General features: G+C 31.8%; 13 protein-coding genes and 1 long non-coding RNA gene across 16 annotated transcripts; 7 read left to right on the forward strand and 7 right to left on the reverse strand.

Moving 5' to 3' along the window:
* Nucleotides 1-10,503: 10,503 nt before the first annotated feature.
* Nucleotides 10,504-11,911, forward strand: LOC132721608 (uncharacterized). The gene is made up of 3 exons (XR_009624487.1): nt 10,504-10,690; nt 11,535-11,646; nt 11,846-11,911. It is a non-coding gene; the product is annotated as an uncharacterized LOC132721608 (long non-coding RNA).
* Nucleotides 11,912-20,139: 8,228 nt separating this feature from the next.
* LOC132721703 (uncharacterized) lies at nt 20,140-24,101 on the forward strand. 2 transcript variants are annotated; one of them, XM_060706076.1, is made up of 3 exons: nt 20,140-20,297; nt 21,782-21,942; nt 22,393-24,101. In XM_060706076.1, exons 1-3 carry the CDS (start codon nt 20,294-20,296, stop codon nt 22,555-22,557), a joined length of 330 nt encoding a protein of 109 aa, XP_060562059.1. In that variant the 5' UTR covers nt 20,140-20,293; the 3' UTR covers nt 22,558-24,101. The 2 variants fall into 2 exon arrangements, with proteins under 2 accessions (XP_060562059.1, XP_060562048.1); XM_060706065.1 differs by lacking the exon at nt 20,140-20,297 and adding an exon at nt 20,797-20,956.
* A 1,725-nt stretch (nt 24,102-25,826) lies between these two features.
* On the reverse strand, nt 25,827-35,276 carry LOC132721712 (HUWE1-associated protein modifying stress responses-like). Its single transcript, XM_060706087.1, has 4 exons — nt 34,931-35,276; nt 31,094-31,165; nt 29,829-30,128; nt 25,827-28,892 (listed from the first exon to the last, which is right to left on the reverse strand). Exons 1-4 carry the CDS (start codon nt 35,127-35,129, stop codon nt 28,678-28,680), a joined length of 786 nt encoding a protein of 261 aa, XP_060562070.1. The 5' UTR covers nt 35,130-35,276; the 3' UTR covers nt 25,827-28,677.
* A 4,536-nt stretch (nt 35,277-39,812) lies between these two features.
* On the reverse strand, nt 39,813-42,114 carry LOC132721615 (uncharacterized). Its single transcript, XM_060705939.1, has 5 exons — nt 42,024-42,114; nt 41,510-41,651; nt 40,932-41,099; nt 40,450-40,597; nt 39,813-40,156 (listed from the first exon to the last, which is right to left on the reverse strand). Exons 2-5 carry the CDS (start codon nt 41,643-41,645, stop codon nt 39,877-39,879), a joined length of 732 nt encoding a protein of 243 aa, XP_060561922.1. The 5' UTR covers nt 41,646-41,651; nt 42,024-42,114; the 3' UTR covers nt 39,813-39,876.
* Nucleotides 42,115-45,495: 3,381 nt separating this feature from the next.
* On the reverse strand, nt 45,496-47,887 carry LOC132721626 (uncharacterized). The gene has a single exon (XM_060705949.1). It carries the CDS (start codon nt 47,276-47,278, stop codon nt 46,091-46,093), a length of 1,188 nt encoding a protein of 395 aa, XP_060561932.1. The 5' UTR covers nt 47,279-47,887; the 3' UTR covers nt 45,496-46,090.
* A 2,171-nt stretch (nt 47,888-50,058) lies between these two features.
* On the reverse strand, nt 50,059-52,354 carry LOC132721729 (uncharacterized). Its single transcript, XM_060706101.1, has 2 exons — nt 51,583-52,354; nt 50,059-51,235 (listed from the first exon to the last, which is right to left on the reverse strand). The coding sequence occupies exon 2, from the start codon at nt 51,212-51,214 to the stop codon at nt 50,342-50,344; it is 873 nt and encodes a 290-aa protein (XP_060562084.1). The 5' UTR covers nt 51,215-51,235; nt 51,583-52,354; the 3' UTR covers nt 50,059-50,341.
* Nucleotides 52,355-55,529: 3,175 nt separating this feature from the next.
* On the forward strand, nt 55,530-58,927 carry LOC132721740 (uncharacterized). Of its 2 annotated transcripts, none has more exons than XM_060706117.1 (4): nt 55,530-55,636; nt 57,217-57,402; nt 57,570-57,620; nt 58,121-58,927. In XM_060706117.1, exons 2-4 carry the CDS (start codon nt 57,259-57,261, stop codon nt 58,280-58,282), a joined length of 357 nt encoding a protein of 118 aa, XP_060562100.1. In that variant the 5' UTR covers nt 55,530-55,636; nt 57,217-57,258; the 3' UTR covers nt 58,283-58,927. The 2 variants fall into 2 exon arrangements, with proteins under 2 accessions (XP_060562100.1, XP_060562093.1); XM_060706110.1 differs by lacking the exon at nt 55,530-55,636 and adding an exon at nt 56,636-56,906.
* A 120-nt stretch (nt 58,928-59,047) lies between these two features.
* LOC132721723 (uncharacterized) lies at nt 59,048-63,669 on the reverse strand. Its single transcript, XM_060706095.1, has 3 exons — nt 63,554-63,669; nt 60,572-60,657; nt 59,048-60,223 (listed from the first exon to the last, which is right to left on the reverse strand). Exons 1-3 carry the CDS (start codon nt 63,636-63,638, stop codon nt 59,081-59,083), a joined length of 1,314 nt encoding a protein of 437 aa, XP_060562078.1. The 5' UTR covers nt 63,639-63,669; the 3' UTR covers nt 59,048-59,080.
* Nucleotides 63,670-83,855: 20,186 nt separating this feature from the next.
* LOC132721632 (uncharacterized) lies at nt 83,856-87,548 on the reverse strand. Its single transcript, XM_060705962.1, has 4 exons — nt 87,199-87,548; nt 86,087-86,187; nt 85,234-85,426; nt 83,856-84,433 (listed from the first exon to the last, which is right to left on the reverse strand). The coding sequence occupies exons 1-4, from the start codon at nt 87,481-87,483 to the stop codon at nt 84,293-84,295; spliced, it is 720 nt and encodes a 239-aa protein (XP_060561945.1). The 5' UTR covers nt 87,484-87,548; the 3' UTR covers nt 83,856-84,292.
* A 1,139-nt stretch (nt 87,549-88,687) lies between these two features.
* LOC132721757 (uncharacterized) lies at nt 88,688-102,559 on the forward strand. The gene is made up of 6 exons (XM_060706128.1): nt 88,688-88,709; nt 96,715-96,980; nt 98,540-98,678; nt 99,172-99,345; nt 100,536-100,709; nt 102,192-102,559. The coding sequence occupies exons 2-6, from the start codon at nt 96,717-96,719 to the stop codon at nt 102,293-102,295; spliced, it is 855 nt and encodes a 284-aa protein (XP_060562111.1). The 5' UTR covers nt 88,688-88,709; nt 96,715-96,716; the 3' UTR covers nt 102,296-102,559.
* A 2,548-nt stretch (nt 102,560-105,107) lies between these two features.
* On the forward strand, nt 105,108-110,241 carry LOC132721639 (histamine H1 receptor-like). Its single transcript, XM_060705973.1, has 4 exons — nt 105,108-105,515; nt 106,239-106,339; nt 107,204-107,396; nt 108,055-110,241. Exon 4 carries the CDS (start codon nt 109,306-109,308, stop codon nt 110,239-110,241), a length of 936 nt encoding a protein of 311 aa, XP_060561956.1. The 5' UTR covers nt 105,108-105,515; nt 106,239-106,339; nt 107,204-107,396; nt 108,055-109,305.
* A 421-nt stretch (nt 110,242-110,662) lies between these two features.
* Nucleotides 110,663-113,815, forward strand: LOC132721763 (uncharacterized). The gene is made up of 3 exons (XM_060706142.1): nt 110,663-110,913; nt 111,666-112,150; nt 112,616-113,815. Exons 1-3 carry the CDS (start codon nt 110,813-110,815, stop codon nt 113,296-113,298), a joined length of 1,269 nt encoding a protein of 422 aa, XP_060562125.1. The 5' UTR covers nt 110,663-110,812; the 3' UTR covers nt 113,299-113,815.
* Nucleotides 113,816-117,194: 3,379 nt separating this feature from the next.
* On the forward strand, nt 117,195-125,902 carry LOC132721772 (solute carrier family 22 member 4-like). Its single transcript, XM_060706152.1, has 8 exons — nt 117,195-117,788; nt 121,240-121,661; nt 122,699-122,932; nt 123,271-123,405; nt 124,183-124,265; nt 124,787-124,904; nt 125,294-125,366; nt 125,705-125,902. The coding sequence occupies exons 1-8, from the start codon at nt 117,495-117,497 to the stop codon at nt 125,891-125,893; spliced, it is 1,548 nt and encodes a 515-aa protein (XP_060562135.1). The 5' UTR covers nt 117,195-117,494; the 3' UTR covers nt 125,894-125,902.
* Nucleotides 125,903-125,951: 49 nt separating this feature from the next.
* LOC132721782 (solute carrier family 22 member 21-like) lies at nt 125,952-130,253 on the reverse strand. Its single transcript, XM_060706162.1, has 6 exons — nt 129,983-130,253; nt 129,468-129,602; nt 129,066-129,148; nt 128,491-128,608; nt 128,269-128,341; nt 125,952-127,743 (listed from the first exon to the last, which is right to left on the reverse strand). The coding sequence occupies exons 1-6, from the start codon at nt 130,243-130,245 to the stop codon at nt 127,552-127,554; spliced, it is 864 nt and encodes a 287-aa protein (XP_060562145.1). The 5' UTR covers nt 130,246-130,253; the 3' UTR covers nt 125,952-127,551.
* Nucleotides 130,254-140,258: the final 10,005 nt, after the last annotated feature.

Consider the following 140,258-nt stretch of genomic DNA (forward strand, 5'->3'; position numbering starts at 1 on the left):
TTTTTCACGTCAATTACTCTATAGAATATGACGATTTAATTGTTAGAAATAGTTGTGAACAATATTCAACACTGATTTCACTGTCTAACGAGAAGAGATAGTACTCATTTCAACTTACAAACGATTGCATTTTAATCGAAAGAAATTAAGACCAATGCATTCATCATGTACTCGATGATCTCAATATTAAGTTCAATATCAAGAACAGAATTTTGCCTTCATACTTGTTATCAGAACAAATAGCTGCATGTTTCACTACATATCGAAAAAAAATGTCTAGCTAGAAGGATTTGAGAAATATATGTTCTTATCTATCTAAGTATATGCACTAACAATTCGGATTTCATCTTTCTAGCCAAAAAGATTTTAGAAAATGAACATATTCACAAAATCTGATCATATCCCGAAAGCTAAAAAGGAAAGTCAAAGATATTACTCACAATCTCATTGCAGCGATGTTACCTCTTCAGCGGCTAGAAGTAAAATGACGCAATTTTCTTTTTTCTTACAATGATTGTGTTATTCTAGTGTTGTGTTACCGCTTCAGTAATCTAGACAAATTTTATCTAATTTACAAAAAAACCTCGGTACTAGGTCCCCCAATAGCTCAAAACAGCTATTGTACTATCTGCTCAAAGGCAGGGGTATCACAAGGCACCACCTTGCTCAATGTAGCCTAGTTTAGGATTTCAATTAACTCATTCACTCCGAGAGAATTTTTGCCCCGACTTTCACATAAGCAAAATTCGAGGCAAAATTTCTTGCTCGAAACAGGCTGAGTCAAGCCTTAAATGTCATTCACAGTTTGTTTGCTTGGCATCAACGTGGGTGTTGGGAATTGAAAATCAAATTAATGATAATTATGATGATACCAGATTTGATTCTAGTCAAATGAATACAAGACAAGATAATGAATAACATCAAAATCAGAGTCTGATTTCAGGTGTTGCTCTGCTTTTGTACCGACTTGCAACGGTTAACCAACTCAAATTTTGAATAACTCATTCACTCCGAGAGAATTTTTGCCCCGACTTTCGCATATGTAAAATTCGAGGCAAAACTTCTTACTCGATGCAGGTCGAGTCAAACCTATAATGTCATTTATATTTTTATGATGAAAATGGAAAAATGTTCAAATACTTTAGCATAATATTTCTCGCACCATTCACGTCTCGATGTGTTTCATTTCATACTTTTTAGAACCAAACGAAACATTTGACCCATACAAGCTACATTCCATTCCTAAAAAAATTAAAAGCGTTCAAGCACTTTAGAAAAATGTTTCTTGCATTATTGACATCTTCATGCTTTTCATTATTGCAATTGCTTAGTACCTTTATGAATCTAAGTAGCTTATTTGATTGCATTCTACTTGCCAAAAAAAAATACGTAAATAGAAAAATATCTTGCAAAGAAACATGAACCTTTCGATGCTTTTCATTTCTGAATCTGATCAACTTTCTACTAGCAAAAGAAAATCTCGTTAATAGAAAAAATATCTTGCAAGCAAACATGAAAAAAATCAAATTTACTATCATGATAAGAATGAAAAAGCAAATTCAACCATTGAAATTACAGTGACAAAATGATTAGTATATGATATTCATTTTGAAAATAAAAAAAAAAACATTTTGTGCATTGACTTTTCATGGTGTTTCTTTCTTCTTTATCTCAAAATTTTACGTTAATACAAAAAAATTCACAAACTTGACAAGCAATGTTTATTTTCTTCTTACAGCACACAAACAATTTTACATTTTGTTCCGACGCTCTGATTTTACACGGACTTGCGACCGTTAGCAAACATTTAACAATTTATCTTTCAAACAAGCATTGAAGAAAAATTGAAAAAATGTTTGCTAGTATCATTCCCGGACCAAAACGTTTTTTTATATGTCACTGAATGAACATTTTGATAAGACCACTGTAAATGATTTCGCCTCATCAAACTAAAAGAGTCAAACTTTTTTTCTGCCTGAATGGAAATGTGTTCATGACCAAAATCAAGTAACATTATGTAGCGTGTATAACCAACTCGACTCAACCCACCCTTCAATCTCTCGTCTATCCTTCGAGAGACCAATCTGGACTGATATCGCACGCCATACAGCGATGGGAATAGAGCGCTGATCACAGACGGAGCATTGGTTGTTCGAGCTGTTTATACACGTATTATAGCTGTAACAAGCAGACTAATTGCACTATATTCGCCAAACAGCCAGCGAGTAATAGTGGCGGGTCAGAGACCACATTGACACTCTGCTTGCGCTAATGTTACATTAAACACCATTCAGGCAAAATGCACAGAATTTTTTCTACTAACTTTGCCTTGTTAGCAGAAAAGTGATTTCACCTCATCACTTCAGAGACACAATTTTAACGTCTTGACTCAACGGAGTCAAAATGCATACTGAACCAAATTTATAGTTTATAGTCATTTCGGACTGAATAATTTTGATTTGATATGAAAGTTACCGAAAGAGAAAATATTTATACTTTCATATCATGTACTAACTTTGCCTTGTTAGCAGTATAGTGATTTCACCTCATCACTCCAGAGACACAATTTTAACGTCTTGACTCAACGAAGTCAAAATGCATACTGAACCAAATTTATAGTTTATAGTCATTTCGGACTGAATAATTTTGATTTGATATGAAAGTTGTCGAAAGAGAAAAATTTATCCTTTCATATCATGTACTAACATCTACTTTGCCTTGTTAGCAGTATAGTGATTTCACCTCATCACTTCAGAGACACAATTTTAACGTCTTGACTCAACGAAGTCAAAATGCATACTGAACCAAATTTATAGTTTATAGTCATTTCGGACTGAATAATTTTGATTTGATATGAAGTTACCGAAAGAGAAAATATTTATACATTCATATCATGTACTAACTTTGCCTTGTTAGCAGTATAGTGATTTCACCTCATCACTTCAGAGACACAATTTTAACGTCTTGACTCAACGAAGTCAAAATGCATACTGAACCAAATTTATAGTTTATAGTCATTTCGGACTGAATAATTTTGATTTGATATGAAAGTTGTCGAAAGAGAAAATATTTATACTTTCATATCATGTACTAACTTTGCCTTGTTAGCAGTATAGTGATTTCACCTCATCACATAAGAGACAAAATTTTAACGTCTTGACTCAACCAAGTCAAAATGCATACTGAACCAAATTTATAGTTTATAGTCATTTCGGACTGAATAATTTTGATTTGATATGAAAGTTGTCGAAAGAGAAAATATTTAATCTTTCATATCATGTATTAGCTTTAACATTTTTTTTATCTGCCTGAATGATCAAAACCAAGTAACATTATGTAGCGTGTATAACCAACTCGACTCAACCCACCCTTCAATCTCTCGTCTATCCTTCGAGAGACCAATCTGGACTGATATCGCACGCCATACAGCGATGGGAATAGAGCGCTGATCACAGACGGAGCATTGGTTGTTCGAGCTGTTTATACACGTATTATAGCTGTAACAAGCAGACTAATTGCACTATATTCGCCAAACAGCCAGCGAGTAATAGTGGCGGGTCAGAGACCACATTGACACTCTGCTTGCGCTAATGTTACAGTAAACACCACCATTCAGGCAAAATGTTCAGACTTTTATCTACTAACTTTGCCTTGTTAGCAGAAAAGTGATTTCACCTCATCACTCAAGAGACAAAATTTTCATGTCTTGACTCAACGGAGTCAAAATGCATACTGAACCAAATTTATAGTTTATAGTCATTTCGGACTGAATAATTTTGATTTGATATGAAAGTTACCGAAAGAGAAAATATTTATACTTTCATATCATGTACTAACTTTGCCTTGTTAGCAGTATAGTGATTTCACCTCATCACTCCAGAGACACAATTTTAACGTCTTGACTCAACGAAGTCAAAATGCATACTGAACCAAATTTATAGTTTATAGTCATTTCGGACTGAATAATTTTGATTTGATATGAAAGTTGTCGAAAGAGAAAATATTTAATCTTTCATATCATGTATTAGCTTTAACATTTTTTTTATCTGCCTGAATGATCAAAACCAAGTAACATTATGTAGCGTGTATAACCAACTCGACTCAACCCACCCTTCAATCTCTCGTCTATCCTTCGAGAGACCAATCTGGACTGATATCGCACGCCATACAGCGATGGGAATAGAGCGCTGATCACAGACGGAGCATTGGTTGTTCGAGCTGTTTATACACGTATTATAGCTGTAACAAGCAGACTAATTGCACTATATTCGCCAAACAGCCAGCGAGTAATAGTGGCGGGTCAGAGACCACATTGACACTCTGCTTGCGCTAATGTTACATTAAACACCACCATTCAGGCAAAATGTACAGACATTTATCTACTAACTTTGCCTTGTTAGCAGAAAAGTGATTTCACCTCATCACTTCAGAGACAAAATTTTAACGTCTTGACTCAACGAAGTCAAAATGCATACTGAACCAAATTTATAGTTTATAGTCATTTCGGACTGAATAATTTTGATTTGATATGAAAGTTGTCGAAAGAGAAAATATTTATACTTTCATTCATATCATGTACTAACTTTGCCTTGTTAGCAGTATAGTGATTTCACCTCATCACTTCAGAGACAAAATTTTCATGTCTTGACTCAACCAAGTCAAAATGCATACTGAACCAAATTTATAGTTTATAGTCATTTCGGACTGAATAATTTTGATTTGATATGAAAGTTGTCGAAAGAGAAAATATTTAATCTTTCATATCATGTATTAGCTTTAACATTTTTTTATCTGCCTGAATGATCAAAACCAAGTAACATTATGTAGCGTGTATAACCAACTCGACTCAACCCACCCTTCAATCTCTCGTCTATCCTTCGAGAGACCAATCTGGACTGATATCGCACGCCATACAGCGATGGGAATAGAGCGCTGATCACAGACGGAGCATTGGTTGTTCGAGCTGTTTATACACGTATTATAGCTGTAACAAGCAGACTAATTGCACTATATTCGCCAAACAGCCAGCGAGTAATAGTGGCGGGTCAGAGACCACATTGACACTCTGCTTGCGCTAATGTTACATTAAACACCACCATTCAGGCAAAATGTACAGACATTTATCTACTAACGTTGCCTTGTTAGCAGAAAAGTGATTTCACCTCATCACATAAGAGACAAAATTTTCATGTCTTGACTCAACGAAGTCAAAATGCATACTGAACCAGATTTATAGTTTATAGTCATTTCGGACTGAAAATTTTGATTTGATATGAAAGTTACCGAAAGAGAAAATATTTATACTTTCATATCATGTACTAACTTTGCCTTGTTAGCAGTATAGTGATTTCACCTCATCACATAAGAGACAAAATTTTAACGTCTTGACTCAACCAAGTCAAAATGCATACTGAACCAAATTTATAGTTTATAGTCATTTCGGACTGAATAATTTTGATTTGATATGAAAGTTGTCGAAAGAGAAAATATTTAATCTTTCATATCATGTATTAGCTTTAACATTTTTTTATCTGCCTGAATGATCAAAACCAAGTAACATTATGTAGCGTGTATAACCAACTCGACTCAACCCACCCTTCAATCTCTCGTCTATCCTTCGAGAGACCAATCTGGACTGATATCGCACGCCATACAGCGATGGGAATAGAGCGCTGATCACAGACGGAGCATTGGTTGTTCGAGCTGTTTATACACGTATTATAGCTGTAACAAGCAGACTAATTGCACTATATTCGCCAAACAGCCAGCGAGTAATAGTGGCGGGTCAGAGACCACATTGACACTCTGCTTGCGCTAATGTTACAATAAACACCATTCAGGCAAAATGTTCAGACTTTTATCTACTAACTTTGCCTTGTTAGCAGAAAAGTGATTTCACCTCATCACATAAGAGACAAAATTTTTGAGATAGTTGAGTCTACAGCGACGATGTTAACACATCGAATGCTAAACGTAGACTGAACTGAAATCTAAACGTCTGAGGTTATATAACAACAAAAATAATGAAATTTTTCAGAAATTAGTTTTTCTGCTTGTGGTCTCACATACCAATTTTTTATGTGTTCCAATCATATATTTGTTGATATATCATATTCAACATTCTTTTTTTCAATGAAAAACGAACATTCTTATTCACGATTTGTGAATTCGAACGAATATAAAGTAAATTGAAAATGTTTACTTTTTCTGTTTTGTATTCAGTCATTACTGCAAGAGAGAAACAGCATTAACACAAATTGATTAATATATAAAATTTTTACAGTAATACAAATTGATAGAAAGTATGATAACATGTTTCTCGGGTTTGAAATAGCGGATTCAATCAATTCAAAGTTAAAATGATAAGAAGATATTTTTGTCAAGAAGCTGCTTGGAATTAAAATATCATGATTGCAGATGAACATTGAACAATTTCAGAAATGAAACCAATAATAAACTAGAAACACATATTCGCATTTATACATCAGTGCAGTAAGAAAATCATAGACCGTGATTGAATTTCATTTTTGTTAACACTAGAAGATTAACGTTGAACAGATGTCAAAAAGTTAAGTCAATTACAGTAATCGACATAAAAAATGCAAGAAATGACCTTCTTGATCAACAAGTTGAAAAAAAGAAAATCTTTATTCTTTTTGTCCATTTATTTTCTAATCATACTATCATCAAAACAATAATGTCAAGAAATGTCTTTTTGGTTAAGTCGTAGAAGAACTCGACGTTCCAAACCCGCAAAGTGTTGACTTACTAGTTGAGGTAAAACCAAAACCACCGAATCCAGCAGTTTGGATTGGTTTCTGATGAGGAATACCGACTATTTTGATAACTCATTCACTCCGAGAGAATTTTTGCCCCGACTTTCGCATATGTAAAATTCGAGGCAAAACTTCTTACTCGAGGCAGGTCGAGTCAAACCTATAATGTCATTTATATTTTTATGATGAAAATGGAAAAATGTTCAAATACTTTAGCATAATATTTCTCGCACCATTCACGTCTCGATGTGTTTCATATTTGCACTTGTCGCAATAAAATGTTTCATTTCCACCCAATTGTTTGTTCTTTACTCCACAATTCCCACATGTCATTGATGTGTAACTTTCATCTTGAACGATTACTTCGCAATTTGTATCTCGAGCTCTATGCAGCAATCTCTCTCTGAATTTGTAGTGTTGCCAGCATAACAGGTCTCTGTTGCTTCTCTTTGATAAATGTTTCGGTCTGTCTTTTCTAACAATTGAAGAGACTGATATTTTACCAAGAACTGTGAGCTTGTAATGTTTCACAAGATAAGAACATAGTTTCAGATGTATGTCATTCACGTAAGTTTTCAATTTGAGATGTAGTTTCTTTAACTGACCGATTCGGTCATTCTTTGCTTGTGTTTGATTTCTCTGTATAGCGAGTGACAATTGTTCATGCACTCTATCAATTTTGTCATGAAGTCTGTAAATTATTCTCTCCTTATCTTCTTTGCGTCCGACTTGAAAGCATTTCAAATTACTTGGGTCGTAACATGTTGCGAATGTTCTACCACCAGGATCAATTGAGCATATTGAGTCTGATGAGTTAACATGTATTTGTCTAGTACATATGGGATCACATGGAATATGCAAAACAAATTTGCCATTTGCTCGTTTGCTAATCTTCATATCACGACTAAGTGGTGGCAATTTTGATACATCTTTTGAAATTTTGAGATACCTTTCTTTATAGTTCTTGCTTGAGTGTGAAAAGCTAGCTGGCATCAGAGCTATTCTCGATTTTCGAAAAAAGTCATCGGCATTGTCTTTTGTTGTCAACAACCGTACAAACTGTTGTTGAACTTCGAATGATCCTTCTCGTAAAAAAGTAGTATCCTTATTGTTTAAAACAACTTTAGATTTCTTTTGGTTAGACTGTGCTGATTTGTACATAGCACAAAATGTTTTGCAAGCAGTCCCCTTGATACATGTCATCTTATTGTCGAAAAACCATTCATCTTGGGGACGTCTGTATTCTGTTGGTATGTCACTTGCATTCGTTTTACTTACAACCTTTTGCAAGTCGAAATGCTTCGGTTTGAAATTTTTCTCTTTCACTAAGTAATTGCACCAATTGTAAGCATAATTACTTACTTTGAGCATTTGATTCAACGTTCGTTTTTGTTTCGGTGTTGGTCTAATACCAACAGAAAAAGTACACATTACCTTATCTTTTGATTTTAAAAACTTCGATTTAGCTTCCAAGTCTGAGTAATGCGTTTTGCTTGTTTGTGAGCTATCGCCTTTAATTTCAAACATTTTTACTTTATCAATCCAATTTTTTAATGTTCCGGAACCTTTGACAAAAGCAGCGTTCCACAATATCAATGATTCGTGTTTTCGCTTCATGTTGTAATGCGGATTATACTGACAGCTAACTATATATACTTTTTTTTCTAATACTTTTTTCCAATTATATTTCACTTATGCTTGTTCCAACAAATTCGAGAAAAGGGGTCGCTCGGAGCGAAAGAGTTAAATAAAAAATCAACAACGATTGTTAACTGTATAAAACATTTACTGTCAAAATCAACATGAGTAACAAATATGATCGAAATTGAAAAAAAAATGTTTACCTTTTGTTTCATAAATATTCATCAGTGATCACTGTCAACAGTTGAATTGCTGAAATACACAACGCAAATTCATAGTCTAAATATCAAGTAATGATCGATCAAGATACATATTTTTTTGCAGTAACAAATGTTATAGGTTTAGTAAAGAATTTAAGTACGCTAACATTTTTGCCGAGATTAAATAAAAATAGATTGAATCTTTCTATTTACAATAGACTACATATTTCTTGCATTTTACACGATATGATATCTACAGTACCACATTATCACCATTGATTAAATATTGAAGAGAAAATATATAGAAAAAATATTGTAGATCCTTTTCACTGTCAAGTTAATTTGCAATAAGAATAAGCGGTTTTATTCAAGCAAAAATATTTTCAAAAAGCCTAGGTCAAAATAAAGATTTACATTAAAAAATAAAACACCAACACTTTATCAGCAAACAAATTTTTGACAAAAAAAATCGTAGAACAATGTTGATCTACTAAATCTATTCAGTGATAAATTTACCACTTTATTTCAATTTAAATTCATTTGTCAAAATAAAGTTTTTATATGTGATTTATATTTTCATCAAATGTAAAATGAAATCGGGTTCGCAGACAAATAAACACGAAGAAAAAAATACCATCATTCTCGATACACAAAAGCGAACAGATTTTTTTTTCCTCTTGAAAACATGAAATATTTGCACCAAGTAGCATTTCAAAACATGATCCGCTGTTTTACACTAAGTTTTCGAGCGTAGAAAATGTCAACAATTGATATTTTCCTACTGTGTAGATATCGTTTGGAGAAATAAACCATGAAAGCTTTTTTCAATATTTTTTCAAACATGTCCAATAAAAAATTGATCTAAATCCATTTTTCCCAGGCAAAATATTAACATCATACTGAATGTAAATTTTACAAAACATAAATCTAGATCTAACAAAACATTTCGCTAAAATATTTTAAATCGCTATTCAACTGACTTTCTGTACTCCGTAAATTTGACAAATAATTGTGTCTATCTACTAAAATATTCACACCATATTAAGTCTGCATTTTACAAAAAAATAAATCAAACAAAACATTTCGCTAAAATATTTTAAATCGCTATTCAACTGTACTCCGTAAACTTGAAAAATAAACTTGTCTATCGGGCCTATCCTGCCTATCAACAAGAAAATATTCAACTTGTTTACATGTTTTATCAACCCAACATTACATCGTCAAAAGATTCAATTTGAAATTCGACATAAGACTCATGATGATAGATCTACGAAAATAAAATCAAAATTCAACAACATCAATCTCTCGAAGTAGAGTCTAATCTAAACCTCACTCTCTCGAAGAAAATAGCATTTTCAGACTGAAAATACATTGATATTCTTTTAAAAAATTCGCCAGAGTGAAAAGTATAAACAAATGTCACATACCTCATAAAAATTAAGTAAATATCCAGTAATTATCCACCTTAAATTAAATTTTTTAACACAGCAATTTCCAACACGGCCGAACATTTTAAAAGCGAGACTTGTTATGACCCGTTTGAACGTTTTCCTATTCGAAGCTATATTGATGACGTAGTATTGATGACGTCACATTATAATTATTTTCTTAGAACTATCAAAGGCGAGCTAATTAGCGCCATATTAGTCGATAGAAATATATTGTGTATCATTGAAAACGAAATGACTTTGACAGACAAAAAAAAAGAGTAAATCAAATAAAAAAGAGGAGAAATATACCGACTGTGCCGTATTACTGTAGTACAGTAATTATAACCTGCAGTAAATACTGCAGAAAATCTGAATAAATACAATAAATATACATTTTTAAACGTTTACGAAGTGTTTATTCATTTTCTGAATATTACCTATCACATATTGTCCAACATTGTACTGTCATTCCATGTGAAAGCAAAATTATTGTAAATAAACTTATTCAGTACGGGTTTTGATAGCATCGGATTGTATCCCCTTGATTATCAAGCGTCGTTTGTTTGACTTTGTTATTGTGAGAAATGCAGGAATGGAAACGTTTATTTTCAACGGATTTTTGGGGCGTTTCAAGAAAATAAAGGTAAGCAAGTGTGTTAGATCGGGTTAGATCATTAACTATTAAAACGATAAACAACTTCATATGAAATATCTAGCTTGTTTTATTGATTTCATGCACTGTGTCAACAAAAAATGTAAACAACAGCTTTTGATCATGCATGCTGAATGATACAACAGTTTGACATTTTCACTTTGACATTTGAAATATTACATCAATATTAGTCAGATACAATGAAAATTGTTTCTGCAAAGTTGCCAGGGTGCTTGAAAGACTATTTCAATTTGATCAGAAATGAATTTGTCTGTAGAAAAAATATAGCAGAATCTATAGATAAATTTAATACTGACTTTACTCATTGAGTGTTCTTACTGCTCTTAAAACAGTACTGTAGAGTAGTTTAGGAAGACAAACTGAACATATCTCTGATCATGTGTGTAACAATTGAAATTGAGTAAAACACTGAATTATCAGAAATACAGACCTGTCATGAATGAAAATATATGTATATTTATTTCATACAGAAATTTGCAAGCATTCAAAGCAAAACACACCCTGTAACTAGCATACTGACTTGAAGAACAGGACAGATTAATCTTTTTTGGATCACAGTATCAAGTAGCTCTTCTATTTATTTTCATTTGCATGCTTTTTCATGAAACACACAGCAAATTTCAATACTAGTTTGAATAATTAATACAGTTACATGTCCAAAAATGTCTCACAAATTGTGTTTTTGATGCCATATGGCATTTGTTTTTGATGTAATTGTTTCTTTTTATACCCCATGTCAATGTATATGCATTTTGTCTCCTTTATTTCTTACATCATGACTGAATTAACATCAAATTTCTGAAACTATTTTCAGAAACATGGTCAAAATGTGGGTTGTTACTAAGATGAACAATTGAAAAACATCAGTAGCTGGAAAAAAATCAAGTCATGTGCAGTGAAAAGAATAAATACAACACAGTAATCAGGTAAAATACTTTTTTTCAAATAAATTGTTAAGTATTTTGGTCATTTATTTGCTAAACTTGACATATTCACTCTGGAAAATGAAATTTTGTATGTGTTTGAACATGCTAAGATAAGATTGTAGGTGATTTTCAAAATTATAAGACAAAGTACAAAGTCTAAGACACACTTAACATTTAATGTCAATATTTTCTTTTTCAGATTGGAATCTTCTGTAGTATTGAGAGTGGATTTTTTTACAATGGACCAGAACTCATGATTAATGTAACAGTTGCTCCATTGATGTGCATAGCTTATTGTCACATATCAGTTATGGTAAGTTGTTTTCAGTTAATATGAGAATTTAACATCATTTACATCATGTTTATATCTCAACCTTTTTGTTTTCCCTTGGTGGTAAGTTGTATACTTTATATTTCACTATTTTATCATCAATATGATGTTTACAAATCAATTAATTTGAACTACAGATATATTTCATATGTTTTATTTGTTTGAAGTGCTTATTTGATTATGTGCATTTTATTGATATACTTGTTATACTTTGACTCAATGTCAGTCCATTTTACATTCTGTAATCTTATTCATTTTGTGAAAAGCATATAAAATACTGGATTTATTTCATCACAGATAAATAGCTAAATTGTTAAATGATTTACATATATTTTTTTCATTTTATATTTTCAATGATTTCTATTTTGTTTTCAGACTGAAAAGGACAGTTAGCATTGTGGACTATGTATTGGTGATAGAGAAATAAAAATTCACACGCAAAAAATATCCAGATATTGTCAGAAAGCATAAGATGTTGGGATGAAGTGTACATTTAAGACAATGAAATAAAATTCATGTCTTCAATTTTGCATTTTTTATTGTTTATTTCAAACATGTATGTATGCACAAAAAAGGATTTATATCCTAAAACACCCCGGCCCAAACAAGGCGGGGGGTCTAAAAAAGAGGTGCCCCCCCTAAATATTATCATCAGATTTTTTTACATATCAATTATATACCATACACCAGTACTGGAAAAATATTGAACTTGAAAAAAATGCGTTTACGTGATGTTGAATAGTAAGACTATTGTCCGGCTTTCTTCTTTCTGCAAAATGTACTGAAGAACCATCTGCTATTTAAAATTGTCATTCATTTTTTTTTTAAATATGTAATAATGTTCTGAGTGGCTTTCTTGAACGGTCTTTTCTTATAACATCTTAATTGTATCTATCAAAAATAGTGATCTCTATATACATGCGTATTGCGTTGATTCTCACTATTTGGCCAATAAAATATCCATGCATAACAAGGTGAAAGAGAGAAACAAATGTGTAAAACCAAAAGCACATTAAATTTTCTTCATACATTATTACTTAACATACAGTATGCTTAAACTTGTTCAAAAAGAATGTTTTAACATAAGCCAGAAAATATTTTTTGTCAAACGACGTTTGCTGATATGATACTGGTTCGTTCCAGGAAGCAAATTCGAGAGTTGCACAAATACGCTCTCAAAGCTGTCATCAAATTCAAGCTGAAATAAATATGTTAATCTAACATGTGTGAATGTATTCCTCTGTGATTCTTCTGTTATTGTGTAATAAAGAGTCTGAAACATTGATATTGTTTGAGTAGAAAACAAATATTTACCAGCACTGGAGACACAGAAGTAATTACCCTTTAATGTCCCTCTATTAATATAAACACTGCTATAACAACGATTGTATAAGTGTTAAGTAGTGAAGTGTAGTTCTTTGTTGTTTAAGAGTTGTTTGGGCATATGGTTACTTTTTCATATTTTAGATGTGCTTTACCAGAAATTAAAGAGTTGTTTTGTTTTTCTTCTTTCAGTTTTATTAAAAACCCCAATATTTGTCAGTAATGCTTTTATTTTTATTTCACGAAAGTCTTTACTTTTAATGTCCTGTTAAAGTTTCCAGAAAGTTACTCGTTGGTAAATTACCTGATCAATTTTTTTTGAAAATAAAATAGTACGATTATAGTGATTGGAAGTCAAAATACTACTTTGTTCACATTTTGTTACTTTTATGAAGGATAATTTTACATCATTTAGCGTGATAAGCATTTAACACGCTCTAAAACAAGTTTTAAAATGTTATAAAACTCATGTTTGCCCTTTCTAAAGAATGAAAATAATATTCGTTTCTGAGGTATAATGTGCTACATAATTATGCTACACAAAAAGTTTTAATTCCATTTGTCGTTTCTCAGCGATGAGATCTTTCTCTAATAAACCTAGTTGTAATAGTTGTAATCTTTTTTAATATCAGATGGTTTAGTATGTGATAGCTTGTTTATATGTGTATTTTTGCGTATTGTTTAAAGAATTGTTTTCTTATTTCTTTGTTTTCTTTTTGTCGTTTTTTGTTTGTCTGTTTGTTTCGTAAAATTGTCAAATCTTACTTCGTCGGTTTAACATTGTATTCATCATCATTTCAGTGGTACATTTGGACACTTAGTACGCTAAATATACCAAATTAACTTGTTCGTCTTTCAATCTGAAAAGAAAACCATTTAACATTTGAAGGAAAATTTTCCAAATATGTAGTGCCTCAATAGCGAGCAGTACAGGTCATGATCAGACCACACTGCGTCTAATCTGGGACTGAACTGATATATGGGTCAAAACATGTTGCCGTTAGCAAGCTATAAGTTCATCCAGACAATATTAAATTGTATACTCTCATGATACCTTCCAGATTAACTAAAGTGATTTTATTTACCGTATCATTTTATGACATATAAATTGTTTCCTTCATATATAAGATTGTTATATTTTAAAAAACAGGAAATAAACTGAAGGATGTTCCATAATTATGTAACATACTTTATGTCTATTACAAAAATGTATTTCATTACATAAAAGGACGCCAGCAAAAATGTATTTTGACATTGACAACCAAAGTATCGCACCATGCAGCGTTAAGCTGTACCATTATTTCTGGCGTTTTTAATTAGTAATTGTCATAGAGCAATTCTAATTTTTAAGCAATTTAAGAGTTTGTTACATACAGTTTAATGTACCTTTTACAGTACATGCACATTTTTTGGTTGTTAATACTATTTGATGAACACACGTTATTTTCTAAATTAGAATTTAAAAACAAAACAAACAACAAACAAAAAACAACAACAAAAAACAACAACAACGCTATATGTGTTAATCTATTAAGTAATGTTCACCAGGGAATAACAACATTTCTCAATTCTCCACTTACTATTGACTGACGGGTGTAATACTATAAGTAATTAAGTGTTAACACCTGACAAGTTATTAATCATTTCCCTGTCTGCAAACAATCATAGCTTTGTATAACAACAGAAGTGATTTCACGTGTTACCTCATTAATTACTGTAATTTGAATACTGGCGAAACAATTCAAAACAGTATATTGCTTCTGAAAACATTGAATTAACAAAATGAGGAGAGAAGTCACCCATTGTTTAAGATGTTGTCTGCCACTAATCGCAAGGATCCTGGGATTGCGTCTAAATGAGGGCACGACAAAGTTTCCAGACAAAATGCTCATACTGTTTGTTCAAGCTTAATGGACACGGGAATATGGTTTTAATAAGCTTCAAGTTTATTATCATCAAAATCAGTCTATTTAAACAAATTAACCATTTCTTTTTTCTAATATTTCATGAAACGTTACCAGTAGAGATAATATGCTACAAATGAGGGGGTGCAAGGATACGAAATAAATCTAAAATGTCGAAAGGGAAAACATAGTTTATGATAAACGTTTGATCTATCACATGTACTGTTTTAGTTGTTTAAAAATCTGGATAAAGTGATCCCTCGGAAGCATTAATGCTTTCTGGGGATCACACTTTATCCAGATTTCATAACAAAATTAATAGAAAAATGCAGGCTAAGTTTGATTGAGTCTGTACATGAGGGATAATGATAAAGTGCAACATCCCTTTCGCCCCCTAGCACCGGCTTGATCGGTACTTAAAGTGTTGGAATCAATATTCCGAAGGACCAGAAAAATATACCACTGAAGTGAAATACGGGGCAACATTCTACAGCTGCCACACAGAACTTAACACCTGTGTGCTGTTGTGAAGTATAAAAATCTGGATAAAGTGTGATCCCTCGGATCGAAGCATCAGTCACACCAAAATTGCATGAAATTTGTAGACTCGGTTTGAATGAGTCTTTAAATTCTTCATGAGAAAAATGAACGTATGAACATGGCAACAGATATAAAACGATGAATTATTATAGTTTCTATATTATTTAAGATATTAAAATGATAATACATTACAAATGTAGCATACTGTTCCATAAAATCTCATTGTATTTGAAAACATCCTCTAGAAAAAATGTTTGGGCATATGCTCACTTATCATGAGTTTTGTATGTAACAGACAGGCAGCTGGTGCCTTTATGATGGGCCTATTGTCTTAGTTTACAAGTGTGAAGGTGTGATGTCTCATAACATCAAAAGTTTTATTTGAAAAATATTCCTTTTTTAAAGGAGACCAATTCAGGACGAGGTTTCTACCCATTCTATTCAGTAGTTTTGGAGATGCCAACGTGCACTCAAAAACTTAGCCAAAGTGTGACACCAAAGACGATGCAGACGCCGACGCTGGGGTAAGTACAATAGCTCTCCCTATTATTCAAATAGTCCAGATAAAAATCGAGTTTTCAATTTAATTTAAAGACTTTATTTTTGTATCAGAATCTATATTTTAAATATTATTTTTTTACCATTTTAAGTGAACCGCTTGATCTATGTAAGAAAATCAAATGTATAGTTTTATGTCTGTCGTCAAATGATCAGGTTTTTTTCAACGCAGGTTATAGATTTAAATCTCTTGACTACTTTGACTTTTTTAAATTGAAATACGAAAACTGATATTCTACGCTTTTAGAATGTATGTTAAAAAAACAGAATGGCAACTCAGTTTTGTTTCGTTTCAAACTCTATTATACTCAAGATAAACAAATAAGCAACTGGGATTTAACTTCCATCACGCAAATATTCAAGAATTATAGAAATTTATTTCGAATACGCCTTTGCATTTCATCTTATTCGTAGCGTAGTAAAATAATAATTTCTTAAGGATATGATTCATTTAAATTACTGAGCATTATTCCGGAATAAATTGGAGAGATATTTCAATAATGAAAGGTTTTGTAAGTTGAACATTTCACATTTGCACTTCGAAAGAGATTTTGTAGACCAAGTACAGATATTTAAAAACGTTTGAAAAATGTTTAAGCCTCCATGTGAAAAAAATAGCGTTCATGTTTAAATGTTTACAAGACACATTGGTCGCGTGGGTTCAAACCCCGTCAGGGGCAAGCCGTTGTTTCCGTGAACAAGAAACTTTACACTTAATATTTAGTACTGGTTTATTCCACGAACGGATTCAAGAGTGTTTCAATAAGCTTATCTTATTATAAGTACTTTAAACACGGATCGCAGTTGTCATGTTCGAAATTGTAACTATGAGTTTAAGGAAACAGCGTGCTTTGAGGCATAATTTAATATTTTTAACGCTTACAGCTCCTCTTTGTTGCTATTAGAGTTATTTAATGAATGTATCTATGTTTATACTAATTCATTTTAGTTCGATTTTGTCGATACATCAACGTCATTTCTTCATATTGTTTGTGCTGGTGCGAGGCGCCGTTATATGTCGTTCTTGTCGCTAAATGTCGCAATTGCCGCTAAATGTCACAAAATGGTCGCTAAATGTCGCAACCGACCTATAACTTTTCCCCTCGACTTTTTGTAGAATTTCTAAAACACTAACAAAAAATGTCGCGGATTTCTTTCTGTTCCACGACATTTTATAGAAAAATGAGGGATAAAATCTAAAGTATGGACACTAGCGGCCACTGGAGTCAAAATGATCCTTGCTGTTTTCAACAACTGTTATGAAAGGTTTATACGTTGTCCGCGATATTTTGTACGATTTTCCCGACATTTAATGATAAAAACGATAAAATTTCTCGCGGGTTTGATTAAGTAACAAACCATGAAAGAATTATATTATGTGGATGCTGATAATAAAATGTAACGAAACTGTAATTTACATGTATACTATAAATTAGATTTTTTTAAAGAAGAATCTACGTATAATGTAAGTGACGTTGCAACTCCAACAAAAAAGGTAATTTGGTTTATAATTTAATCTATATTAATTTTTATTTATGATGTGTAAGTGAGTTGTGCATGAGAAAAAAAAAACTCTACAGAAGATATTGAAGCTTCTATTTCTCATAATTACCACGATGTAGATTATTTTTGACGGTATAGAATGCTGTACATTTAAGAATATATAAAGATCTCAGCGGTAGTCTTGCTTTTCATTTTCGTACGTCAAAATATCGAAATTACATAATTATTTCTCTCTGAGATACACTTTGGCAAAAGATAAACCTCTGTTGTCTCAGAAATAACATGCATTATCAACTTATTAATATATGGAAAATACCATAACACGTAAATATAACAAGCTAATGAGATGGACATTGAGTTTATAGTGAAGATGAAAAAGTAAGATGTAAATAAAAAAAAAATTTAGCTCTCGTCGCAGCTGCATTTCTGGAAATTATAGACAGGACAAGAAAAAGTAAAATAACAGAAATAAATTCATGTTTTACGCGCTTGAAAGCCATGCCTTTGCAATAAAAATGAAACTTTTTTGACAATTCGTTAACTTAAAAAATATTTTCTCATTACTTATATCAACTGTAACGAAAGGCTTAAACGCCCTTCATCTGACAAACTGATTCTAATTTTCTCATTGTTGTAATATAAACATGAACTTTGTTTTTATTTTTTTTTTAACAAGAATATATGCTGGAAATTTTTCCTGAAAGAAATGTGACTTATACAAGGGAAATAACTGCAATGTTATATAATTTACAGAAAATAAGATTTGCGTTCCTTTATGTATCGAATGGTACCCATTTTCATGAAACGAACGGTAACTTGCTCAAAAGCTGATCTCTCCGACATCAGACAACATCAACAAAAATAGCCGGTGTCAACAGAAAACTAAAGAAACTTTGAAATACTGTAACATAACAAAAAGACCCGTTTTTAGCGCAAACATATAGCTTTGATAATCATTACTGAGTATTCTATTTTAAATTTTCAAGCTACACTGCGGCTTGTATGAATTCATATCGATTCTGTAATTCTAAACGTTCAGTTAGACGATGTGATTCACATGAAAATAGAGTAGGCCTTTTCAAATATGTATAGATTTCTGCAAACACAAAACGTCCGGCAAAATTTTAAATATACAAGAGAAAGCAAAACTTTCGGATCTCAGTAAACTGTCCCCATATACATTTTAGCATTATAATAAGAAATACAAAAAGGAAAGTAAACATGAAATCGGTATCACTTTAAATGGTTTTAAATAATATAGCAAAATATTTTGACCCACCTATTAGTGAGGATCATATTATTGAATTTCATTACATTATTGATTATTTTAGGGGTCTCCTCACGTAATTACGGAAGGTGGCTGCCTGGCTGGTGTTTACTACGTCACCTTCCTACGCAATCTCCACGCAGTGACCTCCACTAAATTCTTCGGCGTTAGTGTATTTATAAAGGGAAGTAACCGCTGCGAGGAGTTTGCCTACGCATTCTCTTACGCAATCTCCTACGCAGTGATCTCCCCTTACAGGATTAGATGGTTACTGGCCATAGCGTAACCGGCCTCGGATTTTTTTATTTTTTTTTGCACAGAAATCGGAACATCCTCGGCTATTATTAACAGAAAGGGTCGAAAAGTTACAATTGATTGCGCGGCAAACTCGCAGTATTTTTACTTACAGGGGAAAGTTTATTCATAACATAAATGTTTTCCATATTTAAGTACGTAGAGTCTACTAAAGATTTATGATCGTTTTAAAGAAAGTCATTTTGCATTATATCAATATAATGAAACGTTATAGGTTCTCTCTAACATTCATTGAATTAATTTACAAATGAGAAAAAAAAAAATGTTAAAGATCCGGTAATCATTTTTTTTATGATTTTATATCATAAATATAATGCTCAAATGAAGATTTATCAATATTGTAAGTTCCAAAAGATATTACCGAATTTACATTTTATGTTAGTAAAGGGAGGTAATTAGAAATTTATTTTCTATAAAGGCTAAGTCAATTTTTACAATAGGAAATGAATGCATATATTTTAATGGTATTACATATAATGTGGACAAATATTTGCAGTAGATATCTTACAAATTCTTCGACGTTTGAAAATTGTTTTAGAAGCATAATTATTCACTTAAGTGTGGTAACAACCTTTATTACAACATACATGATCTTTATATGATATGTCAATATTTTCTCAAACACGTCTTTGGTCCATCATTCTGCAGTCACATGATATTATTCAACAAAAAAACATTGAAAATTAATTTCCGAAACTAAATCTAAACTATAACCGTTAAAAGTTTCAGTTAATTAAATTTTATTGTTCCTGTATGTAAATGGGTGAAGTTTCGTTGAAATCTGATATCATAAATACATCGGCTATTTATACAACGATCGATATACAAAGAAACTTTGTTTCAATGTAAATAAACACATTGTATTTGGATGTAAGAACTTAAAGTTTTGATTGTGTACATTATAAAATGGGTGAGTAAAGATTATCTTTACTTATTCATGTTTTTGTTTTTACTTTCGTAACACTTTGAAGGGAAATCTACTTTTGAAATGTTTAGGTAATTGTTACGTGTGATTAAAAAAAATTAAAAAGAGTAAATAACCATTGAAGTTATGGTGTGTTGTCAGTTTTCTATTTTATTGCTTTCAACTATTTTAGTGAATGTGCATGGGTCTTTTAATCGCACTGGTTTGCTGGCTGTTTCAAGTGCAAATATTATTTGACAAAATCAAACAAGTTTCATTTACCCAAATGAGGAAATCCAAATACATACATGTATTCAATTGAGAAGATTACTAGTTTCTTCCGTGTGCTCAACCAATAGCGCTTATCTAGATTATTTAAAAACAGAATACTAATTGTTATAAATTAATTAAATTATAATATGTAAATCATAATCATGATCTAAAAGGCTTTCGAAATATCATTCACGTTATATTGAACGGCTGTTATAGAATATTGCAGTGCGCATGATTATGGTGATGTGCCAACAATACCGAATCAATAACTAGGACATTTTATGGCCGATCTATAAATAAATACAGTTCACAGTTTCGAAATATCAGTGATAAAATCAGTTGAAGTAATCATTTTATTTGGATGTTTGTTAAATATAATTAGCCGTAAATGGGTAAGTTTGAAAAAGTTTACTATTTAACTTAAGATAATTACCCTAAGTTTCCTGTATGTGTAAATATTTAATGAAGGGGTATCTTTTGTTTTAAACAAGTTATCAGCAAATTGACTCTCAAAACTGCTTAAGTTTGTAAACATAGATTTTTTTATCATTTATTTTGTTTGTATTGATACTAAGGGGTATAGATAAACACATTGGGCTAGCTCATGATCTTTGTCTTTCATTACACATGTGTGTTGTGCGTGTTTAAAACGGCAACTTACTAGCCATTATAATGGCTGTATTTTATTTCATTTTATAAATTAAACACTTGTCTTGGGCTACGTATAAAATGAGCACTATTTAGCTTAAAGATATATTATGCTCAAATTTGATATTTGAAAAAAACTGATAATAACTATACAGTCTCTTAAACATTTTTTTTAATACATACGGAGAAAATATGTTACATTTTAGCAGGTAATCACAGTATAATATTATATAGTGTCATTAAAAAAACTGACAGTTTAATAGACCAAATTAACTTGACAAGTAATAGGGAATGCAGCTTCCCAAACATAGCTTATAGTTTACATTCACTTATTCAAATTTACTAGATTTCAATAAATTTCTGCAATAAAAGTATTTTTTCAAAAGATGAGCAAAGTCGATCTATATCTTTAAGGTGTCGGATCTCAATTGTATTGATTTAAGTCAGAAATAAAACAGTATATCTAACTACATCGTCGGATTAACATGTAACATAAAATGTTAATGGTTCGGCCGTGGGTATCCGACGATGCAGTAAATATTATGTAACGAATTGTAATATGTTTCTAGATGAACGCTGGGCAATCAGAAGCCCTCCACCCAGTTATGACGAAACCAGTGACGTCGAGATGGTAAAGGACACTGACAAACGAACAATCTACGTTGGTCAACCACAGAACATGTTCTACAATGGTGCTCGATTTGATGGTGTATCCAGAATGAAAATACATGTACGTCTCGTTTTCCCATATATTTTAATATTTTATATTATACTTCGTCGATGACATATCGGAAAATGTTCAAAATTTAACATCAGAGCCAAATATGTAAAAGTAACACATACATGACGTTCGGTGTTTAAAATTTTTAGACATTTTAAAGTGTATTTATTTACAAGTACATTTATTCATGTATAAAGAAATGAAGTCAGCCATGTAAGTCCTTAAATTAAGTCATTAAAAATCATAATCCTTGTAAACGCATATGAACAAAAAATATTGAATTGCATTGATTTCGGTAAAGCTTTAAATATTTTTTTTATTATCCTTATATTGATTTATCCATACCATTCACACGATTTTCTGTTTGTATACCAATCAAAAGTATATTTTGAACTCACATGAATGAAATCATTGTACTTAATTTTAGTTCATTATACAAGTATATTCTTTTTTTCTCAGCCCCCTCCACCGGGATGTGAACCGAATGAATACCAATCAATGTTGATGAAAAAAGATGGGGAAATATGGTTTAAGCCAGCACCGCAGCGACAGAATGGAACCAGCAAATCTAAAAATAAAGTTACTCCTAATTCAACTGTTGTGGCAAATATTGACATGGCGTAAGACTAACATTGTCAAATTGCGCGTATCCAACCAAAGAAAACTTGAAATTACATGTATTTTATCAGTACTGTGAAACAGTATTGTACGCGTTTGTCTAAACGACAGATTGTGTGTATTCGAATCAATATTTAACATAAGTCATCAAATGAATGTGTCTGTCCTAAAATGTGCATCTGTCCTAAACATTGTGACAAATTGTGCATACGTCCTAAACGTTGCGACAAATTGTGCGTATCCGTCCTAAACATTGTGACAAATTGTGTGTATCTGTCCTAAACATTGTGACAAATTGTGTGTATCCGTCCTAAACATTGTGACAAATTGTGTATCCGTCCTAAACATTGTGACAAATTGTATGTATCCGTCCTAAGCATTCAATAAAGTGTGTGTATCCGTCCTAACCTTTGTGACAAATTGCATGTATCAATCCGAAGCATTGACAAATTGTGTATCCGTCTAATGTATTGTGACAAATTGCATGTATCCATCCTAAAGATTGTGACAAATTGTGCATACGTCTTAAGCATTGTGGCAAATTGTGTATACATCCTAAGCATTGTGACAAATTGCATAATTCCGTCCAAAACAGTGTGACATCCGTCCTAAGTATGGTTGCAAGTTGTATATTCGTCCAAAGCGGTGAAATCTTGTGTATCAAAAATAAGAATAGTGACAAATAGTGTCATTATCTTAAATATAGTGATAAATTGTGCATCATTAACATGATCATAAATTTTCATGTGGTCTTCATAAGCACGTGACAAATTGTCTATTTGTCCTTAGCTAAGTGGCAAAGCATGTGTCCTTGCAGAGCAGGTGTCCATCATAAACAGAACAGAAAAATTGTGGCAAATTATGTGTAGTCAAACCAACTACATTTTTTTTGTATTGTATTATCAAATTGCTTGTATTCGCATTGTCATTCAAAATATGAAAAAATAACATACATTTTTTTAAATAATATTTTATTGTCATAAACGATGTTCATAAACAATTGTATTTAGAAATAGCAAAGCACATATTAATTCCATGTATGGAACCATATCTTAAAATCAATTGAAAATAAATGTTGTTAACAAGTGATAATATCTGTACACATTACATAAAATGATTTGTTGACCACACATACATTGTCATTCCACCCACATACATTGTCATTCCATCCACACATTATGTACAAAAAACATTATCTTGTTTAATTTTATATATAACTACTGGTGCAATTTATCAGTGTTTTATCACATGTACTCGTCTATTTATCTTTTATTCCATTTCACTATAACATAATTACTATGCTAGGTATTGCTATCTACATGGAATAAGGATGGAATTATTACCATCCCTAATTTGTAAAACGTTTATAAATTTTCTCAGATATAATAAGATTAAATGTAAATCTGGTTTAAATGGTAGTCAAGATTTCACTGAGAATAGTTATTCTAAATACAGTCACTTTAACACAACCTGAAAGACTATTTACATGTAAAATTACTTGAAATTTTGATGTTAATGAACAACAATGTTGTCGTTTGCTTTTTTGGCCTAAAGGATTCATTTACCAAATTTTAAAACTAAATCATTGTCAAAGTTTTTTTGTGAATCACCTATTATTTCACATATTTCTATAACAAAATAAGTGCACCATTCAATTATAAACTGACCAGGTCTTATTGAATAAATCCAATTTAAAATCTATTTTTCTATTATACAGGTTTTCACTACCTTAATGTCTACCTTTGAGTATATGAAATTTCTGTGAACAAAAATATAAAGAGAGTTTTAGAAGAAAAAATAATTTTGCACCAGCAATATCCAGCAGCCTGGATCTTTCCGAAGTTATTTCAAATCATGCTGTTCCTATTCAGGTTTTAAATTTTTTATAAGGTTTTGGTAATTCCGCGAAACACATGGAAAACCTGATTCAACTGCCGCAAAATGGGACAGGCTTTTTCTGGAAATTTTCCATTGCTTCGCAACCTCTATTTTTTGTTGTATTGTCGGTGAAACCGGTCAAAAATCCTCTTATACTTACAAAACATGGAAACAGTGTAAAACTCAAAAAGAATCTATTTGAAATCTCAGTTTTTAGCACTTTTCATATTATCAAATATTATGACTTATAATAACATTATAATTATTATAATCATTATTAATCATTTCTCTCCAAATTCTTCCTATTTGATAACAAAAATCTTGAATAAAATCTAGTCGGGATATTGCATGTTTTACTTGTATATTTTCTATGATTTTTTCCCTGTAAAACTGTTGTACATTTTATATTTTCTTTCCCACCTAATAATATCAATATTCAGTAGTAATAAATGATTATAAAAGTATCTTTGTTTTCACTACAGTCAAATACATAATGTTCAAACAATATTTATCAGTAGCACTTATTAAGTAAAAAAATGCCAATTAATAATCCTCAGTACTGTTACAAATAACATTCTTAATTATAATATACCTAAGTTCATAAAAATCTCCAACACCAAAATAAAACCATTTCAGTATTATAATATTACATGTTTTATTTTAACAGTCTGATTATCAGACAATTATTTACAATTCTTATGTCTGTTTAATTTTTGATTCAGACAGAAATAAACTGCATCCCTTTAAAGAACTTGAACTCATAAAGCTATAGGAAATGTAAACCTATTTATGGTTGGTACTAGTATTACATCATCCAATCAATATTCAAAGTAATCCTTGACAAGAATCTGGATTATTATAACTGAATGAATGAAGTGGGAATCCTAGTGGTAAAGGTGTCATTTCTTCATATGACACCAGTAGGCAGTACTGGTTGGTTCCAGGAAGTGGACATGAAAGTGATTAACATAAATTGCAAGAACTTGTTATGCAATCGCGTTGAAATAAATATTTTTTAACCAATTTGCATGGAAGATTTGTATTACTATACATATACAATGACTAATTATTCTTTTATCGGTCAACAAATAATAAAATCATTAGCATGACTATCTATAAGATATGTATGTTACATAATTTTCTTTTTGAACTGGAAATGATTACAAATGTAGGAAATCAAAATATGACTTACTAAAAAAAATTTAACATAATTAACCATTACAATGTTGAAACTGAACTTTTTTATTTCAATATTTTTATCAGTATATAGAATGGCTGGGCTACATCATATATTCATACAGTCCAACCAGCATGTATACCGTTAGCTGATTAACTACATTGTATTATATTTCATAACGATAGCCCTAACACTAACTACAATGTATAATGTTAAAAAATTTTTATAACGATAGACCCAACATGGCCTAATCGCGTTTCAAAATGGAAAGTGAATACTGTACATTTAGGTAATTTAGCATGTTGATTTTAAGTCAGATAATAAAATGATGATAAAACAAAGGTTACCTTATGCTATTTACAAAATACATTTGAGATAAACATTATTATCAGACAAATTAGATTTTACTTTACTCTAGGCCCTAATTTATAACAAATGCACAAATCTGTTCTTAAATCTGCAATATCGTTACACCTACAACAAATAATATCATTTTTCCAATTGGTTTCATCAGAGATTATCTTGTCAATGTATAAAACAAATCTATTTTCATCGAACATACTGTCACATATCCATGTACACATAACTTCTATTTATATCTATGATGCAATCAACAAAATAAAAACTCATATCCGTATATCAGTGTAATCAGATTTATCTAGTTAAGTGTTTACATCAACTTAATATGTTCAACATACAATTTCCTACAATAATGCCCTTTACATACACAGATCACTTTTGTAACCAAAGGGAGGTAACCAAAGTATCAGTGTGAAATAAAATTACACATAATACATTTAAACATTACATTAGTATATTTGTTCATTTATACCAACACACACATACATACTTAAACATCTCTGTTATAAAACAGTCAGTGTCAGTGTAACCAGTCTTCAAATATTGAACTCAAATCTATATATATAATGGTAAGTAAAGGCATTTAGTTACAAAATTAATAAATAAATCAATTTTTGAAGACCGTATTTCGTCTAACATTGTCAGTTTAAAACAAAGAAAGTAAACATCTTTATAAGGTTCAATACTGAACTTTTTAGTTTCTGCTTGGACAAAAAAAAATAAGTAAAAAAATTGTGTTCTCCACATGTTAGAATTGAAGACAAAAATACCTCTATATCAGAAGTGGATTTTATTTAGATTTGAGGTCCGAGTCTGTCACGAGGCAGTTACTGAGGCAACGTTTACTGCTGTAATGACACACTGTTTCTGCATTACAAAAGAAATTGTTTTATCACTTTCAATGACATAATGTGTACAAAATACTACAATAAATCTATAATTTCAATTTCTGTAACTAGAAAGATCATCCAATTATTATTTACATTCTCCCAACATTTTATATTGATTGAATCAATATAAACATGGCATTGGTGTTAAATATAGATATTTATATTACAAACATGTTAATTATGTTACACACATTTATGACTAATAATACCCTTTAACTTGGGACAAATTCTTCTAAAAACAATATTCATTTACAGAAAGTAAGGATAACAAATTTTCATACCAATTCAATTCTTAATTTCTTTTTTTTCCTTATTAACTAAATTAAAATATTTGTCTAAATATTACACTAAAATTAATGTTTTTCAATTGTATCATTATCATTAACCTACTGAAATGGAAATTGATAAAGCCTTTGCCACCAGAATAGAACCAGGCCAGCCTGCATATCTGTGTAATTTAACCAGGCCTTTTACTGTTGGTTAAGTATACAGCTGGCTGTCTAACTTTAAATTTTTCACATTGATAACCATAAAATTGATAATAAATATTTCCAAACAAGTCCTAATAAGAAATTCAGCAGGTGTAGTGTTATCCTTGACCCTTTTACCATCTAGTGATGAGTAAATAAATTAAAACAAAAATCTAACTTACATTTTAATGTAATGTAAACAGTATTAAGAGTTATTATATGTTATGTATAATTACTTGCAATCTATGCAGTACTCTGCATGTTTTATGTACAAATAGTATATAAATGTATTTCCATTGATCACCATTTTATCTACCCTGTTTTCTGAGTAACTGCTCTTTACATACTTTAGTAGGTATGTAATTAATACCTTTTGGGAAGTTTTGGCGTCTTAGGCTGTTTAATCACTGATTCACGAGAAAACTTTTCACTATAAAATAACATAAATCTGGAGGCATGCTCTTTAAACAAAGCTTTTTTGAGATTTCTATTTAAAAGTTCATTAACTTTCAAAATATACTGTACATCTAAGACTTATCACATACATGTAAAAAATAAGACCAGTAATATTATGGTTAAACCAGAAAAAAATTGCCGTGTGTAACTTACTATGAAAATGTTGAACATACAATAGGCTTTCCTTGAAAACAATAATTTAAGATATTTTAAAATGGTTTACAGAATACACATCCATAAACAAAATCGGATTGTCTTATTACATTAAACCATTGTTTCTCAAGTTTTAATCCAATAGGTAACAACCTTTACGTTTTTATTTCAAACTAAAAAATAATACAACATTTATTAACATTAATATAATGTATTCTTTTATCAATTTCCTTTTATCTTCTTACTCTAATTTCTATTAATCTGTAAGCATGAACACAATGTTGATAAACTCATTTTATTTATATGAGGTCATTAAGTGTTTAAGTTTGACTATTTTCATACCACTTTAAAGGCCTTAAATTAATTATAAAATATGGTTTGCTTCTCGCTTCGAACCATGCTTTTCATACAACCAGATCTTTACAATAGCACAAATTTTCTAAAATTGGATGAGGTATAACTGACTTTTGTGTAATCTACTTTTAACTAATTTTCTCAAATTAAATGGATTTTATAATTTATCTATTAGTTAAAAAACTTAAGTAACTATAATAATTACTAAATAATATATTTTTCTGTAGTATCACACTCAATGCTGGATTTAATTCTTTTCTTTTTACATTACTAAAAATGATTAAGCTCCATCACAAAATATAATGTACTCATGTTTGGTTACATACAAAGTTGAAAAATTAACTAAGAATTTCAAATACAAAGCAGCTGAATTAGATGATAGGTTAGTCTATAACAATCTATTCTTCTTTCTAGTAGGAGAGTCCATATTAACATCGGGAGTCGCCGCTCTTTTTCTAGAATCACAGTTTCGTGAAAATTCATCTAAAATGAAAGAGTTCAGTTCCTCAACGTTGGTTTTTGGCAGGCCAGACAAACTATTAGAATTTGAATTGTTGTGTGGCCTGAATCCCACACTAATATTTGACATAGCTCCATCTAAACCTGAAAAATAGAACAATATAAAACTGTTAAACAGTATTTGTCATGGACTAAAAACTATCAATTCGCACCAATTTTATCTTCTGAATCCATGGAACTATTATCTTATAAAATAATATTACTATTTACTAACACTATTCTTAGCTCACTCAGACATCAATTCCTGCTCCACTGAGAATAAATATGCATGTGTCTCAATAAACCTTAGGTCCATTCATGTCATGTAAAGTTTGGTAAAAAACTTTCCAGTTATTTGGGCAACTTTTGGAGAGTCATTACCTACTACAGATATCAGTGAACTGAATGATTTAAGCTAACCTTGGAGCATTTAGGTGTTCACAGGAGCTAAAAATATCTTCTAAAATGAAATTTATGATAAGCCTGTGGTTAAATTGACTAAAATAAACATCTAAAATTCTTAGGCCAATACAGTTTGGTACCTTTATGGTAAAAACTTCAGTCTTGGTGAAGGACCTTAACAAATATAACCCCCGAAGACATGCATGTAGTTAATACAAGTAAATTATTACTAAATACTGTACTTGTTGTGAGGAAATAAGAACTTGCAAATAAGCTTATTTGCAGTAATAAACTTTCTAAACAAAAGAGAACTCATACTATGGTTAACACCCTTGTTGGTGACCAGTAATACTACAAACCCAATACATACATGTATATAGGATACAGAATATAAATTCAACAGGTAATGAGAAAGGAAGTGATTTGTGAAAGTTGAATTAAATGTTAGTTGTTACACCGCCATTGATGCCATGGCAAAATGAAAAGCTTCATTATTCTTGAGCTAAAAACATGTCAAATTGATCAATGACATATTATGGCAAAATACAGTTAAAAACATCATTTCTTATTTCTTCCTATATAATAAATAACTCACAACACACACACTATTTACTGATCATATCTAAAAATATTACACACCTTGCAAGGCAATTGCCTCTCGGAAGCATTGCAAATCCGCCTCCGTACTCCTAGGTAAACTATCCCCTGAAGGGAACCTTGGAAATGAACGATCCATTCTTGCTGATGCACTATGACGCACAACACTACCAGACATTTTAGTTCTTTGTGGTGGATTTTTACCACTAAGGAAAGCTAACAAATCTTCACGTCTAATATGTCTTCTTCGTTTTTTCACCCAGGACACAATGTCTTTCAGTTGTCTTTGCCGACCTCTTTGAACACCAGATTCCATGCAATGTTTGGCTGTATCAACACTATCTGTTAAACAAAACTTTAAGCATTACAACAAGCTTGATCTAATCAATTATAAATATCTACCTTTTAAGTTTGGCTTTAAATTCACAAAGAACAAACAGTCACATTTTGCAACTTAAATAAGTTAAAAGGGTTAATGCTCCAGTGGAGACATACAGTAAGTAACTTTGGGTACCCCCTGTGCATAATATCAAGCATTGAAACTTCAAGTTTAAGCTAAATTATAGTGAACGACAACATTCTCAGTCATACATATACAAAGACAAATATGTATAAATAATTCGGGAATATACTAGTCATGCTATGTGTTAACAAATCTATAAAACCAGAATCTGACAAGAACATGACTAACACTGGCCATGTCAAAGTTATATATATTTTTTTTTATCAAGAACTGGCATTTATTTTTGGGAAAAAAATATCTGAATGTTTTATTGTTTACACAAATACATTAAACTATAATTTATCTTTTTTATATTTAACCTTAAAATCTAATGCATACAAGATTTTTATGGCAAGTTTCCAAAGACATGTAAAGTACTTTTTTAAAATGGTTTGCAATATTATATCAATAAAAATATTCAAACATGGTAACAATGTTTTGTCTTAATTTGTTTAAATAAATTATCATAAATTATCATAAAAGCACTTTTGGACTTTTAATATCTTCTACTCCACTAACCTTCAAAAGGCTGAATAACTAGACACTGCATATATGTTGATTAATCATACAATTAATAAAGTTAATTCATATAGCTTTAGAACTAAAGCACCAACTCATTTCATCTGAGTCGAACCACCAACCGTTCTGACATGAAAAACCTCAAATGTCTGATCAATGTGTTTTAAACCTACAGCAGACTGCAGACAGTGAGTGGCAAGAAATTCAAAGTCAACCACCTTTACCACTATGTCACAGTAGTCTTGTCATTTTAAATTTGAGATTTAAATATTTTATACTTGCTTACCTTTATATAGAGTTGTAACTGAAGACGCAGCATTTTGGAATGGAATCCATAATGAAAGCCCATTGGTACGATCTATCAAAATCAAATGAAAATAAATAAAGTGTACATAATATCATTATTCAGGGTTCGAATTTAAGCTGGCATACTGGCAAAATGCAAGTTAAAATCTAATAATGCCAGTAAAAATTACTCTAGCTGGCATTTATTTGCAAGTGACTGTTCATTTTGGATGTTTACATAATTGTTATCTTCTGAGCTGATGATGATGATTGGCAACTGCCTGCTGCAGTAACTGATGATGTTTACCTTAAAAACTTAAAAATAAATTTTAAGTTGCTCTACCGGTATTTATTTTTTCTGTAACGATATTTTGATGGATTATTTATAATAGCGAAACACTATTAGTTACAACATCCAAGATGTTTTATCAGGGTCCAAAATATCATATGTAAGATGGTATAAATCATATGTAAGATGGTCTGACTTATGGTAGGTTTAAATGGAAAAGAGTCAACTCGGCCCTATACCAACTCGGCACGGTCAACTCGGCCCACTTTAAAAAAATATATTTAACGTAGTAATATTAAAAAAAATATCAAACAAAAACATGTTTACTTAATATCATAATTAAGCTTCTAATTAATTGCAGGTGGTCACTAATCAAGTTTAAATGAATGCGTCAATCATAATTATCACCTAATTAATCGGTATCCTTACGAACACACTGATTGATAATAATAGCCTGTGACAATAAGAGTCCCTTTAATGTCTTTAACCAATTTCATTTAATTTGTTTGTAATTGTCAAAAGCTGAAAATTAAGTCCGTGTATTATACATAATTACAAATATTACAAAAAATAGTGATTACACAAACCTAAATATAAATAATTGAAAAGTGGGCCGAGTTGACCCGTGCCGAGTTGGTATAGGGCCGAGCTGACTCGGGGGCCGAGTACGTTTTAGGGCCGAGCTGACCCGGAATCGTTTAAATTTAAATACCTTAAATGTCAAACAATGTGTTGAAATATATTTTGAGATGAAACTAAGATCACAAGCCTTTTCATGTTTTAGCATAACACATTGATTTTACTAGATTGTAATGGAAACAGCCATATTTTTTCACTCGCTATACCTCGCTTATTTATGTAGTTCATATAGAAAGTGTTGAGGTGTTTTTCGTTTGTCTAATTAATAAATTAATGTTCTTCAGATTACCTTCGAGCTAAACATCACTACATGACTTGCATACAACTATATACAGTCTATGCGAAAGTCAATTTTTTTTTCAGGCCACAAGGACCGAGACCCTTAGGTTTATTTCCGGCCCGGATGATAGTTTTCCGGCCCAGACATTTCAAGCATTATTTTATAATAACTCGGTTGAATGTAAAAATGATTGTCTTTCTTTAAATTAGTGAGACTATCAATATAGAAACATAAGAAGATGCTGACCAATTGAAATAACTTAAGCAGGATTCTCACTAGGTTTTTAAAAAGAGGAGTCCTTGGACTCCCAAGCACAGAAAAAGCTTTTTATTCAGGAAAATGGTAGTATGTCCCAAATGGAATACATTGAACCATAAAAGTGATTGAAAAGATTTGAAATATAATTTCAAAAACCCTACATCATCAGACCATTATGCTGTTTTCTTCCAGATTCACTCCACACACCCCCCTCCCATCAGAAAATATTCATTGTATGTGACAAACACATATACTGGTAAATACCTCCATCTCAACTAATGTGAACAATATATTTAGTAATTTTAATTCTTAAACTACATTTAAGTGTTATTACACACAATTTTAACAAAACAAAGTTTCCTTTTAGTTACGATTTTTTAATGATAAAAAGCGGCATCGCGAAAATATGTGACAATTGAAAATTTGTCTGTTTCCTGCAGAAACATTCACAATTCTACTTGTTGTTGATTTTGATTATATAAGATTAAATATTTTTTGATTATTTTAAGATTGTTACTCATCGGCTATTTCAATTGGCATCATAAAACAAAATTTTCAAATCTGTAATTTACGGCAAAATTTACCGTTGTTGATGAAACTTTTTGACGACAGAGCTGACTGGTATTTATTTGACAGGTACAAAATAGATCTAAGGTTGGTCAATATCTTCTTTAATAAATTCTTTGCATCACCGGGTACTTTTTATCAATCATGTCATTGATATTTTTGAATTTTTAAAAATTTTATTCGGACATGAGGACTGACGGAAAGGAATTTTTCTCGGACCGCATGATTTTTATTCAGCCAGGACCGAGGACCGACGGACTTTCGCACAGACTGCTATATATAATTTTAATGTCCTCATGGCCTTTATTAGGTACTTTGGCTAGTCAATTTAGTCAATGACACTTCTAAATTTATAAAAATTATTAAATATATATGGATAATTTGATAATTACTGTAAATAATTAATATGTTGCATCAAACAAGTCTATACTGGTTGGAGACCACCAAAACCGGACAACCATCAAACCCGGACGGCCCAGAAAATGCTTAATTTAGTATTTTCTTTGTTCAGTGGATGTCAGTCACTTTTTTACCAACAATAAATGCATGTTTCTTCTATAATTAAGTAAATAAATTTATTCAACCTCCGTAACTGGTAATATTTTAATGTCTATTTCAAGAATGTTGACGTTGAAATTTGGGGGCCAGGAAAGCAATGCCTGACCTCATATACCAGCTATAATCATTTGCAGAGTAAACAATAGAATATCCAAAACTTCAGCATTTGTTGCTGACATATTGTATATCATGTTAAAAATCAAAAATCAAAACACCCAAGCTTTTATCTGAATTAAATCACGTCATGTACATATCTGTCCGGACACATGGTACTGTAGTGTAGACAATTTAGGTATTTTTGATACCCTCCTTGTCGGGCCTCAGATATAAGTGTCAATACATTCAGAAATAAACAAACTAGTTTGTAAGTTAGGGGAAGAACCTAGCTGAACTGTGTCAAATTTTTAGGTCTCTATGTTAAAAATTATGAAATCTTAGTCCTATAAATATGACGTCGCTTTGAGATATTTTTGCTTCTGGGCAAAGCAACGTCATATCGAAATTGCTCAAAAACCCATAGCATGTTCCGCCAGAAAATCGGGTGGAACGAAAAACAATGAAGACAGCGTGTATTTACATAATTTTTGACCTATTTATGAACAAAACTAAAAAATAAATACCTTTTGTCAAAATAATTAAACTGTCACATCCGAAAAATCATGATTAATTCCTCTCATGTATTTTAATTCCTTTTACAGCCGATAAACAAATGGCGGCCGTAAAAAGCGCCAAATCTGATTGGCTTATTCAAATGCAAGCGTTTAACTGAGTCAGAACAATCTAACGGAATATTGTTTTAACAAAATAATTGCCCATGCACCGCCAGTGTGTTCGAATATATTTTTCCGTTCAAAAAATTTGGAATCAATCTGTAAAGCACCTTGCTTAACCAGTATGGCTGATAGACAAAAATAGATTGATGTTTATATTTTATTTTAAATTGATAAGTACATCGTTTGAAAGTTTTTGTGTATGATTGAGCATGAAATTGAAAGAAAATATGATAAGCTTTTGAATAAAGCTTGAAAGGCAAGACAATAGACATTTTTTGATTTTTTTATGATGCTATGCGTTTTTGAGCAATAACTATTAGACGTCAGGCTTGACCGACAAAAACTATAACAAGCCTGTAACGTCTAATATATTGGACTAATGAAATCTGTACGGAAAAATGTTCAAAAAGTGTCCGGTTGATGGTTCCCGACCAGTACCCTTCTCTTTAAGAAATGATCCATTTCAAACATTACCTTTATATAATTGAGCAATTGCTGTTGCAGAATTTTGAAACTGTAGAAATAATTTCTGCATTGCAAAGTCTGTATCTCTCTGAACGTTGTCCTCCATATTTGTTTCCGAACTTTCCAAATCCTCTAAACATTCTTCTTCAAAAGCACTCAACCAACCGTCGGCCATATGGTCATTTTGCTGGCCCTCTTGGTGGGCCATGATTTAAGTTTGACTTTTCCAGAAACTATTTTTGAGAATAACCTTAATTTATCAGTATTTACGTCTTTTTACAAAGGATGTGAAAAATTATTTTTCTTTTTCTCGTCTCAACGGAAATTATATTTGCGCATGCGCAATTGAGCAATCGGACATCCGAGATAGTAATAAGTTATGAAAACCACTAACTTAGGGTTGGTAACTACTAGTTTTGGTTTTCAACCGCTAAATTTATACCAGATATTTTATTACCATAAACCAGTTATTGAAAAAGTCAAGGCCCATAAGAGAGTCTGACAAATAACACATATTCACAAATTTGCATGACATAAAAATGTAAGAATTTTGAATTGCAACGGAACTTAAAAGTTATTTGAAACATGTATTTTTTTATCTTACTATTCAGAAGATTGCCAAATTCAATGAATTTATACACGTACTATTTTGCATGTCACTATTTATAAGTATAGAATATTTAATAGCATGAGGATTTTGAAAACATAACAAGTTTTATGTATAATTGTTATATTATGTTATCTTCCCTTGTCTAAATGCATGGTATGATTCATACACATGAATTCATATGAAAATCAGTTTGAAATATTTCTTAAAAAGATTTTTGTACAATTATTATTGACAAAGTTATGCCCTTTTGAACAACGTCATTAATATATTATATGACAGAATACAATTTAGAGAACTCTGTTTCAAATTTAAGATATATTTAAGATTCTGTTTCAAATTTAAGATATATTTAAGATTTTCAGTTGAAAAGAATATGTTGGAATATAATGAGAATCGGCACATTTTTTTACTATAAGTAAATTTTATAAAGCACAATACTTAGGCAGATTCCAGTCATGCTTGAATCTAGTCCTTTGTCAACAGTGCATACTCTGCATTTTCAATTCACCAAACTTCCGTAACCTGGGCAACTATAAATGTTATCGTTTTACTCTTTGACCTGGAATTCTAGTTCCCCTTTTTACATAAAAACTGTGGCCCATTGAACGAAATTGTGAAGCTGTCAGTGTATACTTTATTTTTTAAAAAGTAACTGTGCACCATAATCACATCCGGCGGCATTGTTTATTGGTATTTGTTCGCGATATAACATCATTTCTTTTATCAGGATCATTTAGTCTTCCAGATTCCCCCCCCCCGTTAAATGGAAATAAGCTTGATATCTTGGTAATGTACAAACATGAATAGTGTTATTAATTAAAAAATAAGAAAGTAAACAAAACCTATGGAACGGGGAAAATGTTCTTACATCTAGAACTAGAAAGAAAGTTATATATAATATTTTATGACTTTCTGTCTGAGATTTTAAAGATAGTAGCGCACATGCAGCAAATAAATTACACTGAACAATTCTTTGATGGTGATACATATATTTTAAATTGTTCTTTTTGAAATACAGTAGGAATTCTGAGTCGAACTTCGATTAGTCGATTTTCTCGATGTGTCGAAGTAAAATGAATGGCCCAATTTTCTATATATTCCATATAAAAGTCTATAAAAATTATATGAGTCGAAATTTTATGTGTCGAAGTTTTTTCGATGTGTCGAAGTTTTTTCGTGGTCCGTATAGAATAAATCGAGTACAATTCACCACAAATAAGTCGAAGTCCTTGTATGCCCTTTAGGACACGCATGCACATGTAGTCTATAGCCGTGTAAGTCAAAGCCCTGGCACGTTTTGCAGGAAAGGTTATTGATTTCCCCGTATTTTCAACGGCTATTAATAATTGTCGATAATTGTGCTGCATAAACTCTCACGAGTTATTTACAATCTCCGTCATGTCATGTAGCCCTACAAATGTTGCATCTGTGCAGAAAGTCTGTATAGAAATTTAAGAATAATCAAGACTTGATGAAATTCTAATGATAAAAATGAATGTATGGAAATAGATACATTTATATTGTCTTAATAGTTTTTTTAGGTACATTTGTATATCATTTATGATTGTTGGAGATCTTAGTCAGTGTCGATAGTAAGGGTAGGAAGAAAGGGATACCAGCTCCAATTATTAGTGAATTGAATTATAAATAAGCCGTTTATTTCAATCAAAATGTGCGATCAGTGAAGAAAATCAAAAATTTCTGTAGAGAAAGAAAAATTGTTTTTTAAAAGGAGAATAAACAGCTCACTGATTAAACAACAAAATGCTTTACAAAGTTATGTACAATGTAATGTTTTGAATTATAATTCTAGGTTATTTAAAATAGTGAGTTTTTCCCCCACAATTTGATCTGCTGAATTCTATTTTTCTATATTACACAATAGTTGCAAGAAACCTTATTGGTGTCTTTTTTGTCAGCTTCAAACAGACTTATATTCATTTTCTTGTTCTCTTCCGCACTTCGTATATCTTGCAGAAAATGAAATTTCTACGAAGCAGCTTATATTTGAGTGTTTAGAAATATTTTAAAAAAAAAATTGTTACTTCTCTTTGCATATCATTAACTTTGGCCTTCAGCTTTTATTTTTTGTTGTTTCAAATTAAGTATTTCAGTAGTTTTATCTTGGAAAAGTGCATCATGTCCTTGTTAGGCTATCTTCAAAACGATTTCCTGAGAGCTATTTATAACGCATCGGTGACATTTGTTTCTAAAAATAGAAGATAGTCACTTTACTAATTTACATATAAGAGACCGTACCTGTAGATTAGAGATATCGAGGTGTTTCCTTATTGTTTATATATTTTATCGGTGGCAAATTTCAATTTCCTACTTAATTCCTTGATTTGACAATTATATGAAACGATTTATCTTTAAAAAAAACATATTTTAACTTTTAGAAAAGCTAAATATTTCTCTTTAATGGCATTAATGTCCTGTATTTATTTTACATTTCTATCATGCTCAACTTTTTTAGTGCTCCATTGACAAACATTTGCCACATGAACAGTCTCTGTATCATGTCTATAGAAATTCAAAACATTGCTTTAAATTTATATTCTTCTATATTTTTATATTCTTCTTTGTTTTATGAACAAATTCACATTTTTTCTGCAAAGTTTTATAAACAAATTCTTTTATTTCTGCAAAGAATACAACCTACTACATACATTTCTTATTCCAGATATTTGATTTTAATAAAGATCTTGTGTACGGTGGCATTTAACTTGGCTTTAATGACCTTTGGTCTTATAAATAATCTGTTGGTTGTTTTTTTTTTTGCCATATCTTTCATAAGTTATTAGCATAATTATCTATTTACTTGTGTTTTTAGAACACGCTCATGTGAATCTTTATATAATTATTAAGTTCAACATTGCTGCAACTTGATAATGTAAATGTGCAATTTGCCTGAAGAAAAAGATGCATATCTTTCACTTTTTCAGTATTTTTAAAACTTTATGCAAACTTGTGTTTCAAGCGTTGTTCATTTTTCAAGCTTATTCTATTGTTTGAGCTCATAGATTTGGGTTCACAGTAAAGATCACTTTCAACACATAGTTCAAGCTTATTAATAGTTCATACTCAGTTGACAGTTCAAACTCATAAATTTCATAGTTAAAGCTCATTACAAAATTCAAGGTCATTACATATATAGTTCAAAGTCATTACATATCTCAGATTCATTTTCTTATTTAAGCTCATAGTTCGGTTCATATCTTAATACAAGCTCTTTTTTTAGTCCAGACCCTATAGTTCAGGCTCTCACAGCTAAAGCTCATAACATGATACAGTCTCATCTTTATAGTTTAGACTCATATGTCATGCTCATTACATATTTAAAGCTCACTTTTTAGGTCAGATCAAACATATTTCACAACTCAAGCTCATTTTATAGTTCCAACTTGATTCATAGCTCATTTCATTATAAGTCAAACTCACTTCATTGATCAATTTATTTCACAATTCAGGCTCATTTCATATTTAGTTCTTATCAGGCAGTTGATGCATTTCGTAAATCAAGCTCATTACATATTACAAGCACATTTCTAAGTTCACTAAGTTCAATGGTTCTAGCTCATTGCACTTTTCAATAAAATCATAGCATGATTGAATCTCATTTCATAGTTTTGAATCATTGCGCAATATCATTACACATGCAGTTACTGAAGTTCAAGGGTTTAAGTTCAAGGTCATTTTATAGTGAAAAACCATGCTTGTTTTCTATTGTTTTGTGAACAGTGAATCATGATGTATTTATACTGTGTCTATTTTGTAGTAATGTCAGATTGAAAATAAACAGAGGTAATTATATGTGTCAAGTTCATTTTTTTATAATCCACCAATTTCTGGCATTTTGTTATGCAGAAATATTCAATGGACTTGTTTATTATTTAAAGTCCGTCTAGCTTATGTCAGAATGGGCTTTAATACAGCAGGAACTTGTATGCTAACCTTTTTTCTTATTCAGAAACAAGAGAGATATGACGGCCCTACATTACTCATCTGAGACACATTGCCAGAAAAGGACACCATGTTCCAATATATAAATAAATCATTTGGTCACATTTAGGGGCATTGCCATTTTACCTAAGAGAGATGTTTTATGTAATTTAGAAGAGAATTTGCCTGTAATATTAACATATTTCAATGAATGCGTTACTGTTTGGACATTTGGTATTTTATATACCGGTAAAATACATATTCTTCATATAAATAAAACCCAAAAGAAAACAAAAACCACATTTGTAAAACGATTAACTTTATATTTAACAAAAATAAAATAAATCATATACTTATCACACAAAATAGATTTACTTCTTTAACATTTTCCGAATGGATCATTTCATTTTCTGTCATTTTTAAATCCAAAACAAGCAAGAATAGAGCGAAATGCGCTGGTGAAAAATCCTTTCTTTGATTTCTTCTTGTCTGCCAACTCATTTCTTAAAGCATCTTGTGGTAACTTGTCATTGATTTGCCGACTGCTAGTAGCTTGTGACTTTGGGCAGATATCTGTAATGCCCATGTCTAGGTTACCATGTTTGGTAGATTTCACAGTTTGGTCATCTGACGTCTGCTGCTTTGCGGATTGGCACTGGATGTCGTCTGCTTCTCGATTGTTCCTGTTTAAAATCCAAAAATATTTAATGACATTTATAAATATGTAATATAAGTGTTTAGAAAATTTGCATCATAAATTATGAGATGCTAAATATTTAAGAATTAAAGAACAACATTGGTTAAATATTTTTCTTAAACAGAAAAGTGTTCATTTCAAAATTGGTTAATCATTTTTCTTAATCTTAAACAGAAAAGTCCTCATTTCAAATATACTCATGAAAAAAACAATGATGGTCAATATTTGACACTATGAGCTAGACAAAGAAAAATGTATATCTTTGCAAGAATTCGATACCTTTTTAACTTGGGTTGGCAGTTTAATAAAACATCTTCTGACACCTTTGTATCATTCCATTGAGAAGCGGGTACTTTGGAAGTTTTTCTGTCATTTCTGTTTGTATGTTGACTGTAGTCATAATTATCGTCAAGATACATCTTCAACTCTGAAAAAAAAGAGACGATTTAAAGCATAATGCAACGTTAGATTTAAAATTTACTCCGCACTTGATTATACTAAATGTGAAAATGCATTGGTCGCAAAGAAGTACCAGTTGCACAAATAACATATAAATCTATCTTGGAACATTTTCATTTTGTACAAGCTTTGAAATCAGGTTCGATAATAAAATATCATTACAATGCCATACTTGCAAAACACTTTTACAAGTTTGATATTAGTCACTACTAATCTTTTCAAACTAGCAGTTGTGAGAAGTTGTCTTAAGTGTCTAAATATTTTTGTAACTTCCCGAAAACCTGTACGTTTAATTAATTTACCATATGCAGACTGGTTTCTTATATCAGCTCTAGAGCTATTATGTCCGGTTGCGCGTCTTTTTCGCTGTCCAACTTGACCATGTTTTTGTGGCATCGGCCTCCTCTGACCTTGCGGTGGTAAAGCGCTCTTACTTCGCCTTTTCTTCTGTGTTGTCTTATCATTAGCTACTAAAATAAGGAAAAGGAAGAGTGTAAATATCCATTGACAAACTTTATGATGGAATAATGTTCCATTTGGAGTACCTCTTTGATGGGTGGGAACCGAAAAGTTGCTTTACAATTATTAAATAACCTTGTAATAGAAATTATTGCTGTAATGTTATCAAGTTTATAACATCAGCTGAAGTCTCCTTTTCTAACGTACAGTCATGTTCTCTTAATTAAGTATTCGATACGCAATCTAGACAGAGCCCCAACCTTATGTCAAAGGGTGACTTGACATTGTAGATGGGCCAAGTGATAGTCAAACATAAAATGTTATTTTCTGAGTTGCAAATAATACTTTCACTGATTCATGCATAATTCAAATAAACAATATTTAACAATTTAAAAAATATAAGAAATATTTCAAAACTTACCTTTTCTGCGATTTGCCGGTTTTCTTTGGGAATAGTGTCCTCTATATGTGCCAACTAAAGACTTTGCCCTTTTTGATGAACACATTTTGTCCATTCTTGAGTGAGCTTTGTAGTCGTTTCTTGTTAATCTGTTCATAATTCACTGTAACATGATTTTCATATTAAATAATTAAGTGTGCTCAAAACAAATCAGTTTTTTCCAGCATTTTCGATTATTTGAATTATCATGGTTGTTTAAATGAGAACGGAAATCATATCAATTTTCTTATATTGAGAATGGTTACGGCGTCTTTTTATAATGTGTGTCCAAGTCATACTGGGGTCATAACAATTTTTTGAGAGTGGATCGAATTAGCTGTGTTGAAGTTTTTATCACAAAAGAGCTAAATAAATCTTACAATTGAAACTCATTTAAGTTTTGTAACATTTTGAATCTCTTTACTGACCATAACATATCCGGTAAAACGTATTTATAAAGAAATTATAAATGATAATAAAAAACGTATGCACATACCGTTACGTGTTGATATCTTATGTTGCGGAACGTCGTTTCTATGACACGTTACGTCAGGAAATTTAATTATGATTACGTCAGTACAACGTTATTGACGTGATGAAAATATAATAGAATGCGTCTTACATGTATCTTTTTTTCCTAATTGCTGGACAATTTTCTCAATTTCACTTAACATTAGAACATATTATGCAGACGTTACCAATAAACATGGCGAAATATGAATCTAGAGTCTTAATCATATCAATTTCCTTACATTACTTCATAGAAATCTGTATGAAAATAATGTTGTAAAAATATTATTTTTAAAGTTTATCTAGCAAGATTTGATAAGAATGCACAATACGGTTTTTTTTCAATACAAGTAAAATACACTATTATTTTAACGCTTCTAGGTAAACGGAAAATTAAGATTCGCAATAGCACTGAGTGGAAAATCTTAACTCATTAACCTGCTGGAAACGAGAGTAGTTAGCCTTTGCCACCAGTAGAGAACCAGGTCAGTCTGCGCTTCCATAGAATACTGACTCCTGAAGAATCAAAGTACTGAAGTACAGTTGGGCTGGCTATTTGTCACCACGTTTTACACATGTCAATACAAAAAGTTAAAATGTCTTCACTAAACAATTGGTATATACAGTCGACATTGTATTAAGAGACCACTCAAGGGACTGCCAAAAAGTGGTCTCTTAATAAAGTGGTCTCTCAATAGAATTCTGGAAAATTCGAGACTTTATTATATTACAAGTCATAGATATAATAACATCTTTTTATAAAAACAAAAACTGTACAATATTATATAATCATTATGTATTACAGATTCATAATTACATTTATGCCTTTTGTTTAAAAAAGTCACAAGATGTGTTTGTTTTTTTTTAGTAGAAATATTATTAATATGGTCATACACATCTATACACATCTCCTGCTGAACATACTTTCAAATCATCAGCCAGACCTCTAGATAATTTTTCATGCAATGAGTTTTAAAGTTCTTGATTTTTTTCAGCAATTAGTTTTCACACTACCCCGATTTCAAAACATTAAAGTTTGAGAGATCTTAGATTATCATTATATATTTTTTTATTTTATTTATTTTTTTTGTCGAAGGGTCATATTTAATGGGGTACTACATGTATTTTATAAAGCATCAGATGAGCACCTAGATCTACACCGTCAGCAATGAAAGGCTGTAATGTTTATTTCACTACGTTTCACGATTTTATTTTTACTACAAACGATGGCATTTGCTATTTACTCAGACTCAATTCCATGCACGATTTCCTCATTCATTTTTTCCGGTATTATTATTTGTCTGTCATTTTTTCGCTCGTTCCGACGTCATTTTCAATGATTTTCTGGAAGGGAGGTCACTCTGAGCACATGACAAAACTGTGCCAATGCGGTGTTGTGATACGTTATTGCTCTGACAAAATATGTCACAATAAATATTACTATCGGAAAACTGTTTCTTTCTTTCCGATTTTGAAACGATTGCAATTGTTATTAATTTCGTTTTTAAACGACAATTATTTGTGACGGTCTAATTGACGACCGTTTAATAGATACTTTAAGACCAATGACCATGAAAAATATTTGTTTGTTCAAACCTACTCGCTAATTACACAGGTGAGAATGTCCGTAGGGACGATTGTTTGTCACGGCCGTTTAATAGATACTTTAACACTGAATTTTGTACATTTGGGCGGACATTTAGTGGCCGCTGGCCGCGATATAAAATCGTCGTTTAATGGAATTAACTTATATAGTAAAAATCATCGGGAGGGATTTTATGCGGCCGCTTAATAAAAAAGTCGCTCAATAAAGGTGGACGCAAGTACGATGCCGACTGTACATGTAAAACAGACAGCACAGAATGTGAAGTTAGCAACATTACGGTATTTTAAATGACTGATGTCGTAACTTCTTGATAATTTGTCAGTTTACACTGTGCATTCGTTGTATTTTCTGATCCCAGATCAGGAAATACAATGCTGACATTCAATCTCTGACACAGCGCTATACGACAAACCTAACAACAAGTAGTTCTCAAAACAGCTTAAAACTAGCGATATGAAAGAAAGAAATATTTTTATTTTGTTACAAGTATCCAACAAATTACAACGCATTCAAAGTTTAAAAGTAGCGTTGGCTTATAGAATTGTCAATAAATGCACAATCACAAATTACGCGGATGAATATCATTTTAATCAATGAAAATCGCTCGGCTATTTCCGTAAAGCTTCGGATTATTGTGATTTTAACTAAATAAACATTTGGTATTTAGACTTTCTGAAAAATAAAGTAAGGATGTTATGTTGACTCTAGGACAGGGACGAATTTAGGGCATTCGACGATCGATAATCAATTTCTACACCCGAATATTTAATCCACGTAAACAAAATGCTATTTTAGCGATGTCGATACCGAATACTTCAGAGCGTGTCACACAAATAAATCTGAATGTCGAGTATACATGTCGGGCTGTTTTGGCGAGAAGATTTTCGCTAAATTATGTCCATCAGTGTTAAGCAACATGTTTATCGTGAACAAATACCTCGAAATTAATAAGGATTACCAACCCTAAATGGGAATTGTAAATTTAGAATTATTTAATTTTATTCAGGCTTGCTTCGTATAACTTCCCCGTAGTGCAGGGGTAAGGCGCTCGTTTAGGGTGTGAGAGGTCTGGGTTCAACTTTTGTCAGTTGTCAAACTTTATCCAATATTTGAACATTATTAAAATAAATGTTTGATATTTCAAAAGAACTAAACAAATGTGGATTTAAGAAGTATAATGTGCAATTAAAAGATGGGTGAAATTCTATATGGTATGAAACTATAACGCATATTTTGAACTAGAAAACCAATAAATAGGTTATCTAAAACGGAAAATTTTCGGAAATACATATCAACAAGAAACCACATTTTTATAGTGTGCAATTTAATTCCTAATGGTACATACAAGTTGTAATAAAATACTTATTAAATTCCAATAACAATGTTGTTAAACACAATGTTAATAAAAATGTTTGTCTATGTAATTAAATTAATACATGTACATTTCATCATGGAAATGATAATTTGTTACATCTATAAATGATCGTTTACTTAAATTCTTAAAGATCCTGTAACACAATTTTCATGGTTTTAAATCATAAATATGATGCTCAAATTAAGATTTATCAATATTGTAGGTTCCAAAAAACATCATTTATAAATATATTACCGAATTTAACATTTCATGTAAATAAAGGGAGGTAACAAAAAATTATTGTCTATAAAGTTTAAGTCAAATTTTACAATAAGAAATGAATGCATATATCTTAATGTCATTCTGGAAACATTCAAATAATAATTATCAACACCTCCAACGTTTCGAGGGGATAAACACCTCCTTTTCAAGGAGTTAACAGGAACTTCTTGATAAAGAGGGGTTTATCCCCTCGAAACGCTGGAGGTTTAAACTTTGTGAATTTGATAATTATATTTTAATGATTACATATAATGTACACAAATATTTGCAGTAGAAATTTTAAATATTCTTCGATGTTTGAAAATTGTTTTATTTGCATAATTATGTATACATATATATAATTTCACTTAGTGTGGTTTACCACTTTGATCACAACATACAGGATCTTAATGAATAAATAAACCGGTAAACATGTTTGTTTTTGGGTTTTTCGTCGCACCAACACAGTATAGATCATATGGCGACTTTCCGGTTTTAATGATTGAGGAAGGCATCAGGTGCCCTTCCAAACATTCTTTCAGGAACGAACGGGTACCTGAACAGAACCATGAACGTTCCATAAGCTAACTGGATGGTTTTTACTGTTGTGTATTTACAAGCCTATCGACTACGAGAAATATTCATTGGAAATTGTTACTGTTTTGGTCACATTTATTTCCAGTTTACACAAATAAAGATATCTCACGAAAGCGCAAAAAGACGAAAATTAGAGACTCGGATTCGATTGAGTCTGTTTATAATAGGCGACGTGACTCTACCGCCTTTATAAACCCAAAACACCAGTAGTATTCATAGTTCAGTAATTGACGTATTACTTGAACTCATTTTCTAAAAGGAAAGCTATGAACTTTGCGTGCATTTGTTTTGCATGGACTGCATTGTCAGTTTTTGAAGCTTTCCGTAATACTTCATTGTTTTCTATGATTTCTCTTACACCAATCTGTGGCATCTTCATATCGTCCACCTTCATTAAAGTGTTTGTCAGAGCAACATATCTAGGATCGTTAATTGAAGTATCAAATTTTTCCCCAAACTTTCCAAAGAATCTTGGAGACTCAACCCATTTAGGAGTCACTGAATCGGTATTTGCTGAGGATTTTATAGGCCCAGATGGAAGAGACGCATAACGTACGGATTTCGTTGGACTAGATGACCTTGACTTTTCTGGTGATGCTGACTTACTATTGGAGCCGTTCACCGAGGGAAATCTGAATTCAGTCTTTATGTCGTCTACATCATACTTGTGAACTGTTGAACTGCTTGTATTCACATAAACACCACGATTTGGTAGTTTTGTTTTGTCAGACGGAATGTTAGCACACTTTGTCCTCCCGTTACTATTTTCGCCCCTTTTAACAGCACTTTTAATGGTACCTTTATAGTTTGTAGAGCTTTTCTGACTTGTAGCTTTATTTGATTGCCTCGTAGCATACTTATTAAGATTTAGAACTGTACTTTGTCTCGAAGTCCTCGAAGTTCTTGAATCTGAACGTCCAGCGTCATCACTGGAAACCTTTTTCTTATCTACTTTTGAACTTAATCTACTAGCCCGTGACCCTGGTCTAGAAATAGGATCCTCACCAACTGGACTTTCACAAGAACTTATTTCATCCATTTGTGGTACTCGAATTGTCAGCACCTTTTTCGGCCTTTCAGCATGCGTCTTCTCAATAACTTTTCTAGCGGATGCCATGAACTGTTTCATCATCTTATCTTTATTATTTTGCCTCTCTACAAATTTTTGTTTTTCATATTCATGGTTGGTAAGAAATTTGTACCTTTCTCTTCCAAGTTCCAGCTGCCTCGAGTACAACATTCTTTCCTCCGTTACATTTTCAGTCAGATTATTAACACCGCGAGCAGATTTACGAGGTAAGTTATCACTTTCCCCTTTATTAATCCAACTATTTATTTCTTTGATAGTTGTAGATTTATCCTTTTTCACAGAATTACGACGTCCAATGGACGGGGCGCTCTTAGATAAAGTTTTCCTCTCCATTCCTTTCTACTTCATATTTTAGTTGAATTCTAATTTCAATAAGTGATATTATATATGTTTTAGAATCAATTCACATTTGTCATTTTATAAAGGATATCAAAAATATATCACAACAAATAGAAGAATATCACCGTTGCTTTTTAAATTTTAAAACAATATCTACTCTTGTTATTTAATATTCACTCTATGAATTCATCATGAAATCTTTTTAAAAAAATGGATTAAATTTAATCTATGCTTAAGTTAGAAAATAAGAACAATAATTCATGAACCTGGCGGATTATAATAATCTACTTTGACTGACGGACACAACAAAGCTGTCCTTAGATTAACCATGTCAAGCAAAGCTTTCACACGTTTATTACCATTGGTAAAAAGCCTCTCGATCACTGGTTATGCAGGTAGTTTATATGATCGGCTACATCCGATTAACATCGGAGAAGCATATAAGAAACATAATATAAATTTTAAATAGTAAGCTGTCTACAAATAGCATTCAGTTTTCATCTTTGTTATATAAAAAGAAAAAAAATCAATCATTATTTTTGACATAAGGACTCGTACAATCTTGGCATATCTTTTTTAAGTTGACAGTCGAGCAGTTTGAAGCTGGCACCCTTACATCTAGCAGCTTAATGTTAGTGACATACACGGCCAAAAATGTATTATAATCACTTCCTGGGGATATTGGAGGCAAATTTGCTATGAAAATAACTTCTAGGGCGCGGACTATATATAAGCTTTGTAACAGTCTAGCAACATGACGTTGGTAGCCTAGCAGCTTGTGTTAGAGGCATATACTAGACACATGGAAACTGCCGAAAAGGCATTGTAATCACTTTCTAAGGACACAAGAAGCAATATATTGATATAAAACAATAAATCTCTATAAGGCGTGGAAAATATATAAGATTCGTGGCAGCCTAGCAGCTTGAAGTTTACAGCCTAGCAGCCTACAGTTAGTGACATGTACTAGACTTACAGAAACGCCCGAAAATGCATTACTATCACTTTCTAAGGATATTTGAAGCCTTGTTGATAGGAAAAATATACAGACTACACATACATTTTTTCAATGTTTTAGTCAGTTTGTTTACAAACAGATTTGTTGTTTTATATAGACATAAATGGGGCAGTTTTGAATTTATTAATTTTAATTTAATTATTAACTTTAGGCTTTTTGTTTGTGAATTATACTAGATCTGTCTGTCCAGTTAATGATAAACATAATGGTTATTAGAGACCACATCCGGAAATAAAGCTCAGAAATAACCAAAACAAATGATCATTCTGTAAGCGAAATGTATAAGTTGATAACAGTTCGATTGAAACACAAAACTATAAAAGCTTGCTATAATTGATCTAATTTTTAAATGACTCAAAACATGTTGCGCAACAATTTGAATATGATTTATTGATACCATATCTCATTTGAGAGTGAACGGCATATGATCAAAACGAAAAAGAAAAAACAAAAAAAAAAATATTCATAATAGCAGAATATGACAATGCCGGCGCTTTATTGTTACGTGCACGACTGGATGTCATGCAACCATAAATATTACATAAGCGAGGGGGCAGCGGGTTTCAGTAAGACAATTAAACAAACACCCTGTGGTAGTATTTCATTTCCATTCTTGGTATATCACAATTGTGTAAACTTTACATGATATATTGCACAATCATCCTTCTATCAATACACCGGATTTTATTGTCACCATGAATTGTTATGTTATATATGACCATATTGTATACACAGCAGAATCATACAACGAGTATTGTAGTGCCTGTTGTGTCATGACTGCAACAGTATAAACTTGGTGAGTAAGAAGTTATGTGAGCATCGTGTAATAATAATTTTAAGAAATTATTTTTGTTTAATTACTTAAAAGGAAACTTAAAAGGAAGCCCCGGCCGGGCTTTCATATAGTAATGATAGCTAAACAAACACATTATCCTTATATGAAGATGAATATTCTGAAAGACATTTTCTAAAGCGACCATTTGACTAGTGAGCCATTGAATATGCTGTGATATTCAATGGCTCACTAGTCAGTAATTGTTTTATTATATGAATGGTCGCGTTAGAAAATGTCTTTCAGTATATTATTATATTAATACTGTTTGGACCAATGGGATTGCAGCTAAATTTAGATTATATAATAATATCTATTATTAATAAGATTATCTTCACCAGAATTGGTGTAACCGCTCTGCACATGATGTGTGATTCCAACTTCCTGCACTAAGAAAGTGCTGTGAGAAAAAATATACACATCAGGTATACCATTTGTAATTAGACATGTGTATTAACGAATTTGTTTAAATTCTGGTAATGAACTTAACTTAAAAAAAGTATTATTTCAGATGTAGAATAATTCATTCTTCATTTTAGATTTAAAATGCTGAACTCATTTCGATTTAAATGATATATAATAATTTATGTGGGATGAATGATACATGAGCACGTGCAAGCGAACTGTATAACCGGGGACACTTCCGGATCTGAATAGGAATGGATGAAAATTCCACGAAGGTTTGTGTGTTATTATGTAATGTCTATGAGGCAAAGATGTTTAAATATAAATTAATGTCCTAAATAATTAAAAACTTTAGTATCTTTCAGTGTATTCTACATATATACATTACTATATCATTTCATTATAGTCTATAGATACATCCGGTTCAGCTTAAAAGAAATATTTACGTTGATATATCTAAATAAAGATAACAGTAATTCGCGAGTATAAATAAAGGGATTTACCTTATATAAAACTGAAAACCTGTAACTCTTTATTAATAATATGCGAAATTACAAATAATTATTCATAAAATTCCCGTTAGTCAAATGACAAATAAGCTATATAACTTTAAGTAGCCGACTTTAAACAATACAAGAACTTGAAAGCTCCTTGGCTAAATGCACCTCTTTTATTAACAGCAGCATCAACGGTATGTTTTAAGCAGTTCATAACATGGCAAAGGATATACGTGTATAGTGTATTTAATAAAAAAAGATGTTACCATATGTATTTATTTTCCCAATACTGATTCAACATTGATTTAAAACACTATATTGTTTTCTTCCATAAAAATTTTCACTTTTAGTTCTAATTCCTTCCGTGCCTCTTTTCCTCCAATCTTAATTGGTTTTCGTAAAGCTTCTATATTCCTTATAATCGTTTGTACATCCGTTTTGCAGTCCGTTTTATAATTTTTTGACAGTGAATTTTCAAGTGCAAAAAACCTTGGTTCTTTGGATATACTCATTTCATTTGTCTTTTGATTTCTAGCAGAAATAAAAGATGGGAAGCTATGAGAAGAAACAGAACGAATGACTTTTTCATTCCCTGCAGTTGATGGCCGTGACCAGTCAGTAGTCATGGCTAAGGGGGTCCAGTCTTCTACTTGTACCTCGCCAGTTTGGTTGAGTAACTTTGTTTGAGCGGGAACTGTACGAGGACGGTTGTTTACATTCCCTGTTGCAAAGTTTTCTCTACGTGGGGAACCAGCCTCAAATTGAACAGTTTTTGGTCGAATCATTGGTGCTATGAACATAAGAGATGAGGCTGAATGTGTGTCACTTTTTGGTCCATCCGCCATGAGTCTCCTTTCAGCAGCGGCTGGAAATGATGCACTTTGTGGTCTATTAAATTTTATCCTAAAACCTTTGCGTTTTTGTTTATCTTTAAATGTCTGTATTTCATGATCGTATTTTGATAATATTTTGAACCGTTCTTTCCCTAATTCCATCATTCTTGCTCGAAGAAGTCTTTCCTCTGTGATATTTTCTGCAAGTTGTCCAGAGTGAATGCGAGATGTTTCGGGCTCATGCTCTTTACCACTTAAAACCCATTCCTCAATGTCATGTAAAACTGATGTTTTCTTTGACTTCAATCGTCCTGCTGGTGCACTTTTTATTCTTGGAGGGTGCATTGTAATAATGTGCCTGTTTTACTGAAAAATACACAAATGTTACATTTAATTTTCAGTAAAAATACTTGTTCTCGGATGGAAAAATGAATGATAAGATATTCACATATAGTGATATCCTTCTGTTATTTAACAAGAAAATAATTTAACATTTTTAAATTCTTAAACTGTTACAGATATTAGTATTTTTGTTCATAGAAACTTATATTTAAATAACTTATGGCGATAAAACTAAATAATATATTTCAAACTATAGAAATTCCTTTTGCATGAAATGATGTTTAAATGTACCACAATTAAAAAAGTTATTTGAATTTTACTGTTCTGTTAAACGTAAATAATAACTTAAAACAAAATATAGACATACATACCTCAACGTTTCTGACTAAAATAATCCTCTATTTTATGAATTTGATTGTGGAAATCCTGAGTAAGAAACCATTGTAATTCTATTGACATTGTATCAATTAATGCCAAATGCTGTTATTTTGCTGAATAGTTAAAGGGCGCATGTTTTAGATATCTAATTATCTGAACAATCATCCCACGGGTTTCCGTTCAAAATCTTCATACTGTGTCAAATTCATGCGTGCCCATTCCATTGTCTGTAAACTTTATATTTTGTAACAAATGATGTCCTGTGAACAAATACTATTCATAAAGTTATTGATAGCTTAATGCTATGTTATGATCCGTTCTGGCCTATCAAATCTGAGACAAAGGTGTACAAATATAGATCACGATACAGTCTTTGCTAAATCATTGAAAATTCAACGTTTCAAATTACATATACTAAACACAGTCTGTCAGCGTTAAGTGGTCCAAGTATCCGCTATATTCATGCTATAATCCTCATCTCCCATTACTATATCGGTTACACTGTTTCCTGGTGCTGATTCAAATGATTAAATTGATCTTTTAAAAAAATGTTATAAATTATTTACTTTGTGCATTTTATGAATTGTTTACCTTTGCCTCCTGCATCTCATTAATGTTTAACAAATTTACCAATTAGATTATTATCTTATCAGAATAATTTATTATAAAAAGATCTCCGTTTAAGCACTCACTTAAACAGAATCATAACAAATTTAGCATAATAAAAATTGGTTTAGTATAATTTAGTTTAAGAAAATTTCGCCCTTGCTCAGTAACGTTTAATAGATATTATACATTTACATATTAAGTAGTCTCAATAAATTTTCGAGCAAACAAAACGATTTCGAATTGTTTACTTAATCGAATCATCTTACGGACAACTTAAATCTTGTTGATTTATTTGAAGACTTGACAAGTAAGTTGTATTTACAGATGTAACGGAAATTATAACAACCAAACTGTCCCTTAGATATGCGTTTAATAATTCAATTTGAAAATGAAAGGTACTGGAATTTATATAAACGAATTTGTTTAAACTTTCGATAAACAAGTTTTATCCATTTAAAGCAAATTCATCGATTTATATAACAATTCAAATGGACTGCCTTTATAATAACATTATGACAATTTTAAAATGAATAACATTGGTTTTCTCTGTACTCGGATTGATTACTATTACAAACTCCAATAGTTACTTGCAAAAATATCTGATCTATGTCCGATATCGACTGATGTTAAAAGTAAAATAATATTTCGTTACCATGTTTGAAATAGATGAGGTTAAAGCATTACACATAAATATGTATTCATCATGATGACTTTGCACAACGCATTAAATAAAATTACAAGTCTGATAACTTTATCTTCAAAATACGCGTGGTTAATTAATCTGTTCTATAATTCATGGCTCTTTTAGGTTTTTTTTTTTTGTTTATTATACAACTTCATCAAAATATCTAAACTGAATCAGGACTTAGTCTTTCTGATCCAAATTTAAGTGTTAATATTTATCAAAAGTTTGAATATTTAGACAAGGAAGGAAGGTTTAATTTAAGTTGGTGAATATGTTAAAGTCTGTATTTTAATGGATAAAATATGCTGATTTGCTGATTTCGGGCTGAGGTACACGCTTAGTTTTCAAGTTACATAGATCAGGTTTTTTTGAAACTGTTTTATTTCTGTTAATATGCCGTCAGGCGTGTTTGAAAATTACCGATGTTCACGTTTTCATATCTTTGTATATAGAGCAAATAATACTATTTGTTCGGTAAAAAAGGGCAAATCATCGTCATTGTTAAGTACAACGCATCCTGACAGGAAAATAAAAATCAAGTTAATTATTCTACTTTGCTGGAAGTATATTGATACAGCTTCAAATATTGACCTGTTTATGGTTTTGAACGATAAAAGTGCGCGGCGCTCTGAATAAAGTTTTGAATGACTAGTACGTTAACTTTGTTCTCGACCTTGTAAATCCATGTTTTATTAATGACCAATTATGGTTTAACAAAGCAGTAATTATTTTGTCGATATACAATACAAACCTTCTTTTATGAATATTTACACAGTAGATATTATTTTCTTTAATTAGTATTATGTGTTTAAATTAGCTTTCGTAGAGTTAAACGTATAAAATAATCTATAATCTATTGTAATTGTTTAAAGAACGTTTATAATTGCTTATCGGGAAGATAATGGCAAATGAAATTTCATCAAAGAATATTTCATTTGTTTTCTGCCTACTATCAAACATTATCGTATTTCTTAAACAAGTGGCAACAAAATCTTAAAAGATACACAGCCGTAGTGCTCGTAGCGAAAATAGAACACAAACCGTCCCTGTTTTGATATTTACTGTGCATATTACGGAGACCGTGATGATAATGGAGATGAACGTTATGAATATATAAATCTGAACACAATGTGCATGACGAGGATTTCTAATTTGATAATTTTGACACTAAATTCAAAACAATACAATAACTTTCACAATATTCAAAAGAACTGTTACGTTATGCTACTTTTTGCACATCATTTTCATAGAACTACTTATCCGTGACGGACGATAAGTTTCACATGCGAAATATGCCTGCACGATAAATCTTTTGTTTTTAATAATACATGTAATTTCATCCTTTAATTAAACTTTACATATACATACATATAAAACATAAATATAAAGACAATGAAAAATGAAAATCCATACGTAAAATATTATAAGAGACTCTTTTTTATGTTAATAGGAAAGAAAATCCTTAGCACATCTTACCATAGTGTTACTGTATATACACTGCAGATATATCATACGAGCATGCATCAGACAGGCCATTTTAAATTAACTTCAAAAAAATAAAGTTTTAGTAAATTTAATTAAAAAATATTACACACAAATAATGAACTGTTATATTCACTTAAAATGTAAGATTTTTGTTAAAAATCGTACACTTCTTTTTAAACGTACATGTTTAAGTATAAGTGACCTGCTTTCATTTCAAATAATATCAGTGGATATGTTACATTGGTCCGTGCTCAAGGGTTGGGACATTTATAACAAGGGAAACTACCGTAAACGAATAAGGTTCTGATACAGGAATGGGCGATCATTTTAAAACGATATTTACGTACCTTTGTTGTGTCAATAAGACAGAGGTGTATATTAAGGATATATATTTCTTGCATATCAGACTGGCGTTTCCGTTAGTTTTACCCATGCCGGAAATTTCATCTGGCATGGGGGGTTCCAGATGAGTCGCGTGCTGTACAATGGCACGATAAAGATGACGTCATTTTACCTTTATGAATGATTTTGTAATTCATACGCTGTTATATGAAAGTAGTAACGGTTGTAATGATATAAATTTTCATTGAAAATAAAGATAAAGAATTTAAAATATAATGGAATATGGTAGAATATGCAAGAAAAAATATCTGACATATGTTTGCGGTTCGGATCGGAATATCCGTCCCTCGGTCACCCGCCCATGGGCGGTAACTCGGCAAGCCTCGTTACCGCCCAATGGGCGGGTCACCTCGGGACGGATATTCCGATCCGAACCGCAAAATATGACAGATATTATTAATATCTCTTCTTTTGAGTCATTATTCGGCTATTATTGCTTTGATGCCGTTGATATCTATTGTTACGATTCTTGCGATTCATTCTTTTATTCATTTTTTATTTATCGTCTACTTTGTGCAATTTATGAATCATTTACCATTGCCACCTGCATATCATTAATGTTTTACAAATTTACCGATTAGATTATTAACTTATCAAAATGATTTATTACAGAAAGATCATTTGCAGGCAGTTTATGGTGGCTGATTAACGCCATGTCATGTTTTCGCTTTTTTCGCCACGAAAATGCGAAAACAAGAACATATGACAAATTCAACTGTGTCGTATCTATTGTGTTTCTCATTCCAGCATTTTCGTGGTCGTCAACTTTGCCATATCTTCGTGTTTTTATCAGTAGACGAAAAACCGAAAAGACAACATGGAGTAAATCAGCTATCATAGGCAACGCGTAAGGCAACGCGTATGAGGTATGTTGTAAATTTCAATGATATCGATTCCGATATAACTCGAACATATAAATAGGTGCTACGTTAGAAGTGCTTTTCTTTGCTTTTATTGTTATTTTCTTAAATTTATTCTAAGTATCCTTATATATCATTATAGAAATAATAATTAAGCGTGTTTGATTTAACCGCCGGTACTGACAGAATTACTTACCACAACATTAAACCGAGCCTGCAACATTGTCAATGTTGCCGTTTTGAGCGTTATTTATAGGTTCCGTTTTTTTTTTCAATGTAATTTCATTTAGTATGTCATTTGTGTTGTATACGCCACGTTACAACATATAGACTCATGCTAGATGAGTGAAACCTTTTAGCTTTCATATAAGCATATAAATTCATATTTAAAAATATCATGTTTGTCTATCGCATGTATCAGTTATATTTCACTATATCATCAGTTCAATAATAACAAACATTTGTATGAATGTAAAAACATTTGCAATGTATGAATGCAATAGTTTTGTACATTCTATTACTTTGTCATCTTTTTGAAAGCATATTATTATAGTATGTGTTTTATCATATCAAGTTTTATTTATTATTTCTTTTTGTATATTTCACAACGATCACAATTCTTTAACAGAAATATCATGATTTTAAGAGTTCCTTCTTTCTTTTGCTAAGGGCTCGTTTTAAATGACAAGGTCTCGGTTGTTTTTTAATCCACAGTACTGACGACCAAACTGTTATTAAGGACGTATTGTTATTCGCACATATTGATAATCAAAAAATAGTTTGACAAGTAGAAACGCAAAGTCGGTCAAATATTGAGATATAACATGTATGTTAACACATTCAAATCATTGCTTTAAACGCGTCTTTTATGTATATAAAAAGCATTTACTTTGCCTTTGAACCATTTAAAAAACAAATTACTGCACTGAAATCAATAAGGGGTATTTGTTTATTTGCACATATATATCGATATACGCGTTGATAATTAATACTCGTATATGATAACATTAAACAACCCATACAGAGGTATTATGATATACGACAAGTATAAAGATTAATCCCGGTGGTTGTTAGGCTTATTGAGCATGTAACAGAAGATTTTCTGCCCCATTGATCATTAATTTAAACCACTGACGGATTTATAGCATTGGATTTCGACTTTCTGTGTATCAAAGAATTGAAAATACATGAATACCGATTTAAAAAGCCATTTGTCATGTTAAGCGTTTAGTTTTAAAAGAGTGATACATGATTCTATAGACGACCAAACAAATATGTAAGTGCTCAGTTTTATGCTATTTTAACTAACAATGTTTTAAATTTTTTAGCTTATATATCTATTGTCAAATGTTTGTTCTATTCTTATTTATTATACTTATTTAACGATATTTTTTCATTTTAAATAATGTTTGATTTTTTAATGATTAAAAAACGAAATCGGTAGTTAGATTATTTCACGGATTAAAATCTATTTAGCAATTAAGGGTATATATAATAAACAATGTATAAAGGAAAAGCAAACAAGTTATCTATGTACATTTAATTTATTATGTCTTTGAATAAAATTAATACTTAAATTGTTTTAGACAACTACATACATTTGAAACTATTCTACAAAACAAGAAGAGATGGCGAATCGTGTTTCATCACCAGACTCTGCTTCGAGTTCAGCAGATTTACCAAACGTACACGGACTCAGTAAGGCGCATGCACATCCTGAGGAATGGACTCTACCACACGAGTGGAATATTGAAAAGCGAGAAATGTTTGATGTAAGTGTTACAGCATAAAATATTATGATGAAATCTTAAATAATATTGTTACCATAAGCTTTTTTTATCTGTCTTTGTCTTAATAAGGACTCTCGTATTATAAACAGCGTGTTATTAGAATTATACCCTACATGTTGTTATCAGTTTGTTTTTATGAATATTTGCAGAATTGGAAAATGGACGTGCAGAATCAAATCTCGAACATTGCAGGGCAACTGGTACGATTTGTTTTATAATCTTTTAAAACACCGTTCAGGGATATATTTTTATCCACTTTTTTACATATATTTATAAATGTTTACAAGCACCACTCAAGGGATTTTCTATTGCGTAATTAATCATATATGTATATTAACATCATTTTGAAATTTAAAAGTTTTGTTTTGAATCTATGACTGTTAGTTTAAACGTTTAGTCATAATTATTCTTTCGGATCGTTTGTCGAACTTTTGACAGCAACTGTATGACGCTAAAGTAAAGACGAAATGTAAGTTTAAACTAACCTGTTAAACTTACAGTTTGTCTTTAAAAGCCAAAGCATTTGTTTATTTATGAGCATATAATGACTTTATGAAAGAAAACAACAACAACATCAGCAGCATTTCAATTTAGATGAAAATCATTCAGTAACTTCAGTGTCATTGTATTACCTTCCAATTGATTGCAATAGCATAATAACAAATTTTATATCGAACAATTTATCTATATTTTCGTGCAGACTCATTCCCTGGAAAAACATCCTAGAAGTGACATTGTAAAGTTAGACTACAGCGATGCAATTGAAGACAACGAGTTACATAAAGCTGTTATACAAAAAGAAAGACAAGCAGGAAATACCTTAAACTACGGACTAGCAAGAGTTCCTGTTCCTAACAGATAATAAAATACTTTTGTTTTATCTAGGGAAACATAAGAACTCCGAGCAGCTTTCAATTTGTTTGCAAATAGCTTTGCTTGAATCTTTGTGTTAAGGTAGTGGAACATACATTCCCTAAACTTATTTATATATGAACATCTGCCATACAGTCAGTATTGAGATATATTGTTTCTTGTTCTTGTTATAGTCTAATAAACTTACTTTTCTTCTTACATATATAATTAGACATTTGATATTCTTAATCAGTCTTTAAACCTACAAAATATCACATTGAAAATATGCAGCTGTGTGTTTTTCTGTTTTCGTCATGGTTTACGAGTACATTATGTTTCTTCTTCTATTCGCAAATAACATCATCTTTCAATCAATGGTGTGGAATGGGTGTAACTATTACAAATCAATCTAACATTCATATGAAAATGGTAATATTTATTTTTCTATTCATCTATTATGCATAATCCAATACATGTTTTCATATTAAAGCCTTTTATAGATATGCATTGTAAATATATAATTGATTGTGGTTTGATGAGTTTACACATAGTAATAACTATTTTGGCTCATGGTCATTATATAAATTTGCCATGCGTGTTTTGTGCAATTCGGGTGCTGTTGAAATTATAAAACATTAAAAATATGATAAATTGTTCCGTGTGTGTTTTTTTTCTTTTATACTATTAAGTGATAAGTCTTAAACCAGTTTAGACTGACTTAAATGCAGGACTGCTTGCAGTTGTTTTATATGTGACGTAAATGATGTCAAATATAATTAACCAGTATGTTAAGCAAAGACAATACGGTTTAATGGTATTTCAAAGATTTATTATGCCTTGCATAATCATCATTTGACTTTCTCAAGTCCCCAAAGAGAATGCTAGGGTGATCATCGTACTCAAAAATACGAAAGTCGGATTCATAAATTTTACTTATCATTTCTAAATCATTTATAGGTACCTTTGAGTACATTTGTAAGAAATGTTCTTTCTGCAGTTGTTTTCTTTCATCTGACGTAGAAGAAAAACGTGCAGCTTTTGCTAGTTCAATAAATGCTTGTTCTGATATATTATTTATATGCAACTCATCCAACGGAAAATCTTGTCTTCCAATTAAGCCTCGTATTTGCATTTTCTTCCATGATCTTTGTAAAGCTTGTTTAAAGCTGATGCAATGAGCGTACTGTTTCTGGAAATATTCATCAAAAGGTTGATGTGCTGTATCTTCAATGGCATCAAGCCATGAAAATCGATTTTTCTTGTCTTTGATTATATCCATTGTTTTACGAGGGAGTTTTAGGTGTCTACCTAGCTCTACCACATCTTCAGTAAAACTTTCCATCTTACCGACAAAATCGTAATGTGCCGTACAAGGCTTACACAAAGAGGTCATTCTATCAAAATGCCCATCAGGTTTTGCACTCCTTTGCTTAGGATTAAGAGCTTTTATTACGTATTTGACGTACTCATGGAATTGAAGGTCATGACCACATTTAAGACTCGTAACATTTGGATGTTTCCTTGTTTTTCGTATTGCGGGAATACCTATTATTTTCCAATACACAGGGTTTGGGGCTAACAGTTTGTCTACATATCCTGACGTTAATCGATAAAACGGATTTCGAACAAACATAAATCTGCTTGTAACACTGTCTTGTGACATTGACGCAGTTGGAAGAAAACGCTTATCAAAACGAATGCTGTATGGATTAATAACATTTTTAAAAGCGGGTATCTTTTTCATCATATAAAGTCTTTTAATAAAAGTAGTCCCTATTTTCCAAATAACACAGGTTTCTGTAGAACCCCATTTATAGACACCAAACACTTTAGTTCGCCTCTTAGAAGACTTTGTTCTTCGGCATGCAGCGTTTATTCTTTTTGCAAGGTTATAACCATCTGAAACCTTAGCCTCTGTAAGACTGCCAAAGCTCGTTGAATTCACACATCGCTAGATAAAGAGAGAGAGCCATTCATATTTATTTTTCCACATTAAGAAGAGCAAAATATCTTATAAACAAGCTAGAGTTTTGTAACATTAGTGCTCCCTGGTACCGCTCTGACACGGATGTAGTATATTCATTGGCAGGTAATTAAAGAAAGTAAAAATAAAAAAAAATGCCAGATACCTACCTAAAAGTGATATCGGTCAGCTAATCGTATGAATGAAAGTACTATGAGAAACGGTAAAGCTGTCAATAAACAAGAGAAAAGTTACGAAAATAAAAACTACAAACCAGCAACCACATGAAATCATTACAAAATAGTGTACTTGTTAATTTCACAATATATTTCTTACCGTTGTATTCTGAATATGTTTGTGAGAACGAAGTCTACGAGTTTTCCCATGCACAAACCTTGAAATATCTTTGGCGATCCTTTCACCTGAAGTAAACATTTTCTTCTACAATTTCATTTACATGCAAAGTGTATATGCATGTAAGCTTTTTTTCTTGCCAAGGAATCTAACGGGCTCCATCGGAAAGCAAGTATGTGGACTTTGTAACGTGTTAAAAAAGTTTGCCATTGATAATATATTTTTAAGGGAATAAGCTCTGGCATGAGTTAAATTTTTTTAAAGCAATCACAACTACAACAATTTGATCGGCTTTTATCTGTTTGCCAACACATCGATGGGAAAAGAACGTCATCTGCATGCCAGTCCTGTGCTTTTCTAATTAAATACCAATTAAATATGTATACCTTCTGAACGATAAATGTAATTTACAAGCATCTAAAACATTGCAGAAAGGCTAAGTTTTTTATGCACTGTTATTTAAGATCAACATAAGTAACCATGATAACACAAAAACATACATTTGGATAATAGGGAGAATATAGTCAAAATAAGATATAAATAACAAAAACAAGTAATGGAAAAACTATAATGAAATATTTGCTAATATTTATAGATTCTCCAAAAGATGACTCATGTTCAAATAATACACTAAGAGTTGCATACGGATTCTCTTACATCGTTTTACAAATGACAGCATTGATAAATCCCTACTCTGACCTTTTATTTGAATAACAATATATTTAACAAGAAAAGCATTGATGCAAAGCATCAAAGGGCGTCCAAGCAAGAAATGCAGAAAGTGAAGATGAACTAGTAGACATATGATGACAAGATATTCTTATAAACTTTTCAATGGTTAATTAGTTTTTACCAGAATGAACGGACGAAAGACATTGTTCATTATGAACTTTGATTGGCATGCTAGAGATTAGAATATAACTTGTTATTTCTTTATGATCGTGATTATTAATAGCAACGGATATACATGTATACCGGTACCATCATTTATAATCCATATGTGTAACGCATGATCAACACCACACTTGTGGAATTGTCTCTTATTATGTTATCGCTATTAGCGAAGACCCCCTCTTAAGGTATCTGTTCACACTTAGTAAAAATATGACACTCATGGTTATATTACCATGTTGATCATGTTGAGCATAATTGTTTATCATACAATAATTGTAATATCTATTTTAATATGAAAAATACAGATTTTATGAATATTGTTTTCCTCTCTTTTTTGTGTTTTATGTGCTATTTTAATACTGAGTTTTTACGTTTACTACTCTTTTTTTATCAAATTGTAAAATATTTTAAGAATTCAATTGTCATATTGACCGATGATTTTAAGTCAAAACTTAACTGGAAAAAGTCAGTAAATTATGCTTAATCTTTCAATATATAATATTGTTTATTCTTAAACAATGTACATGTACATTTGTATTTTATTTTATCATTTTTTAAATTATCAATCAATTGAATAATTCATAAAATCTAATTTGTAACTTTGAATTATTCCTCGGCATCTTTACTAAACACGAATAACAAATTAAAAAAATATTTCAAAGTTGATAGTGTCATATTAATACCATAAAATGTACCCTTTTCTCAATTATTGCACATATTTATTGTTTTTATCTCATATAGATAAAATGAAACATGCTAGTCTTGTTGTTGTTGGTTTTTTTTCCGAATTGTATGTTTATGTATAATAATAATCAATAAATTTGAGAGTTGATCTGTATTTATTAATTATTGTAACCAAACTAAGTGACAAACATTCATTTTGGAAAAAAAGCTTATTTATCTGTAAAATATTTGTTCTGTTCTGTAAGTACTAACGATATCAAACATCTACTCTAAAACCGGGAGAGACCGGACAATAAACGTGTGATACTATTCGCCGGTCACTAGTAAATCCCTGTCAAAATAGACAGTACATCCCTCTATAAATAGATTTTCGGAATGTTTAGGTCGTCATTTCATGCATTGCGAAATTCTCCAGTTCGCTATTCATTGTACATATCGAGACATTTTTTTTAATCAAGCACCCTCATACCGATCGGAATGATCGGCTTTTATTATGACCGACTAAAAGGCTCGAGAAGTTGCTGTCGCCCATTCACAAAATCTGATTTCATTCCATAAGGGCGCCGCGCTCCGGCGCGGCCGCCAATCACAAACATTGCCATGCGCTCTTTTGTTGACAAATATGTTGTATTGTATTCACTAATCTGATAAGGTCATAAAAAATAAAGAAAACAAATCAATTGATTGATATTCTCTAAATTAGGGAACACATTTTTTTGTTTATTTTCCTTATACGCTAATTACTTTTTACATGGACACAGCTAAGTCCGGTACAGCTTTATTCTTAAAAATCAAGCACTTAACGGAGATGGTTAAACCCACCAATATATTTTTGTTAAAAATGTAAGTAGCGTAAGATGATTTTAAACACCCCAAATTGTATGTGCTTCATATAATAAAAACTGAAGAATGTATTATTATATGTGCAAGATAAATTCATACAGGTTCACATACTTCTCCAAATGCCCCACCCGGCGAGGCGTGCACATCGCGGAGAAGGGGCACGACAGGTCAAGGTCAAGTCATTCTACGCATGAGGGATAAGTGGTTGAATATCTGAGGGTTTGTGTAAAACACAAGTGTCTTTAATCAATTTTAAAAAAAGAGGAATGAAGTGTCGGGGTGGTGAAGTGTTTGTAAATCAAGATAATATATCCGTATATAAGGTGCCCGATGTGTTGTTAACAGGATACAAAAAGGTAAGTTATCTGTGACATCAAAACATTTTCTTGGATTTGCTCATTTACATTATTATGAACAGATTGACAAATTTTATGAATATTCCCGAAGCACTTAAAATTGAAACGCAGCGAAAATAAAAAAGGCGAACGTATCATTTAAAAATAAATTGAAAATAAAAAACATATATAAAAATACAAAAAATACCTGTAAATGGCAAGTTGTTTGATATAAAAAGCATTGATGCAGCCAGTATCGTCAATTTTATAGCATTTCTCTTGCCGCACTTCATTTTAATCACTTTATAAGCCAAGGCACAGTTTACCAAGCATATATCTGAAATTAATAGTATAAATATGTTAATTATGAGTGTGCAAATAGTTTATTAAAAAGTTTATATACCGACAAGTAACATGAGTACCTTAATTAAGGCAAGATTCATTAGAGCGACAAGGAATCTTATTTATTTTATTATCAAACAACTTATACTAATAATTATTGGTTACATGTAACATAATTAAACTTAATTAACTTAAAGATTTTATTAAAATATGAAAAGACGTCTTTTGTTTATTGAATTAAATTTGAAAGTTAGAAAAAAAGGTGATCGTGTTACGAAACAACTTCGTCCAGTTTTTCAATAGGATGATGTTCCAAAACTAAGATAATTAAAGTTACAGTATTACCGCACGATGGTTAATTAGGTCGAATATGATTCACCAATAACTAAATGGTAACTAGCAACACTGTTGATGTAGGAATGTTACCAAATCATTCTCAAACGACGAACAGGCCGCTCTCATTTAAATGATGATGATGATGCTGATGATGATAGATGTTGGTGGTAAATGTCAGTTTTACTAGTATGCTAAATGATAAGTGTTCATAATTGTTGTAAAAATACATTAATCGGGCAATAGAGTTTGTTAATAGAAATATACTTATTACAATGTACACATACATTGACTTACAAACTTAGAAATTGTCTATTTTACTGACATAAAGTAGTCGTTTTACTTTAGATATGATGATGTTCATGTGCAGCGATTTTAGACATTAAACACAATATAGATCCCATGGTTTGTAATTTATCAGTACATATATACATCTGAACGAGATAAAGAAAAAAGTACGAATGGATTTATGGAGTTAAAACAATTAATTATGTTTTTCACTTAAAGGGGTGTGTAAAAACGACAGCTGGTGTGTGTACTTTAAATTCTGTATATTTGCATTAGCTATAATTGTTTTAGCTATATATTGTTAGCACCAACTTTATTCACGTCACATTATTTGCCCGATCAAAGCATTGTTGACCACACCAATTTTTTTTGCACTACCAATATATTGTATTCAAATTAAACGGTTAGTAATTATAATTACCATCATACAACTATATGTAAATACTTAGAAGTATTTGGTAATAAGGTTTGTAAAATAATCGGGCCTTTCTTTAAACAAACAATCATAAACTGTTTTACGTCATTTTGTTTGAAAGCGATCAATTCGTACTTTATATCTGCCCAATAACAGCGGTAGGCGCGCAAAATGTACACTTTCATTTAGAAAGGTTTAGCTTGGTTTTATTAAGTTGTAATGAGATTTCTGCAAAACCATAATGACAACTTCTATACAATATCATTTTCTTTTGGTTTTAGTTGTCTAACTTTCTGTCCTCTGTTATAACATTTGCTACAATTCTTGTTTATATGAATTTGTATTTGAAGTTCTTGCTTAATCATTTGTTTGTATCATAATTTATTCTTAGATAATAAATACGTACGGCTCTGCCAGACATTATCTTTGTATTACCTCAACTGATTACGACACAAATAAAAAAGGAGGAACATATACCATGGTAATAGTAAAGCATAAAAATAAAATTATTACTAGCAGAAGCATTACTCAGAAGAACGTTTTAAGCAAAACAATATTCAAGAGAAAAGAAACAACACTTTAAGCGTCTTACCAATACAACTGGTCTTGTCAAATAACAGAGACGAGGATTTCAAATCTCTTCATGATTTTAAGACTAGAACACGTATTTCTGTTAAAAGAGACTATTGTGAAGTGTTTAAGTAAATTGATAATGATTGTGATAATGATCTTTGATACATAAAAACATTCGTTGTTCGTGAAAGATTTTGACAACAAATACGTAAAAAATCAGCGAAATTTCTCACCTTGCTTATCACTAAATGTCCAGTGTCGCTAAAATAAAAAATTCCAGATAAATACCAGGTTCTATAACAATAAAGGTTACACACTCTTTCATTTACAAAGCCCGATTATGAAACATAGTAAACATTTACAGGTGAACAACAAGGTTGGTCAGTTTAATGAAAATCGTTAAAACGTTAAAGCACAGGTCATTTATAAATAAAACGTCCAATATTTGCGTCCACTAGAAAACATATTTGTCCAGGAAATTGAATTATATCTTATCTGTAATTTTTTTGATAGAAATCACAATTCTAGGTTGGTACATTTGTTGACAAGGCATTACATTACATCATGATTAATTTATTTGACTCATCCATATAGTAAAGTAATTCCAAACTATTCAATTGCCATATCAAAAGAGATTTTAGCGATTTTATAGCTGGATTTTAATTGAAAAGGCTTGAAAAGAACCGTATCATTATTCACCAAAAAGCTGAAAATGTGTACGTCAATTTTAAAACAACACGTACCAGTCAGAAATCAATATTGTCAAAATTATCGAGGATTTCACGAAAACAGTTAAATATATGAAAGTAAATTAATAACATGTATCTTAAAACGGCAGATTATGCCTTAGTTCTTTAGACCTTGCATAAAAATAATCAGTATAAGTTAATGTTTACATGATCTCCATACTAAATAAATATACTTATTGGTCTTTGAACATGTCTGTCAGTCTATGTGCAAATTATTCATTTAATACGTGGTTCGTGCAAACTATAAAATTGTTCTTGTAAAACTTATCTCATTTTAAAGAACTCAAAATAGCAATAATTATGGTAAATAACTTTCTTTCATTGACTCATTTCTATTTCATTGTTGTATTTTTCAATAATCGTTGTAAAATCTCTGATTTTGAAAGCAATTTTTTTCATATTTTACGAAAAAAAAATTTCATGACTAAATTAATGTTAAGAGATGGCCTATCCACGCTTCCGTCACTACTACAATGAGACAAATACATTGGTTGTAGATGTAAATGTTATCAAAATGACTTTATCGGTCTTTGTTTATTCAAACTGTGTAAAACGCAGATTGTTTCTTAACGTTTTAAGTTTTAACATTTCTATATTAAGAATTAAAAAAAACCTATGTAAAAAAATTTCGGTTAATCAATTTCAGAAAATAGAGTATAAAATGATAAGCCTATATTTAGAAGTTTGCAGGAGTTAAAATCGTAATACAAATGTCATACAGGCATGATCGAATGATTAAATTCTTAAATGAAAATATACAACAATTCATTTGTTTAACTAATATTGCATTCCCATACAAAAAATAATATGACAATACTTAATCTTGCATTCAAATATATAACAGATTAAAAGGTTGAAAGAAATTAAATTATACTTATATAAAACATTTCTACATTATGATACTGAACGTTTGTAACTTCGTCTTTCATGGTAAAATCATGACGTTTATATAATCTATATACACGATTTATAAAGCAATCTCAATTTTTCTTTCTTAATAAAGGAAGTTTGCATGATTTTAAATTCGTTTAAATGATTATTGACAGGTTATATGACCATGTATAAACGGTAATGTGCTATATAATTGTTTATATAGGGCAATAATTACAACATGACAAAAATCTATATAACGAATAATATGTAGGTTGTCAAATGGGTTAACATGTAAGTTTTGATTAGTGCACTGTAAACCTTCTTTAGGCATGAATACTCTGTAGACATCTGTTGTAAATTGGAAGAAAAATTAACCCAAATGAAAAAAATAGGATGGGAAAAATAAAAATTAAAACTAAAACCCGATGAAATGTTTTAAACCATAATTGTATTTCAGATTTCGTTAGAGGGGGCAGAGACAAAACCATTTGTTACACAATGTATTTGTGGGTCTGGGAAAAGCTTTGTGATCGATAATTCCTGATGTTATGCACGGGGAGTCATCTGAAATGTAAAATGATGCTGTGCTTTACCCCCTTCTCTCAATTTCTGCAAAGTTTGGCTATTATTATTTTTTGATTCTTGGGAATATACATGTATGTATTTTATATTATGTGTACGCCGCTTCGTTGTATATAGTAGCAATATCTTATGAAAAATGAAACAAAATCATGGTTATCTGATCGATATATATGCTTTCATGGATTAATGTTTTAAAATACAAGTATATATATTTCAATGATGGGATGAAACACGCAAATGATTCTAAATAATTTCTTATTCAAGATTGAACATACATGTATATAAACAATACGAGTTGAAATACGCTGGAACTGTAAATAGGTTTTCTACACTCAGTGAATGTTGATCGTGCAAAACCTGGTCGATATTGAATTTAAGCTGGAAAATAATACATAATTAAAAGTAACATTCAAAAGACGCATCCATGTTTGCAAATAATATAAGCATACAAATTACAATTAGATGCATAAAAAATGTGAACAAACGATCTGATTACTCAAGAAATATCGAGATAATTTTTCAAAACATCTTACATGATTTATCGTAACTTGATACATTCCGAATAAAATATCGCGTTTAACATGTTCAAAACGATTAGCGTGTATCTGAAATTGATCATAAATGGCAAGATGAATGTTCCAGGTTTTTACTAGCACTGCTATTATGATATAAATACCATATTCGATATAAATATAATTTGAAAGAAGCCAGCAGTAACAGAAACATCATTTACTTCCTAAAACCCTTTATAAACACCATGGGGATACCGGAACGCGACCGCAGAACGTTTTTATATGAACTCTATTAAAGTTTCTTTTGTTTCTAAATGTTTCAAATGTTGGCTCTATGTTTAAATTAGCAGATCATTTTAAATTGAAATCATATTTTTAAGAAACCAGCCACTCAGAGCATATAAGAAGTTTGGACAAACAAACATTCCCGAGACAGTTAAGTGAATGTAGTCTTTTTAATAATTAGAGATTATCAGATAATTTAATTACTATCATAAAGTTTCATATTTGCATCTCACTTAAGTTCAGATCTTCTTAAGTTTACATTTTAAACAAAGGAAGATCTGGGTTTTAGTCAAATTTGTTCGCGTGAACTTCATTTTTAAAAAATGTAAAGAAACACGCATTAGTTATTTATTATGTATATTTATTAACATGCTATCTTGAGTAACAGTTAAAAATAACAACACAGGTAATAATAACAACAGGATTTCCCACCTATGCTGGTTTTACCCATTGTTTTTCTGTGATTATATATATATATATATATATATATATATATATATATATATATATATATATATATATATATATATATATATATATATATATATATATATATATATATATATATATATATATATATATATATATATATATACTAGTATATATATTTGTGGCAATGTTTTTTTAAAAAAATATAATCAATTACCTATAAAGGAAACATACGATTACAGTTTTCGGAAAACCAGCGACATGAATAAAAATATTGATTAAGTATCTTGTAACATTCAGACATAATTAATGTGCATGGAACGTTGTAGGATATTAAAATGGATATAAAACCATCTGAAATATACTATTCACAAGACAGTATCAACAAATATTTTGATAGGAGGTCATCCCACAGGACACAGACAATAGGTCAAACACTAGATCAAGTTATAACTGGTAACTGTTCGATAACTAGCATACCTAGAATATCTATTTTGAAACTACCAGGAAAGCACAAGTGGTTTTCTGTTGACAATCGGCGTCTTTGGGTATTTAAACAACTTGAACGGTTGGGTTATTTAGATGCTATTAAAGTTGACTGCACCGAATTCAACTATTATCGGCATGGAAGAAAAATCACAACAAACAATGGAGGTGTTTCAATTCGAATCCGAGGTGACGGTCAGCCCGGTGGAGCCGCACACACATTGCCAGACAATTGTTACGATCAAATAAAAAGAAAGATTGGAAAATCACGGACAGAAAATGACGATCAACAGAAAAAGATATCGAGTAAAAGAGAAGTGCACCAACGACCTTCACCATATAGTACTGGCCAACCAACGGTGAGATCATCGTGCGAAGATAGAGAACCGTTCAAATCTTCAGCACCACAAGAAAAACAATCGGAATATCTATCGAATGCTAGAAAACATTATACATTACAAAGGAATTTGTCACTCTCACAAAACTACAAGTATACTACAAATCCTTCATATTCTTTGTCATCTTATGCTGACAGAAAGGCAGAAACTTCTAATGACAAGAGTCTTAGTGAAAGTGACGGAGAAAGTGCAGGGTTTTCAGACAGGTTTAGGAAAATGCATGTTTCACACCCTGCAAAAGCATCGAGTAATCGTTCAGATTCATTAAACAATGTTGACCCTGGTTCAAATGTTGTCACTCGAAGTAATCGGTACCCTTTTAATTTCAAACACGAAAATGATGCCGGTACTGAATACGGAGCAGCAGCATATAAAGGGTCATACAAAGCCGGAGTTGGTCTGCTGAGCAAAGCTGATACTATTTGTGAATCCAAGCCAACGACAAGACAATTAGAACCATCAAAACACCAACACCATGAAATACTTAAACCTGAACGACCCAATCCTTCTTCTTCATATCAGAAAACATTTTCGAACGGAGTGCAAACTGTTCCGTCAAAAACAGTTAGACACATTGCCTCCCACAATACTGCTTCTTGTAAGGTGAAATCAATAGAAGAAGCACAACCTCCTCGAGTCCAACCTTCAGTTGCTGTAACTAAGAGTGCCGATGCAGTTAAGGATGCACACAGTGTGCCTATAAAAGGTATCTTCACATCAGCGTATGGTTCCAACAACTCCAGATCTGTCCCTATAGAAATAAGTCATAGAACAAAGAGTCGCCAGTCGTACATCACGGAAGAACAAGTAGAACGAAACATGACACTATTGTTATATCGCCAATGGTACAGGGAGTTACTATCAGACACTTGGAGTACATATTCTTGCAAATCAAGTGACAAGTAAAATGGTTTCCTGCGGGGAACATTTTTAATGATACAAAGATATTTCATTGAATTATTTTCAACATTGTTAGTGTGTGTGTGGGGGGGGGGGGTAAATAAACGTTTTTATCAAGAATATAGTTGACAATAATCGATCAATATAGAAGACTGGTGACCGTTGAAGACCGGAGAGACGAACATAAAACAATTATTTCTTTTTAGAAAATGATTAAATAGGCCTACCATTTTAAGAATAATTCCGAGCAAACAAAGAATAAAGTAATCACCAAAGTTTACGCAGAAAATATCTCTATTAATTATGGCAGATGCCACTACGAATATTTTAATTTTGTAAATTTTCAGTATAAACAATTTATTGTTTGTAAAATTCGAGAAACATTGATAATTTTCAAAGACATCATTCAAGTTTTTCCACCTTAAACGGTAAAATAATTATAGAAAATTAGAAATATCACGAAATAGTTTTTTGTTCTTAATTAGGTGTAATTCGGACTAAATCTCTAGAAATTCTAACTTTAGAATCGTTTAGATAAAGATCAATTGTTTTGCCCTAATAAAAGGGAGAAGGTCTAGATCTGACGTCGATTAAGCTCTTGTAATCATGATTTTATATAACCATTTATCTTTTTTTTATCTGATATAGATTAACAGTAAATAAAATTAATATATTTATAAAGGTAATATTAAATGTGTGCAGATTTTTGTGTGGTACATACACACATAAAATGTTCATGCAGATACATGTATAATGAAAATGTTTATCAAAATAATGAAAAATTTCAACAAAGGTCGTATACATTTTTAGGCTTCAAGATAGCCGGGTTGAAATTTGAAAAAATGGCCCATGGAGTCAATTTTCCAAGGTGTCAAATTTAATGTTACACTGGCAGTCAGTTTTATTAAACAAAATACAATGTATGTTTGTTTAAAAGTTGACAAAATTGAGAGAGAAAAACTTTATTATGCACTATAATGTATGTGTTTAATTTCTATCAATATGTAAAACCAGAATACTAGTTAACATAAAGTTTTGAATCAATAATTGGTTATGTACAAGGTTTTATTTTGGTTCCATCGTGTACAATTATCAAGCATTGAAAAAAATGTGATATTTGCTATCTTCCTGCAAACAAATTCGATGATTTATATCAATGTATAAAAGATAAATCAACATATTGAATAGACCACAGACTTATTTACCTTTAGATAATACTTTAAAACTTCTTCAACTATGTCTTAGTTTGAAAAAAGTGGTAGTTACAACTCTAAAAAAAAGTACAAAAAAGCTTCTTAAGCGTTTTATTTTTTAAGAAACCACTACAATTTTCAGTCTATGAAGTCTAGCTTCCACTGCTAAGAGTGGAGCTAATGAGAATCCTGTGTGCATCCTCTGGTGAGAAGGGATTGTCTGGATGATTGTAGTTCACAATCAGATTATCGTTACATCTGTAGATGATTAGAAATAAACTAAATAATTTGTAAAAGCTATGTAAGCGATATCATTTAGATGTATAAAGATTATGTTTTGTAATATATGTATAAATTTCTACAGGCTTTTTTATCATTGTATATGCATATAGGCATTAATTGTTATTAAAATTCAATTGTAAAAGTAATTTAGTAAATTACTATTGTCATACTAATATAACATATAATACATATTCATGCCAGTCTTCAGAAGTGTTCCTTGAAAATTTAGTACAAGTATTGTCCGATATAGTCTGGCGTGTGTACTTTAAATCCTGTATATTTGCATAAGCTATAATTGTTGTAGCTATACATTGTTAGCACCAACTTTATTCACGTCACATTATTTGCCCGATCAAAGCATTGTTGGCCACACCAATTTTTTTTGCACTACCAATATATTGTATTCAAATTAAACGGTTAGTAATTATAATTACCATTATAGAAGAAGAAGAAGAATTTTTATTTCAAAATCCACATGTAAACAACAACAGTATGGTTTACAGCTTTACTGGTGGAGGAAGACCTCAGGTGCCCTTCCGTGCATTATTTCAGGCACGAACGGGCACCTGAGTAGAACCACCGACGTTCCGTAAGCTAGCTGGATAGTTCAATACTAGTAATCATTGTAAAATCTCTGATTTTGAAAGCAAATATTTTCATATTTTTATGAAGGCTTTTTTCATGACTAAATATTGTTATGAGATGGCCTATCCACGCTTCCGTAACTACTACAATCAGAGACACATACATTGGTGTACGATTTCCCACTGTAGATATAAATGAAATCAAAATGACTTTATCGGTCTTTGTTTATACAAAAAACTGTTGTGTAAAACGCAGTTTTAACATTTCTATATTAAGAATTCACAAAAAAAACCTATGTAAAAACATTTCGGTTTATCAATTTCAAATTTAGAAGTTGGCAGAAGTTAACATCGTAATACAAATGTCATGTAGGCATGATAATGATTAAATTTGGAAATAAAGATATACCGCAATTTATTTGCTTAACTAATATTTCAGTCCCATACAAAACAATTAATGTGACAATAATTTAAATACTTAATCTTGCAACAGCATAATAGATTTCAAATTGATATAACAGGTTGAAGGACGCTAATTACACTTATATAATACATTATGATACTGTACATTTGTAACTGTATATTCATGACGTTTGTATCATCTAAATATAAATTCGTTATAAAGATTCTTGACAGGTTATATGGTCGCATATAAACGGTAATTTGTTATATGATTGTCTATATAGGGCCATATAACATGACAAAAGTATGTAATATTAATAATATATAGGTTGTCAAATGGGTTAACATGTGAATTTTTATTAGTGCACTGTAAACATTCTTTAGGCATGCTATATTTTTTCAATGAATGTAGACATATGTTTTAAATTTAAAACGCAATTAAGCCAAAGATAAATGTAAAAGATGATACTTTAACACAAGGGAATGTTAATTTTTAATTGTATTTCAGATTTCGTTAGAGGGGGCGGAGACAAAAACATTTGTAAAACATTGTACTTCTGGGTCTGGGCAAAGCTTTGCGGCCGAAAGATTAAAGTCTTCGACAAATTTGATGTACCACTTTTTGTATAGGAGCTATCCGGCTAACATAAGGGGTAGTTACGAGCCCAGTTATTCCCGAGCTTATGCACAGAGAGTCATCTGAAGTCATCTTTCACTAGTAAAACTGGATAGTTGTCAAATGATGGTGTGCTTTACCCACTTCTCTCAATTTCTGCTCAGTTTGGCTATTTTCTTTATTCTTGGAATGTAAGAATATAGATTATACATGTACGAAATTTATAATTATAATGTGCGCCACTTCATTGTAGTAGCAATTGTAGTACAAAATCATCGTTATCTGATTGATATAAATGTGTATGTTTTTAAATAAGATTTTAATGAATAAATGTTTTATAATTCAATTATGTAGATTTTAGTGATGGGATGAGAAACGCAAAGATTCAAAACCATTTCTTTTCACGATTGAACATATATAAACAATTCTAGTTGAAAAAACAATTAAGTATTCTACACTCAGTGAATGTTGATCGTGCAAAACCTGGTCGATATTGAATTAAGCTGGAAAATAATACATAATCAAAAGCAACGTGAACAGGCGCACCCTTGCTTGCAAATTATACATGCATACAAATCACAATTAAATGCATAAAAATCTGAACAAACGATCTGATTACTCAAGAAATATCAAGATTACAAAGTGTTTTCAAGTTATCGCAACTTGATGCATTCCTGATAAAATATCGCTATTATCATGTTCAAAAGGATTAACGTGTATCTGAAATTAAGATGTACTCGTATGTTATTGTTTTTTATAAACACTACTATGGTGATAACTAGCTATAAATACGCGTTTCATTTTTTCCGAATCTATATGGACTATAATTATAAAAATCTCTTTTGTTTCTCAATGTTTCAAATTTTGTCGCTATTTAAATAAAGTTTCCCTTTCAAAGGAAAGGCTTGCTCAGTTGTGCCATCATCCCTTCCCTTTAAAATTGTTTTTTTTTATGTTTCAATTTATTATCACATTTTTTTTTGAATTACGGTATTTGTATATCATAAAGGGTTTATTTAGCTGTTTGTTTTTTTTTCTCGCAAAAAAAAGTTTAACTTTTAAAGGGATAGGTAGGGTAAGCCCAAGACTGAACGAGCACCTGTGCCTATTTGTTTGAGCACCAGTGTTATGCGTGCAAATTTGGACCAAATAGGGACCAGAAGTCCACTGATTATAACTGAACGGAATCATGCTGACGATAACAGTAGCAACTTTTTTTTGTAAAAACGAATATTATTTGTCAAAAACGATTCGAAATCTATACCCTATTGTATAAAACTAATAGAGAAAATAATCAATCGTAAAAATATTAACATTGGCTCTCACGTGGAGATCTATCTATCACACTGAAGGGAAACAAGTGTGCACATTTCATTTCCACTTTTTTCGCAGAGAGATCATTCGTTTTGGCAGTTGCTAATTTCAATTATATAGCAGCTTTAGAGACAAGTAAATGCACTAAAAGACTTCGTTACGTGGTACCAATTAATAAGCATGTATCAACTATGTTACACCTAAAATATCTATGATCACAGATATCCCGACAACACAGGAGATCAGCACGTGGTAAGGTTAAATGATATGCATGTGCTATTTTTAGATTACCTCACCAAGACGTTTAAATAAACTCTGTCAGTAACTTGATCATGCACTAATATTCTGCGCGATTCGGTCACGATCTTTTGGTAAGCAGGACCGCCCTTTGGAGCTACGGTAACCATTCTCTATTGTATAAAACTAATAAAGACAAAAACCAATTATAAAAGAAACTAACTTTTGCATCTTGAAAAAGAATTGAAACGGAATCAAGTAAAAATAGAAATCCTATTTATATAAACAAACTGGGATTACCGAAGTAACTAAAATAGCTTAGATTTCCGTAATATTACTTCGTCTGATTCCGCAGTATGACGAATCGCCCGAATTGTCACGATTGCAATCGGAACTAGGTCGGCTATTATCATTTATCCGAAGAGTGACGGAAAGGGTCGAAAAGTTGCGATTGGCACGATTGCAGCTGGTTTCCCGTTCAATCATGCACTAACAAATGTAAGCAGAAAACCACCTAACCGGAACAACTTTTCCAAAAAAAATCAGATCATATCGAGATTATATTTCTAAAAGAACACTCACTAAAGTCATATGAAAAGGTCTGACAATCAATATGTCAACCTGATACAGTTCATAAACATCTCAAATCAACAAGTGAGTGTAGTTCTTTTAATAATTAGAAATTTGCGCTCTCAATCATTCAGTGTATCAGATAATTAATTATCATTAATTTTCAAAACATCTTTGCCTGAACTTTATTTTTGAAAAATGTAAAGATACGCTTTAGACATTTTTTCTGATGTAAATTTAGAAACAAAAGTTAAAAATAACAAAAGGATTTTCCACTTTATTAGGTTTATGTGTTTTATCAGATGTTATCTACATCTCTGGTTTTATATAATTGTGACACATGTTTTTGAAAAAAAATACAAGTCCACTATAAAGGAAACATACGTAACAGTTTTCGGAAAAACCAGGGGAATGAATAAAGGCATCGATTAAGTATTTTGTAACATTCAGACATAATTTATGTACATGGAACGTTGTAGGATATTAAAATGGATTTAAAACCATCTGAAATATACTATTCACAAGACAGTATAAGCAAATGTTTTCGTAGGAAGTCATCCCACGGGACACAAACAATAGGTCAAACACTAGATCAAGTTATTGCTGGTGACTGTTCGATAACTGACATACCTAAAATATCTATTTTGAAACTACCAGGGAACCACAATAAGTGGTTTTCTGATGACAATCGACGACTTTGGGTATTTAAACAACTTGAACGGTTGGGTAATATAGATACTGTAAGAGTTAAATGCACTGTCTATAACTATAATCGACATAGTAAAAAAATAACAACAAAGAATGGAGGTGTTTCAATTAAAATCCGAGGTGACGGTCAGCCCGGGGGAGCCGCGCACACATTGCCAGACAATTGTTACGATAAAAAAAAGGGAAACCTTGGAAAAGTAAAAAAAGAAAATGACGATCAACAGAAAATGATATCGGGCAACAGAGAAGTGCAGCAAGGATCATTTCCATCCTATATAAATAGTACTAGCCAACCAACCGTGGGGTCATCGTGCGAAGACAAAGAACCATTGAAATCATCTGCACACCAAGAAAGTGCAGGTTTTTCAGAAAGTTTAAAAAAAATGCACGTTTCAGACGGGGGAAAAGTATCATGTAAAAGCTCAGGCTCATCAAACAAGGATGACGTTGGTACAAATGTTGTCACTCTAAGTAATCGGTACCCTTTTAATACAAAATATGAAAATGATGCCGATACTGGATACGCAGTAACAGGAGAATATAAAGGGCCATACAAAGCCAGAGTTGGTCTGCTGACCAAAGTTGATACTATTTGTGAATCCAAGCCAACGACAAGACAATTAGAACCATCAAAATGCCAACACCATGAAAAACTTCGAGCTGAACGTCCCAATCCTACTTCTTCTTATCAGAAAACATTTGCGAACGAAGTGCAAACTGTTCCGTCGAAAACAGTTAAACACATCGCCTCCCACTATACTGCTTCTACTAAAGTGAAAACAATAGAAGCACAACCACCTCGAATTCAACATACAGTTGCTGTATCTAAGAGTGCCGATGCAGTAAAGGATGAACGCAGTTTGTCCATAAAAGACATCTGTACTTCAGCGTTTGGTTCCAACAACTCCAGATCTATCCCAGTGGAAATAAGTCATAGAAAAAAGAGTCGTCAGTCGTACATCACGGAAGAACAAGTAGAACGAAACATGAAACTATTGTTATTTCGCCAACGGTACAAGGAGTTACTACCAGAAACTTGGACTACATATTCTTGCAAAGCAAGTGATTAAACTTGCCATATTTTAAGAAAATTATATTTATTCATTTTAGTAAAGAGTATAAAACATTTGAATGGTGTGTAATTTTTATTATTTATTGAATCAAAGATGCTTCTTATCAGTTGAGATGTCATGGATTTTCAAAGATTTACTACAGGACATATACATATGCTAGATTGCTTCAATGCCATCATTGTCATTGTGATATTTTTACTTAATTCTCATTTGTTTATATAAAGTTAGTCATAAGTACTAAAATAAAGTGATCTTAAACAATAAAATCGTTCATTGTTGAACATAGAAATGCAAACATAACTTAATATATGGGACTGGAAAATGTAATGATACATTTTGAGAAACCTTGCATAAAAATTGTGCAGCTGGAATGTACATTTTTGCGTTTTCTTTTTCAAGAAAGGCATGATATCAATTCTATATATATAACAGATGACGTAACTTTTGTGACTCATGGCACTTAATTCATGGAAACATAATATATTTAATATTATTGAATCACGCATCGAATTTTACCGTGGTAATGAACATCTTTTTACCACCTAAACCTAGACTTACTTTACGGCATCTCAGAAAGGATATATTAGCGTTCCACTCTAAATTTGTTTTAGTTCCGGCAGACAAGGCGGCCAATAACATAATCATTGTATGACGTATTCATTATATAAATGTTTTACAAAATGAACTTAACAGCACCAATACTTATTCTAAAACCGTTCTTTCTGAAAGAGATATTGTGAACAGTCATATTTCTAGTATTTCTAACTTTAAAGTACGTGTTGATGAGAAAGAGCTTAAACTTCCTATCATGTACTGGATTCCAAAATTACATAAACATCCATATAAAGCCCGCTTTATTGCTAATTCTTTATCTTGTACTACCAGTAATCTTTCTATTTTATTGACTTCTTGTCTTACTGCCATCAAGACACATGTAATTAGATACTGTGAAACTGTTTATGAAAATACGGGCAAAAATCTGTTTTGGTCTATTAAAAATTCAACTGAAATTTTAGATAAGTTTAAAGTTAAGAATTATCAAGCTTCATCTGTAAGTACTTACGATTTCTCTACCTTATATACAACATTGCCGCATAATCTTATAAATGATAAATTAGTATCTTTAATTCAAAAAACATTTGCAAGAGAACAGGTCACGTTTCTTGCTTGCAATTCAAAGAAGGCTTTCTTTACCAATGTTATCATTAAACAATATACAATGTGGACCTGTGACGAAGTTTGTAAAGCACTTTCTTTTTTATTAGATAACATTTTTGTCAGGTTTGGTAATACAGTTTTCAAACAGGTAATAGGCATTCCAATGGGAACTAATTGTGCCCCCCTGATAGCTGATTTATTTCTTTATTGCTATGAGAGGGATTTTATGTTAAGTCTTTCCCCTACTTCGCATCAGGAAATTATACATGCATTTAACAACACTTCCCGCTACCTAGATGATATTTTTAACATGAATAATCCTTATTTCGATCAATTGGTTTCTAAAATATATCCCAGTGAACTTAAATTGAATAAAACTAACTCTTCAGACGTTATTACATCTTTTTTAGATTTAAACATTTCTATCATTAACAATACTATAGTAACTAAAATCTACGATAAAAGAGATGATTTTGATTTTAATATTGTTAACTATCCACATTTAGATGGAGATGTACCTCATGCTACATCATCACCGTAGGGAACGTGTTACAGTATCGCGTTTTTCGGTTACAGTATAGAATTTTCAAGATGGAGGATTATTTGTGGGAAGAGAGGTAGGTGATTTTTATTCAGGTCCATACTACTAGTAGTGTAGTTTCTAAAAGATGTTTTTGTGCTTTGCTTGTAAGGAACAGAATCCGGTATCTAGTCATATATTTCTTTAGACCCTGCACCGCAGATTTATCTCTTTATGCTCTCATAAATGTGCGGATTTGACGGTTTAAAAATTTGAATCGAGAGAACAACGCATTTTTCTCCCATTCCGACATTATTTAAGCATGTCTAGATAAAGTAAATCTACAAAACGTTAGTCCTTTATGTTTAGAAACGTTTATAAACGTGTATAAAACGTTTTACCAGTTGAACCTATTTTCCTGTTGGTAAAATGCGTTTGAAAAAATAAACAATGTTACAGTATAGAGCGAGGTTAATTTTGAATGGTTACAGCATAGACCTAGCGACTTTGATCCAATTTTGTTACAGTTTATACCCAGATTTCGGTTACAGTTTAGATACTTGCCAAATTTCAAACAAAGTTCGTGTATCCATTATTTTTATGAAATAACTCATACCTTTCTATTTAATACATTCTTGAAAGGTTGTATTACTTTTTTTCTTCAGCAGAAAAGTGATAGTTTGCTATTTTTCTTACTTTAAGTTTCAGATTGAGACTTTTTGCAGAATAAGTAATGTCCTAAGTAAGGACTGTTTTCACGACAACAACAGTAACTTTTATCGAATTGTAATGAGAGAAGAAAGATTATTGCTTGATTTCATTACACATTATAATAATGCCTATTAGTAATAAAATAGAGAAAAAAGAATCCTTAACAGAAGTCCAACACGGAAAACATGAAAATGTTGCAGGCTCAGTTTGACTAAACCTGTTCATGGACGGTAGTGGTAACTGCAAGCTACCATTCACGCCTCCTAGCACCGATTTCAGCAGAATTCACATTATATATGAACTTGTACACTTCAGATTTTTTAACATCTGTGGATGTGTTCATATGGCGGTTATCATGGAACCTTCAATGTGACACGTTATTGCCATTCTATGAAAAGCGGCATATTACCCCCAGGTTAAAAATTGCGTGTGCCATAAACGAGAATACAATGAGTGAAACTAAACAAAATGAAATTTTGAGAGGGGATCGGCGGTTATGAAGCCTGCATACCATAGATAAGCTGTCAAAAGACACAATTAACAATCAGGCAATACCCTAAGAATGATTAAACAGTATTTAAGTGAGCAATACTGCAACCTTAAATTCTATTTTAAGTTGGAATTTCCATCTACCATAATGTATTTTGTAAGTATTTAAAAGGGTTTATGAACATTTTCAATTTTGTTGTGTTGGAATTTCTTTAGGGATTCTGTTTAACTCTATTTTGTTACGTTTGGCTTTCTTGGATTTTAAGTTTCAACGACACTGAGGTCATGTGAAAACATTCCTGCTTTAGTGTAAAGAAAGACCCCAGATACCCTTTGTGAAACATTTCAGACACGAGCGCCTGACTAGAACCACCGACCTTCCGTAAATTAGCTTGATAGATTCCTCACATACAAAGAATCCAAAGTCATGATTGGATTTCAACTACAGCAGTAAATGAAAGATGATTTGAAGTCGACGGCCTTATCCCGACTCTGCCACTATTATGTACCTCCATCACTAGAGAAGATATTGTAATTGTCTGACCTTAATTTATACTCTATAACTTTCAATATTATTTTCTTTTTCAGAAACATGAAAACTGCTATACAGGATGTCTGAAATAAAAAAAACGACTTTTAATTTTATAATGACAAAATAATCGTAACTTCAACAAAGAAGCATTCGAAATGACGCCATGATCATGATTTGATTTGAATGTTTTTGGTTCGAGATGAGAAGGGTCTTTAAACATTGGCTTTTTTCAAAATCTATGTTTTGGGTTTTCGTATCCCCGATTGCAACCGAAACCATTTGAACAACTTAATTGGTAGAAAGTCATGTAAATTTCATCACATTTAGTCAAGTAGTTATACTGAGCGGATGAGATTGCACACACATGTGTACGACAGACGGCCGAAAAGCCATCGTGCCAATAAGCTCACAGAGATTTAAAAGTCTATGTAACATTCATACATTTTACCTAGTATAATTATATAGAAAATATCGAAGTCTAAACTGTAACCGAAATCTGGGTAGAAACTGTAACAAAATTGGATCAAAGTCGCTAGGTCTATGCTGTAACCCTGCACAAATTATCTCGCTCTATACTGTAACATTGTTTATTTTTTCAAACGCATTTTACCAACAGGAAAATAGGTTCAACTGGTCATTTACTTTTATAAACGTTTCCTAACATAAAGGACTAACGTTTTGCAGATTTACTTTTTCTAGGCATGCATAAATAATGTCGAAATTGCAGAAAAATGCGTTGGTCTCTCGATTCAAATTTTCAAACTGTCAAATCTGCAAATTTATGAGACAATATAGCGATAAATCTGCGGTGCAGGGTCTGAAGAAATATATGACTAGATACCGGATTCTGTTCCTAACAAGCAAAGCACAAAAACATCTTTTAGAAACTAAACTACTTGTAGTATGGACCGGAATAAAAATCACCTACCTCTCTTCCCAACAAATAATCCTCCATCTTTAAAATTCTATACTGTAACCGAAAAACGCGATACTGTAACACGTTCCCTACGGTGATCATATGGGGTGTATATTTCTCAATTAATTAGATTTGCTAGGGCGTGAAGTCATGTTGATGATTTTAATGAACGCAATTTATTTATTACTAACAAACTTCTTAAACAAGGTTATCGCTATCATAAATTGCGTAAATATTTTATTAAGATTTACCATCGTAATTCAGACTTAGTTTTAAAATTTAATTATAATTTAAAAACTCTTTTACGACAAGGTTTTACCAAGCCTGACTTCTATGGAGATGTGGTTTACAAACTTCGTAGGATCATGGGTCATAGTAATTTTTCTGCCGTCTTCACTAAAATTATCAAACGGTTTATTAAAAGAGGTTATGACCCAATTATTTTAAGGCATACCGCATGCTTGGTGTTCAACCCTTTTACAGTTGGATGCTACGCTTTCCTCTTTTGATTACATCTGACGGACCAAGTGGGAGACTCTATGATGGACAGTTCTTAAAGCCCTTTGGGGACTGAATTGTCTTAATGTTCGTCTTCTGCCTTGCTTCGTCGGGCCCTTGTAGGTAATTTTCTTGTTGCTCTGCCTTCCTTTAAGGCATCGAGTACTTTGGTAATGGTCATTAGGCAGTAACTTTTTCTACATATTTATATAATTTTGTATGTGTTTTATTTATTTCGTCTAATGTAACCATGACCATTGTTAGAATTTCACTTGGCGGGGATTCATTTTATATACATTTTCGTGTGTCATTCAGGAACATTTTGGGGCTAAGAGTGAGGTTTGGCGCGCCTAAAACCGGTTTAAACTCCCAAGTGGTTTAACTACCACTATCCGTTCCAAGGCGGTACCCCTTTGTGTTCCTTCACGTGTTTTTCTTGTCTGTATTGTTACTTGTTTTTGGATGTTTACATGTTTTGTTATGTCTGTCTTGTTGGATTGTCGTTGACGGTAGGTATTTTCTCCCCCCCCCTTCCATTTTTAACCCCTCCCCCACCTTTTCACCCGTACAGTCCTTTTCCCTTTAATTCCCTTATGGGCCTGTTTTTGTTTATATTATTTCACATTACATGTCCCGCTCCTTTCGCCCTTGTGTCCACTCCAGGTACTTGTTTGGTGCCTTCTGGGTGTCCTTCTTGGGTGTGTCCGGGGGCGGCGTCCAGTGAACGTTGCCTTTGCCTTGTTGATCTTTATTCTTGTTATTTCTTATCTATGTACATAAACGGACATTTTATTTTTTCCTTGTTAAGATAGCATTTCATAAAGTTTGTGTTATCAAGTGTATGCAATGTAGGCCCTACTTTTTTCATGTTAAGTAATATTTGTGTGTGTGTGGGGGGGGGGAGATACCAGACTTACTTTTTTCTCTATGCCTCTTCTAAGAATTTTTATATTTATATTTTTAACTATTTTTATTCGTATTGGACATTGTTATAATAATTATATGCAACAATGCATTAGAAGGCAGTGTTACAATGTTTGACTTACTCGTACATTCGGATTATTATAGATATTATCTGATTTAGTTTTAAAATAAGACACAATACTAAGAGGTTTAGATGTCCTAAAATCACCAAAATTTAAACAAATAATTGGTCCAATTTATAATTTCTGTGTATCATACTAATGACTCCTTGCTGGAAATTCTAACTTTATAATCGTTTAGATATAGACCAATTTTTTGCCCTAGTAAAAACGAGAAGGTCTAGATCTAACGTTGATTTTAAAAAAAAAGCTCTTGTAATCGTGATTTTACAGAACCATTTATCATTTTTAATCTGATATTGATTAACAGTAAATAAAATTAATATATTTATAAAAGTAATATTAAATGTGTGCGGATTTTTGTGTGGTACATACACACATAAAATGTTCATGCAGATACATGTATAATGAAAATGTTTATCAACATAATGAAAAATGTCAACAAAGGTCGTATACACTTTTAGGCTTCAAGTGAGCCGGGTTGAAATTTGAAAAAATGGCCCATGGAGTCAATTTTCCAAGGTGTCAAATTTAATGTTACACTGGCAGTCAGTTTTATTAAACAAAATACAATGTATGTTTGTTTAAAAGTTGTCAAAATTGAGAGAGAAAAACTTTATTATGCACTATAATGTATGTGTTTTATTTCTAACATAAAGTTTTGAATCAATAATTGGATATGTACAAGGTTTTATTTTGGTTCCATCGTGTACAATTATCAAGCATTGAAAACAATGTGATATTTGCTATCTTCCTGCAAATAAATTCGATGATTTATATCAATGTATAAAAGATAAATCAACATATTGAATGGACCACAGACTTATTTACCTTTAGATAATACTTTAAAACTTCTTCAACTATGTCTTGGTTGAAAAAAGTAGTAGTAACAATTATACATAAAAGTATAAAGTAGCTTCTTGAACGTTTTATTTTTTAAGAAACCACAACAATTTTTAGTCTATGAAGGTTTCCACTGTTAGGAGTTGTGCTAATGAGAATCCTTTGTGCATCTTCTGGTGTGAAGGGATTGTCTGGATGGTTGTAGTGCACAATCAGATTATCGTTTAGGTACATCTGAAGATGATTAGAAATAAATTAAATAATTTGTCAAATCTATTTCAGCGATATCATTTAGATGTACATGTATAAAGATTATGTTTTTTATAAAATATATATAAATTTCTACCAGCCTTTTTATCATTATATATACAAATAGACATAAATTGTCATTAAAATTTAATTGTAAAAGTTATTGACTATTGTCATACAAATATTACATAAGATTCAAGATTCAAGATTACATTCATGCCAGTCTCAATAGTGTAAATTCAGAAATGATCCTTGAAAATTAAGTACATATGTACAAGTAAATGTCCATTGTCTGAAAATCTGCTACATGTGAAAAACGCAAGGCTAGCTTCCTTTTCGATAATTAATTGTTTGCTCCTCTTTTACAAAAGTAATAATATACATGTATGAAAAAAGAAAAGAAAATTTCACACGAGATGGTCATCTTTATCATAGAAAAGCTTTATAATAAAAAAAGCTTTCGAAATATATTAACTGAAAGCTTTACTGTATTTTCAAATTGTAAAAGTTAACTGTTCATATTCTAAACTTTTGTCTTCTAGAAAAATGTAGAATAAAGACCAGATATACAGTAATACATTTCGACTTATACAACACACGGTTTGTAAAAAGTGGCTGATAAAGTACAATTTCATATAGTTTAGATGATTCATAAGTTTCGTTTCAATATCTTGTACATTAAGACACTGCTGCCGTTTGGAATATCGATATCATATAAAATTATGATATTGACAATTTTCAACATGATAAAACAATCAAAATCACATAATGTATGGTTTACATACGTCAGTGCCATTTTCCAGTGGTCTGATGGTCAGCTTGTGAATAGTGTCAACTGACAGCACAATATTAGCTCTAACAAAGTCCTTCTGCCAGACGCCATCAATCTTATGGTCAAGTTTCAATTCCTGGATACTAATATCTATCATAACTTTAAGGGCAACATTACCACCATCCATTGAAAGAAGCACATATATCCTAGAAATTGAAAGACTTTGAAATATTTTGAATATTTTCTTCATATAACCTAATCTTACAATGAGCGTTAATGAATTGGTGTTCATAAAAGACTACAGAAATCAGTATCATTTATCTTAAATAAATGGCCTAAACTAAATACTCATAATAACAAGGACAGAAATATTTTCCCACTTTTGCGAGAGCAAAAATTTCATAATAAACAATTAAGAAATTTTATTTAAATAGTTATCACAGTGGGCTAATATATATAAAATAGTCGAGTTTTCAAATTGATGAGCCTACATCAATTTCATTGTAACATTTTAATGGGATATTTTGAACTACAAAGAACGTTCGATTCTTTGGAAACAGTCGTAGCAACTTCGTGTGTCTTGCAAAAATGCGTCCCTAAAAACAACACTCCGTCAAAATTAACCAATAAACATTCAGTAAGTCATTATTATCATTTCCGTTTGTATTTCAACTTTATAATTACAACTGGACATAATCTGATTGTAGGATTACAAATCATTGACATAAAATCAAAATATGATTTTACGAGTGACAAGATAAACCGTCATGCATATATGTCATACAGGTCGACTAGTGCATATAGAGACATACTGGCAATGGTATAACGTCATTGTTTTGCAGCACAAAATATCCATACATACTTACTTAATATCTGTACTAGGAAATGAAAACGATACGTCTACTGAGCTACCAACACCCAACAGCCCAGGTAGTTCCGACTTATATGAACTTGTATTTACCAGCATCTAGAAATGAAAGTGATATAATTATGGTTTGTGCAGTGGTATTTACGAAACCAATTTAAAGAAAAAGAAAAGGAGCATACATCCGCCTTTGGACTATGCTCATATTCAATAACATTGCAAACGATAACATAGCAATTTTTGTTTATATGCTGTGTTAATGGCGAATAAGAAGTATAGATTTTGTTAAACAGTCTTCAAAATTATTCACATCGTATTATCGTTGTTTTAGTGGTGACAAAGATCTTAAATCTTTTATTATTACAGGTAGGTTATAAATTTGGTTGGTATATTTATCAATATGCAAATGCAAATAAGAACAATTTCCATCTACCGACTGGAGTTACTAATGAGTAATTTTGGACTCTCTTCTCATATAATTTGACCAACCAATTGCATTAAAGTTTAATTAATGAAATAAACACAAAATAACAAAGTGTTAAAAAACTGACGAAACATTGCCAATTAGTATACGTGTAAGTAAAAACTGCCTAAAACAAAAGTTACGCTAAGAAAGAACATGAAATAAAGAAATTCACTAAAAACAATACTATCACGAAAAAGTTGATGTAGATCTGTGATATTAACACATTGGTGAGATCAACGCGAGTCGGATTTGCAATATGAAAGAGAGAAATAAGTAACCTCAATGTAGTTTAACGTATCTTTATCAATTATTTTTTTATTAGCATGTTAGAATGGAAATAGATATTAATTTATCTTGCATTATAGTATAAAAATGCAAGACTTTCGTGATTATATTCTTGCGCATTTGAACTCCAACTGCATTATTCTACAAGTCAACAATACACTCAAAATTGATATATCTATTTCCTAAACAAAGCACCTTATCGACAAAAATAAAACATCAATTTTAAATTAAAGATACCAGCCTGAATTAATAACATAAGAAAGCAGATTTTTCGAACAGCATCGTATATAATATCTGAATTGGAAAACTGAAAATCAAATTATTGAAAAAGAAAAAAAAACATAGAAAAAAATAATTCTTACCGGAGGCTGAAACTGTAGATCTTTAATTTTTCCTGTTACATATGTAAAGTCGGGGTCAAAACTTCTCGTCTCAAGCCAACTTCTTGACAATGGGATGCATTCCCCGGCAGTTGATATCTTTGCGCTTTCAATTTGTTCTCTGACTAACTTACGAACACATTGCAATGATTTATCTCCAGCACTCGATTCCGACACCGGTACAGTGTAGATATTAAGGTATTGTGCAATCAAACTGCCACTGCTTGTCAAAACAATTAGTAAGTTAAGCAACATAATTTCAAACATTTCTGAACGAAGATGTTCTGAAAACTCGTTGCGAGCGATCTAGCAATATGCTATATAAAAATGCAATGTAATCTGTGACATTATCATATTTTTTATTTAATTATCAATTATTGAGAAAAAAAAACTTAAGTATGTCTCAACTGATAAATCAATAGGTGCTTACAGATGAAACCAATACAATTTTCAATAGATATAATTGCTTATTAAAATCTAATCGATGCAAACTTAATTATTTTTAGATATTTGCTTAATATAATCGAAAAAAGTCTTTTCACTTCGTTTGAATTAAAATTTATTTTGTTAATAGTATGGTAGACAAGATCAGCAATGAAAGGCGGAGTAACGCAACCCGCAAAATTTCATTATGGGATACTCAGCTAGTGTACATTGCGGGAAATTGTAAATACCAGAAAGTTGAAAAGCCATACAGAATTAATGTTTTAATAATTATATTAATTCACTTTGCTAATACGACAAGTTAAAGTGACATTATACTTACTTTTTTCACTGTCAAACTAAGATCAATTAATAAGTTGTTCATTCCAAAAGATAGTCTAAAATAATGGCGATTGGTAGTTAAAAAAATTTTCGGGATAAAATATAAAAACTACCTAAAATAAAAAAGGACTGGCCCACTCTTACAAATTAATTAGGATGATAATTAATAACAACAGCAAACTCTTTATTTAATGAATGTAGCTTATAATGACAATACAATAGTCATGTTGGCAAACATCAAAGCTTTATAAAAGATAACACATATAATTATAATACTTTATTTTTTTATTTATTTATTTATTTTGTTGGGTTTAATATCGCACCAACACAGTATATAGAAAATACATTGTTGATGTCGGGATGGAGAAGATTTATCCGGTGAGCGAGAAAGTGTATCTTTCACTTAATTTCGCAGCGAACCGGATAAACCTTCTCCATACCGACATCAACCATGTATTTGATTTATCCTGCTTTTTATCATGTTTTTAGAATAATTAAATGGTTTCATTCTTACTTTTCCCCGATAAAATAGCATCTATACGTAGTTTTGTTTTGCTACTAAACACGTGACGTCATCATGTGACGTAATGACTGGAGATAGATAAGTTTATGCGGCAAGGCTTTATCCAGCTGATGATATAGACAGTAGCAGGATAAAAGTCATATGACGACCTTCCAGTTTTATTGGTGAAAGAAGAGCTCAGGTGTCCCTCCGTACATTATTTCAGGTATATATCAATTGATTAATTTGATTTTAACATGTTTCAAATATTCTTCATTTCAAATTAGTGTTGAAATAAACTGTATGTTTTTTCATTCGTTCATTTATTTGTTCACTATTTATTGTAATGCTTTAAAACACATATATATATATACTGTAAAGCTAAGACTAAAAATGGGGCCGATTTGGTAAAGGGCCGAAAGGTCCGGGCCGAAATATTTTGGGTAATTAGGACCGAAATGTCTTTGGGGCGAAATAACTCGAAATAGCCGAAGACGTTCCGATTGTTACAGATAGTAACTCTTCACAAAGAAGATAGGTGAATAGTACTCGGATTATTGGTATATATTTCGGCTACAATACAAATAATGAGTATTCACTACAGAATACATTTTTCTAAATGGTCAGAAGGATAACGTAGTAATTCCTTTTATGACCCTTTCTTTTATAAAACCGAAAAATCACTGTCTTTTTATAAAGGTATACTGTCATAACTGTGCTCCTCTTAGTTTGTAAGAATAAGATAAGATAAGATAATCTTTAAAGTTTATTTATAGTCGGTTTCATAAAAACATATAAACATTAGCTATATAAGCTATTTTCCGACATAACTGACTATCCTATAACAATTCAAACAAACAATCTGTATAAAAGAAAATATAATATGAAAAAGGCAAAGCCTCAAAGCGAGCTCGATGTACTTTTAACTGAAAAAGTATGAAATAATCGCTCATTTTTATTTCAAATGCAGTGACGAGTGCGTGTGACGTTACATGTACTGTGTTAAATATGGCTCCGCCCCTGTCGTTAAATGAATAACGAGTTTTGACAACGTTGATAAAACTTCGTTTATTTTATTTCACTCTATAATTTTTCAAGCGAAATAAAGATTATTAAAAGTGAAATAAATGTAAAACTTAAAACGTATGCGACATTAAAATAGCGTACTTGACTTGATTGTTTTGCACGTGCTGTTTGGCGCTACATTGTGACGTCACGTAAACAATACTTTAAACGTCTGTACAGCGTTAACGACTGAATAAAAGATATTGGTGTTCGGATTCATTTTCTTAGTTAGACCATTTTCTTTCATTCTAGATAGTTTTCAAAACAAAAAACGACAAAAAATTGTTTTTCTTTTATCAAATTTTTCAAACAAAATGGCGCCTTCAATTTTCATTTTACATTTCCATTTTAAAACTGTCATTCGATATTTTATCGACAGCTTCCGTTATTCTGGTTCCCTATCCAATTATTGTTCCCATAGACGTGCGCGGGTGACCAGTCTACACATCCGTTTTCAGTCAGAATTCCTCAGTTTTTATCGTTATCTTTAAATTCGAAGGTTGCGATGTGTCCAATTCGGTACTTTGGACGAAAGTTTTCAAAACCATCACTTAGCAGGTACTCGCGTTACCGTAAAGCTCGCTTTGCGAGCAGGCCCTTCGGGCCAGCTCGTCGAGCTCGCTATAAAAGTATTAAGTATTATTGTGGTAACGATACTTAAATTAAGTATCGATACCACAAACTAAGAGGAGCACAGTTATGACAGTAAGTCTTATGTTCACTTTGAAACAAGAAGCAAAACAAACAAGAAACTTTAAAAACAAGAAATCATTACCGTCGGGGTAACTCGAGGATACAGATTTTGATGATGACATTATTTCGACACCATATCTTAATTGGGTTGATCATCTTTATAAATCATGTTAGAGCAGGTATCTAACATTCTATGTATTTTTTTTATTTCATGCCAATCACGATTTTTTTATTTAACCTATATTTACAAATAATGGCTAGCCCAGTATACAGGGACATTACTTTGATACAAGAGGTATAAACTTGAAACTTTGTAGGTAGATAGATATCATTGAGTTGATGTGCAGTGCACAAGAACTGTAACTCTTTCTTGTCTAATTTTTGAATTATTGCGCCCCTTGTATATTTTTCACTTTGGACTTTGTCCAGGACATAACTCTAAAACTATATGAGACATCAACATAAAACTTTTAGTTAGATAGATTTCATTGAAGTGCAGTGCTAAAGAACCATTACTCTGTCTTACCCGGCGGCACGAAATACCCAAATATACCCAAATATAGCACTATTTATTTTTGTTTGTATAAAATATAAATTATAATGAGAAATAAATAAGCATTTATAAAATAATATGACTTAGCCTGCTATACTGTAACTTTTATTTATTCCGTTGAAATGGGCAGTTAAGATGTTGTAAGGAAATAAAGTTGTGGCATTTGCTTATCTACTATATAGGTTCTTTATGAATGTACTTGCAATTTTAAATCAAGATATGGATATTGTATTTGTTGTCTTAACTAACATTTTTAAGGTGTAATTTTGTTGAAATTTCATATCATATACAAGTGTCCATGTTATTTTAAAAAAATAGCTTTAACGGAGTAGTCATATACAGTATTTTGGTTCAAAACACAATGATAGGAAAATGTATATTTGGGTATGTTTGATTATATCTTAGTGAAAGTGTATATTGTATTCATAATTAAAGCAGCACTTTTTTAGTATAAAACATTTACTTTTAGTATAATTTGGTAATATTTGGGTATATTTAGGCAATATTTGGGTATATTTGGGCAATATTTGGGTGTATTTGGGTATTTTGTGCTGCCCGTCTTACCTTATTTTGGAGTTATTGCCTTTTGTTCAGTTTTACACTTTGAACTTTGTCTGGGACATAACTCTAAAGCTACAAGAGGTATTGACATGAAACTTAATATGTAGATAGATCTCATTGGGTAGAAGTGCAGTGCAAAAAACCATAACTCTGTCTTGTCTAATTTTGGAGTTATTGCCCTTTGTTTATTTTTACACTTTGAACTTTTTCAGGGACATAACTCTAAAACTATAAGAGATATCAACATGAAACTTTGTAGGTAAATAGATCTCATTGGGTAGAAGTGCAGTGCAAAAGAACCATAACTCTGTCTTGCCTAATTTTGGAGTTATTGCCCTTTGTTTTTATGCCACCGCAGCATCTGCCATGCGGTGGCATATAGCGATTCACCTGTGTGTTTGTTTGTGTGTGTGTGTGTGCGTTATATAGATTATATAGTGAACTTAAAAAATCTTCTTGTGAAAAACCACTAGTCCAATTTCAACTAAACTTGGCAGGATTGATCCTTGGGTGAAGGCCTTCCAAAGTTGTTCAAAGAATTTCATTCCATGCAGAATTGTGGTTGCCATGGCAACCAAAAGGAATTATAAGAATAAATTTAAAAAATCTTCTTGTAAAGACCCAAAAGGCCTAGAGCTTAGATATTTTGCATAAGGCATTGTCTGGTAGACCTCTACCAAGATTGTTCAAATTAAAACCCTGGGGTCCAAATCGGCCCCGCCCCGGGGGTCATTGATTTTCACTATATGTACATATAGTAAAAACTTAAAATACCTTCTTGTCTGAAGGTACCAGGCTTAGAGGTTTGATATTTGGTATGTGTTATTATCTATAGGTACTCTACCAAAGTTGTTCAAATTTTGCCTCTAGTGTCAAAATTAGCCCTGCCTCGGGGGTCATAGGTTTTCCTCATATGTATATAGTAAAAACTTAAAAAATCATCTTCTCTAAATTAATTGACAAAGGCTAGAGGTTAGATATTTTGCATGAAACATTGTGTAGTGAACCTCTAGCAAGATAGAACAAATTATAGCCCTAGGGTCAAAATTGGCCCCACCCCCGGGGGTCATTGATTTTCACTATGTACATATAGTAAAAAATTAAAAAATCTTATTGTCTGAAGGTACAAGGCTTAGAGCTTTGATATTTGGTATATGATATCATCTATAGGTACTCTACCAAAGTTGTTCAAATTTTGCCTCTAGTGTCAAAACTAGCCCTGCCCCGGGGTCATAGGTTTTCCTTACATTTATATAGTAAATTTTTACTTTAAAAAATCATCTTCTCGAATTGACAAAGGCTAGAGGTGAGACATTTTGCAGTAAACATTGTGTAGTGAACCTTAAGCAAGATTATTCAAATTAAAGCCCTGGGGTCAAAACAAAAAAAATGTGTTCCTACATTACTATTTTAGTGCTGTATTTATGCGGTGGCATAGCATTTTTTACAAATGCAATCTTGTTTCACTTTGAACTGTGTCCGGGACATAACTCTAAAACTATAAGAGATATCAACATGAAACTTTGTAGGCAGATAGATCTCATTGTGTTGAAGTACAGTGCTAAAGAACCAAGACATAACTCTAAAACAAAAAGAGATATCAACATGAAACTTTGTTAGGGAGATAGATCTCATTATTGAAAGAGCAGTGTTAAAGAACCATAACTCTACCTTGCCTAATTTTGGAGTTATTGCCCTTTGTTCATTTTTACACTTTGAACTTTGTCAGGGACTTAACTTTAAAACTATAAGAGATATCAACATGAAACTTTATAAGCAGATAGATCTCACTTCAAGTTCAAGAGGCATACTTTCCTGTGTCCAAAACCTCCTCGGGGAGCATCACACCGGTTCTTGCTTAAATGGGAACAGTAATTTTTTACCTGCAGCCATGGACAAATGCATAAGCTGTCAGAAAATGTATTATTTACTGATTTTGATGTCTGGTTAATAAGTTTAATTTGCTACAAGATTTAAGAATAGCAAGCACACATGATATCTTAACTGACTAGGAAGTTCCCTATCTCTGTTATCTATGTTTTTGCTCTTAGGCTCCTGTCTAATTTCTGATTTTATTTCATTTGGCTTTTGTTTTTAAATATTTTTTATGGAAAAAAGATTATGTGACCCAGCAGAAGTGACCTTTATGACCTTTAAGAAGCTATGCGCCTAAAATATATTTTGTACATGTAATTAACAGTTTAAATTGACTAATTATTCTAAAACCAGTAAGTGTAAGTGTATTATACATTGTTGAGTACAGCACTGAATTTCATTGGATGAGAACACAGCTGCCAAACCAATAATGGCTGAGGCACTAACCTGATATACTTTTTTCAGCTGTGTAATTGAGTCTAATAGAATCAGTATTGTTCTCATAATAGTTTTCTGTATGGATAGCAACTTCTGTGCATATACATGATATAAATATGATGTAACATAATTTACATGAATTATACCTCCAAAACAAAGTTTGGGGGGGTGTATATAGGAGTCACCAGGTGATCGGTCCAACGGTCCATTCCATTTTACTTGTCTGGTGCAGTAACTTTAAGACTAATGGTTTGAATTCAATATAACTTCATAAATGATCAAACACATGGAGAGGAAGTGCAGTACACAAGAACCATAACTCCATCTTGACTAATTACAGAGTTATTGCCCTTTGATACTTTCCTTGTCTGGAGCATAACTTGAAAACTACTGGTTGTAATTCAAAACAACTTCATACAATGGTCAAGCACAATAAGAGGAAGTGCATTGCACAAAACCATAACTCTATCTGGACATATTACAGAGTAATTCAATAAAACTTAATCAATGGTTAACCACAGTGAAAGGAAATGCAACATACAAGAACCACAACTATCTTTAATTGCCCACAACCATAACTCTATTTCAATTCTTCAACAAGGTATTCTGTTACTAGTAACTTCCAGGTCCTCATCTCCAAAGCAGTCTTGCTTATCACATTTAGTGATAGCTCTAGTTAAATTTAATATTATAAAATTTATAATTATTAGATGTAAAAGAAGTTAATAAAAGTGTTACTTAGAGGGACATTTGCAAGTTTAATAGAATTTTTGTAAACAACCTTAATTTGTGCTTTTCATTTTGAAATGGCAAATAAGTTAAAGTCCATATCAAAAGAATCATACATATTAGCAAAAAGACCTGTCTATTTGAATTCATGAACAGTCAACAGAAAAAAAATTATTAAACAGGAATAATCTAAAATAAAGAAAAAATATTAACATATTTATGTTATGCATTCTTATTTATATTGTGGTAATTAAATTCATTCAACCAGTAAAACTTGCAATAAAGTCATCAATTTGACCTTTATAACTTAAAAGTTGGTGTAATTTTAGATACAACCAGAATAAAGATTTTTAACAAGTAACAATTAAATTAAATAAAGTTATATTGTAGAGCCCCTCACACGTTTAATACGGTAGTTTATTGTCTCATCAATGTTAGAATATAAAATATGACAGTATACAAAAGTACATGATACACCAAAATGTTATGATATATAAATGCATTTGTTTTTTTTCCTACACATGATATATAAATGCATTTTTTTCCCTACACATGATATATAAATGCATTTGTTGTTTTTTTTCCTACACATGATATATAAATGCATTTGTTGTTTTTTCCCTACACATGATATATAAATGCATTTGTTGTTGTTTTTTTCCTACACATGATATATAAATGCAGTTGGTTTTTTTTCCCTACACATGATATATAAATGCATTTGTTGTTGTTTTTTTCCTACACATGATATATAAATGCATTTGGGGTTTTTCCTACTTATGGTATATAAATGCATTTTATTTTCTACACATGATATATGAATGCATTTGGTTTTTTTCCTACACATGATATATAAATGCATTTGTTTTTTTCCTGCACATGATATATTAATGCATTTGTTGTTTTTTTCCTACTCATGATATATAAATGCATTTGTTTTTTTTTCCTACATATGATATATAAATGCATTTGGGTTTTTTCCTACACATGATATATAAATGCATTTGTTTTTTTTCTACACATGATATATAAATGCATTTTTTTCCTACACATGATATATAAATGCATTTGTTTTTTTCCTACACATGATATATAAATGCATTTGTTGTTTTTTTCCTACACATGATATATAAATGCATTTGTTGTGTTTTTTTCCTACACATGATATATAAATGCAGTTGGTTTTTTTCCCTACACATGATGATATAAATGCATTTGTTGTTGTTTTTTTCCTACACATGATATATAAATGCATTTGGGGTTTTTCCTACTTATGGTATATAAATGCATTTTTTTTCTACACATGATATATAAATGCATTTGGTTTTTTCCTACACATGATATATAAATGCATTTGTTTTTTTTTCTACACATGATATATAAATGCATTTGGGTTTTTTCCTACACATGATATATAAATGCATTTTTTTTTCTACACATGATATATAAATGCATTTTTTTCCTACACATGATATATAAATGCATTTGTTGTTTTTTTCCTACACATGCTATATAAATGCATTTTTTGTTCCTACACATGATATATAAATGCATTTGTTTTTTTCCTACACATGATATATAAATGCATTTGTTGTTTTTTTCCTACACATGATATATAAATGCATTTGTTGTTTTTTTCCCTACACATGATATATAAATGCATTTGTTGTTGTTTTTTTCCTACACATGATATATAAATGCAGTTGTTTTTTTTTTCCTACACATGATATATAAATGCATTTGTTGTTGTTTTTTTCCTACACATGATATATAAATGCATTTGGGGTTTTTCCTACTTATGGTATATAAATGCATTTTTTTTTTCTACACATGATATATAAATGCATTTGTTTTTTTTCCTACACATGATATATAAATGCATTTGTTTTTTTTCCTACACATGATATATTAATGCATTTGTTGTTTTTTTCCTACTCATGATATATAAATGCATTTTTTTTTCCTACATATGATATATAAATGCATTTGGGTTTTTTCCTACACATGATATATAAATGCATTTGTTTGTTTTTTTCTACACATGATATATAAATGCATTTTTTTTCCTACACATGATATATAAATGCATTTGGGTTTTTTCATACACATTATATATAAATGCATTTTTGTTCCTACACATGATATATAAATGCATTTGTTTTTTTCCTACACATGATATATAAATGCATTTGTTCTTTTTTTCCTACACATGCTATATAAATGCATAAGGGTTTTTTCCTACACATGATATATAAATGTATTTGGGTTTTTTTTCTTACACAACCTTGATATTCTTACATTTGTATTTTTCTTTCAGAAATGACTATAGAAGTGAATAAAGACAACTGTGGGGGTAATTTGAACATAGATAATATATGGGTGCTTCACCTGAACTATTATGGTGCAAAACTAGGAATGGGCACTAGTAGACGAGCAAACTCTTGTCTGTTCAATATATCATCATATAACAGTAATCCTGCATTAGAGATATGTATTTTAAACTATGACTACGAGTCATGGGATATAGCTTGTGGAAGTCTGAAGATATATATAGGCACATATCCTTTCTTTGATTTCCCAAGTGTGAGTGTCTTACCAAACTTATATGTTTCATTTCTTTTATACATGTAACATGTAAGCAAACTTGCTCAAATAAGTATTTCTTTTATAACATGAAAGTAAACTTTCCTAAATTAATATGTAAACACTGGGTTATATCTTGGTAATTCTAGGCATGCTATTCCTTAATAATTTAAAAAGTCAATAACATATATACAAATGTACAAAGATAAAGTTCATAAAATTCACTGTATTTTTCACATTTTACTTTTATTATATGTTGTAGATAAAATAACTTACACTTAATATCTGCATTGTTTAATCTAGTCCATCATTCATCTACTGACAGAATCAGTAATATTTTTAGCTCACCTGAGCACAAAGTGCTTAAGGTGAGCTTTTGTGATCACATTTTATTTTAAGCCGCGTCCATCAATGATTGTCTGTTAATGCGTCCATGCGTCCAGCGTCAACTTTTTTACAAACGACTTCTTCTAAGAAAACAACGGGCCAAATTTGATGAAATATTCCTGGGATGTTCCTTAGCATGAAGCTCTACTGAAATCGTTCGAATGGTTCTACTCCAGTGAGCATCTGGGTCAGAAGGGCTAAAAATAGTTTTTTAAGATAAAGTCTTTAATGAACGCCCGGGGTTCATTGATTTTGATTATGAACATATAGTAAAATCTTTAAACAATCTTCTTTCTGAAGATACAAGGCCATGCGCTTTAATATTTGGTAAATGGTATCATCTTTATGTCCTCTCTGACACAGCCCAAATATGGAAAAACCTTGTTAACACTCTAGAGACTATTTGTTTTGTTCCAAATATCCTGGAAATTGGTCAGAAAGGTTGTTTGTATGATTTCTAGCTCAACTTCAAATATAGTTCATCTGTGGTCAAAAACTAGGTCACACAGTCCAAATATGGGAGAATGTTGCTAACACTATTTATGTCAAAATATCCTGGAAATTAGTCAGACAGGTTGATTAGATGGTTTCTAGGTCATGTTTGAATATGGATTATCTGGTGTGAAAAACCAGGTCACTAAACCCAAAACTATGGAAAAACATTGTTTACATTCTAGAAGTAATATTTTTCTCATACATAACCTGAAAATTTCAGAAAGGTTGTTTTAATGATAACTTAAGCTCAACTTTGAACATGTGTCATGGAAAAACTTTATTTCCACTCAAGAGGTTACATTTTTAGCCCAAATATCCTGGAAATTGATCAGAAATGTTGTTTGTATGATTTCTAGTTCAGGTTTGAATATGGGTCATTTAAGGACAAAAAGGTCACAGCACATAAAAAGGCATACTTATATGGAAACACCTTATTAACATTCGCACTACATGAATTTCAGGTATAGGGGATACAGATATGAATGTTATAATATCAATTTAAGTTTATGGCATTTTATTTGCCTTTCATTCATTGCTAACAATATTTATTCAGAGCCTCAATAATCAGTTGAGCGATATAAGGGCCATCATGGCTTTCTTGTTAAGTCATTCTTGAACCACATAGTGCCTATTTTTTGGTTCCACAGGATTAATGATTAAATTTTAAACCATTTCAGATGCACCATTGTACGAGCTTTAGGCCGCTATGTACTAGTGAGAAGAAAGTGTTTTTTCAATACATGTATGACAGAGCTCTTCACATTATGAAAAAGGACATTAATATAAAGTTTGATATCTACTTACGAAAAAAATTAGGTAATGTTTATTAAGCTCGGCATGTTTTGCAGAAAGTGTTCACAGAAAATGTAGAACTATTGACATGGCCCGCATGGGGGCGTTGTCTATATTTGGTTTCCAATAAGGTCATTAAAATCAATTACTAATAATCTCTTTAGCCTATTACCAGTTTTATTATCCAGCGCTGAGAAAAGTACAGCATGCTGCCCCTTGGATAGCTGTTGTTTTTATTGGTCATAAAGTGTCCTCATCTAAAAGTTAGTCTTCTTGGAGAAATTACGCCTTGTGTAAGGATCAAACAATTGGTCCCTGGATAATTAGTTTGTTACTTGCCCTATTGAGCCAAAGGGATGGACTAGTACTATACAGTAAGCAAACAATGATTAGAACATTTGTATCATTTTAAGGACTATATACATAGTCATATTGCTGAATAATATAGAAGAAGTTAAAATTTCTAAAAATCATAAAAAAATATATAAAAAATACATAATACATGTTTGTGTTTCAGAAACAACAACAAAATTAGTGTTGACTACTGGCTCACCATCTGTATCATCTTCTGGCAGAGGGAAGGCAGGTTTTAGTATTATATGGATCATTCTTATAATCATTGGAGGAGTCCTGGCGTTTATATTCTGTACAGCTTTTTGGTTCTATTGTTGTTGTTATAATGAAAACGAAGGTAAGATAACTATTGATTTTGTTTGTTTTACATGTTTCACACTTTCTCTGTTATTCTGATGAAGGATGGTGGGGGTACCAGATTATAATAACTCTATATTAAATGTAGCCAGTGAGAATGACCTGTTAATGCCACCTGTACAAGGTGAGGCTAAGCCTTATATATATTCATGAAGTCTTACTAGAAATCTACACGGTTGAGTTATTGATTTTAAACTTTTTAAATTGAAACCTATTAAGAAGAAAACAAAGGACTGAACCAATTATAAAGTAGGTAAAGCCCTTGATACAAATAGCTTACCACTTTTCTATAGTATAATTATGTACAGTATATAAAATTTATCTCCTGACCTTCCTGATGAATTAATGGTTTTAATTTTTAAACTCACCTGAGCACAAAAGTGAGCTTATATGATGGCAAATTGTACATCTTATGTTGTTCATTGTTATCCACACATTCTTTAAACCATATCTTTTCCAAAACTGCAAAGTGGATTTGGACCAAACTTCACAGGATTGATCCTTAGGTCACCCTCCATAATACTTATATTAGTTGTTTCAACCTGATGCTTAAGTAGGTAACATAAGCAAAAAGTAGACTGTAAAAATGAAATCTTTGGAAGTCTTTATGCAAATGAACGATTAAGGACCATCACTGATCTTTAAATTTGTTTTTTAAGTTTTCATAATGACCTTAGTGATGTATAAATGCTCGATTCTGTTGTAATGATTTATAATTTATTATTTGTGAATTCATTAATAGAGGTTTAATGCACCTATTTAGGCATAATCATCTGCAGAAGCATAAGGATTGGAAGTAATTTAATAAGTCTGAGCATTAATGCACAAAAAGGTGCACTTACACTTATCTGGCATAAAAGTACAGGTCTGACCTGGTTATTCTTCATTTCTTTGTCTGTATTTTGTATTTAGAAACTATTTTTTTCATGCTTTCCCTGTGCTTGTGCGGTATCATTTGACAGTAATGTTTTGATAATGAAACTACCAGGGCCTTCATTGTATTAAACTGTTTTAACATTGCTCCCTGAATCATGCATATTATAAAATATGCAACAAAGATGCATTGTCATGTGAATCTATCTGTTAATGCTTGTTTCTGTTCCATAAATATATACCTGCATGGGTAGTTTTTATACAAGAATATTGTGTATACAATTTCTTTATTTGTAGAACAGACTCAGAGTCAGGATAACCAGAATGTTGAAATGAATGAAGGCAGGAGGAGGATGTTGGAAGGACCGGTTGTTCATGTACCGCCAGAAAACTTAAATTGCACCTCAACTGAGCCACCAGATTATAACACAGTCTGTAGTGGGGATAGTCAGTACCCTGGTGATGATAGCAGTATGTACATTACAATACTAAAAGATATGTTTTAACTTATATACTCACAGTAACCACTTGGCCATGCACGCCACCACAAAAACATTATCTCACTTTATAATAAGATTAGTATAATATATACTACCCTAAATGGTTTTGTGATGGCGTGGCTGAGTGGTTGATGAATTGGATAAGTAATCTAAGAACTGCTGGCTGCGTGGGTTAAAACTTCAAACCCTGTCAAGGGCAAGCCATTGTTTCCTTGAGCAAGAAACTTTACACGCATTGCTTGGAACTCAGGTTGGTTATAGGAACGGATTCAAGAGTGTTTCAAAAAGCTTATAGCTTCCAACACAGACTAAAGTAAGTTAGTATAATCAAAATGGTTTTGTGTCAAACATTGAATAACTTTCAACATTATATTACTTGTTTCTGTTTTAAGAATTTTGACAAAACTGTTAAGCTTAAGAGGATTTTAGAATCAAAACCATGATAGTGAAAGAGGTACATATAACATACAAATATAGATGAATACATAAATTGAAGTAGTATGATGGAATTGTTTTACATATAACTGATATTTTGTATGTACATATTACCTTACATGTCCCAATACTCTAGGAAAAGGTTTAAAGTAGGGTCTTATCCCCTCATTCAAAATAGTGTAAAGAAGCATTCAGTATTATATATGATATTGTTTAAAAAAAGGATAAATATCAGTTTAACATAGGTTGTTAAATTGCTTAGTGTTATATCTTCGGATTGAACAAAAAAGTCTATATAAAATTCTAAGTTTTATTGTTTATTATTATTATGATTTTTTTATTGGTTTTTAGTGACCCTGATACTGTCAAGGTCATATGGCAATTTTCCAGCTTTACTGGTGGAGGAAGACTCTAGGTGCCCCTCAATGCAAAATTTCAGGCATAAGTGGGTAACTGAGTTGAACAACTTACATTCCATAAGATAGCTAGATAGCTTCCTCACATGAAAGAAACCAAAGTCCCTGGTGGGAATTGAACCCACGGTGGTGAGGGGCAAGTGGTTTGAAGTCATCCATCTTAAAAACTACTTGAGCGGATGCCCCTGAAATTTAGATCATTTCAGCCATGTGTAACATTATAGGCTGATATATTAATGCATTTGCTACATTTAAGATAAGGAACCATTGTTATAAATGGAAATGCTACAGCTTAAATATTGTAATATTAATCAGTGTCTTTGAAAAACTAGTTTCTTTTCTTTCTTTTTTTTAATTTTTTTTTTTATTTCAAGAAGTCTTTACTACACCTTTTGTCAACTGGAATTATTATTATATTTCTTATAACTGTAAATCTATAGTTATGTGAACTTCTTTGATAATGGTATTTTCTTTGACTTTGCTCTAATGTAGCCCAAAGAAAAAGAATTTTATAGATTTCATTAAATTACTGTGATTAAAAAATTTTAAGTGTAGTATATCTTTAATGATAATATTTGTTTATATATATTTTATCATTTTAGGTTACAGAGAAGAGAAAGTTAATCCTAATACACCACTACAACCAAGTGCCCCACCCCCGGACGAGTCACGCGAGTCACCCCCACCATACCCAGGATTCAAGTGATAAAGGAGAGGAATATTAAATCATCACTTGCCTTTCGAAATTGACAATATACTACCATTGTTAGAATAATGTTGAGTTTAGCTGTAGCAGCTACAAGGCTTACCTTCATGTTTAAGTTAAAGAGATATTTATTTCATAAATAACATAGTTTATCACAGGCATATGCTGCTTTTGGAGTCAGTAAAAATGGAATTGCGAGGCTGTGCATATAATTATGATGTGACATTATTTGCATAATATGAACATGGTGTAAAGACTTGCTACGGTAACGCTTGTGTAATTTATTACATTGTTGATGTACATATCTATTGTAATATACTGTGTAAGATATACATGTACAAAGTACCTGATACTGATTTTTGTGTAGTCGTTTCAAGGGAAACAGTGTTTTTATAGATTTGTAAGATTGTGTTCATAGATTTTATAAAACAAGTAAACTTAAGTTTTAATTTTATTATTTTTAGTGGGGGGGGGTGGAGATTTAGGGCTTATGCATTTTTTTACATGTACATTGTATATACATATACATGCCCTGTATTTGATATTTCTAGAAGTTTTTCATCAAACTTGTGAATATATAATATGCTTTTGTATTTTGAATATTTTGCTTTATTGTGAAATTTAAACTATTTGTTTAGTGTTTTTTGTAAGTCCAGCATTTGATATGTCTGGTAAACACTGCTGTTTAACATTAATTGTGTTTATTACAATTCAGGGCATTTTTTATTACATAATATTTTATAGCATGTTTTTAACCCACTATGTTGAATGTTATAAATGGACTTGTTTATCTTTTTCTCTGGACAAACCGTTTATCATTTTTAGTGAGAATTTGAAAATATTTACTGACTAAATATAGAACAGTTCATTTAATAATCAAACAGTATGGACGTGCCAGCTGATCTTGGTCAGCACTGGTTGCATGGGTAGAATCTTTTGTCGCCAGAAGGCTGAAGTTAAAAGTCATGTACTTTTATTATGATATAGACAACTATTAATTCAATTTTATACATACTGATATTGTGTTATTATTATTATTATTATTTCATTGCAGTCTGAAAAGTAAAGGACAACATTCAGAGTTTCAGAACTTGTTCCAATGTATATGAAGCCTAACCATACTAAATTTGTCTGGCTCTAACATGGGATCAATCAATTGTTGATATAAGGGGCTTTATTAATTTAAAATGTTACAATTTAGCAGCGTTCTTGTAGTATTAGTTCCAATGTGTAGGAAGCTAAAGGCTTATAGACGCTATACCTCCATGCATGAGATATATGTGTTTTGTGTTCTAGTTATACATTTTTCTTTAATTTCGTTAATTATTTGTTTTACGTTGATATATTTATACGATTGAATTTTTATAGTTATTGTTGTTGAAAGTGCTAAAGGATATACGTATATTGTATTTTCCCTGAATAAATGATTTATTCACAAAAAGGTTAGTTTTATGTACTGAGACCTAATATGTGTACTAATGTTTTGAAGTATGTACCATTTTAACCTACTGGTAAATATGATATAGGCGTATTTATGCACAAATGGTCCTTCCTCACAAAGTAAAAATTAACTACATTTAAATTCTCGTAAACTATTGTTCCAAATGTATTTTATATCCTCCTGTTACGGTTTCAATTTGTTTTAACGAGCTTATATCATCCTAGATACAAGCTCACTGGAAACATGTATGCGTCCTGTTGTGTTATAGACAAAATCCATGCTCCATGTAAGTGTTGTAAGTTTTCATTTAACCCAGTAGAATTCTTCTCTTTAATTTTGTACTAGTTTATCTGGTACCACCAACGACCGTTACACCTGCACTGCACCAGTTAAGACAAAGGAAAGCAAAATTATGCCATGATTACTGAGTGGTTAGGCAGTAGAATGTACTTTTTTATGCCCCCCAAGGGCGGCATATAGTAATCACACTGTCCGGCTGTTCGTCCGTATCTTGTCCACGCTTCATCACCAAAACCGATTGGGGAATTTCAATAAAACTTCACAGGATTTAATTTTTTTGCACAGTTATGGCCCTTACATGGTCAAATTGTTTAGTTAAATAAGCTTGTCCGCGCTTCATCTCCAAAACCGCTGGGAGGATTTCATTGTAACTTCACAGGATTGTTTGTCACCATGCCTAGTTGTGCATAGTGTCTTGATTTTACGCTTTTTCTCCCACAGTTCTGGCCCCTTAATGGTCAATTTTTGAGTGAAATAAGCTTGTGCGCTTCTTTTACATGTACACGCGACTGAACTTTATAATATGGTACGTTTGTATCCGGTTGCTGTCAGTTCATGAAGTAATTTCTCTTTTCTCTCTCTCTCTCTCTCTCTCTCTCTCCCCCTCTCTCTCTCTCTCTCTCTCTCTCTCTCTCTCTCTCTCTCTCTCTCTGAGAGAATAAATTCATGATAAAGATTCTCGGCAGGTTATATGGCCGTATATAAACTTTATCGCATCTTTCTGATTTCGCCTTTTCATGGCAAAAAAGCAACTACATGTATACGACATACGAAATGGCAAAAATTAGCCACCATAATTTGAAATAAATTTGAATTTTTCAAAATTAATAAAATTTAATTAAAGTCTGGTATAATCTGCCGCACGATTCAAATTATCCAAACAACAACGTTTATAAAAAGAATCAATATCTGTTTATTGTTCTAATATTGATGATCATAGTTGTTTACAATTTATTAATTAAATTTCATGTTAAATGCCTGTAATTTTCTACTCAAACCATTAAGTAAATATTTCTCGTTTCAAATCAATTAAAATGGACTAGCCATCTCACACCCGATTTAGCAGAATTGCTGTCTGTTCTAATGTTCTTAGGTAAACAATTTCAAAAGCACGATAATCAAATTCGACAGACCATTTGCTATGGAACAAAGTCCGTAAAGTTAATTCTGGACATGATAAATACAATTCCTCAAATGATGATAGCATTAATTATCCTTATTCTTGCTTTAATCGGCGATAACCACGCTGTGACTTTTGTCAGAACTGGATACACTTTTAAGTCTAGCGGCTTGCAGTATCCGGCAAACAGATTACTCCAATGCGCACGAGAATTGAGGTGGACACACACAGAAAGTGCGACCATTTCTGCATCTGGAACATGTTCATTTCTTGCACGAGAATGGCTCGAGAACAAGACCATGTTAACAGACATGGACTATGTGACAAGTGCAGTGAAGGACCTAAACTTTCAAATTCCGGTAAGTGAGATTTATGTTTCACAAAATAAGATAATCCTGTTAAGTATGTATTTAAAGAACAAATCTAAATGAGAACAAGAAAATAATTTCTCTGTAATAATGAGCATTTTCAGACTTTTTCGGTACACAACTTTGGAAAACAGAAGTTATTTTCATGTACGTTTCTTGTCAAGGAACAGTTCAATCTTAATGTTTTGTGTGATGTTGTTGGCCTAAACAGCCAATTGTCTTTATTTAAACAAGGAAAGTTTATTGAAAACCATGAAATAAAAAGGAATTAGCCATAAAAGAATTAATACAGTTGCGTTAATTTTTTTTCTTCCCGCGCTACCACATATTTTGTTTACACACGCACACACTAAAAAAATGAAAAAAAAAAGATTTCAGATATTTACATTCAATTGATAGTACATGTAGTCATTTTTTTCCTTCTCGAAAAAACAAGACTGTAAAAATGCGAAATTGTACTCCGTGAAAAAACTAGAGTCAACTGTGTTCTTTAAACGATGTCGTTACGGACGGGAATATCCGGCTCCCTGTGATAAAAGCCTCATTACCACCAGTTATCCTTGATCTAGATATTCTGTATTTTTTTGGTGTGGGGGGGTGGCTGGGGGTATGGCTTCTACAATCACCACATTTTCACAAAGGGTTACAATTGTACATGCTTGCAGCGTCAGTGCTATCATTGTGGTAAATAATAAACATCAATTTTCATTTCAGAGGAATGTAACTTCTAGATCAGCCACTATAATGATCCCAGGACTCCTCGGAGCTGGGAGCCAGGTAGATGTGTTCTTCTCCTCGAACTCTACAGAATGTTTGTAAGCCTCTTTTTAAAGCAGCACGCCTCCAGATTCATGTTAATTTTCATGAAAATTTTGGAAATGTATTAAAATGAAAAATATTGTGAGATGAACTTGCAAATAAAGCAATTTACATATTGCAATCGGCACTATTAATGCAAGAAAATTTCCAAAATGTGGTCAGCATATGCAAAAACAGCCCTTAGTGCGTTAACTAGTAACATAGTAGAAATATGGTGGTAAAATACTGCAAAAGCAGTCTCCAACTGCACATAACATGTAAAATATAACTTGGATCTTGAGTGTTTTTACCTTCCTTAAAAAGTTTTGTTGTAATTTTTCTAAACATTGATTTTCTTGAAATATTTTGGCTCATCTGGAGGCGTGCATCTTTAAGCTAGGTACACATATATGTATTTCATATTCCGTAGAAATCCAGGCAAACACACATTTTCAAAATTTAGACGGCGATGGTGACCAAAAACGGCAATGACGTTATACTGTTTCTAATACAAAACTGACATTATAAAATAAAATATACATTGTAGCTTAAAAATCCAGCAGTGTTTACATGTGTCATATCTCAGACAGTTCTTTTGCCAAGTCATTTTTATAAAAATATGTTTAAATATACAATGTTGGATTACCATATTCATACAAGTACTTAACGTACTTTATTGTCATATGTTTATATCTGCCTGCATTTTTAAAACAAAAGAAAAAATGGAAAAGGAGAGAAAAAGAAGAAACGAATTTCACAATCATATATATCAGATATGATATAAGTAGAAAATTCCACCGAGGAGGAGCCGATACGAATTGGTGGGAATGAAATGCATGTTGTAATTTGCATATAAGACATAATAAACAGCTATTTTGCAGGATGAATGCGGCCTTCCTGGTAAATATGACAGACAAACCTCTTATTGTGAAACTTAATTATAGAAAGCAAAGACTGACACTGAGGTTTAAAGTTTCAAGTGTTCTAGGCGAGTACTTTCAACACGTAAATGTTACGTTGAGCACAAATATGATTTATAAACTGTCACTGAAGCCGTCCGAAGATTATGTAAAGGTATAATAGGCCTACATATAAATTGTATATCAGCCAATCAACTTTATCCCTTTTTCAGTTTTCTTTAAGTAAAATCTTATTTCGATCTATTAATTTCTGCATGAGATACAAATTAGTCCGTTCAGTATAATATTAAAATGTTACCGGATTTTATCATTTTAATAATAATTTAAAATCTTAAACATACGAAAGCCCATGATAGTTTCAAATGAAATAAAATGAAATATTGGAAAGGCGTTATAACGCGTAAAATGCGTATAGTAACGCGAAACGAATAGCGTTAATAAAGCTTTTAGGGCTTTTCTCTCGCGTTATAACGCCTTATGATTTGCGTAATTACGACTTTTGTTTTGCGTCATTACACCTTTTGTTTCGCGTTACTACGTTTTTATTTACGTTATTACACCTTTTTTTTAGCGTTACTTCGCCTTTTGTTTCATTGATTCCCGTTATAACGCCTTTATTCGTGTTACTACGCCTTTACAGTTTTGAATTTACTTTATTTGATACTATAAGGCTTTCGTATAAACGCTTTGTCATTGTTATTTATTAATTTTTTACAATATTCATCCTAACTCTATTAATGTAAATTCATCACTAATATTTATGGGAATATATATTAATTATGTCTTAAATTGAAGAATTGTATTTTAAATAGGTTAGCTTGGATGATGAAACAGTTGCACGGTATTTTTACAGTGTGACAGGAAATCCATACACCCTCAACAATGCTGTAAACGTTACTATTGGCGGCTATTCTGGCACTCTTTTCCTTCATAGGATTAGATTCCGCTTTGCCTAAGATATTAGCAATTAAGTACATTTGTATTACAATGGTTTCATACCTTTAACTTGGGAATATTATACTTTTAGTATATATATCTATGTTAACATGGAATGTAATTTTCCTGCCATGTATCATAAGAATATTGAACATAATAATGATGGACTAAAACTCTACACTGGCAAATCTCTATAATAACCTTGGAAGACGGACACTTATCAGTTGTCAAGAATAGAACTTTGTTAGATGAGTGCTTAAAATAACAGATTTCTTTAAAAGCCAAATATGTCTCAATTGCCTGCTGTCAGTTTTATTTCTCAAAAGCTTTTGATTGTTCAGCTTCTTATTATGTACAGCTTCCAAAATATAGTCGTTATGCTAACTTTCAGAAGACTATTGCATTATAATGTTCACAATCTGAAATGAACATTTATATGTTTTTAAATCTGAAGCGCAAACGAAGAAACGAAGATACATCTACACGTCGCATATCATGTTCATTCATTAAACAAAGTGTGCGTGCACATGCGCGCGCGCGTGTGTGTGTGGACCCCGACATGTCTCCATTCATGTCCTTAAAGGTTATTACATTCCAAAAGTTGACCTATAAATTTTGAAGTCAGTAATTCACTAGATATGTATGCTAGTTTTTTGTAATGCTTACAATTTTGATTTACGGGAGGCCAATGATACCATTATACGCATCGTGGAGACCATTAGTTCTGCTATTAAAATACCGATGGCTATCTGCAGAATACCGGTAATTTCTATCCAGACGTTAAAGTGGATAAAACAGTTTGAATACTAATCGATTACCGCCATATCACAGAGGACAACACTACAAAAGCCGATCCCGTCTACCAACGAAGCCGATGTTTATCTTACATTTTATTTGTTTAAAAAGCAATCAGAATATGTTCAGATTGTTAAATATATCGTAGTAACAGATACAGGTTTATTTGGATTAAATTTAGGGATGAGACCAATCAAGAGCTTCATTTTGTTTCATATAGAGTCACGTCTGGTTAGGTCTCTGAGGAGATCTATCTCTGATTTTAATAAAACTCAGTCATTTGCTTCTGCTCTTGTGAAGTTTATTATCACACATGAGTTTGTGCATAGAAGATGGCGGACGAAGCATATTATACCGTATGGCACATCGTGTATATTACAATAGCCATCCCGACAGTGTTTGGAAATGGGCTAATTTTGTACAGCGTTGCGAGGTTTAAAAAGTTAAGAAGTAATATTCGCATTCTCATAGCAAATTTGGCAGTTTCGGATTTAATTGTCGGTGCTATTTTGATACCAACAGACATGCTGTCGGACTTTTTTGGATGGAAAAGTAACAAATACGTTTGCTTGTCTTGTCTTGGAATGTTTGTTCTTAGTCTAGGTACGTCGTGTTACAATCTATTGTTAATATCAATAGAACGTTTTATTGCTATCTATTATCCAATGCGAGTGAAAACGATAATAACTAAAGCAAAGATGGTATTCATGGTATCTTTGGGTTGGTTAATTGTAGGAATCAATAGCTCGGTACCTTTTTATGGTGTGAACAACTTTACAAACTCTACAGAATGTGCTCACAATGTTGTTTGGCCACAAGAGTATCAAAAAAACTGCGATTGGCAACTTATCAGTGCACTTATAGTAAATTTTCTATTTTACGCAATAGTAGTACGGATAGCTTTAAGAAAAGTTCAAATGGGAGACAAAATTGAAGGTAATAAAAACTTCTGCATACACTCGAAGGCGACAGTTGATTTGCACCATGTTATAACAATGGTTATCGTGCTTGGGACATTCGTTATATGTTGGTTACCCTACTTTATCCTCAGTGTCATCGTCACATTTTCGAACACATCTTACTACCAATTCGTGAAGCGATGCACGTTGGTTCCAGGTCTCTGCAACTCGGCTGTAAACTGGCTCATCTACGGGTACAGAAATAAAGAATTCAGAAAGGCTTTCAAAACTATATTGAAATGGAATGTTTGTTGTAAGGCTAAAAGCCGCTCACCACAAAATGTAACGTCAATTTACCGTGCTAATTAAGAAATAAAAGAAATATACATAGTGTTCTTTAACAGACATTGAGGACATTGCAACGTGTATTTGGGGAATTCCTTTTTATCTTGTTTAAATGTTTTATAATGAGCACTTTGTGAATACTTAATTTTAATTACATATAATAAAACGTTTTGATTTTATTACTGATGGTTGTATTTGATTTTCAATATAACTGCTGTATGTCTAATCATTGTTTATAATGTTGTAAATAAATAGATATTATTACAGAAAAAAGATTTATTGTTCTGTATATAAGTAATTGTCTTTTTTTTAAAAATTAATTCGTTAAGCAAGTTGAGAACATTTTGACGCGTATGTATGCTATTATAAGTTATAATGAAGTGGTAGAGGCACGTAAACACTTGTTGACAGGATATCCCAATTGACTGCTAAGCAATTTCTGCAATAAATTAATGTTTTTAATCAGTTGTATAAAACAACGCAGTTACATCATTCTTAAGTTTATTGTGTAAAAACAAACCAAATAGTTGGTTAACAGCATAAATTACTTCAAAAGCTTCACTTTATTATTGATAAAGCACAATATGATAAAACAATGATAATTTCATATTTGTTCGTGTTTATATTAATTATTATCGGATCAATCAATGTATTCGGACGAAATGTTCAGCGACAAGTCGATAATCTTGAGAGAAGGTGAGTAGATTTTAGATTAAACACATTATTATCAAAACAAGCAGACGAAATAACTACTCAATATGTAATCACATAGTTTTAATAAAAGTTCACGAAGAGTTATGTCATCGTATTCATTGTCGATTTGTTCTTGGTATATTCAGGAAAAATCAATCCTGAATAGTCAATGTAGTTCTTGGAAATCCTCCTACTCTCTGGTGTCAATCAGGGCTCTGTAACTGACCCCTTTCTATTCCTTTCATACATCAATAATCCTACGAAATCCATTAAAATAAGGACCGTTTCATACCTGGTGACACTCTAGGTTACTTGACAATTGCTTCACTGTCAGATGCTCAACATCTACATAATGATCTCCATAAGTTAGGTGTAATGGAAGCATGCATCAGACTGGGCAATGCACGGAATTTAACCGCGATAAATGCGAGGTTCTTCACATCTTACGAAAGCAGCATCTTGTAATTCCTCATATACCTATAATAATAAAACATAAAGAACACCAGAATCATCAAAACTACTTTGGAAAGTTTAAACTAGGCAGCAAACAACTCCCTAGAAATATCAAATTACAAAGAAAAAATATATACATTCGTATGTACATGTTCATGCTTCAGAACACCTCAATTCAATACTTAAGTTCTGTAATTTATGTCCAAACGACATTGCACAATATCTTTCATAATGATGTCATTTATTAGAGCTTCGTCTCAATTTCTCGGCTTTGTAATATGGTATTATTTTGTCATTCAAAGGTATGAGAACGACTACGTATCCATTAAGGAAGACATAAGAGACGTATGGACTAACATTAATAAATTGGAAACAGTATGCAGTGCAAAAGCAAAGAACGTCTCTCCGACAATCGCATCCAAACATGTTCACTATAAAAGCAGCATTAACGAACAACGATCATTTGATTTTCTTTCACGGATTCTTCAGGGACTGTTTGACGAGAAAGAATTTGTAAGAAAAAGTTTGCAAAACGTAACTGAACTAATATCCGAAACACATAATACTTGTATGAACAAAATATCTGAGAAAATAAAATTGATGGATAATATTGAGTCACGGACTAGCCGCTGTGAACTTGACATAAACGAGATGCAGAGAAAACACGATGTCGTCTTACAGACGGTAGAACGGATGAAGGCTAAAATGGAATCAGAAGTTACTGATCTACGACTTGTGATTAATCAAGCTTTGGAAGAGGTGATGCAAAACAGTTTAAATAAAGCAAGTAAGAAAACATTTCCATACCGTAATGTATTATTGATTTATGTTGAAATTGCATGCTGTTATACAATCAAGTTCAAGTGTACTTGTCTCTTAAGTTTGAACCCCGTTACTAGACGGAAGGAACTTTGGAAGCTTAATTTAAGGGAGCTATCCAGCTAACATACGATAGGCCAGTGGTTTCTACTATTGTAATACTGGTGTCCAAAAATAATTAATTGAGGGCTTTTCAAGTACCCCAAACCATTGGAGAAACCACCATATGACATTCACAGTATCGTTTTAACTAAAACAAAAGCATTGATAAATAAATAAACAAACAAATAAATAATAAATAAATTATGCTAACATATTAATTAAGTAATTAATTAACTTTACAAACGATGTATTGCAGTATTGAGTTTTTTAGAATAGAAGAAACGCCATGAAAATTATGTACACATATACTGAAATGTTTTAAATATTTCAGCATCATGTATGGATATGGTTAAAGCCGGTGTAACATCGAGTGGGGTTTACACGTTGCACTACAGGATGCAGCCATTTGTAGTGTATTGTCTTATAAGTAAAGCCGGTGGATATACGTTCATATCACCGGATACATACATGAATGTCGACATCAAAACATTGTCTAACGACAACACCCATGTTGTTATTCGTCATAGACGAACAAATGGGCTCCAGTATGAATCGCGTATCGAGCAAATTACAAGGTATATGTCTCGTCCACTGTCAGTGCAATATAATTCCCACGTAGGATATACCCGAGTTGTCAATGATAAGATGGGTCCATACATATATGTTGGTCTAAATCCCCTGAAGCTTGAAAATGGGCGGAGTCAGTTAAAGGACAGACAGGGATACAAATCAAATGGAAAGGAATTTACTTTTGTCAATTGTGACGGGAATCCAAATGGATATTTCGCTTTCCTATTCAATCATAATAAAGCTTCTTCAGTAAGGACGGGTGAATCTTCGGCTATTTCTAGAAAATGGATCGAATCATCTACCAGAGTTACCGGCGAAATTTTACCAGACAAGTTTATGTCATTCTTTGAGCTGCATTTTGGCGGTTGTGGAGCGTTTGCTGGAACAAACCACATTAATGAAGTGACAGGAGCAGCGGTCGGAATCCCCTTTCACTTCATTTAGAAAAAATCGTGAATCTAAATATATTTACTTTACCTTTGCTACAGTGGAAGGCCTGGTCGAGAAGTTAAGTGGGCTTAAACTCGTACAAAATTGTGGCATGGTCTTCATTATTTTGTTCTTTGTCTATATAAAGTGTGAAAACACCATTTTTCTCTTACCAGCAGTTCAAACTCCATTTCAAATATGTGCTTCCGTTGCAGATTAGAAATTGCATAAGTGTGGAAGTCCTTCTTTACAAGCTTTAGCCCGAGGAAAATGACCCCCAGATTTCTGCGTGGCATTGTCTTTATTTGGACCGACGATTTGTTCTTTGTCTATATAAAGTGTAAAATGTTTTGTAAAAAACACCATTTTTGTTACCAACCGCTCAAAAGCCATTTACTTGATTGCGTTGCAGATTCGAAATTGCATTAGTTTGCATTATCTTCTTTAAAGTAATAATTATAAGGCACAAAGCTCTAGCCCAAGGAATATGGCCTCGACATTGCCGCGTAGCATGTTGTTTTTTTGTTTTTTTTTGTTGTTTTTTTTGTCTTTATATAAAGTGTAAACGATTTTGTAAAAAAACACTATTTTCTCTTGCAATTTGTTCAAGCACACGTTTTGCATGATTCTGTTGCGTATAAGCAAAGAGCGCGGATTGCTTGGCTTTGCCGCGCCTGATATCAAATAAGATTTAGAAAAGTTAATTGGGATAGAACCCTGTCATAAGCTACAATTAGGAGTTGTATCCGACACAACGAATATCAAAGGTAAGCCCTGACCTGGGAGTCCTGCAACAGCCAAATCCAAAATTGATGATAATTGTAGTTAAAATAGCTGTCGAGAAATGGCCGCTACACATGCAATGGAGAAGTCATTTATGAAGCATTAATTCGTCATCAGTTTTTGATAAACAGACAAACCTTTAAATTCTGCATCTATTTCTCAATGGGTACCAAAAGAGGAAGCGCATGCAAATAGCGTCAAAGCTTCTCAATATGTACAATGATGCTCACCAAAAGCACATGAAAGAAATTGTAACAGACAATGAAACATGGATTTATGAGTCAGAGGATAAAATAAACACTGTAGATCGAAATTGATGGAAGGTCAAAATAATTGTATACCTCATACCATAAAACGCATCTTGAATGAGCTATTTCTTGATTTCCGGGGATATAGAAAGTAGCTAGCATGTCACCGTCTTCCTTTACCAAAGCAGTTGTTGAACACTTATTAAGAGCCCGTCCATATGCCTATGTCCGCGGAATGAAGCACGTCCATGACAACTCGCCTGTCCATGAATCAGCCGTGGTTCGTTCGTACTTCAGCGACAATTTAATTGAAACTTTACCATATTTGATACGGTTCTCATCTTGTTCTTTGTCATTTTTAGGCTGAACACATATATTAAAATCATAATAAGAGATCGCCGCTTTGAATCTCGACCAAGTGCCTGAACACTTTACCAAATGAAGCCTTCCGCATTGCATTTTTCCGGGTGGATACCGCGTCTTGAAAATTACATCCGAGAAAAAGGGAGATACTTTGAAGGCTTGGACGTACCATTACGTTAATATTTTTCACATGCTTTTCACGTAATACTTCTCTTTTCTTTTACATATTTGTTTTATAACATTATGCTCATATTTTCATAGTCAAGTTGAGCTTAATATACATTTTATTTCAAAAGATTGACTGTTAAAATGGTGTAAATTATAAATCTGCCTTAAATATAAAAAGACTGCCCCACTATTTTTATAACTGAACGGTACACGTAAATTCTAATGGATATTTACAGAAAATTCCTTATGATCCGTGTGTTATTTGTTGTTTTTTACGAAGTCAATTATTAAATCAAAAGGAATTATTGCAAAATGAAAACTTATTTATTTATTCACATGTTCACTCATTATATACCCTTGGATGGGCATAATGTCACTTTAAGCTTTTCATTTTATTCAATATTAACTGAATGTTTTCATCAGTATTTGAAATAGACAATAAACATATAAATTAAACAGAAATGAAGTTAAAGGTTAATTAAATTCAAAGAAATGCCATTACTTTTATTTCTCAAATGCTTTTTGTTTCCAAAAAGTTTCTCATTGGCCAAATATCTGGTTCATCTTTTTTTCTTTTCTTTTTTTTTTTTGGTAATTAATACATTTATAACGATATAGTATTTTGTATAGAAGTCAAAATACTAATTTGTTTACATTCTGCTACTTTTATAACAATTATTTTCCATTTAGCGCCACTTTCTTCAGATAAAAAACATATAATATGCTCTAAACGATTATTCAATCGTATAAAAATGCATGTATGTTTTCCAAAACAAGTTAAGATTTATTCGTTTCTGAGGCATACTGTACCTTTAAATTTTATTGTAGCGATAAAACATCACAATCTAAAACATGTGTACGTGAGATAAATAAATGTTATGTAACATAATGGAATATGTCCTTTTTCCAGTTTGAACTTTATCAAATTATGTCATTGAAGTATCATTAGCCACAGCTTAAATTTATATTCCAAATACTTCTCTATCTTAGGTACAGTACAATGTGCTACATTGACCTACCTACCACCAGGTTAATATCTAGTAACCTATAGAGCAAGTGCGAGTCAATCCGGACATTGGGGGAACCCGGACAGAGAATAGCTAATCCTACATAACTAAATGATTTTTCTTTAGATAAAGTTGGTTGGTTGTCTTATTTATTGACTTATTTTGTCTCTGATCAAATACAAACAGATCGTGTATTGTAACATACCGGATATGACGTAACAACAAATGTTAGATAGTGATTTTTTCATGGCTGTAACAAGTACCATATTGTTAACTTATTTAAAATGTTTAAAGAATTATACCAAAACATTTTCAAAAGCACTGATAATTTTACGGAAAAAATCAGGACAAAAATAAAAAAGGTCCGAATTATACCATCATTTTGTGATTGAAGAAAAAAAACGAAAAAGCAAAAATTCCATTTGAATCTACTTATAATCTTTTAGAAATAAGACAATTAGAAATTTCATAATGTTTCATGAACAAGTTTTAGACGACATAAATAGACGAGAAAGGAGTAGTTCGGACTCACTGTTTATAAAAAATTTTATAAGACTGCATAAACTGGATGATATATAAACCTCTTTATTTTAATTATTATTTTAGGCTTTTCTAACGAAACGTTAAGATTTTTACTAATAAATTGGCAGGATTACTGATATGCTTATTTCTTTTCACCTGATTATTTTGGCTTCTCAATCAATTTCCTTTAATGTGCAATATTTTTGTCAAAGTCAACTTGTCAAAAAGCGTCCGGATTTACCGTGCGACCTCTTTAAAAAAGTATTTGCAATTAAGATGTTCTTAATGAACAAGTTGTTGCTTACAGCAAAGATCAAATTGTCGGATAACGCTGTTACATCTGTATGTGAATCTGCTTTTAGGTTTCCTGTATGTAAAGATAACATGTAAGATAAAGACAACGGAAATATTATTACGATAGAAATAAACTTACTGCTTTTATGGTGATAAATTAAAGAATCTATATCACAATAGAGTGTACACAAAAAAAAATACGGTGTTCCATTAGACGATTTTGACTCTGTGTTTTACTCTAACCCGTGACCCACGGTTTTTGTATCGTACAACACGATGATGAAAACATATTGGCACGATTGTGAATTTGCGATAGTACGAGGGCGAAACGTGATGCATCATCGAACCATCCAGATTTTATGCCGTACTTTTGCGGTTTCACTATCGTATAATTGCAACCTTCGCTTTTTACCATCGTTCATCGTTCTTTCGCGAATTCATAATCGGACCGTCGCATTTTCAGCCGTGCTATCGCGATTTCGTTATCATAGTTTACAATTGTGCCATTGCGTGATTTCCATCGGACCATTGCATTTAGTGCAACGTGGGTAAGCCTAAAATCACAAATTGTCACAATTGTCATAATTGTCTTAACAGAATACATTTAAAGTTATTATTCAATCGCGATTAATAATAATAATATTTAAATTTATCAACGGTTTCAGTGTTTCAGATCGCACATGTATTTTTTATTTTGAAAAATACATTAATATTCCAAGGCACCAAGTAAACCTGTTTGCATAACTATATTAAGGATAGTATAGATAACGATATGCAAACCTACTGCGATTGTCTTTTAGATAGAACAGCGTGAGTAGTATAAGGTATGACATATAACGTCTTATTGGAAGATCTGATTAACGACCTAGGAGGATGCGGACTGTATCAGTGGATATTGGCAAGTATTGTGCACGTTGGCAAAACTATGGCGACGTGGAGCATGATAACTATGACGTTTGCAGGTCAGAGTCCGGGATTCTTGTGTGGTAGTGGTCAATATGAAACCAATGAGTCACTGGCTAACATATATAATGATAGTATAGTTGACGTATGTAGCAGTAATGGAAGCAGCTGTACGAATTATGTGTTCGAAGATGATATGACGACGATTGTTACAGAGGTATGACTTTCGTTTTTAGCTCGACTTTTTTTTTTTTTGAAAAAAAAAGTAGAGGTATTGTTATAGTCGGGTCGGCGTTGCCGTTGCCGTTGCCGTTCGCGTCCGCAAACTTGTACCTGGTTCATAACTTTTTTATTTCTTGGTGTATTGTCTTCATACTTGGCCACAACAACCCTTGGGACAAGACCTTTCAGTAGACCACACTAACCTTGACCTTCATCCATAAATGACCTTGACCTTCAAGGTTAAAAGTCCAATTTTTGCTTGTTCATGCTGTTATTGGCTGTAACTTTGTTATTTTTGAATGGATTGTCTTCAAATTTGAACATAATAATCTTCAAAGATATCCCTTAAAAATAACCAGCCAGACCTTGACCTTCACTCATAAATGACCTTGACTTTGAAGGACAAATTATTGAAATTTTCATTTTTTTGGCTATTATTGGCTGTAACTTTGTTATTTTTGAATGGATTGTCTTGAAACTTGAACATAATAATCTTCAAGGATAACTCTTAAAAATATTCCGAAAGACCTTGACCTTCACTCATTAATGACATTGTCTTTGAAGGTCAAATTATTGAAATTTTCATTGTTTTGGCTGTAACTGACTGTAACTTTGCTATTATTGAAGGGTTCCACTTCATATTATAACAGAACATTGTTGTTTATCAAACCCAAATTTGCTTGGGCTCTTTAATGACCTTGACCTTGAAGGTTAAATTACTGAATTTTCTCAGATTTGTGCATTAAATGACCATAATTATATATTTATTGGTGTGTGTGTGTGTATATTTATATTTATACATATCTATCATCATCATCATCATCATCATCATCATCATCAACAACAACAACAACAACGTATATTGCATGTTTCTATTTTTAGAATTGCGTGTTTCTATTTATAGATTTGCGTGTTTCTATTTATAGAATTGCATGTTACTATTAAAAGAATTGCTTGTTACTATTTATAGAAATTGCGTGTTTCTATTTTTAGAATTGCGTGATTCTATTTATAGAATTGCGTGATTCTATTTATAGAATTGAGTGTTTCTATTTTTTGAATTGCGTGTATCTATTTTTAGAATTGTGTGTTTCTATTTATAGAATTGCGTGTTACTATTTATAGAATTGCGTGTTACTATTCATAGAAATTGCATGTTTCTGTTTTTAGAATTGCGTGTTTCTATTTTTAGAATTTTGTGTTTCTATTTTTAGAATTTAGTCTTTCTATTTATTGAATTGTGTGTTTCTATTTTTATAATTGCATGTTACTATTTTTAGAAATTGCGTGTTACTCTTTTTATAATTGCGTGTTTCTATTTTTAAAAATTGCGTGTTACTATTTATAGAAATTGCGTGTTTCTATTTTTAGAATTGCGTGTTTCTATTTTTAGAATTGTGTGTTTCTTATTATAGAATTGTGTGTTACTATTTATAGAAATGTGTGTTACTATTTTAGAATTGCGTGTTACTATTTATAGAATTGCGTGTTACTATTTTTAGAATTGCGTGTTTCTATTTTTAGAATTGTGTGTTTCTATTTTTATAATTGCATGTTACTATTTTTAGAAATTGCGTGTTACTATTTTTATAATTGCGTGTTTCTATTTTTAAAAATTGCGTGTTACTATTTATAGAAATTGCGTGTTTCTATTTTTAGAATTTTGTGTTTCTATTTTTATAATTGCATGTTACTATTTTTAGAAATTGCGTGTTTCTATTTTTATAATTGCATGTTACTATTTTTAGAAATTGCGTGTTTCTATTTTTAGAATTGCGTGTTTCTATTTTTAGAATTGCGTGTTTCTATTTATAGAATTGCGTATTACTATTTTTAGAATTGCGTGTTTCTATTTTTTGAAATTGCGTGTTACTATTTTAGAAATTGCGTGTTTCTATTTTTAGAATTGCGTGTTACTATTTTTAGAATTGCGTGTTTCTATTTATTGAATTGCGTGTTTTTATTTATAGAATTGCGTGTTTCTATTTTTAGAATTGCGTGTTACTATTCATAGAATTGCATGTTACTATTTATAGAAATGCGTGTTACTATTTTTAGAATTGCGTGTTTCTATTATTAGAATTGCGTGTTCTATTTATAGAATTGCGTGTTTTATTTTTAGAATTGCGTGTTTCTATTATTAGAATTGCGTGTTATTATTCATAGAATTGCATGTTGCTTTTTATAGAATTGCTTGTTACTATTTATAGAATTGCGTGTTTCTATTTATAGAATTAAATGTTTCTATTTTTAGAATTTAGTCTTTCTATTTATTGAATTGCATGTTTTTATTGATAGAATTGCGTGTTTCTATTTATAGAATTGAGTGTTTCTATTCATATATATATATAAATAGATAAATTATAAAAAAGGAAACGTTTAGATATGTTCAAACCTTTCTATGTTTGCGTTTAGAAAAAGTAAAAAGTCGATCGTTGCCCCCGCCCGGCGGTGGCTCTTGTTTATTTAATGCTTATCCTGTTGGACCCCAACATGATTAGCCTCTGTCACCAGTATAGGGCCAGTGCAGTCTGATCATTGCAGTGACCAACGTTGATATACAGTAACAACAATGAAAGCTTGACAAACTTAGTTTATTTCTCCATGTAATCGTTTTGTTGTTGTTTTTTACAAAGCTGACATATATGAGATAAATGTACCTTTAAGGTCTATTTTTAATAAATGAATTAACAAGAATAATAATAGTAGCGAGAGATACTAATTACTAGGAGCGCATTTATCATAACTTTATATCTATTTACAGTCAAGTAATGTGATTCTTTAGAGAAAAAGCATTTAATCAAATTCTAATTCAAGCAAAAAACTAAAATACAAAAAATAAAAGTAAAAAAAATAAAACTACCGATGTCCACATATTTGTGCCTACATGTATGCAATATAGAACCTTACTACATCATCGTGCACCTGCAAAATGCTCCCTATCGAACTTCTTTTTAAAATGAACTCGAAGGTAAAATATGTTTTATCCTAAAAAAATCGTTAGAATATCAAACCATAAAGTAGCGCACCAATGATTGTCTTTAGTACTTGATATACTTTTAAAAGACGTTTAAAGTTTTACAGACTAATTTAGTCCTGAAAACGGAATAAAGTTTTTTTTTCCAAAATGCTCACACTTGGACCCTCAAACAAAATGTATCCCATTTTCAGGCTTAAATCAGACAGTAACACCAATTGTAGTGCGCTACATTCATTTTTGATATTCTAACGATTTATTAGAATAAAAAAAAACATTTAATCTTCGAGTCAACAAAAAAAACAGTCCGATTGGGAGCATTTTGCAGGTGCTCGACGTAGTGTCCTACCATTGATATTCTAGAATGTAAAAAGAAAAATAAGATAACGAGACAATAAAATTCAATAAAATTCGATAAATTTATTTGGCTTATTATGAAGTTCTGTACATGTATATTTGATATACTTAGTTTGATCTCGTCTGTGACAAGAAATGGATCCCAGCAACAATCACAACTATACAGATGGCTGGAGTACTTCTTGGATGCTTAGTTTCAGGACATCTGGCTGATATGATTGGCAGGAAACCGACATATTTCATTGCTATTTTGGTTACTGTTGTGTTCAATATAGCTGGTTATTTCTCACCTTCGTGGCAAGTTTACTCTGCCTTGAGATTTCTCATTGGTATAGGCATCGGTTTCTATCTTACTGTACAATACAGTTTTACTAATGAGTTTGCTTCTGCCAAATGGCGGCCACCAATAGTGACTACACCATCCTGGGCCACTGAAGCCAGTCTTTTTGCCTTGGTAGCGTGGGGATTACATGATTGGAAAAAGATTCATCTGGCTATTGCTTGTGTTGGCACTCCCTTCTTATTTACATGGTGGTAAGTATCGGATTTTTTTTCTTTCATTTCCCATCTTTTAACGAATAAACAAAATGAAACAAATTTTACTGTTTACGTTTTACAACTTGGCTAATTCATAAAGACGAAATATTTTCTATGAACATGGTAAATTACTAACTTAATTAATAATCGTCTAAAATTGCATCTTTTGTCAATATAAATAGTAAAAAATGATAGAATTTAATAACTAGACAATGTGAATATGTAAAACCGATGCAGGCAGCTCACGATGAATCGATCGTCGTTCAGTCGAGAAAGCAACACTTTTCGCACAAGGATATTCCTCAACCAACTTAAATAATTTGAATTTGTTTATGTTCTTAAACAATGTATATGTGGCATAAAGCAATAGATAGACGCTAAAAAAAGAAGAAGAAAAAAACATTATACGATTTCTGAAGCTAAACACGAAGAGCAGATCTACCAACTGTTCCTGTTGTAGTTAAAAACGTTTTATTTTTGTTGTTATTTTTCTTATTACCGTCTCATTGACAAAGTCGTTATCCTTCTTTTTTGATTGGTTTATCAAAAAAGAAGCGACACTCCAAGTAGAAGCGATATTTAAATGAATACATTGATACATAAATACGCTGTTTTTAACAGTTCAGGGGGAAAAGACAGTAAGAAAATATCAAATTTAAGTCAAAACGTAGGTCAAATACTTAACAAGAAAATAGAAGTGTCCGTGAATACTGAAGAAAACCACATAGTTTGAAACAAATAAAAGTTATGGTTCCTTAATCTATATAGTTCTTTATTGCAAAAAATGCGCCTTATAATAAGGTAAATGAGACCTCTGGCCAGGATTCGACCCGAAACCCTCGGAATACCCTTCCGCAACTCTACCGGCTAAGTTACCTGTCAACTGACACACTTAATTATTGATAAGTAATATTATACCGTGACACATAACTGAATTATCTGAGATTTTTTGTGATATATTTCAAAGTGGGGAAATGTAAAAAATAATTTTTAAAAAAGCATAAAATGTGATGCTGATCATTATATTTATTCAGGATAATGCCAGAAAGCTTCCGCTGGTTGGTTACAAAACAACGGTTCAAAAAAGCACAGACTGTTGTCAATTTTATTGCGAAAGTCAACAAGGCAGATCAGCCATCACTTGATAAAATATTTGCTGAGGCGAAAATAAATACCGATAAAGACGATACAAGAAAACATTACTCCTTTCTGGATTTATTCCGGACAAGAGAGAGTACAAAGATCACAATTGGTTTACTGTTTGCATGGTAACATTTTAAATGTACTTTACAAAATGGTTGTTTAAGTTTATCAAAAAAATTTATTATATTAAACTACTACAACTTCGAATTTTTAAGATTAAACATTAAACAAGTTAAAATATTACTCAGCAATATAAAATTGTAATCAGAAAAGAAATAAAAAATCTCTCATATACCCATATATATTCCACGACCTATATAAACATCAATATTATAAGTCCTTTTTATGCTTTCATGTACCACAAATAATATGCTACAACTTTTTTTCTCTTTTTTGTTGTTCACGTGTTTGATACAGTAAAGATTCAACTATAGCTAAAATAAAATAATGTTTTGTTTTACAGGTTTGCAGCTAGCTATGGATATTATGGTATAACGTTTGGTGTGAAAAGTTTGTCTGGTGATTTATATATGAATATGTTTCTTATAAACGTTGTCGAGACACCTGTTATGGTTCTTACGGCATTTCTAGTGAACTGGTAATAAGCATATAAATTTTAAAACATCCATTTTGTCATATTAGGGTAAAGCTTTGGAGAGGTAATGTACAGTCCTCGTACAAAGATTTTCTTACAGTTGCGACCTTACTCGTCAAGAATGTCCGGTAAGGTTACACTGAATGCTTTTATATCGTTATCAATGGTCACAAGAAAACATTTCGTACTTTGATGGTCTAAAGCACATGATATGATTCTGAATTTTCGAATGTAACACTTGTTTTATAATATCATAATGTCCAGATTAACCAATTTCACGAGGAAAACGGAATAATTGATGTTCAAATAAAATAAAGTCGGGAAGGAGAATCTACGAATATGATGAAAAGTATGATGAAATTGGTAAAGAATAAAATTCATTTAACAAGTATCAGTCTATTTGAACGTACAATCAGCTTTACAACCATATGGATCGCGGAGCTATATGTACAAAAAAGCAGACCAGCTGGACAAGTCACGCAACATGTCAAATATGATAGTGATTATCTTCAATAAAAGCAAAGTCGTTCAACATAAATATAAAATAAACATAACTTTTTCTTTCTTTCTTTTCATTGTATATAACAAAATAATTTTGTTAGTTTTTTACCTAGTTGTAGTTGGCTTGTTTGTCGGAAGACTAATATATAAAAATAATAACGATAGAAGAATAAATGAAATGTCATTGAAGGTGAGTATTTGTAATCATGAGTTGATCTGTATCTAGCAAAATTATGCCAATATTGCTTGAAGGATTAAGTTTTATTTCTCATTTCAAAGGTTTGGCAGAAAAAAGGTGTGTTTTACATTTTACATTCTGGCTGGTGTGTCCGGTATTAGTGTCGGTGTAATACAGCACTTTGGTAAGATAAATTAATACCCTTCATGCAATGATAAACCATAAATCAGTAATATAGATTTCTAATTACGAGGGCTTTATTCAAATTTATCAAAGCCTCTGAAATAGATACGCACATAAGGATGAAATAAGATAATTTTCCTTCCAGTACTCACCTTTGGCATCTTTAATTGGAGTTTTTCTTACCTATTTTTTTTTAGTTTTAGCAAGGCATCATTGAAATGCACTATTATTTGAACAATAGTAGACGACTTATCAGCCTATGTAAAGGGAATGGTCGGCCTTCCTTATAATTTGTATTCAAATTTGGAAGAATACTATAATTTATTGAATAAGTTAAAAACAAGACAGCGCTGTGACCTGCTTTTCTTTGAGTTTCAATGTGAAGTGTTATTTAATGTTTATAATACCGAAACAAATAAATCTTTATAATAGATTTTGCTTGTGTTGTTTCTGTATTGATATAATTTTGTTGTTTTCAGGGACATATTGATATATAAAACTTGTTTCTTGTGTTCACTTCAGCATTACCAGTAAATGGAACTCTCACAAATGTTATTGCACTTTTGTCAAAGTTGAGCGTTGCAAGTGGTTGGCAAGCTATGATAGTATATACAACGGAGATATATCCCACTGTTGTAAGGTCAGTACATGTTTATATCCCACTGTTGTAAGGTCAGTACTTGTTTTATGCTTACATTATAGTTCAAATAGACTCAAATAAATAAATAATAAACCACTTTGATATAGATTAAAAATGAGAAACATATTATTCCCATTAAGCACATCACGGAGGTTAATTCTGTGCAAAGAAGCAGTCCAGACTGCAATTCAAGTCAAAATCCTACAAGAAAAAAGTACATTGCTAATTAGAGAATACCGAAATAAATGCGTTGAAAAGTGTGATGGACAAGTACAACTTTGACGCAACAAATTCGCTTTGAATGTTCGGTATTGAATACATGTAAGTTATTTATGCACAGATGTTTTTAGATGAATAAAAGTATATGTATTTATTTTTATTTCTATCAGGACAATAGCATATGGAGTACATAGCACAGCTGCTCGTGTTGGTGGAATGGTCGCACCACAAATTGTTTTCCTTGTAAGTCAATGAACAGGTATTTTATACATACAGTAAATGTGCTCACTCTCTTCGATTTCTTTGTTTTCATTGAAAGCCTTCATGGCTTTGTTAACTTTACCACATTGAATTTGTTTGTTTCATTATTTAGTACTTTTTTATTCTCATTTCTGTCACCTTTTTATGACCATGTTTCTCCTATGACGTTATAATTTCTTTAAATAGATATCCGGATTCTTTTAAAGCGTATGTATTTATCCGAATTTGATCATTGATACACCTTGGGTTTTAGATACTTTTAAAACTTTATTATCTTTAGAACACTGATATTTTTAAGAATCGCTATTTCTATATTTAAGGACGATGATATACCGGGGATTTTATATTTTCTGAGTGGTGTTTTAATGATGATCTCGGCTGTAGTCATGATGTTGTATAGGGAAACTAAAGATGCTGTGTTAGAAGATATGCTCAATGTTGAAGTTAAGATAGAGGACAATCTGGAGAAAAACAAAGATGTTCAATTAAGCTCTTCCACTAATCTGTGAAATTGATATGTGAATTAATCTGTGAAATTGATATGTGAAATTGGAATTTGAAATTGATATGTGAAACTGAAAATCGATCTGTGAAATTGATATATGACATTGTTAATTCAGATAATCAGATAAGATGGTGTAAAGTCATGTCCAAGATTTTCAGAAATGTGTTGTAGCTTTTAATAGTTTTAAGGAGTATGTAACACTTTAAACTAACAAGACGAACTTAAGGAATATTCAGAATAATTGTTGTGCATACTGTCATTGCTATATTATCTTAACAATTTGTTAAAATTATCTATATATTCTTCTAGACCTGTGGCAACTAAATGTAATTTTCATTAAAAGTGCTCAGAGAGTCAATCGCGGACCTGTTATAAGTTGTTAGAAGAGACAAAAACAATAATTGTATGTAATTATATGCACGATTTATTTAATGAATTTATTGGCTAGACTTTAGAATATGTCCGCAGCTATTTTAAACATTTTACACAAAATTATTTCTTCAATATTTAACAATTTAAGTTTCCTAAAATCATTCAAATTACTTCTAGGGTTACGATTAAGGGTAAGTGTTATGAGTAAGGGTGAGAGGTCAGGGTTACGGTTACAAAACATTGACTTAACTGCGGACAGATTCTAAGAGTGCTCCATCTTATTAACATTATTATCAACAAAAAATGATATAACACAATGATATAATCAACAACTGCAAACAGTTGAAATTCATATACAGGTGTGAGAAAGACTAGTTTCGGAAGTTCTGAATACATAAATGCATTTTTAGGCTATACGTTAATTTATGGTATACGTTTCCGGGTAATTATCAGAAAGATGTTGTATATATAACGTATAGACAACCTTGGGAAAAAAAATGTTGTGTATATATAACGTAAAGATAACCTTGGAAAAAATATATAACTTGCACTATATTGAACTGCACAGCTGTAATGTAATAAGATAAATTATATAAACTTTTTATAGATCTACAATTAAGTGTTTAAATATTTATATTCAAGTTTGAATGTACTACAATAAAAATATGAATACGAAATGTATGTTTTCTTGTGTCCCTTTGACAAATAATCATAATTGGAAACTTTATGATGATCAAGGATTCGCGACATTTTATGTATTTAACATTACACCACTTACAAGTACATCAAAACTATAGTTTGATTGCATATGTGTAGGTATTAGAATTATATTGTGTATGTTTGGTGATCGATAACGTTGTATATTTAGTATGTTACAGAAACATGAATAATTGTCAAGAGGTAAATGTTGTTTATAATTGAATCGGTTCATGTCTGTAAATGATTTGATAAAAAGCTGGGAAAAGTGAGAACAATTAAAGATCATCGAGGCAAAGGTGACGTTCACAGAACTCATAACCATAACAAAGGGGTCTGCATTTTGTAAACAAATTCGTTAATTATTACAGTAGATATAGGATCCAGTACTATACTATGAAACATCGAAGCTCAAACGTTACATACATATGGTCGACTTCTTGCCAAAGTAAACTTTTAAAGTTTCCGGATATCACGAATAAATCACAATTTTGATTTTTTGTTATTTTCAATTATTTCCGTGCCGGTTTGATCTGTCAACTATTCATTTTCGAAAGTTTTCAGAAATAATATATCACATATGTCATAAATATATCAAAATTTTGATTTTTTGTCATTGTCATTCATGTTTAATGCGTTGACTGTCACACTTTGTTCACTTGAAGTATCTTTAAACGTATCCTCTAGTATCTTGTCAGTGGTATCGTGAAACACGCAACAAATAAGACTGCTAGAAATCATCAGCACAGCACTTACAAAATACATCAGACCAGGGATTTCATCATTCTGAAAACAAGACAAATATTTAATTATAAACTAAATTATACCTAAGATACGTTTTTGTCACTATGAAGCGTCATGGGGTGGTATAGTTAGCGATTACCAATCACTAAAATAAAGAAAGTTTAATACATTGTAATTATAGATATTTCTTGTAAAGGATAAGTTTCTCAAGCTTAAGGATTCATGATGGAAAAGACTTTCTAAGACATTGGAATTTCGGTGCTGTGCGTGTGATATCGACTTTAATGACTGATTACTTTAGGGCGACGTAAATATTAATTACTATGATGATGATGATGATGACAATGATGTTGATAATGAGGACGACAACGGTGATGATCATTGAACATGCTCATGCAGTCAACTGATAAGCCTATAAAGTATAACTATGTGGCTATATGTGGATATCAAACTTATGCATGTACCTAGTATGTTGTATTTTGTCGCATACTTATGAATAAATCATACATATTGTGTCATACTTAACGGAATAGCTCACAAAAAGATAGTAATAAAATGAATAAATACCAAGAAAACAATCTGAGGTGCTATAATTCCACCAATTCTTGCTGATGTGTTGTGAAGACCATATGCAATTGTTCTAGAAATAAAAGTAATATTTTATCAGACATGAAATTTCCTTCAAATGCGGCTGTTCTTTAAAAAAAATCGCATAACAAATTGCATTCATGTGAAGCAACTTCGATCACGACTAACAATTCATTTAATTTGAGCCCTTGTATCAATTACCTGACGACTGTCGGATAGAGTTCCGTGGTATAAACTATTAGACAACCCCATCCAACTGCTATACCCATTTTGGACGCCAGAGCAAATGCGTTTGTGATTACGCCACGGTGAGGAGTGTCTAAAATGATATAATATTATGATTACGGAAAATACCACATATTCAATTTTGATGTGAAACTTCACGTACGAGTCATCAAACACCATTTTATGCACTGAACGTTCGCACGTGGTGCTTCCAAAGAATTATTTCCCGTGAATACACATGCCATCTCGACTTCTTGTCAGGTATTGCCATGTTTCTATTTTTTGTATGAATATATATTGATGCTTTTGTCAATGGCTCTTTTTAGGGCTTTAGTACAAATGAAAGTTCTTCTTATTCTTCTATATTCTCTTGTTAACCTCTAACTTGTTTATTTGTATAAAATATACATTTGTTCGTCTTATTTTTGTCTTATATTGTACGACTTTTGTTCGTTAACATTACAACTAAACGAATTGATAGATAAAAAATATACTTTTGCACATTTGGAAATCTAAGGCGTTTCCCACTCCGTCATACCATTTGTACTTACCTATGTACTGTATGATGCCAACAATTACACCACATAGCCCAGTAAAGAAAAAGAAAAACATACAACAGTGTTTCCGCCCAAATCTGAAAGCACAGAATTATCACTGTTGGAGTAATATTTTAGCAGTTACCATTGGTGTTTACGATTAGAAATCGTACTTTTGATCCTCAATCATAATTTTAGTTAGAAGGGAATATTTATGCTGTTGATTGTTACATGAAGTGTATAATTATGTACAATTTATGAACGGTAATATTTAAAAAGCAATCACTCCTAATAAATTTCTTTCTCTTTGTGACATGTTAAGACAATCTTGATTCGGGACCTCGTGATTGCGCATTTTTATTGTTATATTACATATCCAATATAAGAAATATATAAAGAAATGTTTTTACTGCTTACCTATTGACAATGTACATGATGGAGAAACTGGCAGGTGTTTCTATTATATTCATCAGAAACATGTTTAAATACAAGTTTCCCGCCAAACTGTTCACGCCAAACGTCAATCCGTAGTAAGAGTAGCTAATTGACATCCTATAAAAATATTGTGGTGTGAAATATAAAGAGGTCATTCAACATGGTTGAGAACAATACTAAGCTAATACAGTTTCTCTGGCTGTAAAAAACGACCTTTTAGCACTAAAATATAAAATAAATGGTTGATTTCCTTATGATTTATAATATGCTTCATATCATTTCTTTAATTATGAAATGAATATATCGTGGGTTTGTTTAGATATTTAAAAAAAATCTGGATAAATAGTTAAACATCGCAAACACGACTTTGCCGAGACTGGTGGAAAGAGCAATAGACCTCGTGCTCAAGGCACCGTCTTTAAATAGCAGAATTCAAACTTCAACACTGAATGAAATGGATCAAAGATCACGAAGGACCATCAAAATTAGATACACACCATATAAAAAGGAGACCACTTGTTGTTATAACCATTTCTTTTGATTTAAAGAGGTGGAAAGCTGTGTAGTGAACCGATGCTTTATTAGAGTCACTCTTTGCGGCTTCCGCCATCAGTATACTTGTGTTTGGTGCCGGTTTACCGTTTACTTTGGCTATTGTGTTAATAACTTTTTCAGCTTCTTTGTAGCGTCCCTTTGTAACAAGCCATCTAGCACTCTCTTGAACTATACTGTGGATAGTTAAGAAAAACTCATTTTGCATAATGTAAATACATCAAAAAAATAATTAAATGCTTATCATTAAAAGATTACTTTGTAAATTATTCAAAGCTGTTAGCTCAAACTTAAACAGACACAAAAATCTTCAAATTTTCTTACGAAATTAAAATGACAACCTTTACCCATCATTGTTTATATATTTATGATCACGTACATTTGCGAAGAAAATTGTGAACGCACAAGAAAGAGTAAAATTTATGGATCATTAACGTATAAAAAAACTGTTTTCACTACAAATAGTGATAAAAAAGGAAATCCTATTCAGCAGTACAGATCAAGTTTTCCAAATCTTTCAAGAGCCATGCTGCAAGCAAAAAAACCGCGCCCAAAAGCCCCTAGTAAGCAAATCGGGGTCGCCACCCATTGAGCGCAATTCGGTATGAAAGTTTAAAGGACAGTCAAAAAAACCGATACTATGAAGGTAAACAGTATTTTTTTTAGTTCTATTAACTCTGTAATGATAATAGTGTAAAAATTTAAATTTAAAACAAACCCCCGTTAACCCCGAAGATTTATCAGTGGGGCCAAAAAGTTTTTCTGCAGCAAATGTACCAAAGGGCAATTTTTTTTGCTGCATTTTAGCGTAGCAATTAAAATACTGGAGGAATTTTTCTCTTTTTGGGTGCATATCAAAAAGTATTTCTTTTTTAAGTCATAAATGTCACATAACTTAGATGTAATCTTTATTTTTGTCGTTCAAGAGATTAAAGCAAACCCTTTTTGTCTGAAACAACGCACATCTGGGTTTTGGGAAATTTCCCTTTGGCTACTTTTAAAAAATTTCCTAAATTAAATTGAAAGTGCGACAATTTACTCAATAAAAACTTTTATATACATAAAAAGTTGTATATTTAGAAATTTTTAAGAAAAGACTACAATTGGTTCATTTTTTTAAAATTCGTACGATGGAAAGAAAAAATAAAAATATTACCCCTCCAAGAAAAGAATTTATAGCCCCGTACATTTTTCCAGTTTATGAAAGTCGCTACAACTTGAAAACAAAAATCAAAAAAGAAAAAGAACGTCGGTTTCCGCCAAGTAATCGGAAGATGGCCCGGGAAAAGAACAACCCCCTAGAAAACCCGGGCATCTTATTTTGTGTTAACGCTGCTACCCTTTTTGTATCACGAAAAATTTCCCAAACTGAAAGAATAATAGATACCTTATATAATTAAAGGGTACGGATATTAAAAGCAAATTATGTAGGTGAGACCGTTTAAATTAGTTAGTTCGTTTATGGAACATTGCTTGTTTGTCAACTATCTTGTGTTATGCACTAAACATTTTGAATATATTTTTTGCTTATTGTTATCTGTAAACATTACTGTATTACCTTAATGATCTGGCTTACTCGGAATGCATTTAAAGCAATAGAAAAAAAGAGATGAAAATTACTTCCTTTATTTTCAGTCTTGCATAATAACCAGAGCCTTTTTAAAAGTGACATACGGGCGCTATAAATGATAAAAGCATCTATACCTCATTGACAACTGTATTCATGTCGTCACTAAAAACATATCCATTACAATCCGTACTATTTTCCGGGTGGCAGACATTATCAAAAGTCGCATTACTTGACATGGTAACTGGTTCACTCTGCTTCGAGCACGTAAAGTCCGGCTGTTGTCCGTTAAAAGTCATGGCAAGCATGCTCCAAGCGGCTATAGTCTTTGAAGACTGGCCAATGATTGATGTGACCCACTGAAATCGACCACAACCGCCCAAATCTCGTATCATATCTTCTAACAAAATGTTGTAAGACATCCTGTTTTACTGTGTGCTTGTGGAAACAAAACGTTCTGTGGGACTATAAAGAGCAAATTTTTCATAAAATCAATGAGTCTAGTTGAAAATTAAATAATATATATCACATTATCGCGAATCCACTGGAGGCGACCTTATAATAGCTATATCTAACAGATGAAAATGTGAAGTACAGTCACCCGACATGTTTTTGGAAAATATCTCAACGTGTATACTTTTTTGCAAGAAAATAACTTGAAATACCGTCAAAGCGATCTTTCCTCATTATATAAGACCTCCTTACTCGTTACGAACAAAGCATTTTATACACAATAAATGATAATATATACCGGTATGTAAAATGAAAACAAATGCGCATTTTCGTGACTTGTATAATAAGCATGTGCCACTGTGACCTAGTGCTTGGGACAAATATGCGTTCTCCTAGAAATTGCCGGTATTACCCAGCTGCATTGCTCATCAGAAATGGAAAGAGTCATGCCGTACGTAAGTTAGTATTTAAATTTCAGTCTATGGGTTTTCTATGAAACGCGAAAGAATAGTTTTAATATATCGGTTAATACATCTAGCAAAAAGGTGTTGTTTTTTAAAACTGAATGTAACATTTTCAATGTGAGAAAACGTCATTTATCGATGAAAAATCATTTCATAGATTAATGCATTAAATAGAGATTTAAGTTAAGTTTTAACAGACTGTTTGCGAATTAATAGTGCCACTATTAACTGAACTGTTACTATATTTCGCATTGCTTATAAAACAAAAAAGAAAATGATTTCAGATAACCAAAATATATACGATAATGAGTAATGTAAATCACCACTTACCTTTTCTTTTGTCCGCAGATGCCAGGGCAGCCAAAATTCCGTTTTAAAAAAAACGTCAAAATTTCTTCTGTATTTTAACTAATGCACTCGGTGCTGATAAAGTTTTAGGTCTAGCAAAACCTACGCCAGTGATTTATGCACAGACATGACAGTTTGAATACAATTTATACAAAAAACACATTTATAATTTGAATTATGTAGAATTTCTTTTTCGTAACACCTAATTTATTGATTTACATTAATTATGAAAGAGATAAAGATTAGGTTACATAAATAAAAATGTGACAACTCACACATGGTTTAACTAAGAGGCGGTGATCTTGGAATTTAAACTGATAAAGTTAGGTAAGTATACGCTGGACATTCAGATGTTACTAAAGTGTATCAAAGTTGAGATGGTTCTGTTGAATTAAATAAAAGTACGTATTACAAACGGTGTCACTTTAATATTATATAATGATATATATTACAAAACTATTAGATAGCATCTTTAACTTTTACAGATTGTTAAATTGAATGGCAAAGAAAGCCCAGCGATATGCGTGCTCAAGGTATTTTCCCACCTATTATTCCTTATTTTATTTATATAGACATACTTATATGATCCTTGGATGGATAATAACTCGTAAATAAACCACATACGTTCATATCAGAATATAAGCACATAATTATACATACTACTCTTCAAACAAACAATCTATTGACTTATACGTAACATAACTGATGTCGTATTTGCTATGAATTCAACACCTTGACTATACGTAATAATTCTGTCTCCAAAAATAAGCCGAAAACCTTCAGTCGGTAATAACTTCACCAATGTGCACCTTCCCGTGTAAATAAGGCATTACCTTAAGTTTCTCCATTTTTACATACGCAAAATGAAAAGAATTAACTAGTGATCAGACATTTTGATTTTTTGCTTAAGACCAATTTCATGAGCTGATAACTCAAAACTGTAGCATGCAACAACTAATTTGATTTCACTTTTGTGTTTATAGAGTAATTGTTTATATTGATCTATATTCCCCGACATGAAAAACATTCGCTAAATTTATGCTACAGATTTTTTTCTATGCATACATTTAGTTGTTTATGCGAAATGGTAGACATTTTCTTCAAGATATTCCTATGTTTTTTTACGAAAATTGCTTACTTATTGTAGCATATCAAAAAACATTCTGTGTAGAACTGTTTTAAACTTTGCATACTGATTGAACATATAATTTGAAATAAAATAAGACTTCGGTATTGTTATTTCTTTAGTTATCGGCTCTTGAAAATTTTAGTAATAGTGTAGCTGGCAGATAACTGAAAATGCAGGAACGTGGTCCCCAGTTTTGTTCATATATTTATTTACATTATAATTCTCTTTCATCGTGCACGGTTTAAAAAAAAAATATGTTCGCTTATTCAATATTTTCTTATTTGTCTATAACATTAATTCAGAAAACCCGCCATTTTTCTCATTTTTTGGCATCTCTATTTTCGTCCACCCACGGTTACAAAAGAAATAGAGAGCAACATTTAGCAAATGCAAATCAAAGGGCTGCATGCTCTGTGGTATTTTCTGATCATTCCTGTATAAGTTTATTTTTATATACTATTATTCATCTTACGCAGGGACTGCGTTTAACATGCAGTTTGTGATTGATACATATGGAATTTTGCATGCTTAGAGTTGCATCAAAAATCATTTTTCATTTTTTATTACAGCCACACTTTATCCTTGCATATCGTGGCAACTTCCTTAAAAAAGCCACTTCAAAAAAAATGTTGCCTCGACAAGGATTTTAACCTCAGGCCTCTCACACCCTAAACGAGCGCGCTACCTCTGCACCACAGTGAAGTAATACGTATGTAGCGTGAATAAAAACAAATTTTTTGTAATTCTAAAATTGAGAATTTTCATTTCGTATTTGTAATCCTTATTTATTTCGAGGTATTTTGTTCACGATAAACCTGTTGTTAAACACTGATGAAAATAATTTAGCGAAAATCTTCTCGCCAAAACAGTCCGACATGCATATATTCCATTACTCGACAGTCAGATTTATTTGTGTGCTACGCTCTGGAGTATTCGGTAATCGACATAGCTAAAAATAGCATTTTCATTGATTAAGCTTTACGGAAATAGTGGAACATTTTTCATTGGGTAAAAAAGATATTCATCCGCGAAATTTGTGATTGTAACCTCATATTTCTATTGACTAATGTAAACTTTTAATGCACTGTAATTCGTTCAATGCCTACATTAAAAATTATTATTTTTTTAAATTGCTGGTTTTTAAGCAGTTTTGAGTGAGAACTACTTTGCGTTGTTAGGTCTGTGAGGAAATTTTGTGTTAGACCGTGGATGTTAGCTATGTATTTACTGATCTTGCGATCAGAAAATACAAAAACGAAACTACGACAGACCTGGTCATTCAGTTAGCTCAATAAGTAGAGCGTTGGACTGTGAATCGGACGGCCTGGGTTCGATTCCCGGACAGTCACTTTCAATGTAATGGATCATGAAATCCATTCTACGGTCATTCGCACTGTAAAATTGCCCTGGCATGTGTAGAAGTTATCAATTTCTTGCGAAAGTGAAGGAAACTAGTACTTAGTCTGGTAAACTGCTTTACAGTCTGCCCAAGATCAGTGCGGTGACTGAACTATGCTCTAGTAAATTCAATGTGGCTTACTGCGATACCAACACCACCACTAGGAGAGACCTATACTGACGCAATTATCCCGCATGGCACTTAGGTAGGTAACTGACACATGGAAACATGTTATAACAGGGGAATAAAATTGAGCAAATGAGTATATATATGACTTGAAAAATGAACTAGAACTATCACTAAATGTGATTAATACCCCCGCAAGACTGCTTCGGAAATGAGGAAGTTACTAGTAACAGAATACCTTGCAAAAGAATTGAAATAGAGTTATGGTTTTGGGCAATTAAAGATAGTTGTGGTTCTTGTATGTTGCATTTCTTTTCAATGTGGTTGATCATTGATGAAGTTTTATTGAATTACTCTGTAATAAGTCCAGAAAGAGTTAAACTTCTTGAGCACTGCACTTCCTCTCACTGCGCTTGACCATTATATGAAGTTGCATTGAATTCTAAACATTATTTTTTATTTGTTTGGGTTGTCAGACCAAACAAATAATGGTATCGAAATTTCAGACTCTAATGCTGTTAATTGCAAATGCCGAAAGTAGTCCGCTTTTTTGTAGCGGTTACTTCCCTTTATATGTACACTAAGGCCGAAAAATTCAGGGGAGATCACTGCGTAAAGATGGTCAAATGACAGCGCATTAATTTTCAAGCAAAATAATTCAAGAATGGTCGAAGATTTCTAATATTGTTTTATTCTTTATAGATATACATGCTTATAGTAAGCTCCGTGATTATTTACATCTGTGATAAAACAACAGTTAGCGTCGTTACAAACCTTAATTTAGAATAATATGGTTTTCTTCAGGCCATCAGCATATAAATTCACCGTGGCCGATGGGTTTGCGCGCTCGCTTAGGAAGCGAGAGGTCTGGAGTTCAAATCCCACTTAAGGCAACTCATTTTTTTTTCAAACTGTTTAAGTCAAATTAACATTAGATTGAATATCAGTGTTGCAAGTAGTCTTATAGCCAATTTACTAAAATTAAAACGCTGGAAAGCATTGGTGGCTCTATACAATCAAAGGGCTGCAGCTCTATGGTATTTTCTGATCTTTGCAATCTAAATCATACTGACTATCTGTATGTACTTTCCTGTATAAGTTTTTTTATATACTATAATTCATCTTACGCAGCGACAGCGTTTTGATTTTCTTCTATAACAGTTTGAGATTTACATATAGAATTTTGCATGAAAAAAAAATAGAATTGCCTCGACTAGGATTTGAACCATAGGCCTCTCACACCCTCAACGAGACCGCTAACCTCTGCACCACGGCGAAGTTATACATATGAACCTTGAATAAAAACGAATACATTATGTTATTCTAAATTGAGAATTTCCATTTCGTGTTTGTAATCCTTATTAATTTCGAGGTATTTTGTTCACGATAAACGTGTTGTTTAACACTGATGAAAATAATTTATCGGAAATCTTCTCGCCAAAACAGTCCGACATGTATATATTCCACTACTCGACAGTCAGATTTATTTGTGTACTACGCTCTGGAGTATTCGGTAATCGGCATAGCTAAAAATAGCATTTTCATTGATTAAAATGATATTCATGATAATCCGAAGCTTTACGGAAATAGCCGAACATTTTTCATTGGGTAAAAAAGATATTCATCCGCGAAATTTGTGATTGTAACCTCATATTTCTATTGACTAATCTAAACTTTTAATGCACTGTAATTCGTTAAATGCCTACATTAAAAATTATTCTTTCTTTTAAATTGCTGGTTTTTAAGCAGTTTTGAGTGAGAACTACTTTGCGTTGTTAGAACTGTTAGGAAATTTTGTGTTAGACTGTGGATGTTAGCTATGTATTTATCTGATCTTGCGATCAGAAAATACAAAAACAAATTGGTTTATAATCTCAACCTGCCCCTTTCTCACATTCTGAGACCCAAACAAATTCAGCGCCTTCTGTGCTTTGATTAAGTTATGCACTGGACAAGGAAAAGGAACAAAGGGCAATAACTCTACAAATACTGAAGATGAAGTTATGTATATTGTACACTGCACTTCCTCTCATTGTGCGAAGTTGTATTGAATTCCAACTACAAATTTTCAAGTTATGCACTGGACAAAAAAGTAACAAAGGACAATATCTGTAATTTGTCCAAATAGAGTTATGGTTCTTGTGCATTGCACTTCATCTCACTGCGCTTGACCATTGTATGAAGTTTCTATGAATTCCAACCATTAATTTTCAAGTTATGCACTGGACAATAAAAAGTAACAAAGGGCAAAAACTCTTAAATGAGTCAAGAAAGAGTTATGAATTCTGTGCACTGCGCTTTCTCTCAATATATTTGACCATTGTATGAAATTGTATTGAATTCCAACTAGCAGTTTTCAAGTTATGCTCTGGACAAGAACAAGAGCGATCAGTGATCACAGGTGTCGCCCCATGATGGCCAATTTCATGTTGGGACAAGTTTTGTGACAGACAGACAGACAGACGGACAGTGCACAACAAGACTTGGTACTGATCATTCCTGTAAAGTTTGGATAAAATTGCACCAGTAGTTTATGATAAGTAGTCCGGACAAGCTTTTGGGGAGATAATTCTTGCAATATTAGTGCTAGAGTTATGAACCTTGTCACATAAGATGTGGATGATGATAAGGTACATATATTTGAAGTATGAAGTTGATCCCTTATGAAATAAAGAAGTTACAGTAAAAAATATTATTTTTTTAAGGAAAATTCTAAGTTAAAGGGGAGATTAATCTGAAAATATTGGTGCTAGAGTTATGACCCTTGTCATATAAGACGTGGATGATGATAAGGTACATATATTTGAAGAATGAAGTTGATCCCTTAAGAAATAAAGAAGTAACGGTAAAAAATAGCTTTTTTTTCAGGAAAATTCTAAGTTCAAGAGGAGATAAACCTTAAAATATTGGTGCTAGAGTTATGAACCTTGTCACATTATGACATAAGATGTGGTTGATGATGAGGAACATATATTTGAAGTTTGATGTTGATACCTTAAGAAATGACAAAGTTATTGTGAAAAATATTTTACTGCACCAAAACTTTAATCTGAACGCCACCGCCGGGGCGAGTAGGACAGCTCTTCATATAATTGGTATAGTCAAGCTAAAAAGCAATGGAAATGTAACATAGGACAATAACTCTGTTATTAGTCAAGATGGAGTTATGGTTCAAGTGCACTGCACTTCCTCCCAATGTCCTTGATCATTGTATGAAGTTGTATTGATTTCCAACCATTAGTCTTCAAGTCATGCTCAGGACAAAAAAGCAATGGAAAAGTAACAAAGGGCAATAACTCTGTAATTACTTTAGATAGAGTTATTGTGCTTGACCATTGTATGAAGTTGTTTTGAATTCCAACCAGTTGTTTTCAAGTTATGCTCCGGACAAGGAAAAGTAACAAAGGGCAATAACTCTGCAATTAGTCAAGATGGAGTTATGGTTCTTGTGCACTGCACTTCCTCTCAATGTGCTTGACCATTGTATGAAGTTGTATTGAATTCCAACCATAAGTCTTCAAGTTATGCTCCGGACAAGGAAAATTCAACGGACTGCTGGACCGACCAACAAACCGACCACCAAGTGACTCCTATATACCCCACAAACTTCGTTTCGGGTGTATAAATATGTATCTGCTGGTTTTGAGCCCAAAAAGGAAGTTCAGTGACTATAAAACTTTTGACACCACAAATTGTCTGTTCGCTTGTTCAAGGACAATAAAACAGTTAGCTGGGCTATAAAATGGAGTTAAATAAGAATCCCTAAAGAAAGCCCAACGCGGCAAAATTGAAACTGTTGCAGGCTCGGTTTGATTGAGTCTGTTCATGGATGGTATTGTCAAGTGCAAACTACCGTCCACGCCCTCTAGCACCGGCTTAATCAGAATTCGACATTTAACATAAACTGGTAAAATTTAGAATTTTGTATCATCCGCAGATGTGTTCATATGGCGGTAATCATGGAACCTTCAATGTGACACGTTAGTGCCATTCCATGAAAAGCGGCATATGGTCCCCAAGTAAAACAAGAAACATGGCAATGCTATGAAACCAGGTTTTCAATTATCACCATTGTAGATAAATATGTTGTATTTGAAATACAAAGACAAGCAACAAACAATGTAACTATGTGCAATGTAAAACATGAATAATGTAGGAGGAATTGCGCACAGAAGAAGTGTTCACTATATATATTCTGTATAAGGAAAAAAACAAAGGGCCATAATTAGGTAAAAAATTATCCAATCACAAAAACCCCGACAATATGTGCCAGGGCACTTGATGACAAAGCTTCTGTGAAAGTTTGAACAAAATCCGTCGAGAAATGTAGGAAGAGTTCAGCACAGGAGAATTTGTTCAATTCTGTATAAGGGAAAAAAATCCGTTGAGAAATGTAGGAGGAGTTGCGCACAGAAGAAATTGTTCACTATATATTCTATATAAGGAAAAAAAACAAAGGGCCATAATTAGGTCAAATATTATCCAATCACAAAACCCTGACAATATGCACCAGGGCACTTGATGACAAAGCTTCTGTGAAAGTTTGGTCAAAATCCGTTGAGAAATGTAGGAGAAGTTGCGCACTGTAGAAATTGTTCACTATATATTCTGTATAAGGAAAAAATATACAAAGGGCCATAATTAGGTCAAATATTATCTAATCGCAAAACCCCGACAATATGCGCCAGGGCACTTGATGACAAAGCTTCTGTGAAAGTTTGGTCAAAATCCGTTG

Source organism: Ruditapes philippinarum, unplaced genomic scaffold (genome assembly GCF_026571515.1).
Source record: "Ruditapes philippinarum isolate M1 unplaced genomic scaffold, ASM2657151v2 ctg1589_1_1_1_1, whole genome shotgun sequence".
NCBI classification, from domain to species: Eukaryota; Metazoa; Mollusca; class Bivalvia; order Venerida; family Veneridae; genus Ruditapes; species Ruditapes philippinarum.

What these genes read in the sequence shown, in the direction of transcription:
- LOC132721703 (XM_060706076.1), top strand. An exon ending in TATCCAGAATGAAAATACAT is followed by an intron (nt 21,943 to 22,392) that starts GTACGTCTCGTT and finishes TTTTTTTCTCAG; the next exon opens with CCCCCTCCACCGGGATGTGA.
- LOC132721712 (XM_060706087.1), bottom strand. Translation starts at nt 35,129, where the DNA reads ATGGCCCACCAAGAGGGCCAGCAAAATGACCATATGGCCGACGGTTGG. An exon ending in AATTGCTCAATTATATAAAG is followed by an intron (nt 31,166 to 34,930) that starts GTAATGTTTGAA and finishes TGATTTTGATAG; the next exon opens with ATCGTACCAATGGGCTTTCA. An exon ending in AGTTACAACTCTATATAAAG is followed by an intron (nt 30,129 to 31,093) that starts GTAAGCAAGTAT and finishes TTTGTTTAACAG; the next exon opens with ATAGTGTTGATACAGCCAAA.
- LOC132721615 (XM_060705939.1), bottom strand. Translation starts at nt 41,645, where the DNA reads ATGAACAGATTAACAAGAAACGACTACAAAGCTCACTCAAGAATGGAC. An exon ending in AAGAAACCAGTCTGCATATG is followed by an intron (nt 40,598 to 40,931) that starts GTAAATTAATTA and finishes CTTTTTTTTCAG; the next exon opens with AGTTGAAGATGTATCTTGAC. An exon ending in TGCCAACCCAAGTTAAAAAG is followed by an intron (nt 40,157 to 40,449) that starts GTATCGAATTCT and finishes GATTTTAAACAG; the next exon opens with GAACAATCGAGAAGCAGACG.
- LOC132721626 (XM_060705949.1), bottom strand. Translation starts at nt 47,278, where the DNA reads ATGGAGAGGAAAACTTTATCTAAGAGCGCCCCGTCCATTGGACGTCGT.
- LOC132721729 (XM_060706101.1), bottom strand. Translation starts at nt 51,214, where the DNA reads ATGCACCCTCCAAGAATAAAAAGTGCACCAGCAGGACGATTGAAGTCA.
- LOC132721740 (XM_060706117.1), top strand. Translation starts at nt 57,259, where the DNA reads ATGGCGAATCGTGTTTCATCACCAGACTCTGCTTCGAGTTCAGCAGAT. An exon ending in AAAAGCGAGAAATGTTTGAT is followed by an intron (nt 57,403 to 57,569) that starts GTAAGTGTTACA and finishes GAATATTTGCAG; the next exon opens with AATTGGAAAATGGACGTGCA. An exon ending in CGAACATTGCAGGGCAACTG is followed by an intron (nt 57,621 to 58,120) that starts GTACGATTTGTT and finishes ATTTTCGTGCAG; the next exon opens with ACTCATTCCCTGGAAAAACA.
- LOC132721723 (XM_060706095.1), bottom strand. Translation starts at nt 63,638, where the DNA reads ATGAAGTGCGGCAAGAGAAATGCTATAAAATTGACGATACTGGCTGCA. An exon ending in AAACAACTTGCCATTTACAG is followed by an intron (nt 60,658 to 63,553) that starts GTATTTTTTGTA and finishes TGTTTACTTCAG; the next exon opens with GTGAAAGGATCGCCAAAGAT. An exon ending in AACATATTCAGAATACAACG is followed by an intron (nt 60,224 to 60,571) that starts GTAAGAAATATA and finishes CTCTTTATCTAG; the next exon opens with CGATGTGTGAATTCAACGAG.
- LOC132721632 (XM_060705962.1), bottom strand. Translation starts at nt 87,483, where the DNA reads ATGTTTGAAATTATGTTGCTTAACTTACTAATTGTTTTGACAAGCAGT. An exon ending in ATCTACAGTTTCAGCCTCCG is followed by an intron (nt 86,188 to 87,198) that starts GTAAGAATTATT and finishes TTTCATTTCTAG; the next exon opens with ATGCTGGTAAATACAAGTTC. An exon ending in TTTCCTAGTACAGATATTAA is followed by an intron (nt 85,427 to 86,086) that starts GTAAGTATGTAT and finishes TTCAATTTCTAG; the next exon opens with GATATATGTGCTTCTTTCAA.
- LOC132721757 (XM_060706128.1), top strand. Translation starts at nt 96,717, where the DNA reads ATGACTATAGAAGTGAATAAAGACAACTGTGGGGGTAATTTGAACATA. An exon ending in CTACTTACGAAAAAAATTAG is followed by an intron (nt 98,679 to 99,171) that starts GTAATGTTTATT and finishes TTTGTGTTTCAG; the next exon opens with AAACAACAACAAAATTAGTG. An exon ending in TTGTTATAATGAAAACGAAG is followed by an intron (nt 99,346 to 100,535) that starts GTAAGATAACTA and finishes CTTTATTTGTAG; the next exon opens with AACAGACTCAGAGTCAGGAT.
- LOC132721639 (XM_060705973.1), top strand. Translation starts at nt 109,306, where the DNA reads ATGGCGGACGAAGCATATTATACCGTATGGCACATCGTGTATATTACA.
- LOC132721763 (XM_060706142.1), top strand. Translation starts at nt 110,813, where the DNA reads ATGATAATTTCATATTTGTTCGTGTTTATATTAATTATTATCGGATCA. An exon ending in GTCGATAATCTTGAGAGAAG is followed by an intron (nt 110,914 to 111,665) that starts GTGAGTAGATTT and finishes TGTCATTCAAAG; the next exon opens with GTATGAGAACGACTACGTAT. An exon ending in AAACAGTTTAAATAAAGCAA is followed by an intron (nt 112,151 to 112,615) that starts GTAAGAAAACAT and finishes TAAATATTTCAG; the next exon opens with CATCATGTATGGATATGGTT.
- LOC132721772 (XM_060706152.1), top strand. Translation starts at nt 117,495, where the DNA reads ATGACATATAACGTCTTATTGGAAGATCTGATTAACGACCTAGGAGGA. An exon ending in ACGGCATTTCTAGTGAACTG is followed by an intron (nt 123,406 to 124,182) that starts GTAATAAGCATA and finishes CTCATTTCAAAG; the next exon opens with GTTTGGCAGAAAAAAGGTGT. An exon ending in CACCACAAATTGTTTTCCTT is followed by an intron (nt 125,367 to 125,704) that starts GTAAGTCAATGA and finishes TCTATATTTAAG; the next exon opens with GACGATGATATACCGGGGAT.
- LOC132721782 (XM_060706162.1), bottom strand. Translation starts at nt 130,245, where the DNA reads ATGCAAAATGAGTTTTTCTTAACTATCCACAGTATAGTTCAAGAGAGT. An exon ending in AGTGGTCTCCTTTTTATATG is followed by an intron (nt 129,603 to 129,982) that starts GTGTGTATCTAA and finishes ATATTTTTATAG; the next exon opens with GATGTCAATTAGCTACTCTT. An exon ending in CACCTCAGATTGTTTTCTTG is followed by an intron (nt 127,744 to 128,268) that starts GTATTTATTCAT and finishes TCTTGTTTTCAG; the next exon opens with AATGATGAAATCCCTGGTCT.